Raw genomic sequence first — 141,368 nt, forward strand, 5'->3', positions numbered from 1 at the left:
GCGTGGGTTCTCTCAGCCTTGGGAGGCTACCGTGTGGGTAGGCGGAAGGGGTGGAGAAGACAGCAGCTGGGTCGCACCTCGAGGGCCGGAGCCCTGGAGGAGGGAGGCCATTGTGCCCCTCCAGCAGGCTGATGGGGGACTGTGGGTGTATCTTCTCACGCCCTGGCGTAGTTAGTAGTTGGAGTGGGGTCCCTGTAGCATGTGATGGGCAGCTGCAGACATTGGACAGCAGTTACTCTGTGACAGACCTTCACCTTGACCATTGACCTTGTCGCCCAAACCCCTGCTGTGCAGGCTGGGGGAGGGCTTGGGGTTCACCTCAAAGACCTTGCCATTCTCAAGGGAGCCGACTTCCTCAAAGACGTGGGCTGCACGTACTGGACACAGGCCCTCCGGTGTGGCAGCTTAGCTGGACGGGTCTGCCCTTCCCCAGCTCCTGCAGTTCCAGCTTGTCTCCTGGCCCTGAGGACGCGGCTTTAACCAGAGCACCTGTGACAGTTCTTGGAAGTCACCGACACAGACTGAAGTTGGAGGGCAGGTCAGGGTGACTGGTGCCCACACAAGGGCAGATCTGGAGCTGGGTCCTGCTCCCTGCTCTAAAATGTGACCCCATGCTTGTCACCAACCCCAGTCACAGTGTCACCTTGTGGTGGCCCAACTGAGCTGGGGAACATGCTGTCACTTGTTTGCAAGGACTGCTGGGGAAGGGCAGTCCCCAAGGGGACTGGTCCCTGCAGGCCAGTTTGAGCCCTTGCACTGCCGCATGCAGCTGCGGTGGGCCCAGGGTATTAGATCCTGGCAAGGCCCAGCTTGCCCAGGGGCCTGGCCCACGTGCGCCAGAATGGAGCAGTGGCCATATTCAGTATTTTTAAACACTGCCCCAGGGACTCCTGTGGTTTGCACAGTGCTTTACCCTAACATCTGTGGGATGAGCTGCTGGAAAGGCAGACAAATGTGACTCCAAATGCCCCCAGCAGGGCCGGGTGGAGCCAGGACCTCCACCTGGGTGTCCCTGTGGGAGGCACAGACCCCGGGGGGGACTGACATTACCTTCTCCCCAGGGTGTATCAGCGGAAACTGGATGGGAAGTAGAGCGTACCATGTGGGGTGGGAACATCCCTGGTGCCTGGCTGAGGCAAACGAGCCGTTACTTAGAAGTTGGGTCCCAATCTGCCAGTTAGCTCTCCAAATGCTGCAACAGCTAGAGCTGGACTAGGCCGAAGCCAGGGTCCAGAACTCGGCCTGCGGGTAGCAGTGACTGGACTGCTTGGTGCAGGGTGCACATTGTTGGGAAGCTGGGGCCAGGCAGGTGACGTGGAAGGTGACCCACCATCACAAACGGGCCTTAACCACTAGTCCCAAACCCAGTTTTTATTCACTTTTCAAACATACTACTAAAGAGTACCCTTCAGCTGCTGGGCAAGCATTTATAGTTCGTCTGATGGCAGGCGGGCCGGAAGCCCATTTCCACCAAGACCTGGTCCCTCCTAGAGGGACCGGGTGCAGGAGCACACGAACCCTGCTGGCTGGGCCTTAGGGTCACTTGTAGAACATCTCACGCTGTGGGCCCCACCCCAGGCTGTGAACACTGGCCATCTGGACTACATTAGCTCAAGTTACAGATGGAGATTTACACAGCACAGGCAGGGTGATAAAAATAGTGGAAGGCATCAGCTAGCATTCCTGGGAAGGGCTGATTGTACTGGAAGGACCTGGGGCAGGCAGGGGCTGCTGCTGGCAGTGTGGTGGTCCTGTTTAGGACCTGCACCCATGCAGAGTGTGCCTGTGTTTGAGGCTTGGCCTCTGGCTTCTTGCTTATGCACACCCTGGGAGACAGCAGGTGGATGGCTCAAGCCCTTGGGACTCTGCCCCCCACCCCCCGTGTGGATGGTATTCCTGGCTCCTGGCTTCAGCCTGGCCCAGCTTGGCTGTTGGCTGCAGTTGGGTAGTGAACCAGTAGATGGAGCACCTCTTGGGTTCTCAAACCTGAGCTACAAACAGGTTTGCTAGCAGGCCATGAACGGGCCCAACCTGGCAAGAGTGGCATATTAAAACCATGAGAAAGGGCCCAGTACAGTAGCCTAGTGGCTAAAGTCCTCACCTTGCATGTGCCGAGATCCTATATGGGTGCCAGTTCTAATCCCAGCAGCCCTGTTTCCCATCCACCTCCCTGCTTGTGGCCTGGGAAAGCAGTCGAGGACGGCCCAAAGCCTTGGGACCCTGCGCCTACGTGGGAGACCCAGAAGAGGCTCTGGGCTCTTGGCTTCAGATCAGTGCAGTTCTGGCTGTTGCGGCTGCTTGGGGAGCTTGTGAATCATTGGACAAATCTTCCTCTGTCTCTCCTCCTCTCTGTATATCTGACTTCCCAATAGAAATAAATATATATATGTATATTTAATTTATTCATTAATTACATTGTATTATGTGACACAGTTTCATAGGTACTGGGATTTTCCCCACCCCTCTCCAAACCCTCCCCCCTAAAAATAAATATTTTTTAAAAACTGTGAGACCCCTCACCTCACAGATGCACAGAGGCAGCTGGCAGGGAGGACAGGTGGAAAGGGAACCACAAGAAGAGGCTCGCTGGGGCCAGCTGGCAGCCTAGTGATGCTAAGATGTCTGGTAGAGAACTTTAAGGCAGCAATCCTTCCATACCACTAGAGGGTGCCGGCGAGCAGTGGGCTAGGGCAGAGCGGGAAGGGGCTGAGTCGGCGCCAAGCTTCCCAAGAGCAAGGTTCCAGCTGGAGTACCTGAAACACACCATATAGTGGGGGTGGTGCTAGTGTGAGAATGAGAAAACTCGAGCCCTCTGTGTGTGCAGATATACGTGCGTGCAAGGGTGTAAAGCGTCTCAGGAGCGTGAGGGGCTGGGAGAACAGGACAAGAGCTGCAGGAGGGCGAGGGGCTGACCTCGCACATGTTGCCAGGTGCACGTTGCAGACTTCAGATGGATACCCAGGCGATGGAAAGGCTCCTGTGAGCCAAATGACTCCCGAGAACTTGCCTGGCAGCCAGGCTGGCACATGCCATCCCACCCCTCAGGGCCAAAGGAGGCGGCTGACTCGTGGAGCATGCTGGGGCTGCAACAGGTGGCCAGTGCCCTTCTTCCCTCGGGCACCCCATCAGAGGTTTCCTGGGGTCAGGGTGTGACCCTGTGTGCTGAAGACAGGGCTCTGCCCTCAGGGATACTTCAGCCCCGGGCAGGTCAGTACCCAAGGGCCCTCAGGCCTCCACATCTGAGCAGCCTTCCCCCTGGCCGCCCTGCCGCCCCAGGCCCCACCAGCTGGTCGTGAGTGGGTGGCCATGTGTTCCCCCTGCCCACAGCAGCCTGCTGCTTCGGTCAGCCTCACATCACCCACCCACCCACCTTCTCAGTGGGCTCCTGCATCCTGCTGGGTGTGGGGGCCTTGCTGGCCATGCCCCTCCCCCCAGCTGGAGAAGGGCCCCTGGGGCTGGGATGCAGTTCTTTCCACTCACAGTGTCCTATGCCAGCCCAGGTTTCAGGAGGTACCGGGTTGAGGGGCAGACATCCTGAAAGAGGCCACTTCCCTGTGAGCTGGCCTTGTCTCCCCAAACCCACCTCTGCCCTGCCCAGGTGGCAGCAGGCAGGAGCAACCCAGCCGAGCACTGGTCACTCCAGAAAGTCTTGGAGGTGGGCACCTTGCGCCAGCCAGCCCCAGCAAACCCAACGCCATCCCTCACCAACCCCAGACACACTCTGGGAGGATGAGCAGGGCCGCAGGGAGCAGGCTGCATGGGCAGGATGCCAACACTCTGACCCTTCCTCCTTCCTGGAGACCTCAGGCACGGCCTCCGTGGAGCCCTAGCCAGGTGCGTTTTCCCATGGTGGCTGCAGCCTAAAGCTGGGCCCCCTAAGGAAGAAAGGGGTCAGGTCCCAGGGCAGGAGGCTGGCTCCAGCAGCAGGGCCCCGGTGCCCGGCTGTGGACTTGCCCCTGTCCTAAGCCATGGGCAGGCTCTTTAATGTATCCCAGACTTAGGTAAAGGGGTCACTGTGGAGGCTTAGGGATGCTCCCACCCCTACCCTCTCCCTGTGCCACCAGGGGGCAGCACACACACACACACAAAACCCAAGTTTGAACGCTGCGACCACCTGTCCACCCTGTGTGGAGCCTGACCAGGGCTGAGGGACTATGGCGTGGCCCCAACCCAGAGCTGCACGCTCAGTGAGTGCCCGGGGCTTGGAAAAAGGGCCCATAGGCAGGTCTGTCCTCTAGCCCTGCCCCCTGAAATTCCTTCCGTGCCCTCTAGTGTGAAACCCTCCCTCCCTCCCTAAGAACTTGCCCAGTGCCTTGAGCCATGACCTTCTGAGGAGTTCTCAATCCTATGTTCCCTTCTAACCAAACTGCACCTACCTCTGTTCACAGCCCTGCATGCCAATCGGGCCCATACGCCTCAGTGCATCGGCCCCAAAGGGGTGTGGTTCCAGCCGCCATGACAGAGCAGCTCATTTACTCCCAGGCAGCTGGGCAGGGCTGGGCTGGGGCCATAGGGCTGTCTTGGGGAGAAGGGACCCATGCCGCAGGGAGGTACTGCACGGACCGTATGAGGGGTGTGGAGTCCAGACGGGGGCTGGGAGAGGGTGGGAAGGGGAAGGCACAGTGGGCTTAGGTGCTCCTCCACTCACACAAGGTCCCTCCTGTGGAGTGCCGTGGGCCAGGAGCAGCGCAGACCCACGCACAGGGCCTCCACCTGGGACTGACCTTAATGAGACCAAGTCTCAGAGCCCTGTCTGCAGAGCCCAATCCAGAGCACACAGGTGCACCACACCTAAACACAGGACGTTCATGGGGCCCTGTGCGAGCCCTGTGGGGCCTGGTGGGCTACCAGGGCCTGGCGAGGCCTGGGTATTTCTGGGAAGGTGGTCTCTCCCCAGCGCCAGTTTTCCAGTCTGCAGGGCAAACAGGCTCCCACCCCCACCACCAGGGGGCACTGATGGGCCATGCAGGCCCTTGGTGAAAGCGTGGAGGTGCAGTGAGCTGCTGGGCACTAGTGGGTGGAGGTTCCTCCAAGTTCACCCCCTGCCCAGGCAGGCAGCAGCCAGGGTCAGCTGGGGTTCTGGAACCAGATCTTCAGAGATGGTTCCTTCAGGTCTGGGGTCCCCAGTGTCCACTCGCAGGTTCCCTGCTCCCCACCTTAGTGGGGGGGCAGCCCATTCTGCCCTCCTCCCATGGACCCCGCCCCCACCCTCAGGCTACCAACACACACACTGAACCCCTCCCAGTACCCCGAACCTTGGCTAGGCACCTGCACTATATGGTTGGCTACTTAGGGAGAAGGAACACACGGGCTCCATCTAAGGAGTTTTGCTCACCGCGTGAGGCCTGCCCAGGACGGCCCGGGTAGGCACCACCCTGCAGAAGGGGGCTGCAGCAGCTCACGTGACATGGGTTAGTCCTGAAGATCTTTTCCCTCCGGAGCTTCTCGGCACGCAGCCACCCCCTTTGGGGGCCAATTATGAGCCCCCACACAGGGCTTACTGACCCACTCATGGCCAGGGGCACTTTCTGAAGCTCAAGTCTGACGCCCCCAAGCCCAGCAGGGCTGCTCGCCTGGACCAGGTCCAGTCTAACCCACACTCCATCTGCTCCAGCAGAAAGTGAGTAGCCACAGTCAGGCCGGGAGGTTCACGCAGCTCCCCAAAGTCCTGGCCAACAGGCTCAGCAGGCAGGCATTAAGATGCCTAAAAGCCACACACAAGCACAGTTGGCTAGGGGCCTGCTGAGAGGCATGCCCCAAGCTCCTGCTCTGTACCCACAGCCTTGGGCCATCCTGCCCAGTGCTGAAGCCCACTCATGGCCCCTGGGTGGGTGGCCATCCTGGCAGCAGAGCCTCCAGGCGGGCCTGCGTGTGGGTGTGGACCAGGGCTCCAGCCAGTGAGCCAGCTTTGCTTCCTGTCCCTGGACACGCTGCACACACGGCATTGCCCAGTCTGAGATGCCGTGGGGTCCCAGCTAGACCAGTTGGTGGACAGAGGCTGGGGACAGGTGGAGCCCTCAGTGGCTGCCCTGGGATACGGGAAGGGTTGAGTCCCCATGCCAGCAAACCCACCCTTAACCCAGACTCTAGCTCTGCATGGGAGGTGCTGGGGCATAGACACAAAAGCTCAGGGATTCTGTTTATTTGATCACTTTAATACCAGAAATGCCAGACCAATCAACAAGGAAGACAAACCACACACAAACGCTTGTGCTCGTTAGGCGGACGGTGGCATCACCACGGCACTGGGCATGCGTTTCTCTGGGAGACAAGCGGCTGGCAGGATGCACGAATACCACAGGACAACCGGGCTCACGGAGGAGGAGCCACGCAGCCAAGGCAACCAGAGGTGTGAGATACAGCCCTACACAATACAATTCACTTCACTGGACGTGTCGTTTGGGAATGAGAAGAAAGGAGTGCGCAGCGCACACACGTGCAGGTGGCTGTGGTGGGGACCAGGGCAGGTGCAGCCATGCACCGGAACAACTTGCCATCCACACTCCCTCCGTCCCTGCCTGGCCCACAAGCACCCAGGATCACAGGTGAATCGGGGGGCCTGGGGCCCGTCCTGCCTGGGTTCCCAGGACTGTTCTCTCAAGTGGACACCAGAACTCTCCTGGAATGGTAGCCTGGGGGGAGCAGGGTGGGATTGGGGACCGGGCAGAGGAGGAAGTGCAGCCTGTAGGGTTGGCCAGGGCTGGGCTGGCTGGGGGAGGAGCCGTGGTCGCGGCCCCTGGTGCAGCAGGAGGGTGGTGGAGGCGGCCATGTGTGCGAGCAAAGCTGAGCAGCGAGGCGAGCCGTGCGTGCCGGCGGCCATCGCAGGCCCCTGCTCAGAACTGGCTGGCGCTGCTCGGGTCGCACTGCAGCAGCCGCACGATGGATGGGTCGCTCTTGGCACCTTTGATGAATTCCTCCAGGGACAGCTTGCCTGCGGGAGAGGCTAGGATTAGCTGGACAGCACCTGGTCTCCACACTGCACCTGTGCAGGCCTTCTGGGTCCTTGCCCTGCACCCCATCCTGGGAGTGGCTACAGGTGCATACATGCGGAGGTCGCGGGCCTTGCTGAGCAAGAAGCCGACATCCACAGAGGACTCAGCCCACGCTTCCAGGCAAAGAGCAGCTTTGTCCGCAGAGAGTATGGCATGCAGGTCCAACCCACACATGCTCAGGGCCTCAAGGCCCATCCTGGCTGGGTGGTGCCCGCAGCCCAGGACCCCTCTGCTGGCTGCAGTGCTCTGCTTGGCTCCAAGTTAGCTTCCTGCATCCTGTGTGGGCCAATACCAAACAGCGTGGCTGGCCAGGCTGCAGCATCCTTCCTCCCTGCTCCTCCTCCTCCACCATCCTAAAGCTTCCTGATTCCAAGGTGCTGTGCCAGGTGAACGGCCTAGCGGCTGAGACACCTGTGACCAGTGTCGAAGGACCTGCTCTGCCTCCCCTCTTTGGGTCCTGACTCCAGGTCCCTGCTACTGCACCTTGGAAAGCAGCAGATGACCGGCCCCTCAGGCCCCTGCACCCCCAGTGGAGACCTGGATGGAGCTCTGGGCTCCTGGCTTTGGCCTGGTGCAGGCATCTGGGGAGTGAACCAGAGGCCGGGAGTTCTGTTTTCCTGTCTCTGCCTCCTACAAGCACTTATTCAACAAACATGTTGAGTTCTCACTTCCAGGATGCAAACGTCTGCCTGGATAACACCCAGGCTCATGAGGGGATCTGCTGCGGCCAGGACAGGTCAAGCCATGTGCTCCCCACTCCTACAGTTTATTTATTGGAAAGGCAGAGTGATATAGAACAGAGATCTTCCACACACTGGCTCACTCCCCCAAATATGCACAACAGCCGTGGCTATGCCAGGCCAAATCCGGGAGACCTTGCCTGATGAGCACTGGCACCACCCCCTGCTGCCTGCGGGGTATACAGAAGCAACAGAGCAGGAATTCAACCAGGCTCACCCCTAGACTACAGGGGTGTCCCAGGCAGCACCTGCCCCTCCACCATCATGCTCGACAAGCCCACACCATCCACTCTGCCACTGCACGAGCGACACACACCCTACTAATCACGCCCACTCAGGTCTGGCCGCCCCAGGAGCAAGGCGGACTCTGCAGGCAGCATTCTGCCTCTGCCCCTGGAGCCATCAGCATAAGGGCCAGGGTCGCGGTGAATTCTGTGCCCTGGTGCCAGAGCTTTTGAAGAGACCATAAAAGATGCAGCCACACGCACTCTGTCAGGCAGCCACGTGGGACACACAGATACACAAACAGAACCGGCAAATGCACACAGACCACCAAGCAGAACTCGCAGTCTGGCTGCACGGGACATGTAGATGCACACATACACGCACATGGAAGAAAGCCATGCACAGATTACAGCGACAGCCTCCCACAGGGACACTGGGGGGACATATGAGGGGGCTCTGCCCAGTCCAAGCTGGGGACCCGTGTGGGGGCTCCCCATCACTCCAGCCCTCCACTTGCACACAGCCTGGCCCACACCTGTGGCCTGGGTGAGCCGGCTGGGTGCTCCAGGCTGGCCAAAGACCCTGCCTGACCAGTCGGGTCCCTGGGAGGCCTCAAGAGATGAGGACTGGCCCCTCCTTCTCAGTGTCACATCTTTCTCCTCTCCCCTGGCTCGAGGGACAGGTAGGTCCCCCAGGCTCACAGTCTGTGGGCACCTTAGCAGGTGGCCTGCACTTGTGACATGTACACACTGGTGGGAAGGCCCTGTGGAGGGGGTCCAAGCAGGTGGCCCAGGACACTGCAAGGCTGGAACAGCAGCCACCACTCGTGGGGTGCCCAGCAATGTGCTGAAAGAGCTCATGGAGGCCTTGCAGCCACCCAACATTGGATTCCCTGTGCCCATTTCAGAGTGGCAAACTGGGCTCGGGAGGGCCAAGCCCAGCGCAGGGCTGTCAGGACCCAATCCATGTTTCGCGGTGCTGGAGAGTGCCAAGCACCTCATAAGCTGGCCTCATGGCAACAGAGGGCACAGGCTGGTTTCTTTCCTGGGTGCACACCCTCTGCTAATGGCCACCTTGCTGCCTGCTGCCGACAGGTCCTGCGAGGTCTCTCGCAGCGGGCTAGGTCGCTCACCTGCTGAGCCACCTGGGTCCCAGCAGGAGCCAGCAAGCTTCCTGCTCAGTGCTCCACTCCCTCTGGCTCACAGGCAACTGGGCCCAGGCTCCGGGCTTCCTGCTCCACAGCCCACAAGGTGAGCAGAACCAGGCCCCAGTGCAGCCTCCCCTGCCAGGGACCTCTGCTGGCACAAGCCAGAAATCTCCGTGCATCCTTGGGGTCACTGGCACCCTCCCCCTGATCCCCAGGACTGTGTGGTCCCTGGCAGACGGGGCTATCATTCACAACCCAAGGGGTGCCCCTGGGTCACCTGGGATGAGCTCGCCTCACAGAGGAAGCAAGAGGTGGGACCTTCACACGTGGGGACAACAGAGCAGCACATGCACATGTAGCATAACACTGCACACATGCATAATGTCACAAGCGCACACACAGCCACGCACCTCTACGCACACATCATCACTCCTGTGTGCTTGTTCACACACGGCATCACACCCAGGCTCGCCTGTGCTCCTCACTGCCTACCATCGTTGTTGGTGTCCATCTGCCTGAAGATCTTGTCCGTTCGCTTCTCGGGGGTCGACTCGTCCTCCGGCATTTTCATCACGGAGGACACCATCTTGTAGATGGCCTGGAAAGGGGAGGACAGCAGGGCCCACTCAGACTGCAGTGTGCCCAGCGGGCTGGGGAGCTGAGGTGTCACCGTGACTGGGGTCCCTGCTATTCTCACAGAAGGGGGCATGGGGTAAAGGAAGCTAAGCATGTGGGGGGAAAGTCAGGGGTGTGGCACCATGAGCGACAGTGCTGGGCACACAGTCAGCCCACATGGTGGTCCCAGAGCCACTGAACTGGCCAAGCTCAGAAAGAAAATATGAGAAATATAGTGCCTGTAAGTTGAGCAGGTGCAGGCCCGCACAATATGGTGTATCAGCTAATGACACAGCATTCCCAACTGTGGTCCCCTCAGGGGACTCAGAGTCCCCAGAGGGCACAGGCCAGGTTTGGTATCTGCTACACTGCAGCCCTGCTCCCAGAGGAACTCCCCGACCCTGGCAGGGCCCAGCGTCCTGCGTGGCGGCCCCAGCGTGCTGCGTGGCGGCCCCAGCGTCCTGCGTGGCGGCCCCACCCCGGCCCGCACACCTGCACGATCTCCAGCATCTCGCTGCGGCTGATGTAGCCGTTGCCGTCCAGGTCGTACATGCTGAAGGCCCACTTGAGCTTCTGCTCCAGCTTGCCCCGTGACGTCACACTGAGCGCGATGATGAACTCCCGGAAGTCAATGGTGCCATCCCCGTTGGTGTCGAAGGTGCGGAAGACATGCTCGGCGAACTTAGAGGCGTCACCATAGGGGAAGAAGTTGGCGTAGATCTTCTTGAACTCGTCCACGGTCAGGTGGCCGGTGGGGCAGTCCTTGAGGAAGCCCTTGTACCACTCCTGCAGCTCGTGGTCCGTGAACTCCGTGTTCTCCCGCAGGTCCTGCAGCACTTCAGGCCGCAGCTTGCTGTTCTGTTTGCCCATGGTGTCCGACGGCGGCAGCTATGCCTGCAACACACACATGGCCAGCTGGGGGATCACCACAGAACAGGGCACAGCCACGTCCCCATGCTTCCCGAGCCTGCCAGCCCCTCGCTCTTGTGGGCTGGGGACAGAGGCTGCACCCACCCATCCCAGCCCTTCCTTCTGGATGGTTCTTTCCTTTTTGTGGGTAAGAGGGGAGACCATGTGATGTTTTTATCCTCAAGCTCCGTGGGGCACCCTTCTTGGCTAAGCAATGAAAGGTGCCCTGAGTGTTTCTGGTGGGAAAGGCAGAGCCCAGCTCCCCATGTCTTGAGGGAGTGGGGGGTATGTATGGCCCCGAGCACCCCACAGTCTTCACCTCCACCTCCCCGCCTCACTTGTCTACAAACTCCCACAGCTCCATGGCTAAAAAGGGCAAACTCAGTATGGGTCTCCCACACGGGCCCGAGAGGGCATCCTGGGGGCTGCTTCTGCATTTACAAATGCTGCCCGGCAGGTCGGGGACCCACTGGAACTGCCCTACACCCCACTGCCCCCTCTTCTTTGGCCACCCACCCCAGTGGGTGCAGCCACACTCGAGGGCTCTCATGGACTGAGCTCTATGACATACCCCAAGTTCCTTACTGAACCTCTCTGCATGGGGCAGCTCAGTTCACACACAGTCCCCACCCCTCCCAGCAGCGCTGAGGCTGAGACGTGCCTGCCTAGGCAGCGACGCCACTGCCTGTAGCACTGGCCCTGGCCACCGACCACTCCAGCGGCCACTGCTGGGCACTTGTCCTTAAGAAGTCAGCTGCAAGATGAAGCTGTATAGGACCTGGCGTGATGGCGCGAATCAGCTAATCCACCCCTTGCAAACACTGCACCACATGCTCCGGCTGCCCCACTTCCCATCCAGCTCCCTGCTTGTGGCCTGGGAAAGCAGCAGAGGACAGCCCAAAGCCTTGGGACGCTGCACCCATGTAGGAGACCCCGAAGAGCTCCTGACTCCTGGCTTTAGATCGGCTTAGCTCCAGTCTTTGTGGCCACTTTCTCTCCGTCTCTCCTTCTCTCTGTAAATTTGACTTTTCAATAAAAATAAATAAATCTTTTTTTAAAAAAGTAAGGCTGAGGCCTGCTGGGGCTGTGTTTGCATGCGACAGCAGGATGCTCTGTGGCTAGCAGTGCTGGGGTGGAGCCCGTCTCTTCCCAGCCCATGTGTGCAGTGCCTGGGTCCCCAGGTGCTCCCGACAGGTGTCCCCCCTTCCCCCTCCACCCCTGCAGTTTCAAAAGATGACCACTCCCCTGCAGGTCCACGAAGCTGATACATGCAGCCCCTGAAGGCCACTCGGCATGCTCAGTAAGGACCCAGGCGGACTCCGAGTACAGGGGCAAGGGGCACGGGGCGTCTGGAGCCTGCCAAGGATGGTCACAGCAACCCTGCATACAGGGCTGCCTGCAATGCCAGACACCACTGCCCACAGCTCTCGGCAGAATTGGCGGAGACAACCCTGGCTCCATTGATCACGATCCCGCTGGCATCTTGGAAGAGGAGAGCCGGGATAAGGTATGGGATTCCCAGGGTGGGGTGGGGGGCGGTCACCCCCCTAACTTGGCTTCTAAAGCTTCAAGCAGTGCTGGGAACAGACAGGCAGCAGACTTCCGGAAGCATCCGAGACATTTTAATTCCCTGTCACGGGTGGTAGTGGGTGGTGGTGGTGAGGTGGTGAATGTGGCACTTACATGGGCTCCAGGAATCCAGTGCCCATTACTATTCTTAATGGGCCAACTTGTATAGCTGCAGAGCCCGGTGGCAGCATTTACCAGCAGGTGGCACCGCTCGCAAGTGCCAGCCTTCTCAGCAGATTGTACCAGCTGTTAGGGGAGGCTGGCAGAGCCCTGGGCGTGCACATCGCATAACAAGAGCCTGGCAGGGAGCAGGCGACAGTCCCTCCCTCGCTCTACACTGCTTGATCAGGCCACTCCCCAAAGCTTGCCAGAACTCCACCGCTCTCAGGGAGGAGACGGAAGAAGTGCGCGCCGCGGACGGCACAAGAGGGTGGGAGGCAGCCAGGGCCCCGGGGCCAATAGCCAGGCTGTACTCCTCCTACTCAGCCTTCCTGATAAGCAGGCGAGATTAATCCACAGGCATCCACGGAGGTTCTCCAAGGAGGGGGCCGTCTTTGCCCCCCATGTGCATGTGGCAGGTGCACGGGGAGGGGGTGATGTAATGCGCTGAGAGGACAGCAGAGGGCACCCTTGGGCAGTTTCACCAGCCTGAGCTCTGAGAACCACACCTCCCCACTCTTCCCCTCCCCACCCCCGTCACTCCTGCACCTTGCCTTGGTCACAGGGGCCTCCTGTCACAGGAAGGTATGGGGCACCTGCAGAGCATCATGCAGGTGGGATCTGATGACTTAATATGGAGAAAACAATGTACCATCTCTAACAATTCTCTCTCCTGAACACACGGGGGAGATGGCAACTGTTGCTAGCATCAGTCTCCCTTGTTTATTTTTAGCTTTGCCATCAGCCTGCAGGGAAAGAGAACCTAGCGGATGTTGTGGCTCCTGCTACATTTCTAGCAGACAGAGCTTGGTGGAGGTCTGTCCTATTATAGTGGATAATGCCAGCCAGGGATGTTGGATTTGGGGCCAGTGACAAGGGCTATTTTCAAGTTCATTGGCACCCATGGCATGCTGGATTTATTTCACTGTGTACTTCAACTAGCCAGGAGCCCCCACGGTCTCTCCTCTCAGCAGAGTGTCCATCAGAGAACCCCAGCCCCCGTGGACCAGAAATTTGACCCCAGCTAAGGGCTCGATGTTGGAGGGCATTCCTCCTCTCTGTGCCACAACACAGAGCCCTTGGGACAGAGCTGGTGCAAGGGGCGCTAGACAGCTCCTTGTGGCCGGAAGCCCATAGGGAGCCTTCCTGCTCGGCCAGCAGATGGAGACCTGCCCTGATTCTGCCCCAGCCCCAGCAGCTGAAGGGTCCCCAGACTCCCCATGTGAATGTACTCCTTGGGGGCACCTCTCCTGGCCACCCTGCTCCTCCCCATACAACTTCTGGCAGAATTTTAGTACTCACTGCCCCCCTTTGCTTGCCTTGCTTCTACACAAGCCTGAAGTTCTCTGTGGACAGAGAGCACCCGGTCGTGCCAACAGGGAAGCTGCCAGCCTAGGGGCCTGGGCTCAGCAGGGAGGGCTCTCGCCTCCCTGCTATTCCTCCCACTCTGTGCCCAGCAGAACTAAACAGGGCTGGCATGGCTTACTCTGGATCCTTCTTGCTCTGACACCGTGGGACCCCTCCGTGACTGGGGCTGCAGGCTCCGTTTCTGGGGTTACAGAGGCGTGAGGGTGACCATCTGTCTCGCTTGGGTCTGACACTGCACAGGTGTATTCGGGCTTGGCTTTTTGCGACTCCGTAGCTACAGCAGAGTCTGGATGGAAGCAACAGAGCAACAGGGCTTGGCCTGCCTGCACACCCAGGCATGGGTGGGACACACAAACTGGACCGCTGTCAGGGTCTCTGAGCTGAGCCATGGGGTCAGGCAAGGATAGGCAAGTCCCCCATGTCAGCACCCTAGACCAGGCTGCTACTTGCACCTCTGCTAAATGGGCCCACAGAGCCAGCCTCCGGGGCCACAGTCCAGATAGCGGCTGTATCCATGAGGGCCAACATAGGGCAGTGAATGCCTCGTACAGGTCCCTGGAGCCACCACAGCCAGCCAGGTCTCCTCAGCCTCGCCCCTCTCTGGTCACCTGCGCTGGGTTGTCTTCCCTTCTCTTGGTCATCGGCTTCAGATCCAGCTTCCTGCTAAGTGTATTCTGGGAGGTAGTGGGGGATGGTCTAAGTGCTTGGGCCTCAGCCACCCACCTGAAAGAGCCCCACGGAGTTCCTGGCTGGTCCACGTGGGGAATAAGCCAGCAGGTGAAGGCTCTCCCTCCCTCCGTCTTGCTCGCTCTGCCTTTACATACACAAATAAAGTAATCTTTGAAAAACAAGCCAACAGCCCAGTTGTTGTGACCTGGTGGGCACAGCCCGGAGCCAAAGCGGCCCAGATACGTCCTGCTAGGGCAGTCAGCAAATTCCAACTCCTGGGCTTCAAAGGGACAATATGGACAAAACACGGGGGCAACCGGGTCAGCAGCGCATGGCGGAGTGGCAGCAACACACCAGCCGAGGCGCACACTGCTTCAGCTGGGGGGCACAGGGGCCCCGGAAGCTCACTGGACATGGGGAGGCTGGCAACAACGCGGGAGGACAGCGGTCTCGTCTCCCCCGGCAGGACGTACCTGGTCCGGCTGCGGATGGCTTTGGACCCACCAGAAGGGGATTGTCAGGTGCTGTCTGCACCCATTGGAGCCCTGTTTCGTGGAGGGCAAGGAGAGCCATGGCGTACAAGGAGGTAATGGGGCCTCTCCCAGGGCCCCCACATTCAGCAGAAAGCTGGGAGGTCAGAAAGCTGGGAGCTGCCCAAGGAACCTTACACATGAGCACACATACACACCACACACATCAGCCGAGACATCCACAACCAGCACACACACACACACACACACACTCCACCCTGTGCACCCCATGACACACACGCCCCCTCCCCCAACTGGCATGGCAACTGCCCACTGGCATGACCAATCACCACTGATTTTGCAAAGGCCTCAGCCCCGTGTCCATCTCCCAGTGGGAGGGAATGCCTGTCGGGATGGAGCTGCTCTGAGCAGCACTTTTGCCAGAACACTGGGCTGAGGCCACTAGGATTTCACTCCCAGGAGCTTCCTATGTAGCAAGAATAAATGGGTCAGGTTTTCTGTTGCCTGCCCTGCTGACCCCTTAGTGGGCCCTGGCATAGAGGGGAGCACCAGGGCCAATCCCAGCTTAGCCTGCCCAGGCATCTGAAGGGTCTGCCTCCCCAACCAGCGGCGAAAGGGAGCCGATTCCAGCCGCTGTGCTGAGGGCCGTGTGGGGTCTGTGCACTGGAGGGCACGGTCCACCCTGGGACATGCTGCCCGTAGCCTTGCTGGGGCCCACTTCCAACTCAGCACATCTCAGTTCATATACTTTTTGTACTTTTCCTAACCTCGGGAGAACACAGCCATGCTTTTGGACTCAAGCTCAAAGTCTTGAGGGAGAAATAAAATCAGTGTGAAGCCATTCCTGAAGAGCCACCTCAGCAGGTGCTTGGCAAGGGACAGTGGAGGGTAGGTGGGCCCTCACCAGAGGCCATGTCTGCCCTGTGCACCACTTGGGATTCTGTAGGGGTGTGGCATCACAAAGGTTCCCTTAACCCACGTTCACTGAGCACCCAGGAAGTGAAAACAGGAGGGAGATGCCCTCATCGCAGTGAGGGTCTGGTGGGGTACAGCAGCCCCCGGCTGGGCCAGTGTCCAGCCTCCTGTCCTGGAATTTCCAGGCTGGGCTCCAATTTCCCTGACCTTCTCTGAACCCCCATGCCATGGGGCTGGGCTCCAGGACCCAGGGCATGGCTAGGGGCGATCCCACAGCCAATTACCACACACCCTGCAACACAAGATGCAGTGATTGTTTAAGGAGAAGAAGAAAGGAAGCCAGTGAGCAAGGGAAAAGGCAGCCCGGGGGCACCCCTCGCACAAAGCCTCCAAATATAAGCAGGCCACTGAGCACTGTCCAGGGAGCCGTCCCTGTGAGGCCCAGCTTTGGAGAAAGCCCCCAGGCCACCAGGCACAGCAAGCACCTGCTCAGCTTTGTCCATGTCATCAGGCTTCATCGGCCCTCGGCTCTGTCCCCACCCCACCACAGCACTGAGCAGTCTGGCTGGCGGCCAGGTGGGGACCCAGGCCCCCCACCTCATCTGGGGTCTTAATACCTCATATAGGACCCCACCTGGGGCAGGGGTCAGGAGGTGCCAAGGGGTAAGGTGCCAGCACAGTGGCTCCTGTCCTCCATGAGCTCTGTGGCTGATGAGCAGACCAGGCCAAGCCAGGTGTGTGTTTGTGTTCAAGCGTGTGTGCATGGGCAGGCACACTGGTCCATGGTGCTCATCACGGCTGATGTCAGAGGGGACACCCACAGGAAGTCATGATGCAAAGTCATCCCAAACTGCCCTACAAATAGCCCTTGATTGACAACACGGGAAGGGTTATGCCTTCCCTGATGCCTACACCACCCACCTCCCCTCCAGAGGCTGTGTTGGAAAAGCCAGGGACATCCATTTAGGACAGTCTGCAACCTGCTCAACTGGTCAACTTAAGAGTGTGGTTGGCCCTCCACTCCAGCTCAGAGAATGGCTGCTAACTAAGTCTCCAGAAACAGTGATCTCTGAACACCACACGGTGGGTTCCCTCGCTAAAGGTCCTAAGGGCCTGTGGTGTCATGTGCTTTGGCGTTGCTGGGACACTGCCCGAGCCAGCCTGCCTCACCAGCCAGAGCTGCAAGCACCAGGCCCGATCTGACCACCTCACTCACCCCCCAGCCACATGAACTGACTGTGCCCCCAGAACCACAGGCCCTTCACACAGGATGCCCCCTGCAGGTCTCTGTGCCATCACTTCTCCCCAGCTCAGTGCACGCAGTGCAGGCGGGCAGGACGACTTTCCCCTTCAAGTCTTCCCTCATGGCCGCCTTTGACAAGGGCCCTGATGAGCTGCACATGATGTCCCGAGGCCAGCAACACAGAAAAGTACACAATAACAAGCCATCCGAATAGTCCTCCATAGCCCTGGCCAAGCTGACATGGCCTGCCTGGCCCAGGCCTACTGACCCGCTGTGGCCACTGTCCTGCAAAGACGCAAAGTCAGACCAGTAGGGACAGACCCAGGCCCCGGGCCTTTCTCCCACAGGCCCCTGGGACCCTTGCCCAGGAACCAGCCCTGTGTTGGACCCAGCGATAGCAGACAGAGGGGGTGGGGCTGAGCGCCCCACACCTGTGCCAAGGGCAGGTTGAAGCAGGTTCCTTCTTATCAGTCTTTCAAGGAGATGGGATCAAGGGGCCCCAGGGCCCAAATGTCATCGGGGTTGGTCCCTGGGACCAAGGACAGGTGTGGCCCAGTCTGGGATGGTGGACCCCCTGGAGCCAGCTGCTGGACCCAAGCCCTGCAGGATGCTCGCTGGGGAACTGGTGGGAGCAAGGGATTTGCCATCCCAGGGAAAGGATCCTCATGGGCAGAAGAGGGAGTCAGGGACGGCTGAGTCCCCAACACTGGCCCTGCTGGGCAGCCAGTTCTTTGTGATGGGGTATGGTAGCCACAGGCCCATGCAAAAAAAGCTTCTGGAACTCGCAAACAGGATGTCACCCCCGCCCCGGGTCTGCAGAGGACTCACCTGAGGCCAAGCAGAGGCTGGGGTGCAGCAGGGGGCAGGGCCTCCAGAGGCTGCTTCCACGTCCTTGGCCAGGCCACTAGACCATGCCCCTGGAAGAGAGGATGGACAGGTCACACAGGACATGGACACCCCAGCCCAGAAACCACCACCTGCCCTCTGGTGGTTGCCCAATGGGGAGACCCCAGCTTCTATAAGGTCCAGGCTGACAGGGAGCTGGTGGCTTCACCTGGGCACGGAGGGCCACGTTTATCACAAAGCCCACATGGTGCTGATGGCAGCTGTGGTTCCACAAGCTGCCTTAAATATCCCAGTGTCACCCTCAGCAGGTGCCCAGAGTTTCCACAGACATAGCCAAGTCCAGGCCTGGCCCTTGGCTTCCTGTGGGGGTGTCATGGGTACCACGGAACCTGCACATCCAGGCCCGCCTGGGACCACTCTAGCCTGCACCCAATACCACACGGCAGCACCTTCAGGGTCCCTCATCACCCCTGGCTCCTTCCCTGAGGCCCAACTGCCCCCACCAAACCTCCCTGGCCCAGGGCGCGGGGAGGAGCCACCCCAAGACACACTGGGAGAAACAACTGAGCATGCACTGGGCCACAGGGTGGGCAATGGGCACAGTTGGCCTCCGACTTCCACCTGGCTGTGCCATGGCAGTCCTGACGCTCCAGCACCCAACCCATTCTCCATCGGGGACCCCTCCCCAGGTACCTGCAGACCCGTGTACACCGCCACCAGCACCCTGGACGCACACACCTCACTGAACACTTGCTCTCCCTGTCCTCGTTTGCACAGTGCATTGGGATCCTCGCAAGGGTCTAAGCAGCAAGCAGAATCATCACCCATTGCACAGATGGGGAGACTGAGGCATCGAGAAGTCAAGTGCCATCATCAAGGTCCCTGCTGGGCTGCACTGCTACAGGCCTTGACAGCTGTGCAAGGACACACAGCACGCCCGCACAGAGCACTCTCACTGTCCCCAATCCTCCAATCTCCACCTTGCCCCCATCTTCTGGAGGCGCTGCTGAGGTCAGGGCCCCTACAAAGTCATGCAGAAAGCCAGGAATGGTGCTGGCAGCAGCGGGAGGCGCCAGGTGCACTGTGCCCTAGCAGCTGCCAGGAAGTCGCCCTGGTGGGGAAGCCCAGTCTCTCCCTGAGTTTGCTGAGCAGGAAATCGACCCCAGGGGCTCTGCTCCTTGCAGGGCTCGCAGAATGCAGGGAGGAATCAGTGAGGGTATGCACAAGTCTGTGCATGTATGTGTAGGTATGTGCTTCTGTGTGTGCACATGTGTGTATCGTGTGTGTGTGGTGGTAAAAGCAGGTGCACACCCAGCTGGCAAGCCCTTTCATCAGGCACATCCCCCAGTACAACCCATCATGATGGCTTGGGGCCCCACTCACCTGATTCATCAGCTGTCAGGCTACAGCAGTCCCACCACCTCCTGCCTTTTGGAGTAACCCCATATATCTAACAAGCTCAGAGCATAACTTGGGGATCAGTGTTCACTGCTGATCAGCAAAAAGCTCCTTTGTACACAGGCCCCCCACCATGTCGCCCCAGTGTGCTGGGGGAGGCAGACACATCCCAGCAGTGGAATGACCTGGGAGACGCCTGGGGAGAGAATACTTACACTGCACATCCCTGCCCTATCTCAGGGGCTTCCTGAGACGGCCACTGGAACCAGCAACTGCTCCAGCAGCCGTGACTACGCAGCAGCAGTAGCAGCGGGGTCAATGGCCCAGGGCTCCGCCTGGTCTGCTGATCTCTGTCCTCCCTCCCGCCAGGGGTGGACACAGTCCCCAGGAGACTCACAGACAAGCACTGCTGCACCAGCAAGAGAGGGAGTGAAGAGGTGTGCGCCCCCTAGCGAGGTGCGTGTTGCACCAACTCCCCACCCCCAGCCCCGGGCTCCTGCCCAAGCACCCCTCTCTCCTCGTCCACCTGTCCCCGTTCCCAGCTGACCCGAGGCCCTTCCTTCTTGGAGGTTTCAGGGAGCAGGTAGGCCTGAGTGTTTCTTGTACCCCCAGCTCCTAGCATGACAGGCCGGAGCTGGGAAGGGTGGGAGCCTGGGCCGAGAGGCTGGGGAGAGGGCTCCAAGCCCAGCTGTGCAACTGCCTGCGGCGACCACTTTGGCTGCCTTGTCCCTCTCACAGCCTTTAGTCTCTTGCTTGTAAACAGAGAGCTGACCACGCCCCAATTGAATCTCAGCGAAAGCCCAGGCCTGAGAGCACCACAGCACAGTCACAAGCAGAGGGCAGCTCCCAGCGCAGTTTAAGATACCACCATAAGCCTGTCACCGAAACCAGCAAAGGGCTTCACGAGAGAATAGACTCACAGACCAAATGCGGCAACTTGGGCAAAGAATCGCTTATCATGACCAGGAGGGACTCATACCCAGGAAGGGGAGGCAATGTTGTTCTGCTATCAAACATCAATTAATGAAATAGTAGTCATCAATGCAGTCAACCAGAGGCCAGAGCCGTGGCACAGCCAGTAAAGCCGCCACCTACAGTGCTGGCATCCCACATGGATGCTGGTCCTAACGCCAGATGACCTACTTCCGATCCAGCTCCTTGCTAATGCACTTGGAAAAGCAGCGAAGGATGGCCCAAGTGTCTAGGCCCCTAATGCTCACATGGGAGACCTGGATAAAGCTCCTGGCTCCTGGCTTCAGACCAGACCAGCCCTGGCCACTGCAGTCATTTGGGAGTGAACAGGTGGTTTCATCCAAGAATTCAGTTCCCAAATGCCAGCCACACCCAGGACTGGACCAGGAACTTGGAATTCAGTCCAGGTCTTTCATGTGGATGGCAGAAAGTGCTTGAGCCACCGCGTGCATGCGGCAGGAAGCTGGAGCAGAAGCAGGGGGCCAGGCCTCACTCTGGCGCTCTGGGACGGAATGCCCGCATCCTGCGTGGCGTCATCACGTCTGCCGAACACCCGTCTCCATCTCTGGAGACACACACAAACTGAAAGAGATCTGAACACTGGGAGCTAGCACACACCAGAGTCAAGTGCATTGCCACTCAAAAATGAAGTAAAGAAAATTGTTTCATCAACAAAGAATCCAAAAGAACAAACCTAAAATTTTTGTGAGGCATGCTGCAGAAACTACATAATACTGTTGAAAAAAAAAATAGGGAAGATTTTTAAAAATCAGAGAAAAGCTCTCTCATTCATCTATCAGACTTCATGTAGCATTCCCCCAAACAAGCTGCAGATTCAAAGCCACCCAGGTCTTCCCATGGAGAAGCTGAAAAGCTGATTTTAAAATTCACACGGAAACACAAAGGACCACAACACTCAAAACAAGCCCGAGAAAGCAAGGCAGTGATGACGCTTCCCAAGCCCAAAGTGCGTGGCAAGGCTCAAGACGGCTGGTAATGGCGCACAGAGAAGCACGGCTCCGGGGGACAGGACTCAGAGACCAGTGGGGGGCTCACACTGGGGTTAGGGGTTCCCCCGGGGCTGCCAGCCCCACCTGCAGAGGAAGAACATCAGTTCCATAACTAGTACTGAGCTAACTAACGGCCACGTGTGAGAGGGAACCAGAGCCTGAAATGGCCCATCAGAGACAATGCCAGCACCTTACAGGTGGGAAGGGTCAGGTGGCGCCCACCGCCACAGAACCCTGGCAGCTCTGCAGAAGATGCTGAGGCCTGTGTCATTACACAGCCTTGTGACCTGGCCCCTAGAGTGCACCCCATGCCCCTGCTGTGTGCCCAGCACACAAGCCAGATGCGGGGACTCCACATCCACTCTGGCCCAGTAGGCGCCACCGACTTGTGCTGGGTGTCCGGTGGCCCCCTCAGCTTTCGCAGGGGGTGACCCCGGAGAGAGGGGGCAGTGTGGCAGCTAGGCCTAGGGATTCGTGTGTACTCCACAAAGGAGGCTGCCGAGGGCAACAGCAGGGGAGGGCTAACCAAAGCCACATCTCTCAGGGGTGGCCCAGGCCCGTGACTTCAACGCCTATCTTTCTGGTGGGGCAGGTCCCTGGGAGAAGAGCCAGAAACCCCGAAAGGCCAGCAACGAGGCCACGGGGACCAGAAATGGCCACTCCTGGCTGCCCACACCAGGGCGACAGGCGCTGGAGCGATGACAAATTATTCTAATATATTCTGAAACCCAACTTAATTAGGAAGCAAAGTCCCTTAGGGAAGGAAAAAAAAGTATAATAAGGTCTGAAGTCAAAGATGGATGGTTTGGGGATTAAGACTATTTCCGAAGAGATTGCGGTTTTAAGATGATCAATTCTCCCACAGTTCCCAGGTAATGGCTTAGCTGCCCGCAGAGCCCTGCCGTGTCAGGGGCTTCACACAAACACCTAACTCCATGCAGGTCTTCTCTCCCAACTCCAGGGACAGAGAACAGGAGGCTGCGTATCCCGCCAGCAGCGAGCTAGTATGGGGCCACCCACGCCACAGGTGCCACAAGTGGGGAGGGCTGGGATGAGCACCCAGGAAACAATGAGCCCACCGCCGTCCAGGGAGCGTGCGGTGCCTCCCTCGTCCCTGCTCCCACCGCCTCCCCACCAGCGCCTTTGGGTCTTGTCACGTAACACAAGAAGTCACGCAGGTGGCCACTCTGAGAAGCGGCAACCACACACCAGCTCCAGGAATGTAGCCCCCTGGCGTGTCTGCAGAAAGCTGGAGGCATGCTAGACAGCTCTGAAAGCTGCAGCAGCTGCACCCGAGCCTGGCCAGACGTGTAGCTAAGTGAGATGCATGAAAGTGTTATCGTATGTTCACACCACGCACGACCATCCAGCAGTGAGCATGAACTTTAGGGACACACACCGTGAAATGCAGCGCTGAGTGAAGAAGCAGACACAAAGCTTGCCAGTTCACCTCTCAAGCCAGCCTGCTGTGATCAGAGACCAGACTGGGTAGCTGAAACCAGCACGTGCCGGAGGCTGTGGAGACCAGGGAGGACATGCAGTGTGCCTGGGACCTGGTAAGGGCTTACAGATTGCTTTTCTATGGCGCCCACAGGGGGCAACAACAGCTCCATCCTAACCCCATGGACAGGTTCCCTTGGCTGGGTTCAGGGATCAGCACATGCATCCAGGGGCACACAATGAGGCCGAGACAATCGGGGGCCTGGACATGGTGGAGACACAACTCCCATTTGAGATACAGGTGCAGAGCTACACATCCACACATAGCTGTCAGACCATCAGAGGACTTGGAAGCCTGGAGGAGGCTGCCCAAATGCCCGGCCCCAGGGACGGGGGACAACAGTGCTGGCACCCTGTGGAGGGTGGGCCAGAGAAGCAGGTCTCTCCTGACGGTGCTGCAGGCTCCGGCTTGTTCAAGCACGACCCCCGCGGCACGAAAATAAACAAGCAGACACCTTGAAACCTCCACGCCCAACCATAGCCACGCCCTCCATGGCTGCCCGTGGCACCAACACCCGGACCAGGGCTACCCAATGCCAACTCTGATGCCCTTGGGGGGCCTCCAAGGCACCTCCTGCTCTGGAAGGGGGTAGAGCAAGCAAGGTGTTGCCGGCATTGGAACAACAAGGTGGCCACTAGGGGAGCACCAGCGGGCCAGCCATCCACACCCTGCCTCGGCTCTTGTGCTGGGGGGGGGGGGGGCGCCCTGGGGCGCTGTCTCAGCTACAGAGCAAGCTATGCAGCTGAGGGGAGTTCAGAGGGTCTCAGTGGAGCACCAGCAATGATAGAGGGAGGCCTTGGGAGGACACAGAAGGGACCAGTCAGGCTCCCTGACCCCTTCAGGGCATGTTGGCTGCGGTCAGAGGGGGATCTGGCGCCCCTGACTCGGAGTTGTAGCACTTCCGATCCTCTGTTAAATAGGGGAGTTAGTGGGCACCCAGCTCAAGATGAGTAGCCACTGGGAAGGGAGGACCGAGCAGATTATGGGGCTTTGAACACAGGGCGTGCTCAGCACTAGGGAGCCATGGTGGGCTCCTGCATGATGCACCTGCACAACCAGCTAGGAAGCCTGGGCAGGATGGAGGGGGCAGGTGCAGGGCCTGGAGGGGCCCAGTGTGGGGCAGTGCTGGACCCTCCCTCGAGTGCAGCCTGCGCTTCAGCAGCCTGGAAGCAGGCATCCAGGGTGGAGGGGGATTCAGCCACGCGTGCCTGCCAAAGCCATTTCATCAGGAGCCTGTGATGCAGGAACAAGTCATCTGAAAACAGAAATAAATTATTCATTCCCCGCAGAGGAGCAGCCACCGCCACCGCCACATTGCCAACGCCTCAAAGGTTCCAGGAATCCCACTAGTGACACAGCTCAGCCACGCAGACGTAGTACACCACCCACACCAAGTCAGACACGTGGCTCAGGCCCCTGCACCTCCACAGCTCCACAGGGGCCCTCAGCCCAGCAGGTCAGGCGAAAGACCACAGGCCAGCCAGCCTCTGGGAGACACGGGGTTGCGGGGTGTGTGGGGTCTGCACCTGAGCCACCACTCGATTCATCCCGTCTCCAGGGACAGCCAGGACACTGCATTTCCCGCAATGTCCATCTGTAGGAGGGAGTGCTGGGGTCCTGGAATCAGCCCCTCTGAGTGCAATCCCAGTTGGCTGGCCCTGCACCAGTGGGCAGCCCTAGGTCTGGACTTGGCTTGCTGGGGGGTGGGTGCTGGGAAGACGGCAAGAAGGACAGCAGCCCATCAGTGAACACACGGGAGTGCCAGGCATAGCCCACTCGCAGCTGGGGTTTCCATCCCCACCTGGGCGTCCAGGCACCCTGCTTGCCTCACAGCTGACAGCCAAAGGCTGGTGCTTTCCCAGAAGGTGCCGAGCCCTAGCCCATCACCCCATCCCCACCTAGAATATACCCTCTCTCGGGAACTGCTCCCTTCAAAAAAACAAAAAAACACAGCTGCAGGGCCCTCCCTGGGGAAGCCCCAGGGCTCCCAGCTGCAACCTCCCTCTCACCACACTTCACCACTCTCCTGCGATCTGTGATTGGTGAGGGTAGTCCCATGGGGGGAGGGCTCACCAGGTGCCCAGCACATACCGCCTGGCACAAACAGCTGGCACCAGCAGAGTGAAGGAATGGGGGTCCCCGGCAGACACACAGCCCAGGCCCCATCCATGCCAGCTTCCACCCTGCACCCAGCCATACATCTGCAGATACACTAGGAGGCCGCCTTCATCACGGGCAGGCAGGTGGTGCAGGGCCACCTCAGCGTACCTGCTCCCAGGGGCTGCGGGCAGGAGGCCACCCCTCTGCCCATGTGCTTCAGCCAGGATGTGACCCAGGAGCTGCCCTTCCCTCCAGCTGGACCCCAGAACAGAGGTGGGTGGTGGTACAGCTGCCAGCCTGTGCCTGGGGCATTTGTTTTAAGGGCTGGGGCCAAGTCCCAGGAGGCTGATTCTGACCACACAGCAGGCTTGGCGGTCAGACCCACCAGCAATAAAGTCACACATGTACACTGTGCACATGTGTGCACACACACACAACTCAGCAGTTGTCCGGAACATTTCTGGTTATCAGTTGTGGCTTCTAGCGGGGCAGAGGTCAAGGCTGCTGCCACGCACAGCAGAGCATCCTGCTGCAGGGACACTTCCACATAAAGCAAACTCCCCTACCAGTGGATTTGCCTCCGGGGTGGCAGAAGCCCATGTGCTGATCAGATCCTGGCCTCAGTCCCCAGGGAAGGGTCGGGGTCGTGTGGGGGGCTGGGCTGCCTGCTCATCTTGGCACAGGAAATCCCACCACACCCCAGACTTCTCTCATATAGGAGGCAGTTCCAGGAAATGGAGCTTCCAGGATTCGGACAAAGTCCTGGGCATCCCCCGGCACGCCAGAGGGAAGCAGGAAGCTGAGCTGTTTGTGGTGGATCTGAAGTGGCTGTGGCCAGGTACATGGGGCCCAGGCTCAGTGCTCCTCAATCCTTGGATGCCTAACACTGTGTGACCACAGCCCAGACCCTGGCCGGCGAGCGTCAGACTCTCGATGCAGCTCCATGCACACCCAGCTCCTTAGTAATGAATACCCTTGGCTTACACAGGGCAGCTCCCCCGTGCCCCACGCGCCCCCCTCCCCAGCTCCACCCCCGTCACCAACCAGCCCTGGTCTTGGATCTTTTCTACAATACCACAGTCGTCTGGGCTCGGCGGCGTGGCCTGGTGGCTAAGGTCCTCGCCTTGACCCCATATGGCCGCTGGTTCTAATCCCGGCAGCTCCACTTCCTCTCTATCTCTCCTCCTCTCAGTATATCTGACTTTGTAATAAAAATAAAAATAAATCTTAAAAAAAAAATACCACATAGTCGGAACCCTGCAGGATGTGGCCTTTCTCACATGGTATCAGTGCAGAATGTTCTGCGGTCCGGACACACCAGCATTCACCCACCCACTTAGAGGATACGTTGGCTGCTTCCCTATGGGAGCCGCCAGCGGCAAAGCTGCAGTGACAATCGTGTGCAGGTTTGTGCTTGGGCCTTTTGGCCACTGCGACAGGTGCACAGTGAGTGGTGGTTCATCGCAGCTTTAACTCGCAGTTCTCTAATGGCCACTTACTTTTCAACCACACTTAGTTTAAGATCATCCAGGCCTGATTTTCTCTGAGTGTTCCCCCGGGAACCCTAATGGAGTGGATGCAAAGGGCATCAGGGCGTCCCCAGGCTGCTCAGCGGGAAGACAGGTGATGAGGCCGGCGGCTCCCACCCCTGCCCTCAGAGCTGAACCTGCTGTCTCATGCTGCATCCTCTCAGGCGGGCCATGGCTGGGCTGAGTCTCTCACACAACAACCACCCCGGCAGATCTCCAGAAGACCATCATGGCATCAGGGGTCAGCACCCTGGAGAATACAGCACCACGTGTCACACGCATCACATGCCACACCTGGATGAGTGCAGGATCTGAGAAGGCTTCCTGGAGGAGGTGATGTAGACAGAGGTCACACAGCAGCCGCAGCCAGCACCCCAGCTCCCAGGGTCCACAGGGACATCCTCCAGACAGGTCTCAGGCTGGGTGTACACAGGCTGCTTCCAGCAAAAGCCTTGGCAGAACCCACAGAAAGATCCTAGTAGCACACCCAGGCTCCCAGCCAGTGCAACAAGCCCTGAGTCTTAATGCTCCAGATCTCACAGGTCGCTGGACCTGGCAGAGCCCAGCAGCCCCATACACATGCAGTTTCCCACTAACCACCCCTGGAGAAAACAGCAAGGGTCTTCAAGCCCAGCAAACCTTGCATGCCCCAACTGAGAGCAGGCTCTGCCCTTGGACTTACCAAATTACTACAGCCTCAAAAAGAAGCCATCAGGTCAGCCCAGTCCCCAGCTCCTGAGGTGGCTGTGCCCAGTGCCAGGGAGCTCCAATAGAGCTTTGCCATGTGGCTCCCAAGCCAACCGGGCCATGAGTCCGAGTCAGTCCCATGGTACCTATGGAGGGTCGGCCTGAGACAGTCAGTGTGAGCGGCCATCCCACTCCTGCAGGTCTTGGAACCCTTGGGCCCCTGCAGAAGTACATCGCCACAGATGTTTGCACAGAATGGGAGCTAGGGCTGTGCCCAGAGCTGGGAGCCTTGTGAACCACGCAGCTGCCTCCTGGCACCCTCCCAGCCACACCTGCCTGCCAGGGTCACATCCGCCGTGAGAAGAGCCCCCTCCTCCATACTGACTGTTCACATATGTAAGGCCTGCCTTCCCTCAAAACAACTCAAATGAAAAGCCCACAGTGCTGTGGCCTGGCAGATAAAACCACCACCTGCAACCCATATGGGTGCCAGTTTGAGTCCCGGATACTCCACTTGTGATCTAGCTACCTGCTAATATGTCTGGGAAAGCACTGAAGGATGGCCCAAGCCCTTGGGCACCTGTGCCCACGTGGAGATCTAGAGGAAGCTTCTGGCTCCCTGCTTTGGTCCACTTCAGCTCCAGTCATTGCAGCCACCTGGGCAGTGAACCAGCCAGTGGACAGAAGAGCTCGCTCTCTCATTTCCACTTCTCTCTGTGTGACTCAAACAAATGTCCTTTTTCTTTTTTTTAAAGAGTATAGAAAAAAAAAAAGACAAATGACAAGGACAATGATTATTTAGAAAAAAGGGAGTCTACCAAGGCATTCATAAGGCTGTAGCCGGGGACAGGGTCTCCAGCCAGCAGCCCACACAACCCCCAGGGGTGCTTTCCAGAAGGACCAGGCCTAATGACAGGACGGCAGGGCCGCAGCAAGACAAAGGAGCGCACAGCAGGGAAGGGAGCATTGCTGAATCCTTGGAAATTGGGTCACAAAGGATGCTGCTGATTTTCTTTTTTTAAGGTTTTTATTTATTTATTTGAAAAGCAGAAACAGAGGGAGAGAATCTTTCATGGACTGGCTCATTCCCCAAATGGCCACGATAACCAGGTCTGAAGCCAGGCTGCAGCCAGGAGCCAGGCACTCAACCCAGGTCTCCCATGCGGCTGCAGGGCCCCAAGCACTTGGGACACCTCCTGCTGCTTTCCCTGGAGCACCCAAAGATGCTGGAGTCACAGGTGGTGGCTTCACCTGATGCACAACAACACCAGCCCCACAAAGGATGTTTTAGCAAAAAAAAAAAAAAAAAAAAAAAAAAAAGGAGAGGGCTGGCACTGTGGCATAGGATGTTAAGCCTTGGCCTGCGACCAGCAGTCCGTGAGTGCCTGAGCCCATGAGTCCTGGGTGCCCCACTTCCAACCCAACTCCCTACTAAGGTGTCTGGGAAAGCTGCGAAGGATGGCCCAAGCCCTTCGGTCCCTGCACCCGTATGAGAGTTTCAGATGAAGCTCCTGGCTCCTGACTTCAGATTGGCGCAGTCCCGGCAATTATGACCATTTGGAGAGTGAACCAGCAGGTAGACAATCTTTCTGTGTCTCTTACTTTTTCTGCAGCTCTTTCAAATAAAAACAAGGAGAAACATACTCAATAACTTTCTATGTTAAGGCAGTCTGATTATGATAACTGTAAATAAAACATGTTTGCTGTGATGTCAACAGGCTGGTCTGACTACTGTCCTGCCAGCCACCTGGGCCAGGGAGACCCTCTCCCACCTCAGTGCTGCACCTGCTGGACCTGAGCCCTCCTGAGCAACACCCTTCCTCCATTTTGCACTTTCTGTACATTAGCAGGGAGTAGGATCAAAACTGGAGCAGCTGGGACTCGAACCAGCACCCATATGGGATGCCGGCAATGCAAGCGACGGCTCCCCGGTGTAATTTCACATACAGTGAATTTCACCCCCTTTAGGTGAACAGTTCAAGTCCTAATCAACACACATTGTGTAACCACTCATGTGACAATTTCAGCACAAGAATGGAATCCCTTGGGAAATAGACTTGAAGTGGGTGTCTGGCCTGCAGTTACACCTGCCCATGACCCTGGGTCTGATCCCTGCCACCCACGTGGGAAACCTGAATGAGTCCCTGGCTCTTGGCTTTGATCTGGCCCAGTGCTGGCTGCTGTTAGCATATGGGGACTAAAGCAAACAATGGGCATGTGTGCTCTAATTCGTTTTAAAAAATAAAAAGCAGCAGCATGTTGATAACTGGTTAACAGGTAAAATGAAATAGTCTCTCCTGTCACGCTTGCAGCAGGTTCCATCTTTGTTCCCAGGTGGGAAACAAGGGTGGAGGGGAGTCGGGGGAGAGGGAGCACCACCTGGAGTCTGGATGGCATCCTGCCTTGCTCCTCCACCAACTCTCCTCAGCACTGCCCCCTGGCCACAGCAAAGACGTGTGAAAGCGTGCGCATGTCCAGGGCACAGACAGACTGGACGACAGGGGGCTCACGCTGCACGGGGCTCTGACCTCACCATGCTCACATGAGCTCAGCCTGCTGCCCTTACCCGGCTGTCACCACTGGCACTCATGGCGAAGTGCTGTGCCGCCAAGTGGCACACGCTCCAGCCCCCATGGCTCTGATGCACACAGGGACTGCCCTGGGCAACCTGTCCATGCCACAAGAGTGTGCGAGCATGCAAGGTTACCAAACATCACTCCCCTCCTGGGGATGGAAAGGGTTCTTCCACCGCCCGGCTCTTTCCTCTCCTGAGGTTTCCTAGCATCTCCCCACTGAAGAAAGGGGCCACCCGGGCAAGTGACAAGGTCCAACAGCCGGTTCAGGATCCCCCTCAGCATCACAGGGGGTCAGCACCTCTCCTCCCTCCCCACCTGCCACTGTGCACACCTGTTTGCACACCTGCGCCTGCCCAGGGTTTGTGTCTGCATGGAGCTCCCATGCGAGCTCCACGCGCACTGCTGGAGGGCAGAGGTCCAGCCTGGCCACCTGGGGCTTCCTGACAGTTCTGCCTCCATCCCAAGCCACTGCCAGCCTCTCAGCACAGAAGCCATCCCTGCAGGAAGACCAGGGGGCCTCAGTTTCTGACCCTGCGCCCTGCCTATTTGCTGACACCAAAAGCCAGGCTGGGGTCCAAAATCTTGGCGTAGATAAGGTCTTGGGACCACAGAAGCCTCTGGGAGGTGCCAGCAGGTGGGAGTGAGAGGGGGCACATCTGTTCCCAGAAGCAGAGGCCAGATGAGAGCAGAACAGCTTCTTGGACTCCATGGGGAACTGAGGGCAGCATTCCCAGGAAAGGGGAGCCCCCTGTACTTGTCTGGGGATTTGAGCACACAGGGCAGCCAGTGCTGGGACCTGCATCTGACATCGACATCCGATCTCCAGTCACCAGGAAGGTTTCTGTCACTCGCCTGTCACTTCAGAGCCCTTTAAATTTTAATTTTCCTATTACTGACTCGGATGACACGAGGATGCTTCAAGACCCGGAACCTGCCTCGTGACTTATTCATGATCGGCAGCAAGAGGTCACTGTCGGGCACGCACACAGACCCTCCCACATCGGAAGCCTCAGTTTCACCAGCAGGCTATCCTGCCCATAGCTCACCACCAAGCCTTCTGCTCTGTCCACTCCTGGACCACCTGCACAGGGTGTGAAGCCCAGTTCACCCACCTGCGGTCCTAGGAAGCTCCTGGTCCCACCATAGCTCAGCCACCCCACCTGTCTGGGTCCGGAGTCTGCTGCATTGCACCTGTCCAAGGGTCAAGCCAGCTTGGAGGACAGCACAGCAGAGTAGAGGGGAGGCCCCCTCGGCAGGCTCTGCCCACTCAGGTGCCAGAAAGTGACAGGGGCCATAGGGAGCTGCTGTGGGGGAAAAGAAAGTTTCAGAAACAGAAGCCCTGAGACCCAGGGACTGGCACCAACTTCTGTGAAGCTGGCCATGGCCTTGGCACCAGGCTCCCAGTCCTGTCCCGGGGCAGGGAACAACAGCTGCTGTCGCTGTACTCACAGGTGGGCTGGGTCAGGCCTGATCACGGAGAGGGTAACAGGCCCTGAGCCGCCATCCAGGCAGGCTGGGGAGAAGCTCTTCTCTCTAGGCTGATGTCATCTGGGACTAGAAGGGCTGCGCGCTGCACCTGGGGGTCTAGGCGAGTATGGGGTCCCCACCTCGGTGACAGTCCACCCCCTCAACCCCTGCAGACAGCAGCCCCTGGGGACAAGCAGTGGCCATGGCTATGTCCAGCACTGTAGGCACAGCCACTCGGGCGCAATCAGCACTTAGTGGCCCAAAGAGGCAGGCAAGTGCTCCTCCCACGCTGGAAGACTCGGTTGGGCCCCAAGAGAGTGCCTCCCAACAAAACCCACATGGCCCACCACTCACATTGGCTACACCGCTGCTGTGGCCTGGAACTTGGTTTTCTGATCTTCACCCCAGCAGAATAGCAACCAAACCCACTAACACCCCTCCCCACCTGCACCAGAACCAGAAGAGCTCCCCAGGGCACTGCCAGCAGACACAGAGAGCCCTAGGTGAATGGGCCAGCCAGCTGGCTGGCCATAAAAGACTTCTCTTGGTACAGCAGCAAGTGCAGCCAGGACAGGGGGCAGCCATGCATGTCACAACACGCAGGGTTGTGGAGGTTGAGGCCGGGAGCATGAAGACCAATGGCCAAGTGAGAACCAAGTCTAAGTCATCCAGTCACACATCGCTGCCCAGGAGCCCTGGGCACAGGTAAAACCCGGGACACTGGGCAGGCGCCCACGCTGGTCTAGGGCCCGCTCCCAACGTGCAAGTGTCGTGGGACAGACTCACAGCCTGGCCAGCGCATGCCAGGCCCCCTGAGGTTAGCCCTCCTCTACTCCATGAGGCCCCTTCCTACCCACACCTTCAGAGGTGGCAGGTCAGTGCTGCCCAGGAGACAGGCCAGGAACAATCAGCCTGGAAGCCCAGCCCCGAGTCTCCCCCACTGCCAGGGTCCACGTCTACCCCGTGAGCATCCGCACACCCTCTCCTAGAGGTCACTCACCCTCTGGGGTGGGATGCCAGCTGGAAGTAGGAAACTGGCCAGCAAGACAGTGTGGAGGTGGGAAGCACCTGCAGGCGGGCAGGCGCTGTGTCCCCACCCCCCCGGCCTAACCCAGCCCATCTCTGAGGACGAGGGGCCCAGGTAGGCGCCTGCACACAGATAAGGCTATATTTAAACAGAGTGTGGCTTTCTCCCAAATGTTAAGAGGTACATTTCAAGGAGCAGCGCGGCCTCAAGGACACACCACAGTGACCCAACAAGGCTGGCTCTTTTTCCTCTTTCAAAATTGTCAGCTGAGCTTCCTGAAGCTGGGCTCACTCAGACCGGGCAGAACCACTGCCACCTTTTAGTTCACTTTCGGCTTTCCCTTATGGACCCAAACATGTCCATCACCACTTGAATAGGGAACCGGTGACAGTTGGCAACAGGCTGGCTTCAACATCACCTCCCCGACAAGGCCTCAGGATCTCACCCCATCAGAGCCCACCCTCTGCACCCCAAGGCCCTGGGAGCAGGGGCAGGTGCTTGGCCAGGGCACCCTCCTTGTCCTGCCCCACCCTGCCTGCTGAGGACCAGGCAGGCAGGCAGCCCTGAGGGAAATCCTGAGATTCCGTACATGCTGTGAAGCTGGGGAAAGCCCAGGCAGAATTCTTCCCAGGGTCAAGGCAAAAGCAACTGGCCGTGACAGCTGCCAAGGCCCTGTGGGACACGTCGGGCCAGGTCAACAATCCCTAAAAGGCAAGACACAGACACAGCCGGCAGCAGGCCATGGGCAGTGGGAACACCCTCCCCGGCTCCCACACAGCGTTCACAGGCCGCGTGGCTCGAGCCGACAGCAGCCTTCACCCTGAGGGGCTGTCTGGCAGCAAGCGGTGCCAGTCTGGGCCTGGCCCAGAGGCTGCAAGGAGTCCACCGGCTTTCTCCGTCTGCTGCCAGCCCGGAGATGTGCATTTGGGAAAAGCAAGTCATTACAGCATTCCCCTGCTGTTGCATCCCCCTCGCTTTAGCTCTTGGCTAAGAAAACGAAGCGGTTGTGGCAATGACTTCCAACAGACATAATCAGATAATCTATTCCTGGATTCTGCCAGGGCTGGTAATTCAGTCCCTGAATTGTCACTCTGGGGCTGCTGTCTTAGGCGGGGGGGAGGGAGAACTCAGGGGATGCGCTCACCCTCATGAGCCTTCACACACACCTGCCCACCTCAGCCCAGGGCCCAACTCTGCACTGGACATGATGGCCAGGCAGGGTCTAAACAGACTGCGGCCCAGAAGGGAGGCCATAACGACCAAGGCTAAACAGTGACTGTGCCATAGGGTGGGGGTGTCTGCTGGACTTGGGGAGGGAAAACTGTGTGGGGGCAGGGAGCAGACACCCTGGGAGGCCCCACTTAGCACCAAGTTCACAGCCAGACCTGGGCTCGGCTCTGGACACACAAGAAGGCCAAGTGCCAGTCCAGTGCCTACATGTTCGTGCGCACACACGCATACATACACACACGTGCCAAACCACACAGCACACACATGTGAAGATGTCTGTGCAAGCTCACAGTGCCAGGACTGGCAAGGTGAGCCACTGTTAGGCACGCCTACCCCACAGATGGTCGCCCCAGCTGACATAGCGCCCCTGGAAGTACAGACACCATGTAAGACCAGCTCTGGCTCTGGTCCCCTCAGAGGTGCACAGGCCACAGCACAGCCTATGCCACAGCTCACGGCACAGCCTGGGCTACCTCATGTCCCAGCACACTGAGTTACTTCAAGTTGGGCCAGGTGCTGCCCCCAGCACGGCCAGAGGTATCCCAAGGCAGCTGACCTCAGGGCCAGGCTGCAGCCTGTTTCAAAAGCAGATTTCCAGGCCCACATTGCAGATTAAGATGTGGCTGGCCTGGGAGGAGAGCCCCAGAATCTGCACTTTGTCTGCCAGCTTGCAGCGGGGGTCGCGAGGGTCCTCCCCAGAGCATGAAGGCTGTGGTAGGATGTGCTAGACACACCCTAGAGAGTCCCTTTTGGAAGCTTCTATCAACATGCAGTCATGCTGCCTGGTGCCCCAGCCTGCCCACATCACTGGGACAACAGATGCGGGAGGCGAGGGAGAGCCTCTGGCTACCGCATTCCCCTGCATGCGTGGTGTCACGGTGGCCTGAGGCAGCCACTCCCCACTGCACTGGGAGCCCAGGTCAGAGCCTAGCTGAGAAACAAACCCAAACACAGCAGGGCAGGTAGACGGAGCATGCCTCGGCGAAGGGCTGGACGGGCTGAGGGCTGCAAAAGCCCCTTCCTTCTCTGGGCCTGGGGTCTCCCCCTTCCCACCCTCAGTCCCTCCCTGAATAGGACTTAACCCCGCCTTACCCTTTCTGACCCAGAGGGACCAGGGTATCCACCTTCGGAGTCAAGACTGGTCTAAGTTGGGCAATCCCAACTTCTCAGTTCTCGCCTCCACCACCCAGCCTGTTCAGGGCACCGTGGAGCCCATGGTCTGGCTCCTCTCAGGGGCTGAACCCAGGCAGCCAAGGCTCTGCTTGCTGCCACACCTGCCACATTGCCCTCAGCAGCTGCCAGCACACCTGCTACCTCCCAGGCACCAACTGCCACCATCCACCAAACCAGCTCACAAAGAGAGAAGAGGCAGGCAAACTTTCAAGAGTTCTAGGGGTGTTGCTATAAAGAGAGAGATGAGGATAGCATCTGGATCAGGGTGGGGATGCCAGCTGGCATCCTGGGCCCAGTAACTGCGCTGGAGTCCTGACTCCATTCCTGGCTCCAGCTTCCTGCCGATGCACACTGGGGAGGGTGCAGGGGTGTCCCTGACAACCCCCATGGGAGACCAGGATGGAGTTCCCAGCTCCTGGCTGGAAACCAGTGCAGCCCAACTGCCATGGGCATCTGGGGAGTGAACCAGCAGACGGAAACTCCCTCCGCCTTGCAAATAAGCAACGTGTTTTTGTTTGATTAAGAGAGGCCACACACGGAATCCCAGGCCTCTGATGGAAGAGTAATATTTATAACCAAGCAAGAATCTAGTTAAGATACAGGTGACATGGGAAATCAGCTTCATGAACCACTCACCCCAAGTCCCCTCCCCGCCCACCGCCAGACATCCAGAATTCATCCAAGATCCTTTCCTCTGGAGTTTTTTCCTCCCAAAAATGTGGAGGCAATTCAAGGCCACCGGCGGGAATTCCTGGAATGGAGCCAAAAGGAGCATCTGTGTACTTTGCTCAGAGGACTAGAGGCCAAGAGTGATCACTAGCTCACTTGCTGGACCACTGTGGACCAGCCCTGTATAGCCCCGACTGAGTGCACCCCAAGGGAACCAGGGTACATAACAGGGTGGCTGTATTAGCCCTGGACCTGTGTCCAGCGGACAGGCCAGAGGCTGAGCCTGCAAAGGCAGGGCTCGCATCAGGCCCTGCTGCGTCCAGGAGCCCCGGCTCCCAGCAGGTCCCCGGCTCCCAGCAGGTACACCCACACCCAGGTGCCTAGAAGGTTGAATGGACAGAATGCAATTGCACAGGTACCAGTGGCGAGGAAGAAGAGAAGGGGAGGGAAGAGGGGTCCGGGATAAGGGAGGGGGAGACAGTCTTCCAAGAGAAAAGTGGGGTTTGTTTGCCAAAGAAATGGCTGCCTAGATGCAGTTTTATTTCAGCTTGTGTCTTCTGGTTCTCGTTTGCCCTATGCATTCTCTCACCAACTCATACAACAGGGCTGCCAGACACCTTGAAGACCCCTCCCTAGGGCCTCCCTGGGTTTCAGACACCCTTCCCCAGCCAGGCAACACTTCCCTGCAGGCTCCCAGAAGCAGCGGCACAGGGAAGGGTTATGCCTACCTTCGCCTTCCTGCGCCAAAATGCTCTCCCAGTGTGACCACGGTGGCGAGAATGCTGCTGGACAGAGAAGGGGTGGATACCAGGCTGCTCACCCGCATGCCACACCTCATGGGCATCTGCCCAGAGGGGCTGCATCATCCCTGCTACTGCCAGTGGGATGCACAGAGCAGTGAGCCAGCCTGGGCAGCTGCCACCCACTGGGCCATGGTGTCAGTGCATTGGCGCCAGGCAGGGAGGGACAGCGATGGGTTGTCTTGCTTGAGGGAGAGGACACAGCTGCCAGCAGAGTGTGGGAGGAAGGCCAGCAAGGGCTGGGGACAGGGCTGGGTCCCTAGAGCCATCCACCTCCCTCCCGCCACACACAGGGCTCCTGTGAATGTTGAGGCTCCCTTCTTCACCCCTGGGGTCCCCAGGGTCCCAATGTCCTCCTCGGCCAGCCCTCTGCCTCCAGCCTCGCTTCTGAGCCACCATGAGGACACGGCCTGAAGGAATTTCCCCAGGGAACGAAGCCTTCATGTCAGCTCTCCAACTGGGTGACAGAGCCATCACTTCAGAGACGCCGCACCCTCCCCTGGCAGCCAGCGCCCTCACCTGGCAGCCAGCGCCCTCCCCTGGCAGCCAGCGCCCTCACCTGGGAGCCAGCGCCCTCCCCTGGGAGCCAGCGCCCTCCCCTGGCAGCCAGCGCCCTCCCCTGGGAGCCAGCGCCCTCCCCTGGCAGCCAGCGCCCTCACCTGGCAGCCAGCGCCCTCACCTGGGAGCCAGCGCCCTCACCTGGGAGCCAGCGCCCTCACCTAGTGACCTGTACCCTCACCTGGTGACCTGTACCCTCACCTGGTGGCCTGTATCCTACCCTGGAGGTGGCATCCTCACCTGGTGGCCAGCACACCTGCGTCAGGCGGCCACCATGTAGTCACCAGGAGCTGCTCAGCCAGTCAGAAAGAGCCTCACTCTGACAGGGCTCATTTCGCTCTTTTCCAATAAGAAGCAGAACCGGAGTTAGCTGCCTCCCCTGCACCTGCGCCCTGTGCTGATGAGCCAATGCACAAGCAGGGTTCTGTCTGCAGCCAGAGCCACTTCCTTCATCCAGCACCGCCACGGCAAGGACAGCGATTCCTCCACTGAGGCCCTGGGAGCTTGGAAGGAAACCTCAGGCAGGGTGGGGTTTCAGGACCTCCTATCCAGGCGAAAAAGACAGCCACCTCCTTCTGCCTTGAGGTGGAAGGCGGACTGCGTGGTTCTGACCAGCATCTCACAGGGGAGAAGCCCTGGAGTGGGTGTAGCAGGCGAGATGCCAGGTGAGGAGGGAAAAAGTCCTTCACTGGCCCTCTCAGCCTTGTCCTCTCCAGCAAGCTATACCTCAGCCCCTGCCCTCCTTGGCACAACACACCTTTGCTTTCTGCCTGGAGAGCCACCACTATGTCCTGACAGGCAGACAGCTCTGTTCTGTGAACACCTGCAGCGGGGGCAGATTGGGGGAGGGTCTAACACGGAGGAGAGAGGCGCAGCTGCTCCTTTCAACACACTCCTGGGGGCAGCACAGGCACCGGCCACAGGATGCCTGGCACAGGCGCTTGAGGGTGGGGTATGGGCACCTCCACTACTGCCCTGGCCACGTCAGCACTGCAAAGGGTGAGGCGCGGCCGCAGGCACCTGCACGTGGAGAACAGAAGGAAAGGGAACTCCCACATGAACCCAGGCGGGACACCCGCATTGAGTCCTGCTTCCCCCACTGATTCCAGCTTCCTGCTAATGCACACCTCAGGGGTGCCAGGTGACGGCTCAGGCATGTGGGGCCCTGCCACCCATGTGGAAAACTGGCGGGAGCTCCCAGCTCCTGGCTGTCGCCTGGCCCAGTTCCAGCTGTTGCAGCACCTGAAAAGTGAGCCTGCGGTGGTCTCACTTTCTCCCTCCCCCTAAGAAAAAGTAAAGTGACTTTTAAAAATGAAATAATATTTTAAAATAAAAAATGAGTGAAACTTGGGTTAGGTCAGAGGTGTGTGACCTTGGCTGTACAGCAGTCATCACTGGCGGCTGCTGGCCAGGCTCGCCTAGGGTAACACCTTGGCCGCCCTTGTTTGTTTTGCGAGATCTCCAGGACTTCAGACAGTTCTGAGCTTTCCCTGCCTTGGTCTAGGCTGGCAATGACCTTTAGTAATTTTTTAAAAGATTTAATTATTTTTATTTGAAAGGCAGAATTTGCAAAGAGAGAAAGCATGTTTAAGAGAGATGGTCTACTGCTACCCCTCCCCAAACGGTCACATCGGCCAGAGCTGGGTTGGGAGCCTCTCCAGGGGCCCAAGGACTTGGGCCATCTTCCACTGCTTTCCCGGCATATTAGCAAGGAGCTGGGGAGGAGGCAGCCCACAGGGAGGACAGGCACAGGGTCGGGCCTCAGGGCAGGCGTGCAGGCTGAGGCTGGCGTTGGTGCCTCTGCTGGGTTCATTCAGCCATCCTGGCGGGAGATGCTGTTCCCTGCATCCAAGCTCCAGTGCTCTGCAGGCTCGGCAAGGCGGCCAGGCTTGGCCCCAAACCCTCTCTGCACTCCAAGAGTCAGTCACAGCCTCCTGACCCTCACAGTCCCTGCATCACTGAGGGACATGGCACCTTTCAGGAGTGGCTGCACGATGCCAGGGGACAGTGGCGTGTGAGGCCCCTGCCCAGCATGGCCCTCCTGGGCACACTCCAGTCTTCTCTCCACTCCCCCAACCTGGCTACACCATCCTCCCTCACCCTCTTCCTCTTTTTGCTGGTCCTCAGCTAGGCATTTGAGGCCAAGTTCAAGACCAACATGCCTCTTCCACCTCAAGCCAAAGAGGGGCTGAGAGGCAGACTTGCTGTGGCCCTTAGCATTTCCGCCCTGGAACCAGAGCCTGTCTGGCCTCCCTTCCAGGTGGGCCTAAGGCTTAGGGCTCAGGAGCTGTGTGGCCTTGGGCAAGTCCCCTAATCTTGCTGTGCATAGCTCAGAGGTGGTATCTGTGCCTGGACTATGGCTGCAAGCAGATGCATGAACAAATAAACAAACACCTGAACAGACCAGAAGTGGTGGGAATGTGCGCTGACTTTCCTCCACAGAGGAGAGACATGGGCCATGGGGATGGGCAGAGCCCTGCCAGGGAGCAGAGACCCTGCCAAGGACTTCCCTTACCGGACCCCTTGGTTCGTCAGCCCCAGCAAGCAGTCAGGAGCAGGCGGAATCCTCCCCGTGGGCTCAGGCCTCGCAGCAGCTGTGCTAGAAGCTCCCATGCACCCTCCAAAGCCCAACCCAGATGTCCTCTCTCTTTGTGGCTGCCACCGGCCCTAGGAAGCTGCCACTGCACACGCCTACTCCACTGGCTTCCTCCTGCTAGGCCAGGGCTCCCTGGGCCCACTCCTGGCCTTCCTCACTTTCACCTGTGCAGTACCGAATGCAGTGCCTGGCATGGAGCATGGGAGTGCCTGGGCCGGCTGAACTGAAGTAAAGATGTGATCAGAGTTTGCATTCCAAATCCTAACACAAGGTCTGCCTAGAAGGTTCTGAATCCAGGATCTGTGGCTCCTGGGAAGTGGGACAGGGATACAGCAAACTTCCATCCACATTCTGCCGACTGGAAGCCAAGGCAAGAATCCAGAATGATTAACTAAAACTTCTCCTCCCACATCTGTGACAGACAGCAGAAGGAATGAGAGAGACACCTGCCTTAGGCTCCCAGTGCGTCATCCTGGGCTGTGCCAGAGGCCCCGGGAGCCTGGCTGCTGCTCTGGAAAAGGAGAACAATCCAGGGAATCCTGGCAAGGAAACCTGGAATGCAGCTGACCCCACCCATGGCCTTGACTTGGCCAAGCAGACCTGGGTTCCAGCTGAGAACTTTCCTGAAGGGACTGGAGAGTTTGTCCAAGTGGTCAAGGAACTGTCTTCCTTGAGGAAAGAGGAGAAAGTGGGCTCCTGGAGGATCCAGGAATGCTGCTTTCCAGGTAGGGGCTTTCGGAAAGCACCTGTGGGGCCCAGGACTGCCCGTGACCCCAGCATCTCATATCAGAGTGACGGTTCCAATCCCAGCTGCTCACTTCCCATCCAGCTCCCTGCTGATGCACCTGGGAAGGCAGCCGAGGATGGCATGGGTGCTTGGGCCTCTAGACCCAGCTGGGAGACCTGGGTGGAATTCCTTGACCTGGCTTTGGCCTGGCCTGCCCCTGGCCATTGTGGCCATTTGGGGAATGAACCAGCAGATGGAAGCTCTCATCTCTTTCTTTCCCACTGCTCCACTCCACGCTCGTCACTTTGCCTTTCAAATAAAAATAAAACAAGCTTTTGGACATAAAAGGTAGAAGAATGAAGAAAAGCCCGGGTGAGGTGGTCACAGGGAGAAGGGAGGGGCTGGTTGCAGCTTAGCCTGGTCAGAGGAATGACAGGCCTCAGCTCCGGGGACCAAGCCAAGAGTCCGCAGCAGAACCACTGGGGGTGGGGGCTGTGGGCCTGGCATCCCACGTTCTAGGACAGGGTGCACAGCCTCAACAACAACACACACGCACGCCTGGAGGAAGCATCCATCTCAGGCTTCCCAAGCATTGACCGAGGAGCTATTTGGCTCTGCAGCTCCAGAGCAGCCAGAGGCAACGGTGCCGGTGCACACCTGCAAACCCGCGGGCCTGGGGGCCATCGGCCCGTGAGCCCATGGCTGCTCGCTGCAGCTGGCTCTTCCATCCACCCCAGGTGGGCAGCAGCAGCCCTTCCCCTTTGGAGCCAGCCTGAGCCACCCTGAGCTACCCCGGGGACTGCCCTGGACATCTGCAACTGTTGGTAACAAAAAGTTGAACAAAAAAGAAAAAAGCCTATCATCGCAATCCCTATTTTCTCTTAAGGGCAAAGCAGCTACCAGGAGCCTGGGGGCCAGAGCCAGTGTTCCCATGCCAACCACAGGTGGTACCCTCCACGCCAGCAAGGGCCTGGGGCACTCCCGGGGTCCTCTCAGAGGCCCCTCTTCTGAGCCAGCGCTGTTTCTCATCCTTGTTAGTGTGAAGATGTCCTTGGAATTACCAGTAAGTAAACAGCAGAGGACCTCTCCCAAGCCCAGATGGGGACAGCGGGCAAGCAAGGTGAGGGCGTCTTTCCACAGCCCCAGGCCAACCTCAGCAAGGCTGGGGACTGCCTGCCTGGGGGACAGGGATGCGCTGTGTACTAACCACCCAACCCACTCCAGATTAGCTTTCAGTGTCAAGAAAGGCACCCACCTGGAAGTTGTCCGTGGGCTGGCCAGAAAGCCCAGAAGGTTCTTTGCATTCTGCTGGAGAAACTGCAGAAGTGGGGCGGGGGCTGAAGGCCTGGGCAGAAGGCCCCAGGCAGACCTGAGCAAGCTTCCGGGGCCCCCTCCTGTCAGGCCCAGAGCACCCTGCCGGCTCTCACTGGAGGCCTCAGCTGGTCCCTGGAGTCCTGTGCCGAGACACCTGTGGGTTCCCAGGAGGGAATGGAGGAAGCATGGCCGTCCTGCGGGTGCTGAGGACGGGGCAGGCCTGGGCCCGCCCCAGCACACACAGCCTCTGCTGATGTAACCACTGCTGGGGATGAAGTCAGCTGCTGGCTGCCATGGTCCTGAGTGCAGACGCAGCCACTACGAGCCCTCCTGGGAAGTCAGCCCACGGAGAAGGAGGCTGCAGGCTACAAGGGAAATACAGAAGCAAGGGCTGGGGAGAGTGGGGGTGAGGGAATGGGCATATCTCACATCCTGTCAGGCTGAGGGGGGCAGGGAGGCTCCCAACAGAGCCAGACCTCTCCGAGAAAGCAGAGCTGGGACCGGGGACAGTGCCCCTGGTGTCTAAGTTATTTTGTCATTGTTACTAACAGCTTTACTGAGATGCATTTCCACACCATCCGCACAGCTGAAATACACGCATAACTCAGTGGCTGCACAGGCGTGCAGACACCACAATCGATTTCACAACTTAAAAAAAAAAAGATTTTAATTATTTGAAAGCCAATGCTGCCAAGAGAGAGAGCGAACGAGCGAGCTTGAGAGAGATCTTCCATGTGCTGGTTGATTTCCCAAATAGACGCAATGGCCTGGACCAGGCCAAGCTGAAGCCAGGAGCCAGGAGCTTCTTCTGGGAACTTGCAGGTGCAGGGGCCCAAACTCTTGAGTCATCTGCTGCTGCTTTCCCAGATGCTGGGAAAGAATTGGAGCAGCTGGGTCTTGAACCAGCATCCCTATGGGATGTCAACAATGAAGGAGATGGTTTAATCCACTATACCACAACAGCAGCCCTAGACCATTTTTTAAAGGTAGCGAGAGTAGGGTAGCAAGAGAAAGCAAGAGACAGACAGATCTCTCGTCCGTTGCTGGTTTACCCCCCAGATGCTTACAACAGACAGGGTTAGGCCAGGCAGAGGCCAGGAGCTGGGCACTCCATCCACATCTCCCACAGGAGGCAGGGCCCATCTGAGCAGGAGGCCGGGACTGAGGGCAGAACTGGGACGCGAACCCAAGTGCTCCGAGACAGGATGTCAGTGTCCCTGCAGCACCTACCGGCTGCAGAGCACCTTCAGAGCCCTCCACAAAACCCTGCACCCACTTCCCACCCCAGCCCCAACCTACCTGCTATGTCCCACACCTGCACACTCCAGGGTTTACTACCAACAGACTCAACCCCACGCGTGGTTTTCTGTGACTCCTGCCACTCACCTCATAAACTATTTTCAGTGCGAATGCTTGACATATCATCCCTTAGACAGCCGAATACTACTCCACGGTCTGTCCACACCACATCTGTCTAGCCACCCAGCAGCTGAGGGACATTTCAGGCTCTGTATTTTAGGGAGTATTCTAGAAGCAATGTCACTATAAGCATTTGCATCCAGCTTTCCACTTGGGCATACAGTGACAGTCCTGGGCTGAAGTCCGGGAGTGGAATTGTTGGTCGTTTGGTAACTCTGTATTTATTATTTTTAAAATGATTTTTTTTCATTGGAAAGGCAGATTTACAGAGAGAAGGACAGGGAGAAAGGAAGGTCTTTCATCTACTGGTTCACTCCCCAAATGGCCACAATAGCTGAGCAGATACAAAGCCAGGAGCATGTTGTTTCCGCCACATCTCCCACACAGGTGCAGGGCCCAAGGTCCCGGTCCATCCTTGGCTGCTTTGCCAAGTCACAAACAGGGAAATGAATGGGAAGGACAGCAGACAGGACTAGAACCAGTGCCCATGTGGGACGCCAGTGCCTGCAAGTGGAAAATGAGTCTGTTGAGCCACAGCGCTGACTCCGAGGAACTGGCAGTTCACTGTGTCACCCACAGCCACTCCCACACCCATCAACATGTCACCCACAGCCACTCCCACGCCTGTCACCATGTCACCCACAGCCACTCCCACACCTGTCACCATGTCACCCACAGCCACTCCCACGCCTGTCACCCACAGCCACTCCCACGCCTGTCACCATGTCACCCACAGCCACTCCCACACCTGTCACCATGTTACCCACAGCCACTCCCACGCTCATCATCCATATCACCCACAGCCACTCCCACACCTGTCACCATGTCACCCACAGCCACTCCCACACCTGTCACCATGTTACCCACAGCCACTCCCACGCTCATCATCCATATCACCCACAGCCACTCCCACGCCCGTGTCACCCACAACCACTCCCACGCCTGTCACCCATAGCCACTCCCACGCCCGTCACCGTGTCTCCATAAACTGTGACTTTGTAGTGTGAGTGCTCCTAATTGGTTCTTTTTCCCTTCAAAGTTTATTTATTTGAAAGGCAGGGTGACAGAGAAAGAGATATTCCATTAACTGGTTCTTTTCCCCAGGGGCTGGGCCAGGCCAAAGACAGCAGCCTGGAACCCAGTTAGCTCTCCCGAGCACTTGGGCTATCTTTCGCTGCTTTCCCAGGTGCACCAGCAGGAGCTGGATCAGAAGTGGGGCAGCTGGACTCCAACTGGTGTTCCAATCCGGGAACGCCAGTGTTGCCACATGACGGCCCAGTTCTTGTTCCAGCCTGTTTTGGCTGCCCTGGGCCTTGGGTTTCGCTTGGATCTTGGAATCAGCTAGTTGATTTCTGCAAAACAAGCCTGCTGGAGTTCCCCCAGGGCCTCTTGCTGGTTCTGCAGCCTGGCCTGGGACAGTGCCATCTGAGCTTCAGATTGGAGAGCACGAACCAGCCTCCTTCCCTGCTGTTTTCCTTCAACACATAGCGTGTTGTCCTCAGTAGCTCGTCTACTTCACCTGCTCAGTTTATCTGTGAGCACTTCATTCTTTGTTACACTATGTCTTTAGAGTCCTCGGGGCAAGTACAGAGAAAGGCAACTCCTTGTGCATGGAGTACCAGCTCCTAGGTTAAGTCCTGGCTGACACGAGCACTTGAACAGATGGCTCGCTCGCTCTGTCTCTCCCTCTCTCTCTCCCTCCCTCTCTCTCTCCATCTTTCAAATGAAGCAAAAACTAAACACAACATTTAAGCAGCAGCATGGATACAAAAGAGACCGGCAGAGAGCAGACATCCTCCCCACCCCCCTGGCCTGCCCGCTGCTCCCCCAGAGGCACGGTGCCCACTGAACTTGGCCAGCTACTCTCCCTGAATCACCAACTCGTGTCTGTTCTCAGACCTGTCGTGTTCCGGCAGCACTTAGGTAATCACGCCACCTAATTAAGTTTTAGTAAACATGGAGTCAGAGTTTAAAAGGAGCCATTTCTAGCATGCGGGTCGAATGTTTTGGGAAGCCTGGCTGGTTGCTTGGGCCTGGATAGGGTGACACCCTCATGGCATACCAAGAGTCTGAAGACACATAAGTGCTTGGCACTAGGGCCTTCCTCCGCGTGATGGAGACAGACGCTGCCAAAAGCGCTTTACGCAAGCAGCAGTGCAGGACGGCAGCCAAGGGCCGCGGCCCAGGGAGACGCGGGACTGGAGGCGTCTACTAAAATAAAGTGTTTTATGTCAAAACAGAACGCTCTCTATGTCTACATCACTTTCATGATTGTCCTTTGCTTATTTTTTCGTTAAGGGTTTACTTATTTGAAAGGCAGAGTCAACGACGGAAGACCTTCCATCCATTAGTACACTACCCAGATGGCCACAATAGCCAGGACTGGGCTAGATGAAAGCCAGGAGCCTGGAACTCCATCTGGGTCTCCCACATGGGAGCAGGTAGTTAGGCCCTCTGTAAGCAGCCGGACCCAACCAGGCACGCCTATGGGGTGCCGGCGCCACAGGTGGTGGCTTAATGCACTACGCCACAACACCATCTTCTATGGCCTCTGTGTAAACAGCTAGTTCCTCAGCAGAACTGATGGGACCACAGCATCCTCTGGAGACTCAAGCATTAACAGTGGCCACTGGGGCAAGCATGACAAACGGCTTATTCTGAGTCTCATTCTTACTGTTCAGCACTTCCAAGATATTCCACCGAGTGGATAGCCTTTGGAATACAGAAAAACCCTGCGGTGTCAGACAATTTTCCCTTTAAGATTCGAGTCCACTGCTACCCAGAACGGCAGGAACAAATGCAGAGAAACCTCCTGCCCTTGTCACAGGACCAAGAAAGTACCTGAGCACGGCGGCCAAGAGGAAAGGGCAAAACATTAACAGAAAACCACATACCGCCTGGCACCCAGCCAGGAGTTGAGGAAAAGCTGAGAGCTTGCTTCCCTCAGCTGAATGGCTGAATTCAGGCGCCCTGTGTGTGCCAGCGCTCTGCACCTAAACACAGGTGTGCTCTGCGAAGCAGGTGGCATTGCTGGGCCCAGCAGGTGGGGGCAGTGGTCCACAGGTATGCAGCTCACGGGCAAAGGCCAGAGGGCCAGAGTGTGCCCACAGAAACAGCACAGCTCTGCATATGCACACAGCAGCTGCAGACCAGCTCCTCGCCCCTCAGTCCCTACACCTGACCCTGATCCTGACCTCGCTTTGGCACCTCGGCACAGGCTGGGCTGTTGTAAATCCACCTGAGATCTGAAGCAAACTCAGGAATGACCATCAGACCCTGACCTCGCCTATAGATTTGTCTGCAGCCTCCACAAGGTGAAGTGCCCACCTCCAGCAGACAGGAGAGCCTGCCACAGCCAGTGACATCAAGGAGCAGGCCTGCCCCCTGTATCTCGCCAGCTTCCGGTCTGCCTCTCGCAAGCACTCCCATTATGACGTCATCTGCTTAGCTGTGAGTGGCCGGGGGCCATGGTTGAGTCAAGCAGAGGTAGCACCATGCCCGAAAATACTCTCTACCAGTGGCTCACTCCTCTCTACCAGCAGCCCACCATCATCAGCGCTAAGTGAGCACAGGTGCAGGGGGCAGTGTGTTGGTCTGGGCAGCTAGGAATGGGGCTTGGGCCAGGTACTTGCTGTGCAGATCAGAGACACAAAGTGGACCTCAGGGAAGCCTGACCTTCCCCTAGACCTGGAATAAACAGACAGAGTGTGTGCAGAGAGCTGACAGGTGAGGGGGGACCTCAAGACAAGCCAAGGACTGCATGGGGAGGTGCTTAGCACGACTGAGCCAACAAGTGACAACATCACGAAGGAACGGGCACAACTGCCTGGACAGTGGGTACCACAGGGTGATGCGGAGACGACTGCAGGAAAATGCCAGCTGGGAAACGTGTGTGGCTCTCCGGCAGCAAACAGAAATCCCATGGAACAGGCCTGGGGCAGGGTGGCAGAAGAGGGAGGGGGACCCTTTAGACACTATCACATGGAAAACACAGGACGTTTCGTGCCATCTGGTGGGGTCTCCCAGACATTGTAGCCCGAATACCACTTGAGACGCCCAGAGGGGTCAACCAGTTACCCCATCTGCTGGCCACTCCCAACAGGGTCAATTACCTTGAGATTGCTTCTTTCTGCCATGATCCTTCTCGAGGGTCTGAAGCCTGTTTCATTTGAATGAATGAATGAATGGATGAATGATGGCCCCTGGAGGCAGAGATGCTGCCTAATTCCAAAAGGGACAAAGATGGGGCAGGAGAGAGGACTGAAGACCCAGGGCCAACAGGGCTCTGAACCGCCTGGCCAGTTGGACCTGTCCCTGCCGACCTCTTTCCAGGCCGAGCAGAGCTGCACTTTCAGGATCCCCCAGCCTGGCTACCCTGTCCACGGCACTGCAGACACATCACCAGCCCCCAGCAAGGAGGGGCCAGAGGCCCAGGTTAGCATCCTGCCTGGGAAGCTGCCAGCCCCCCTCCAGCCAAGCAGTGCCTTAGGACACCACAGCCATGCACACACCCCTTGGCTCCCACTCTCCAACATGGGACACATGTGCACAGCAGCACTAAAAGGCACTCCCCTATCCCACAAACATACATGTGCAGGATACCAACCTGGAGAGAGCTGCCCGCAGCCACCCCACCCCAAGGGCAGAAACAGAGAACACAGGACTGCCACTCCTGCGCAAAACCTCTGCGCTGCCTCCCAAAGGCTCATGCATGACCACACAGACAGGCACACACATGCACACACATGCACACACAAGTACATTTATATATCACAGATATAAATGCTTGTCTATATAAAGCTTTAATACATATTAAAGATTTATTTTTATTTGAAAGGTAGAGTTAGTAAGAGAAGAACAGAAGGAGAGAAGGAAAGGTCTTGCAGTCACTGGTTGACTCCCCAGTAGTCTCAACAGCCAGAGCTGAGCTGATCTGAAGCCAGCAGCTCCCCTTTAGGTCTCCCTGTGGATGCAGGGGTCCGAGCCATCTTCCACTGCTCTCCCCAGCACATTCGCAGGGAGCTGAATCAGAAGGGAAGTAGCCAGGACTTGAACTGGTGCCCACGTGGGTGCTGGTAGAAGCTTAGCTCACTATGCCATAGCACTGACCCAAAAATAAAAATGCTTTAAAAAAAAAAACCCATTCCTTTCCTGGGGGTGTGAGTATGGTCCCGCGTGCAGTTCTTGGGGTGTGTCCCAGTCATTGTCAGGTGCAGCCCAGACATGGCCATGGGCAAGCCTTGGCTAAGCTGCTATGGCTCTCCTCTCTCCAGCTGAGTTGGGTTGTCTCCAGCCAGACTTCTGCGCAGGGAGAGACACAGTCTGTTCCCGGGCAGAGCTGGCCACCCTCCAGCAGGCATCTGGACTGTTCCGGCCGGCCCTGCAGGATTCCCTCTGTCCATGTGCCTCATGGCCAGCATCCAAGGGGTGCCCTGTGAGCAACTGCTTGCCTCCCTCCTCACAACATCCACCTGCTCCCAAGTGGACTGGCCACCTGGAGGAAGCTCAGGCTTTGGACAGGGCCACCGTGGCATGCAGCCTGGCCTGAATGAGGCTTGGCTTCTGCCCCACCTGCGGGTCCTCCATGTCCCCAGCCAGCCCCCTGGAGGACCGAATCCTGTGGCCCCGTGGGCAAGCGTGTTGGTCAGCCTCCTGCCCCCAGCCTGAGGCTGTAGGCTGCTCTTTCTGCTACAGAGACTGTGCTGACCACACACGCAAAATCTGGTGCGACTAGCAGGGGCCACATTGTCACCGAGACAGAGTGACCATCACACGGCTTGGGAAACACCCCCGGACGCATTCCCCCAGGGTGCCAGTCCTCTCATCTCAGGGTCATTGTGGCTGCTTCCTGAGGCCCTGGGTTCTAACCTGCTGAGTGGGGCACTTCAGCCACACTCCATTAGGGGACCTGACTTCCTGGGAATTCATCTCCAGCATCCAAGTTCCCCAGTGCAAAACAGGTTGGGAATGGGGGGTGGGAGGGAGGACAAGGGGGTAGGATTTGTTTGGGATCGTGGATGGCGGAGTTTAAGACAAAGAAAGCACTCTCTCATTTTTAAAAGTCTTTCTTTCTTTCTCTAAAAGCAGAGTGATGGAGGGAGAGCCAGGGCGCACCCATTCGCTGAAGCCTCCGGTGAGCAGACCTGTGAGCTGCCGCTCCCTGGAAGGGCAGGCGCTGGGCTCACAAGGCAGTACCGGGTCAACCCAGACAACTGAATTTGAAACCCAAAGGCAAGACCTGTCCTTGCAGGAGCCTGTTAGACTGGTGTGGTGCCGTTCACCCCAGGGCAGGGGTGGTGGGGAACCTGGCCATCCGTAGGGCTGACCTGTGCCCCTGTCTTCCCACAGCCCCACAATCGCTCTGCCACTGTCTGGAACCTCGGCCTGAGCTCCTGCACCACCAGCCACTCACCACAGTCATTGAGCTGTCAGGAAGGCCTCATTAAAAACAAAACAAGCCATGCAGGAGGCAGAGCCCGAGCCCATCAACCTTACAGCTTTGATCTCAGAGCTTCGGTGCTCCTGCCCGGGCCTGGGGCCTGGCCTTTGATGTTCATGCTCCCCATAGCCAACCCTGCCATTCACAGGGGTGTGTGGCAGCTCTGAGCCCAGGATGAATTACATAACAGAGCTCAGGTCCCCCAGCCCTGTCCAGGCAGGCGTGCCAGTCAGAGGGCCCATGGGGCCGTGAGCGGGCCTTTGGTGAGAGGTGGCCCACTCAGCAGGGAGCAGGATCGAATGACACCTTCCCTGGCAGGGCGGGGCGGGGCAGAGTCTGTGCCTGCATCTTTCCAGATCTCCTGAGCAGTTTCTTGGCTGTCGCCTTGGGAGCCCTGAAATAGAGCCCTTGCCAAGCCGGGGAGGGCAGCCACCGGGCACCTGCCGCCACCGTTCCACCATCTGGCAGCTCAGAAATATTTTATAATCAAGTGAGTAAGACTGGCTTTCAGACTGCACACACACACACACACACACACAGAGCTCCCTTCCGTCTGCACAGACCCTGCCTGTGCACATGTGTGCACGTGTGCATGTGTTTGTGTGCACGTGCGGTCCCAGCACATGGGCTGCTCTAACTGGCACCCTGGACACCTCAGGGTCCCAATCTATAAACCATTTGCAACCTGTATTGTAAAACATCCCAACAGGCCAGTGCCGCCACACAGCACGGGCAGTGGGTAAAGCCTGCAGCTCTGGCCTCTAATATGAACACTAGTTTGTGTCCCAGCTGCTCCATTTTCCATCCAGTTCCTCATTTTTTAAAGATTTATTTTTTTATTTTTACTGCAAAGTCAGATATACAGAGAAGAGGAGAGACAGAAAGGAAGACCTTCCGTCCAATGATTCACTTCCCAAGTGACCGCAACGGCCAATGATGTGCCAATCCGAAGCCAGGAGCCAGGAACTCCTCCAGGTCTCCCACGTGGGTGCAGGGTCCCAAGGCTTGTGCTGTCCTTGACTGCTTTCCCAGGTCACAGGCAGGGAGCTGGATGGGAAGTGGAGCCACCGGGATCAGAACCGGTGCCCATATGGGATCCCGGAACGTTCAAGGCAAGCACTTTAGCTGCTAGGGCACGCCGCCAGGCCCCAGTTCCCTTCTAATGTACCTGGGAAAGCAGAAGATGGTCTAAGTGTTGGGCCTCTGCAGACATGAGGGAGATCTGGAAGGAATTCCTGGCTCCTGGTCTTGGGCCAGCCCAGCCCCAATTACTGTGAGCATTTGAACCAGCGGATGGAAGATGTGTGTGTGTGTCTATAACTCTGCCTTTCAAATAAATACTTTTAAAATTCCAAATGGATGCAGAACAGGGAGATAGCATAGCACAGGTGGGGTGGTCCAGCGTGGCCATGTCTGTGTCCAAGCCACAACACTTCCTATCCTGCCTGCTCTCTCCCTCCACCCACCTCTGCAACCACATCCCAGACATGAGGGGTTGCTTGGGGAATTAAAACAAGATAATACGAGAGGACTTGAGCGAGTTCACAGAAAATGAAATCAAAAGCGAAAGTTTGATTTGGGTGTGAAGAACCGATACGTCTCTTCCGTGAGCTGGCGGAGAGCTCTTGTACAGGCACAGCCCTCAAGCCGGAGCTGACAGCCCCTGTGCTCCTCGCTGCTATTGAATCCCCAGTGGCTGGCGCTGGCCAGTGGCCCGGGCATGGCTGCCACCTGCAGCTGCTTCCTCCTCCGTTGAGCACAGAGAACCCCCGCCCCCCGCCCCTGCGTCGGAGCACTTGTGGTAAACGCTCAGAAGGGCACCCTCCAAGCGACTGGAGTACATGTGGGAACTGAGCCCCAGGTCACCGGGCTAAGCAAAAGAAGGCAGCTGCCAGTGCTGCAGGCCAATGAGGGCTGCGTGCGCCAGCAAAGTGACCGTGCTGGGCCCAAGGCTTGGAGAGATGACATACACAGCAAACACTTGGGCCTGACACCAACATGCCCATTCTACCATGTCAGGCTGCCTCCTCTCTAATTCACCCAAAGGACTTGATATCTGTGTTTGCTGTGTGTGCATGTGTGTGTGTGTGTGTGTGTGTGCTTTAATTTACTGGAGCGACAAATGCCCCCAGCAGCCAGGACTGGACCATGCTGATGCAGGGAACCAGGAGCTCCACTCAGGCCAGGTGGACGGTAAGGACCCAACTTCTCAGCCATCCCCATGCAGCCTCTTAGGTGGACTCAGGAAGCGGGGCCAGAGGCAGGAGGCAAGTGTCAATGCTGGTGTCTTGGCCATGGCGAACACCTGCCCTGCTTGGTACAAGTCCATGGGTTTTCATTTCTTCACAGCGTTTTGCCTTGGTCACAACTACCTAGTCCCAGAATATTATCATCCCCACAAGAAAGCCATGGACTTCAGCAGTGACCTCCACTCTCCAACGATCAACTCCAGATTTACGCTCTAACCCCACTCTGTCCAGACACCCCTTCCCTGAGGTCTCAGGATGGGCCTCCTTCCCTTCCTGCACCGTGACTCCTAGCTTCATCCATGCAGATCTGCCCTGCCTAGGACCTCCTCCGCCTCCGCTCCGGAGCAAGGTGGTGCCGGATGCCACAGTTTGCTAATCTGCTTGCTGTGGGGTCCTTTCACTCCGGGGTGACTGTGGATCATGCTGCCCAAATCTATAAGCTCCAGCTTTTGTGTGAACAGGAGGGCCCCTACCTGGAGTGGAATTCCTGGGTCACGCATTCATGCTGGGCATGCTCAGGATCTGGGTGACACTACCCCACCAGGTCACCGGGACAGCAGTCCAACCGCCAGAGGTCCTTGGGCGGGCATTACCCTGTCCCGTCTGTTCACCTGTGCCAGACACTCCCTGCAATGCAACACACACCTGGAGTCTTCCAAACAGCCCCTCCTCTTGGGCAGCCTGGCACTGCAACAGCAGACTGGCAGGATTTAGGAGGTGTCTGACTCTCCCTAAAAATAGCAAATCCCCCCAAGTCCAGGGACGGTCAGTGATACCTTAATACAGATAAGCCAAGGAGGTGCTGGGCAACTGGGCCTCCCAGAGCTGGCTTCCGGGAACTCCAGAATTACAGAGAAAGTGAGAAAGCCATCTTCCACCCCATTGGTTCACTCCCCAAATAGTCCCAGTGGCCAGGGCTGGGCCAGGCCAGGCCCAAGAACCTGAACCGCCATCTGTGTCTCCACGTGGGTGCAGGAGCCCAGACATGCGGATTATCTTCTGCTGCTCTCCCAGGGGCGTCAGCAGGGACCTGGACAAAAAGCAGTACAGCAGGGACTCAACCAGCACTCCAACATGGCATGCTGGCATCACAGACAGCATCTTAACACGATCTGCCACCACTAATTCGCTCTAACTCACAAAAACTCAGCTGACAAAATCACTGGCAAAAACATACAAACGTGTGGAGCCAGACCCCCACAGCCCCACATCAGTGACCATACAAGGCACAGCCACACAGACACTAGGGTCCCAGCATCTCTGCTGTGGGCAGCAGGTTTGGCCATCTGGCCAACTGCAGGTCCACACCCCCTCATGAATTTCACTTCCCAGAGCCACTTGTCCCATCTCCCTTGTCCTGTCCGCCAGTGGTCAGTGGCTCCTCTCCAAGGCCACAGCCCACAGGGGAGCATCGTGCCCTTAGAGTAAGAAGGCAGCCTTCACTTTCCACAGGCCTGGCTCGGCCGACGGCCACACCGCATCCAGCACAGAATGGTGGGCGATCAGAACGTGCAGCAGGTAATCCCATCACACTTCGCCACAGCAGAATGTAAATAAAATGATGGCGACCCCAGTACAAAAACACAGGCCGCATGTGTAGTGTAAAACCACACCACAAAAGGTTAGCCTCCGGAGCCTCAAAATAAATTCTATACATCAATAACAAAAAGATAATCCACCCAAAAGGAACTTGGGCGAAGGAAACGAACCATGCAGTTAATTTTCAGCACTGGTAATCGGAAAGGTCTTCCCCAAGTTCACAGACATTTTAATTAAGATGGTTTTATTCTACTGCAAAAAAACCTGAAGCACATGCAACTTTTTTTTGTAACATGCATTTTTTCATGAACTTTTTAAAGATCCCCTCATGCCTGGATCTCAATTTTTTTTTTCATCAAAACAGAGTATTTAATTCTACCTTCTAGGAACTTGTAGAAGCATCCAGAATTTCACCCTCATGGCGGGGCTCCTGAGGGTTCCCTACTGAGCACACATATGACAGGACCCCTCCTTCCACCACTGGTTCCTGCAAGTACCCACAGCCACTCTTGGGGCACACTTGTACCAGCCGACCTCCCTGACACATGCTTAGAATTATCCCCGGGTCTCTTTGCATCAGAAATGCAGGGGCAGAGTGGGATATCTGGGGGCTCCTGCCAACTGCCAGCGGGAGCCCCACTCCTGTCTGCTGGGCACCCACCCTGCCACAGCCTCCCCGGAAAGCGATCCAAGAGAGAAAAGAGAGAACGCCACAGCTAGTAGCAGCGCCATGGCAGGAACCACGTCAGTGTTCTCTGCTGGGCTCCACTGGCGAGATCGGGTCACCTGAGCACAGGGGACCACCCAGGCAGGTTGCCGGCGCCCACGTCAGAGGCTGCCCATGGCCTGCACAGAAACAAGCAGTCACCACCGTCCAGCCCAGCAGTGAGCAAATGGACACAACCTGGCTGCGAGTGACCAGACTGAGGCCTGGTGACAGGCTGCTACCTGGTTGGTAAGGGAAGGAGGAGAAAGACCAGCTCCCTCAGCTATGCAAGCACAGCACACACCAAGGGCAGGCTGAACACCATGGGACAAGTTACAAAGTCACAGGACTAGAAGCAGAGAAGGGGCAAGAACCGCAGGCCAGGCACATGTGTGTAAACATACCCACACATGTGGGGATGGAGCCTGCTTCTCCAGGCACCGCTCTCACAGCACAGTCAGGACCACAGGCACCTGCAGGTGTGGGCAATGCTGGCCGCCACTTCCAAAACTCAGACACCTGCTTGAGGGCAGAAGGGACTGGGAAGGTTCTAGAAGAGGGCAGTTGTGGAGATTCTTTTCATTCTCTTTGCTTTTCTGTCTCCTTACTAAAATGACACAGAATTACTGAGTGTAAAAGAAAATGTATCTTAATTTCTTAACAAAAAAAAATCAAGTTGGGCCCGGCACGATAGTGTAGTGGTTAAAGTCCTTGCCTTGCACCCACCAGGATCCCATATGAGCGCCGGTTCTAATCCCGGCAGCTCCACTTCCCATCCAGCTCCCTGCTTGTGACCTGGAAAAGCAGTTAAGGACGGCCCAAAGCCTTAGGACCCTGCACCCGCGTGGGAGACCCAGAAGAGCTCCTGGCTCCTGGCTCCTGGCTTCGGATTGGCTCAGCTCCAGCCGTTGCGCTCACTTGGGGAGTGAACCATCAGATGGAAGATCTTCCTCTCTGTCTCTCCTCCTCTGTATATCTGCCTTTCCAATAAAATAAATAAATAAATAAATCTTAAAAAAAAAACAAGTTAGGGCCCGGCACTGTAGCCTAGTGGTTAAATCCTCGCCTTACATGCACCAGGATCCCATATGGGTGCCACTTTGTGTCCTGGCTGCTCCACTTTCCCATCCAGCTCCCTACTTGTGGGCTAGGAAAGCAGTCGAGAATGATGGCCCAAAGCCTTGGGACCCTGCACCCATGTGGGAGACCCGGAAGAAGTTCCTGGCTCCTGGCTTCAGGCCAGCTCAGCTCTGGCCACTACATCCTCTTGGGGAAGTGAACCAGGGGGTGGAAGAGCTTTCTCCCTGTCTCTCCTCTCTGTAAATCTGATTTTCCAAAAAAATAAATAAATAAACCTTAAAAAAAAAAAAAAAAAAAAACTAAGTTGGTTCACATCCAAAATGGCCATGGTTGAGCACCAAAACCCAGGTCTCTCCTCCTGGGCAGAAACACCTAACCCGGGCCTTCCAAACCAGACTCCTGCACTGTGCGGCCTGCCTGCGCCCTCTGACACACGCTCCCATCCATGGTCAGGGCCATGGTAAGAAAGCGCCATGCACAGGGCTCAGAGCCAAGGCCTAAAAGGACAAACTCGAGGGGACCAGCACGGACCAGGAGATGCTCCAGAGGCTGACCACCTGTGCAGGTGCAGCGAGACATGCACTCCTGGGCGAGCCTGACCTGTCCCTGATCCCACAGCCAGCTTCCCGGAGCCCCGTGCTGCCTGGCAGGACCTCGGCCTGCACCCCCAAGCCCGTCAGTCACACTCAGCCTGAAGCCAGTTCTGCCTTTAGGAGAAAGGCAGCAACCCTGAGGGTGAGACATCATGACCAGCATCAACTCAAATGTGCTTGGTTGGCCAAGGAGTTGGAGCCTGTCCCTGGTGCGGGCACTCGGGACGGTTGGGTGGGGAAGGAGCACAGGCTGGTGAAGTTGGGGGAGGTGGGTAAGTCGTTCGGGGTACAGCAGGGCTGACTATGCCCTTGGGGGGCTCCAGCTTCTGGAGGCTTGTGGTCCTCCCTCCAGCCAGAAGGCCATGAACACGCCTCCACTTCACCCACCCTCACATCCCCACTGGGCTAACTCCAGCTGGACCAGCTGGCGTATTTCCAAGGCTGCCCATGACTGCCCCAGCTGCACCCCCACCTCAAGGTGACCAAACACCAATGACATGTGGTGTGCAAGCCGCAGGACCAGGAGCGCCAATGTCCTTGAGGGAACACAGCTGTCCAGCCCAGGCAGAGGACGCCCACTCGCCCTTTCTAAAGGCATCTTTTGTTCTAGGCAGGCCCTCGGCCAACTGGGTGAGGCCCACCTGCTACTTGGGAGGGTCATCATCTTCTTCTTTTTCTAAAAAACATATTTATTTGATTCATTACCCAAATTCACATGAGGCACTTCACCGCTGTGGGTCCCCAGGGCCCCTTCTGTCCAATGCAATCCTTGTCATCACCCACCTATTGCTGGTGAGTTTGAGACACTGGCAGGGCCAGAGGCCCCAGTCTGCACGCTGGCCACTGGGCTCTCCCTCCAGCCACCCCTCGGATGCGTGGCCCAGAAGGAGCCATGAGCGGCTCCCTGAAGAGCCATGACCAGCCAGGAAGGGAGCAGTTATGGCTGAGTGTCAGCCCACAGCCAGCCGCTCACACACACACACACACACACACACACACGTGCACACACACGCACTCCCCACGTAAGTGAGGTGCCAATGCCAGCACCATCTGCAGGAAAGCTGCCCACAGAGCCAAGCCCCCTACGGCAGGGCTCTAAATAGCCTGTGCTCCGCGGGAGGAAGCCGAGGCTCCAGGACAACATGAAGTTCCGGCTGTAGGGATGACTACTCACACCCACGGAGACAGTGGCAAACCGGCAGTGGCTGCTCTTCAAATAAAACCAGACTAGAACGAAGAAAATCAGCGGATCCCTGCTGTCCTCCGAGGAGCGGACACAGGGATGGCGCGGCCACACCGGGGGTCTGCAGAGAATTCCTGGGAATCGCTGTGGTTTCTCAAGATCCCCCAGGCGGGACGTGTTTCCAACGTGTCCCAGACTTTGTGACATCCAAGGGAGAAGGTGGCAAATGGACTCTAGCCTCGGGGTGGCTCCGTGGCACAGCAAGCTAAGTCTGTACCTGCAGTGGCAGCATCCCACATGGGGGCCGGTTCAAGTCCCAGATGCTCCACTTCCAATTCAGCTCTCTGCCGATGGCCTGCAAAAGCAGTGGCGGACGGCTCAAGACCTCAGGCCCCTGCACCCACCAGGGGGACCCAGAAGAAGCTCCTGGTTCCTGGTTTCATACTGGCTCAGCTCTGGCTGTTGTAGCCATTTGGGAGACGAACCAGCAAACAGAAAATCTCTCTGTCTCTCCCTCTCACTCTATGACTCTGCCTTTCCAATAAAAATACATAAATCATGAAAAAAAAATCCTCAAACCACCTCCACTGGGGCTGGCTGGGCAGCACCCACCCACAGTCCCTTGGCCAGTATTTCTATGAGGCAGGGAGACCCACTATGAAGAAACTCCAAAACTATGGTGAAGCCGACTGACAGAGTCCTCACACCTCAGTAAGACTGGTGGCAGACCTGCTCTTCCATGCAGCTCTCCTGGGTTTAGCCTGCGCTCCGGGCCCCGAGATGGAGTTGGCCATTGTAGGAAGACCCAGGACAGGCCCCTGGGGAACACTTGCAGTCTGCCTTCGCCAGGCCTGGCTTTCAGGCATCAGTTCCGAGCGCATTTGACACCAGCACAAGCCTTATCTCTGAACTGGCGTGGAAAGCCCCCATGGCAACACCCCCTGCCTCCCAACAGGCTCTCGTGCAACAGGGAAATGGTGGCAGAACTCATCAGTCCTAGCTGAGCCTGGGGAGGCAGTGCCACGGGGGAGGGGTGCAAGCATCCAGGTGGTACCAGGCATGGCCCTTGGCCTCATCCCGGCCGGGAGAGCACATGCACCCATGACACCGAGCCACAGCCTCCACGGAATGTCCCACGGAAACAGCCCGAGGAGGCGATTGTGCGGGCCTCGTCAGGGAGGCTGGCGAAGGGGCTGGGGAGAAGGCGCCCCCTGACCCAGGCGCTGCCACCTCAGAGCCCCAAGACCAACCGCAGGTCACCCCGACGACCTCACGACTGTTGTCTGCAGAGGCAGGAGATGATCGGCAGGGCCTGGGCTGGAAAACAAGCATGCACAGGCGGCACCTGGGGGACAGGCTGCCAGCAAGCAGGGCCCCGTTACACCAGCCAGCCGCAGGGGGAGCGAACAAAAGTGAGGACAGAGGGGATGGGAGGGGCATGCTGTGATCCACATTCGCCCAAAACGTAGGCTTGGGAGCCGAGGGCACACCAGTGCAGGGCCATCAAGCATGGAAACTGAGGCCCAGGGAAGCGACCTTTTCTGCCAAGGTCACCAGCAGGCAGCTCTGCTGACCCCAGGAAGCTCCACGCCCCGCTCCTCCCCCTGAGACAGAGCCCGACCCAGGCCAAGAATTATGAAGGGCAGACGCAGTCCATCGGAGCGCAGTTGTCATGGTAACCAGGGCTTAACAACTTTGGCATTTCCGCAACCTCAGATTGATCCAATTCTCCAAATGAATGTTACAACGCCACATTATTTACATGTAATTGACTTTAATTGGCTTTTACATATCGCAATGCCTGTATTTGCCCTTAGTAACAAAGAGCTATGTCCTGACTAGTGGGATCCTGTGACCATCTTCCATGACTGGAAACATTCATGATTGACTTCCTCTTTTTTGAGATGTATTTATTTGAAGGTAGAGCAACAGGGAGGAACAAAAAGAGATCGAGATCTTCCATCCACTGGTTCACTCCCCAAGTGACTGCAACAGCTGGAGCTGAGCCAGGCCAGACTCAGAAACTTCTTCCGGGTCTCCCACATGGCTGCAGGGTCCCAAGGACTGGGCCGTCCTCCACTCTTTCTCAGGCCATTAAGCAGGGAGCTGGATGGAAAGTGGAGTGCATGGGACATGAATCAGCTTCCATGTGGACTGCCTGTGCTGCAGGCGGCTTTACCCACTACACTGCCTCCACGTTGCTTCCAAATTTGCTTCCTTTGTCCTAACATTTGGATGTGGAAGTTCACCCTCCTAACTAGGTTCTTGCACCATGTTGAAAAGTGAGACCAAGAGCCTAGTGGCTAAAAGTTCTCGCCTTGCACACGCCAGGATCCCATAAGGGTTCCGGTTCTGACCCCAGCTGCCCCACTTCCCATCCAGCTCCCTGCCTGTGACCTGGGAAAGCAGTCGAGGATGGCCCAAAGCCTTGGGACCCTACACCCACGTGGGAGACCCGGAAAAAGTTCCTGGCTCCTGGCTTCGGATCAGCTGAGCTCCGGTCATCGCAGTCACTTGGGGGAGTGAACCAGTGGACAGAAGATCTTCCTCTCTGTCTCTCTTCCTGTCTGCATATCTGACTTGATAATTAAAAAAAGAAAAGAAAAAGTGAGACCACGGGGTGAAGAGGTACCTAGACGTGGCAGGACCAGGATCTCTTCTCGGTTTCTTTCCCCAGCAGCTGGGAGAACCCCAGCGCGTGGCTGGGACTCCAGACTCTGCTCAACCGATGGACTTGAGCTGACTCTCATTAGTGAGTTCATGTGCATCCAACACTTAGGGCAGGGTTGTTCCCTTGGGGCTTTCATTAATTTCCTGGCTGCTGCCTGGCTCAGACAAAACACAGCAGAGTCTATTCAGGATGCCACTGGCCCCTTAAGCTGTGCAGGGGCTTCCTCAAGGATGGGGGAGGACTTGCCAGGTGCGGACGGGAGGAAGAAGGAGGGGGGCGCAGAGGCAAAGCCAGGGATTCCCAGCGTGGGTGGGGCCTCAAGGAGCAAAAGAGCAACAGGAACTGGCAGGAAATCAAGTCCAGGATGCCAGCCACAGCCCCAGAGATGGCAGTGCCAGGCAGGTCACCATCCAGAGAGCTGCCCGCTCCCTGCCCCTGCAGGGTCACCAGCACCCAGGTGTGCTGGAAGAAGATGCACACTGGGACCGTGTGGGGATCGGCCAGGGTGCACCTGCTAACAAGGACGAGCTGGAGACCCTGAGTCCTCCACCCTGGGCACCAACACAGAGCCCATCTGACACCCAGGGGACTGCTGGGCTTGTTAGCGGGCAGGATCTTCCTGGGGAGGCTCGGCAGTGACATCTTCCTTCTTGGCTGGACACTGGAACACACCTGACTTGCCAACATCAAACCCAGCCAGCAGCTGCTTGGATGGATGAGTGATGACTGTTTCCTTTGTGGCACAGCACAAGGCCACCAAGGCCTGTCCTCTGCTCCACCGGTGGAGCTCAATGTCAGCAGCCTCGTCTACATGGGATGGTGTCCCTGCTTCCACAAACAGCACGGGCATTCCAAGCCAGGAGATGGGCAGACCCACAGTCTTCCACTGGGACTCCTGGGCTCTCTAACTGGACAGGTGAGTCCTGGTAAGTGGCACTAGACATCCCCAGGCCCCTAATTTTGCAGCCGCTGAGCAGACGGGCCCCTAGGCTGCTGTCCCCCATCCCCTTGCTCCAGATTCCGTGGTGCTGGCTCCCTTTCTATCAAGTCTTTGCCCAAGGTGCCCGCGGTCAGAGGCCTTCTTTGAACATCCGGTCTCAAAGAGCATCCCACATGCCGGGGATCAAGTGCAAAGCATCAAGGTCAGCACGAGGCTCTCCTCTCCCAGCTGGTGGACGTCAGCCTCTGCTCCGAGGCTGGTCCTGCTCCAGCCTTTGAGATGACCAGCTGCTGGTGGCCCCACATGGGGGACCGTTCCGATAAGAAACAGTCACGTCCCTTGAAATTTGTTAACTAGGAGATCGGCAGTCAGGAGACGTAACTAGCAGTACTAACTCACCACTGCTGGGACTGTAAAACACCTCATCCTTCTACACACCAATGTTCCTGGCAGCATTGCTCACAACAAAGTGAAAACAGACAGCAGCTGGGACTGTAGCACAGTGAATAAAAACGCCACCTACATCCCCCTTGGGAGCCGGTTCAAGTCCCAGCTGCTCCTCTTCTGATCTAACTCCCTGCTAATGCATCTGGGAGGGCAGTGGAGGACGGTCCACGTGCTTGGGACCTGGAGAAAGTCCTTGGTTCTTGGATTCAGACTGGCCCAGCTCCAGCCGTTATGGCCATTTGGGGTGTGAACCAGTGGATGGAAGACCCCTCTCTCTGTCTCTCTTCTCTCTCTGTAACTGTGCCTTGCAAATAAATAACTAAATAAATCTCTGGAGGAAAAAAAAATTGAAAACACATAATTGGTATGTCTTTAAAAACACTGCATCTCTGCTGTCTCCTGATAGCCACGACCTCCTCGCCAGTGTGCCCTCCCGCAGTCTTCCCACCTTCCAGGGATTCCGCCAAGACCCGCCAGCACAGGACAGGACCGCCAGCTGCTCTCAGCTGGAGAAACTCGAGCCCAGCCTGGGCAAGTAGGATTTCCACCCGAGTCCTGCTTATAACATAGCCTGGCAGACAGCAGGCATTCTGTGAACGGATGAAGGAAGGAGAAATGCCTGGCCTACGCAGCAGAGTGTGGAAATTCTCCTTGCAGGCACAATGTAACACAGGGATCCCAGTCCTGGGAAGGCGCTGCCAGAAGGCAGGCTACCAGCTGCCTCACCTGTGTCAAACCACAGGAGCCCACGAAAGCCCAGAAGGCTTCCTGGAGGAAGTGGTCAGCAGCAAGCGGCTCCAGGCAGAGGGGCTGTCAGAGATCAATGTTTCCTGCCTCCTGCGAGAGAGCTGGGAAGCCAGATGATTTGAGGCCCTCGTAATCTGAGAACCAAGACCCCATTCCATCCAGGGATCAGCCTCCCAGTCCCCAACCCAGGGGAGTAGGCTAAAAGGAAGCTCTTTACTGAACCTGTTGTCAGAGAGCACATATATAAACGCCGTATCTGCCCCTCCTGGCAGAGGCAGAGAGGACAAGCCAGCAGGCAGTGGGGATGCGAGTGGGGGGCCCAGAATAAAGTGATGAACATCAGCTGACCCATGCCACCCTCTGTGACCCAGCAGGAAACCCCGTGTCACCTGGCCCCGGGGCAAGAGTACGGGAGGCAGGTGGGGACTGGGAGGACACGGACAGAGCGTGTAACAGCGGGTGCCTCACCTGCAGAGCCACCAACTCCCACCCCACTTCTCCCCCTACTCTTTCTGAAATCCATCTTCCATATTTGCCACCTCTGCCACTGCTGGCCTCGTTTCCCTAACCTTCCACGCTGCTGACTCAATATCCTGGACTTGGACGGATTAGGCCTGTGGGAGGCCGAGGGGAATAACCGCCGCCTGAGCCCTTGGAAGGACGCCACCGGAGGCAGACTGGGCCTGGACAGGGGCCACCAAAGCCCCACTTCCAGCCGGCAAGCTGATTCACGGCGAGACCTGGGCAGCGTCACCAGTTTCTACTCCCCCCGCACAGGTCCATTCTTGGGGGCATAGAGGGGAGGGGCAGCGAAGGAGAAGCAGGGACGAGGACTAGGAAAAGTCAACTTTCTAAGAGGAAGCTGACGGAGAGAGAGGCTCCTGGAGATTCAGAGTGATGAGGACAGCAGGACAGCTTTGTACCATGGGAGAGCTAGCTAAGCTTCCACCTATGGTGCTGGCATCCCATACAGGCACCAGTTCAAGTCCCAGCTGCTCCACTTCCTATCCAGCTCCCTGCTAATGTGCCTGGGAAAGCAGCAAAAGATGGCCAAAGTGCCTGGACCCCTGCAGTCACGTGGGAGACCCAGAAGAGGCTCCTGGCTTCAGACTGGCCCAGCTATGACAGTTGCAACGAAAGGATGGAAGATCACTATATCTCTCTCCCTCTTTCTCTATAATTCTGCTTTTCAAATAAAAATAAGATAAATCTTAAAAAAAAAAAAGAAAAAGAAAAACAGGATCCCCATAGCCTCCTTCTGGGACAGAGCAGAGTGAACGCTCAAATGAAGACAGACAGGAAGGAAGTGACACGTGCTAGTTCATGAACAGACGCCGCACTCGGCCACACTGAAATGGCAAATGACTTGGAAGACTAAGAACATTTTTCTTGATACCCCAGTTAATAGACTTGCTTAGTACTGAATCCCGATGCAATTAACAAAATCGAATGAAACGTGATGATAAATTGCCACTAACTCAAGCAAGCTCCAGGACTGGCATTCTGGGTCCCAGCCAGGCTGACCATGCCAAGGGGAGGCTGCAAACCAAATGAGGGCTTGACACAAGGAGCACACGTGCACCCTCCTCTGAACTGCATCCCCAGGGTGGCCTATGGTACGCTGGCTCTGCTTCCATTTGCAATACCTGCATCTCATACCAGAAGGCCTGGGTTTGAGCCCTGCCTCTGCTCCTGCTCCAGTTCCTGCTGATGTACCCCCTGGGGGCAGAGGGGAGAACGGCCCCCATCACCCCAACGGGAGGAGACCTGGAAAGAGTGCTGGGCGCCTGCGGTCGGCGTGGCCCAACCCTGGCTGTTGGAGACATTTGGAAGCGCGTCAGTGCCTTGGAGACTCTCTTTAGCTCTGGCTTCTGTTTTTTTCTCTCTGCCTTTCAAATAAGATGAAAAAGAAACATTTACAAATTTTTTTCTAATTGAAGAAATAATGCATGCCCATTGGTCAAAGTTCAGAATATACAAAAGTAGGATGAAAAGCAGGTCCGATGCAACCGCTGCTGGTAGCTTGGTTTAAGTTCCTCCTTTCTCCCCTCCCTGACATCACTAAAACCAAACATCTCCCAGCCTGTTATCAACGCTCTGAGCTGAGGTCTCCACCCTTACACCACTGGGCTGACGCACTAACTTCAAAACATTCCAGAGATCCACTTAAAAAGCCAACTGGAGGCAAAATCCGCCAGTGGCTGCCCACTGACACAGCTTTTGTCTGCAAAAGAAGACCAGTGCTTCCCCTCCACAATATCCCTCATTCCGACTTTTCTCTCATCTAAGCAATCAGCACGAGGAGTGGGGCGTCCCAGCCTCTCGGGTATCAGCGCTACATGGCAGTAACGAGGAGGGCAGCATGCCCGCGGTGGCCTTGCTGGTGACTGTGTCCTCCCAGAGGAACAGCCGAGGGCTTCTAAATGAGACAGTGGGGCCAGTGCCTAAGAATGAGCTTCCAGGGAGCTCATCTCCTTGAACCACGAGCCCGTCGTTTGTCTCAAGATTTATATCCACACTTCGGAGGCTGAGCAACAGAGGAAGGGGAGAGGAAGGGAGGAGGGAGTTCCTCCCACACTGAGTCACTCCTTACAGGGCTGTACCAGACTGAGCCAGGAGCCAGGAGCTCAGTCGAGGTCTCCCATGTGGGCGGCAGGGACAAAAGCACTTGGGTCATCCTCTAGTGCTTTCCCAGATGCATGAGCAGGAAGCCAGGAATGAAACCAGCACCCCCATATGGGATGCTCACATTGCGAGGAGCAATTTAACACACAGCATCCCCAGGCCCACCCCACCCAGCTTCTTCACTGCAGGTAACAAGGAGTTTTCAAAAAAGGCTAAAAGATGGTGGGAACGGCGGGTGAGGACCAAGAACTCTCCTCTCTAACCTCCGCCCCAGCCCGATCTCTTCCCATCTCCACTGCCCAAATCTGCCCCTCGGCGTCTCCCGGGCAGAGATACTGCTGATGGTGACGACAACAAGGAAGAAGAATGGTGATGACGATGATGGCTACTGACAAACGGTCGTGACAGTGGTGGTGATCAGGAATGGTGATGGTGAAGACGGTGCACTGTGATGGTGTGCTTGTACTGGGGAGCCAGCAGGTGGCCCAGGACAAGCCACAGTGGGAAGGAACTTTGGGCCTTAAAGCTGCTTGGGGGTCCCTGGCCAAGAGAACTAGAAGTCCTGGCCAGTGCCACATGGAGCAGCTCACTGAGAAAACCACTAGCCAGGCCACCCTGCAACTCCATCGGGGAACGGCCCACACCAGGAACACAGGGTAACAAAAGCAGTTTGCAACCTCCTCTTCAGAAGAATGCAAAACATCTCCCCCAGACAGTGGGATCAGCTCGCAAGTGCTAAGGTCCTGGCCCAAGAGAGGTCGACCCAGGGCACCTACAGCTGCCAGTCTCCATCATTGATACTGGAAAGAAGACAGATGCCCACAGAGGTCAATGTGGCTGCCACACTGGGTCCAATCCTGGAGGCGAGGCCCCCACAGGACTGTCCAGGCCATTCACCAAGCACAGGACCAACCCCACACTATCGCAGGCTTAGGCTTTTCCTGTGGGTTCTTAGTTAAACCTGCTGCCACAGCACCCTGAGGAGAGGGGTCCAGTCATGCTGCCCTTGGCACGCCGCATCCCAGACTGGGGGCTTTTTCAACAGTGCACAGCCACTCTGCCAGCAGCATCCTTCCTGCAACATGCAGGTGACGGGCAGGGACAATGATGCTGGCTGACACAGGCGAGAGATTCCAAGAGGGTTTCACTCCTCCAGGAACGGATTCCAGGGCAGACAGCACACGGGAAGGCCAGGGAGGGGCTGGCATCCATTCTGTTTCCTGGAAGGGTCTGTGAAATGCAGCGAGTGAGCAAGGCAGATGACAAGCATGACAGGAGCACGGTGCCCCAAACCGCTGGGCCGCCGCCTCCCTCGCCTGCATCCGAACCCAGGGAGGCCTCCCAAGCTCCCATGGGGGATCAGGGTGCTGGTCTCTGTACATCTGATGCAGCACCCCAGGTTCAGGGCCATTGGGGGTGCATCAGGGACCCCAAAGTGCTTCTCCAAGGGTGTGAGGTTGGGTAACTCCAAACAGCAGTTCCCCAGGTCCCAGGAGGTGGCCTTTCCTGGCTTTGTGCACCATCCAGCACCACCCTGCTCTGCACCTGGCACCAGCACAGCCCTCCCCTACACCATGTCCTCTAGGCTCCCAGGCACCATCACGGCCCTCCATGGCATCGTCCTACCCTGTACCCAGCACCATCACAAACCTCCACAACATCACCTTTGCCCTGCACCCAGCATCGGCACAGCCCTCCCCTGTACCATGGCCTCTAGCCTCCCCGGCACTGTCACAGCCCTCCCTGGCATCATCCTGCCCTGCACCCGACACCGGCACAGCCCTCCCCTGTACCATGGCCTCTAGCCTCCCCGGCACTGTCACAGCCCTCCCTGGCATCATCCTGCCCTGCACCCGGCACCATGATGGCCCTCTCCTGCCCTGCCCTGCCCACAACACCGTGACCTTGCACTTGAAGAGGCTACTTAATGGCAGGGGCATGACCACCCCTATGACAAGTCATACTCACATCTGTTGTGCCCTTGCCTTATCTGAGCGGAAGCCTAGACCTCTGGGGGTACAGGAGCCAACTCGGGCTCAGAGGGCATTCCTCAGCTGACAGTGCACAGCGCAGCAACTCCCATGCCCGCATCCTCTGTTGCAACGTGAACCCTTCAACAAGAAAGGAGAGTTCCTGATGTCCACTCCGAAAATCCCCCTTCCGCCAACAGGAGAGAGACCATGGGGACTGGGTCATCTCTACCCAAGTCAGGCCCCATCTCCACACCTCAGCTTGTGCTGAATGGGGTCTCCTCCTCCAATAATCAGGAGAGAAATTCTTCATAACGGCACAGGGTATGGGAGTTCACGGCACCCAAACCCTCCCTTCCAGGACCCAAGCCATTGCCCAAGAAAGCTGGCTGTCCCCTGACCGCTCAGCACTGGGCTGGACCTTCTTTGCTTGGAGAGACAAGAGGAAGCAGGCCAGGGCCAGGCAGCAGAAGGGTGTGGCACTGCCATCCTTCTAGGGGCACGAGAGGAAGGACCCACCTTCGCTACGGGTTCTTCTGCTTTCTCTTGACGGCCTCCGGCTGTTCGTTTCAACTCCAGGCTGCCTCAGATTTTCAATTAAAAAAAAAAAAAATGGCAGGCTATGTGACCTGCTGGCTTAACCACCAGATAAGACTCCCCAGGTCCCTGCAATATCAGAATGTTGAGTGCCTGGGTTCAAGTTCGGCTCAGACTCCCAATCCCAGCATCCCACCAAAGACCCAGGAGTGCAGCAGACAACGGTTCAAGTGGCTGAGGTTCAGGAGTCCGGGACGGAGTTCCCAGCTCCTGGCCTGGGCCTGGCTTGCTTCCAGCTGGTGGGGGCACTGGACAGATGAGCTGGCAGATAACAGGTGTGTGTGTGTGTGTGTGTGTGTGTGTGTGTGTGTGTGTGTGATTCTGCCTCTTGATGGACTGCGATGCCTTTTTAAATTAGTGAGACTGGGTTTGACGCCTTAGGCCTCTGTGTGGTTGCTGAAACAAGGGAAATGCATGTGGCAAGCCTCCCCACCACCCGGCCCCTGTCAATCCTGCCAGGACTCACCTTGGATTCTGAACTCCCACACTCTGCCAGCCCCTTGGGGGCTACAGATACCATAAGAGGCACGGTCATGGGTCCAAGCAGCACCCCTGGCTGCACTCAGGTGTCTCGCGGGGAGGTGGACAAGCACCCAACTCACCCCAGGGCACAGAGGGAGGTCAGCCAGCCAGGAAGGTGGCACACAAGAGGCCCTGAGCCAAAGCTGCCAAGGAACAGGAAGCAAGAAAAGGCAACTTTCCAGAATCGAAAAAGGGACGGGCAGTGGCCACAGCTGGGACCTAGGGACAGAAAGTGACACAACAGGCACACGGATCTTCCTGGGCCGGGCTGTGCTGACAGCTGAATGGCTCTGTGGACTTAGCACTTCCAACAGGCACCCCGTATTGCATATGAATGAAGTGTCCACGCAGGTATTAACTGTTTTAAAAAGAACAGGGGGATTGACGCTGAGTCCTAGCAAGGAAACCCACCACCTGCAACACTGGTATCCCATTTGGGTGCTTGTTCCATTCCCAACTGCTCCACATTTGATCCAGCTTCCTGCTAGTGGCCTGCGAACACAGTGAAAGACGGCCCAGGTCTTCGAGCCCTGCACCCATGTAGGAGACCAGGATGAAGCTCCTAGCTTCAGCCTAGCTCAGCCAAGGCTGCTGCAGCCATTTGGAGAGTAAACCAGCAAATGAAAGCTCTCTCTCTCTCTCTCCCCTCTCAGCATCTTCACCTTTCAAATAAAATAAATCTTAGGGCTGGGGCTGTGGCACAGCAAGTTAACTTGCCACTCACAGTGCCAGCATTACACTTGGGCACCAGTCCAAGTCCTTGCTGCTCTGTTTCTGATCTATATGCCTACTAATACACCTGAGAAAACAGCAGAGGATAGCCCAAGGGCTGGGGCTCCAAGCTCCAAGCTCCAGGCTCCAGGCTTCAGCTCTGGCCACTGCAGTCACATGGAGGAAAAGCCAGCAGATGGAAGTTCTCTCTCTCTCTTTCGCTACAACTTTGCCTTTCAAATAAATAAATACACCTTTTAAAAAAAGGTCTGGGCAAAATGGCATAGACACTCAGGGAACTGTGCCATTCCTCCCCAGCCCCATCACCTCCCGGGAGTCAGCTCCAAGGCCACTTTGTGGGGAAGGCTTCAGCCCCCAGCCTGCAGCAGGTGCTCCGGTCCTTGGCACCTCCCACTCACCACAGCCCAGCCCGAACCCACACCCGGCCATCCCACAGCCCTGCCTGGAAGCAGGGCCCACAGCAGGTGTTCAAAACACGAAGTAGGAGAGCGAACCCAGAAGGGGCGGGGCGGGGCGGAGGAGGGAGATGATGAGATCTGGGTTTTTACAGGGATCTGCCAAAGCTAGGCTGCAGGCACGAACAGGTGTTCAGGCTCAGCACTGTCGCAGCAGGGCAGCCAGGAGGGGACAGAGTCCCAGATGCCCCAAGGTCTCTACTTTCACAAACAGCAAGAAGATACAGACCCAGCCAGGGAAGTGGTCCCAGCTCAGTTCTGCCCACCAGCAAGAGCCAGCGCTGGGCTCCCTCACAAGCCCTTCCATGGCACGGTCCAACACTAGTGAGCCTGGTCCTGGACCATGGGCAGGTGCAAGGAGACCGCGATCTAGAGGTGCCCTTTGCCTGCCCAAGAAGAGGCCTGCTGGCTGCAGCAACGGCAGAACAAACAGAGATGGCGCCAGCGCACGTGAGATGGAGGAAAACTCAGGGGAGGCTGAGTCGGAGGGCCCCCAAAAGCCTTCCTGCCCTCCTCAGGGGCACAGTGATCACAGCCTCTGCTCTTAATAATCTGGAGCCCCCACTTTTTTTTTTAGTAACTTATTTGGAAGACAGAAAGGGGGAGAGAGACACAGAAATCTTTGGGGGAGGGGGATGTCATGCCACGACAGCTTAATTGGCTAACCTTCCACCTTGCAGCACCAGCATCCCATATACGTGCTGGTTTATGTCCCAGCTGCTCTATTTCCTATCCATTTGGGAAAGCAGTGGAAGATGGCCCAAAGCCTTGGGACCCTGCACCCATGTAGGAGACCAGGATGAAGCTCCTGGCTCCTGACTGGCTCACTCAACTCCAGCCAGTGCGACCCTTTGGGAAGTGAATCAACAGATGGAAAATTCTGTCTCTCCTGTCATTCCAATGAAAGTAAATAAACCTTAAAGGAAAGAGACAGAGATAAATATCTTCCACCCATTGGTTTACTCCCCAGATGGTCCCAACAGCCAGGATTGGGCCAGGCCCAAAGAAGTGGACCAGGAGCTTCTTCTGGGTTTCCCACATGGTGCAAGGCCTAAGGACAGGGCCATCTTCCTCTGCTTTCCTAGGAGCAGTAGCAGGGAGCTGGATGGCAAGAGGAGAAGCCAGGACTCCAACCAGTGCTTGTGAAGGATGACAGTATTACAAGCACCAACTTAACACACTCTGCCCCAAAACTAGCCCCCATCGGGCATCTTCTCAGTCCTGGGTGGGAGACCCCTCCCCTGTTCAGGGCACTTCCACTGGCAGGCTCTTGGCTTCCTGCCAGCGTGGGCAGCATGGCAGGCACTGAAGAGAAAAATGACTGCAGTACCTGGGAAATGCCAGCACCAGCTCAGCAAACCATGGATGCGCTGGTGGGTGAAGATAAAAGCCAACAGCCCCGGAAGCTCCGGCTCCCGGTCCACTGCTGGCTGCAAGGCAGAGCAGGCCACCGCAGCACACAAGAAGCCCTCTGTCACGCCTCACAAATGCAGACCTCTGAAATGTAATTCACTTGAAATGACACAGCCAAGGCAGGCCTTTCTCAAGGAGTTACTGCACTTTTCAGATGATTAAAAAGCAAAAGGAAAAAAAAAAACCACCAACTCTCTATGCACCCTGCTCTTCCGCACTTCATCAGTCCTGCAGCTGCACTCCATACGGCCCATGGGAAGTCACATTACACCCGCCCCACCAGATTAGCCCCTGCTTTGGGGGGTGTGGAACATGAAATGAAATGAACTTTGTTTAAATCCTCATGGTTTTATTGAAAGACACAGAGGTCTTTCATTCACTGATTCACTCCCGAAACGCTTGCTATAGCTGGAGCTGAGCCTGGCTGAAGCCAGGAGCCTGGAACTCCATCTGGGTCTCCCACACGTGTGACAGGGACCTGACCACCTGAGCCATTGTCGCCTGCCGCCTCCCAGGACCTGCCATAGCAGGTGGCCAGAATCGGAAGAGGCATCAGAATTTAAATCCAGGCACTCAGCTCTGGGATGTGGGCATCCCAAATGCAATCCTGGCCACCCCTAGCAGACACTCCACCCCACAGCGCAAGGGGCACCAAGGCAGCCCCTATACACATCTTAGTCTCCCCCGCCACTCCCAGATCAGAAATTCAGCCCACAGGGAAAGGACAAGAGCAGCCAAGGTCCACAGACACACGATTTGGGTGAGGTAGCCAGTGAGATGGTAGCACAGTGGACCACCCTCCCCCGGGAAGGGCAGCCTGCTCACCCCACCCACACACGCCTCCTTCCCCAAGGTGCACATGCCCAGCGGGACCTATTCTCCACCACGTGGGATTGGGCGTCCATCCGAGGCCCGTGGGACAGCAGCATTCTAAGACATACCTGTTCCACCCTAGACCAGCTTCCTCCAGGGCTCCTGGACCATCCCAGGTCCCTGAGGGACCCTGGCACTGAGCCACTTACACAGATAGATGTAGGGCCCCGGGAGTCACAGAGAAGTGACAGGTGACCACAGCCTCGAGGCACGATGGGCCCCCACACCCAGCCAGGGAGCTGCAGCATGCTGGCCTCGCCCCGCGTGCGCACCAGAGGGAGCCCACTCCTCCACCACCGATCCTGCGCAGCTCCGCGGCCAGTAAAGGACAGTGCAAGCCATGCTCCAGTTCCTGTCCGAGTTCTCTGGAACGCCCCCATCCAAGGGTGTACCCAGGAAACACACATGCATCCTGGACTAAAGTTTGGGGGTGACTCTCTTCTTCCCAACTTCTCCTGGCTTCTCCAAAGCCAAATGACCTTCTGGGCATCTGATTTTCCCGGTGCCAAGGCTCAGCCATTACCAGGAGTGGACGGACATCCATGCTCTGCTTGCAACAATGGCTGTGGCACGGAGACCCCTGCAAGCAGGTGAGGCTGCTTGCAAGCCAGGCTGGAGGAGGCCCCAGTTCTTCCCTCTCTCTCATTACCCCATAAAACCTCCTGAGCCCAGTCATCAGAGGCTCTTTGGAAATGATAACAGAAATAGGTATACCAGCCGAAGGCTGGTCAGCTTGAGACATGAGGCCGGCCCCTGGCTGAGTACAGTCACACGCACAACTCACTCTCCCAGGAGAGAAAGCCACACTGGTTGTAAAAAAAATACATATATATATATATATATATATATATATATATATATATATATATATATATATTCGTAAGTGAATCTGATTATGGGGGGGGATGTAGGATTCAAGGCAAACACCATTCTCTGCAGGAGGATATAAAAATCATTTGATGAAACACGAACAGGTGGCACCCTCAGCCTGCGCCAGCCATGCACCACAGCTTGCCATGACGTCCTCCTGCGCGGCCATGGAGCTGAGCCCTCGGGTCTCAGTCCCCCTGAAGACCACACAAAGGGCCCAAGCCACAGAGGTTCTGCCCACCGGGTCCTAACACCACACCCACCGGCACCTGGGAAACACCACGGAGCCTCTCCTCCTCCCTGGCTCAGGGCTCCACTCTGCCAGCCTGGGGCGCCCAATGGGTGGGATCCTGGGCTGTAGAAGCAGCCAGTTCTGGGAGCAGGCTGTGCTGGGAGCTGGTCGCTGCGAACAGCTCTCTCCAAAGGGGGGAGGGGGCGGGGAATTCGAGGGTACAGCGGCGTGCACACCACCTGTGCCTGGGTTTCCAAACGAAATGGTTTGAAATGGTGGTGAGGAACAAATGGAAGGGTCTCCCGAGGACCCCCGGCCTCCTGCCCCCAGCTGACGGTCGGCAAAGATAAATGCCTTCCTCTCCGCGCAACTGCGCCAGTGTGCGGGCCAAGCCCCGCAGCAGACCCGCAGAGCGCGAGACGCACCACCCTCACAAGGGGCTGTGGGGCTCCAACGAGCAGCACCCCCAGGGACGGCGCACTTGTTGAACAGAGAAGCCCTAGGGCAAGCGGGGGCTGCCCACCGCGCTGCCAGCCGGAGAGGGGTGGGCAGCCCGCGGCCCTGCACGCCGGAGGCCGCGCCGTGCACGAGCTGAGCGAGCAATCAGCACACCCGCAGCCGAAACTTTCTCGAATCTCCTCGCTTCGCCGACAAGTTGGGGATGGCAGAGACGCACAAGCAACGCGCAGGGGGCGACGAACAGGGAAAAAAATGTAAATCAGAGGTGGAGAGAGGAGTAGGCTAGAGCGGCTGATCCGATTACCGCAGCACCTACTATGCGCGCGGCACAGAGCTATCTTTAGTGCGTTCCCTTTTCTTCCCGCACCACTGCCCCAGGGAGAGGCTGACCCCATTCGAGAGCGCGGTGAGTCCGGCCCGGGTCAGGATCAGGCTGCGGCTGTTTGCCGCTCCTCGGTCCCGGGAGGAAGGCAAAAGTCGGCGCCGCGCCGGACCCCACCCCTGGCCGGAGCGCACCCGCGACCCACGTGGGCCGCGCGTTTCTGTTCCCTGGTGCCCCAGCTGCCCTCCCAGGCTCTGCACTGCGCCGACGGGCGGGGACTGGGACACAGGCGTGAGGGGGCTGCCCGCCCACGCCCACCAGCCACCCCCGCGCCGCACACAGCTGCTCACACCCGACAACGGCCCCGCGACGCATTTCCATAAACGCAGTCGGAAATGTACACCCCCCCAACCGCACACACGGATCCTCCCCACACACACACCACGAACACGCGCCATTCTGGAGACACCGGCGGCCCTCGGGCACCCACAACTCCACAGCGCGGGGGAAACGCGAGCACACGCAACACAGTCACTCACGTATGCACACGCACATACATGTACACGCATACACACACACGCACCGAGGAGAGCCCGATCGCCACGCGCGCCGGCTCTCACGCCCGCAGCCCCGCGCTCCCCGCAGCCGCCCCTTCTCACCGGCTCCGGCGCAGGACGCAGTCCGCTGGCTTCCCGAGCCCAAGTTCGGCCGCGCGGGTGCTGCGGCGGGCGCGGGCCGCCGCCTGGGACAAGCGCCGAGGCCGGAGGGAGCTAGGAGCGCCCGCGTCCGTGCGTCCACAGCCACCGCGCCGGCCCTGCGCTCATCGCCACGCACAAAGACAAAAGGGAGCGGGCAGCCAGCGAGGGGGCGAGTGGAGGCGCCGCCGGCCCGCGTCCGCCGCCCGCCGCCGCGGCCCGCCTGCCAGCGCCGGGAAGGAAGGGCCGCGAGGGCGGGCCCCGCAGGCGGGGGCCGGGGCGGGGCCGGCGGCGGGCGGGCAAGTTTCCTGCGGACCCGCCCCCGCCGGCCCCGCCCCCGGGGGCCCCGGGGCGCCCCCCGCACCCCGCCCCGCCGGGAGTTCGGGGCGGGCCGGGCCGGGGCCGATCCCGCCCCCCTAGCCCTGGGCCTCGGGCCAGCGGCGGCGGCGAGGCGGCCCCGGGAAGGACGGCCCGCCTCCGCAGGAAGTGCGGCCCGGCGGCCAGCCCCGGCCCAGAGGCGCGCGCTGGCCCCGGTCCCTCGCCGCGGCCAGTGTCCCGCGTGAGGGTGTCACAAACACACACACACACACACACACCTGGTTCCGGCTCAGGTTCCCCAGACTGGCAAGCTAGGCGAGTCCCCGAGGCTCCGCAGCTCTCCGTCCCACCACACCTGCAGCCCGGCCGGGACAGGGGCCGAGCTGGGGATCCTCAGGCTCCCGGCTAAGGAGGGGGCTGGACGTGCGGGGCTCGCCGGGTTCCTGGCGGAGCGCGGCGGCTCTCTCCTGCGCGCTTGCTATGTCTCCTGCGTGTGGCACCTGCAGCGACACCTCCCCCCCCCCCCCCGCCCCAGGCATCCCCGCAGACAGGTAACCACAGAACGAGCCGGCGGCCAGGGGAGGCTGGAACTCAGCCTTCTCCACCAGAAACGCTGCGGGAGCGGCTGAGGGGAGACGCGGGAGGAGCCAGGAGGGGGCCCATGCCCCTCTCCCTCTTCCTCAGCCTAGTCTCTGCGCCGCGGCCGGAGCCACAACCTAAGGCCAGGGGCTCCCAGCAGCCCCGCAGCCGGGAGTCACACAGCCTGCGCCACCAGCGTGCCCTGGCTGCCTGCTTGCCTGGCAGGGACCCGCCGACCAGGACTCTTGGTAGCTTCCGTAGCATAGGCGCCTGGAGGGTGGAACACTCTGCCAGGTGACCTCACAGAGCACCAGCCACTGGGTTAGCCAGGGTGGGCTGTGTTAATCCCCCAGTCCTCACTCGGCTTACCCTCGGGCCTGAAATGGGGAGGTGCCAACAGGGGCTCTGTCCTGGCGCGCTGCCGGAGCCAGTCGTAGTTTGACTTCCAGGAGAAAGGCGGCTGCGTTGTCCTTGTAAGCACAACCAGTAACCCAGTCTTCGCTGCGCTGCCAGCCTGAATCAACTAGCTGTAGTGCTGGCTGCTTCGCTTCCGCTCCAGCTCCCAGCTCCCAGTTCATGGGCCTGGGAAAGCAGCCCAGGATGGCCCTCCCACGTGGGAGACCAGGATGGCATACCTGGCTCCTGGCGGTGGCCTGGCCCTGACCCTGCTGTTGCAGTCATTTGAGGAATAAACCAGTGGATGGAAGACCCCCCCCCAACACAACCCCACCCCCGCTTAAAGAGAAAGATGGAGCCCAGGGGGCTACACGGAGACGGCACACATCCATCGTTTCTGCCACATTCATTGGCAAGGATCTGCTGCAGGGCCCACACCTGGCTGCCAGCTCTGGGAGGCATGGTCTTCCCGAGTGCCCAGGGCAAAACAGCCAGCTGGGGGAGCAGGTGCCAAGACCCTGCCCCAGAAACTGAGGAACTTACTTAAAAACTTAAAAAAATAATAATAATAACTTGGTTCAGCTTTGCCATTGCTCAGGCGCACTGCCCGCCCTGCTGAACCTACAATCACAAGCCTGGCATTTCAGGCGTCTCTCACACCTGGCAGGTTGGCCTCTCCCCTCCTGTCCCCGCTGCTCCTTGCTGATGAGAGCCGCCTGCCCCTGCCCCCCCATGCAGCTGGGTGGAGGCAGGGTCGCCAGGAGGCGCGTGGGGACTTAATAAACTAGAGCATGAACAAAAGTGAGTCCAGATGAGGTGCCGTACTCCTCTCCTGGGGCAGCTGCCCTGAGTTCCACGAGCTGCAGGGCCCAGACACCAGAAATGAACTTCACAGCTCTGGGGGGCTGGCACCCTGAGACCAGCCAGGGGGCAGGGCTGCTGCGGGCAGTGAGGAGCCTCCCTCCTGACACTCCCACGCATAAACGCCACCACGTGCTGCCTGCGAATTCACACAGCGTCTCTGTTCCAATCGCCTCGGTTTTTAAGATTACTGGATTCGGAAGGCAGACAGAGGGAGAGACTGAGAGAGCAAGATCTTCCATCCACTGGTCCACTCCACAAAGGCCGCACCAACCTGGGCTAGAACCTGGAGCCAGAAACCCCAGCCCAAGTATCCCCGTGGGGGCAAACGTCCAAGCCCTTGGATCAAGCTCCACTACTATTTGAACCAGGCCACCCAGAGAGAGCTGGACTGGAATGAGTAGCTGGGACTCCAACCAGTGGTCATGTGGGATGCCGGCATTGCAGGCAGCAGGTTTACCTTCCATTCCAGAACACCAGCCCCCGTGAAACTGAAATTCCATGCCTATTCAATCATGATGACCACTCCAAGAACCCAGTGGACGGGAATCGGTGCCTGTCCTAGCGACACTTAGCATAACCTAAGGTTCATCCGTCATTTCTGAGGCGGGGTACCATTGCCCCACAAGATGTGCAGGCCGCACCTCCACACCTCTTTGTGTACCCGTGGGAGACCCAGAAGAAGCTCCTGGCTTTGGATGGGCTCAGCTCTGACCGTTGGCGGGTGCAAGTTCCCAAGGCTTTGGGCCGTCCGTCCTTGACTGCTTTCCCAGGCCACAAGCAGGGAGCTGGATGGGAAGCAGGGCTGCCGGGATTAGAACCAGCACCCTTATGGGATCCTGGTGCTTGTAAGGTAAGGACTTTAGCCGCTAGGCTGCCGAGCCGGGCCCCATTGATTCTCTTTCTCTGTGGAATGACTGTGGCCTTTTGCCTGCCTTCACTTGGCCAGTGTGCTGGTTTTGCTGCTGGACTCTGAGCTGCGCGGTTGTTCTTTGCGTCCATCCCATGGTCAGTCACTGTGCTGATCACTATATCTTTGTGGTGAGTTTTGCAATCAGGAAGTGTGTCTGGCAGCTCCATGCTTCGCTTTCAAGATCAAGGCCGTCCTGGCCACTCAGGGTGCCCTGCTCCGAACAAGCCTCGTTTCTGCAGGGAGTTTGACACTGCTGTCTTTGAAGCACTTTCGGGCACACTCCCTCCAACATTCTCCAGATGATCTGCCCATTTTACAGCCAAAGGAGAGGACATGGGAGCCACTTCTCAAAACTGAGCCCACACGGGTGGTGAAGAAATCACGTTTTGTCGAAGATGCTTAGAGCTAAGTGCTACCCCACAGGAGAGACCGAGCAGCTCGGTTCATCTTTCCCGGTTTCCTTTGTAATTACAGAGTGCAGAAGCAGGCTGCCAGGAATAGAGTGGGCGAGGCTGTCCCTCCGGCCGCCTGCCCTTCCCCTGACCCCAGGCTCTCGGGCACAGGCAGCACAGGACTTCCCTGTAGCATTGGCAGAAGAGCTTGGGGAAGTGGAGGCAGTTGGGGAAGTGAGGGCTTTGCGTCAGATCCCGCCCAGCCTGAGGAAACTGGTTGGTCAGGCCATCTTATTTGGCCCTGGGGGTGGCTGTTCCTGGATGTAGATGCTGAGGCCCAGGCTGCAGCAAGCAGTGAGCCTCTGAGGCAGCTTCCCTCATGGCCAGCTCCAGGAAATGTCCCAACTCCAGGGACACTTGCCTAGGAGGGGCCAAGTGGTACCCCCTCCTACCCCAGACCCTAACTCCTAAGGTGTCTGATTAGAGAGAGGCTTTTGAGCCGGTCAGCAATGTGCTGCAGTGACCCACAAAGGAGACAAAGTTCTCCCTCCCCACGTGCAGGTGCAGCAGCGAAAGGCTTTAGGAGCTCACAGCAGGAGGAGGCTGTGGCCAGCAGGGAGCGGGCCCTTGCTGGGATCCCCACCAGCTGGTCTCAGTCTCTCCAGCTCTGTGTGCGGACTGTGTCCTGGCAGCTCCAGAATCAGCCACAGGCCAGGCTCCACCTAACTGCCTTTCTTCCACCCCTGCCCTGTCTGCCCTGCCACGCCTCTCTCACCTCCGGGCGAAGGAAGCCACCTCGGTGGGTTCGGTGGGTTCGTGTCTCACATGGAAGAGGAACTTCCACATGGACAGGTGGGTGAGCATTCCTGACCATTTATTAATTAATTCCTGTCATTTATTAATGACGGAAGCCTACTGCCACAGCAGTGGTCAGGAATGGGGGCTCCAAGACCCAAAAATCTGGCCCCAGGGGAGTCTTCTAAGCATCCTGTTTTTGGGGAAAGAAAAAAATGGAACAGCAGTTAGTAGTCCATCAGCGGGTGGAGACCAAACTCAAAGGGCTGGAAATGTGATCCTGTCTGGCTTGCTCAAAACAAATAGCCATGTGAAGGCTGTGACTGAGAGCTGCTTGCCATGCTCCTGATGAGCTGAAGGCTCCTTGCCTGCTCGTGAAAAACTAAACCCTCTGGGCCTGAGCTTGGTATTTTGTCATCTCATCTCAAGGCAACTTCTGGCGAGGACCAGGCATCTCGGGCCCTTTGAAAGGGCCCTTCCTCTTCAGCCCAGTGGGGACCTGGCCCTGACTACCTGTCCACTCCCCTGTCACACCAGGACCCTGACCTTCCTGGACCCACTTGTTATAGGAGATGCTGCTTGGAGATTCTTCACACAGGAGGCAATATGCTGGTAAGCGTGCCAGCCAGATTTAGTGAAGACAGCACACTGGACAGAGCAGGCGCAGAATGTGCCAGGCGAGGGCTGGGAGCCCCGCCTTAGCTCTCCACTCACCTCATCAGACAGGAGTTCTCCTGGCTGTGGGTCTGCACCTTCGTTTCTCTTCTGCAAACCCCTTTATCCCATGTTGCTGACTGGGGAACTTCCTAGGCATGGAATTCCTCAAGCCCTCTCCCGCCAAACTTCATACTGGAACGCAGATGCAGGGTAGCTGAATACCCCCAGGCTGCCCCTGGGAGAGGGCTGGACCCAGCCGGCCAGGTTCTAGTGTGTGTACGTATATGCTGCCACATGCCTTCCTGCTTCCCATTTTCTTCCAAAAACTCCCCATTTCCTCCACAATCCCCCCCACACACCACCATTGCCTAGCCCCATGCATACATAGCCTGGTGTCGGCCTAGCAGCCCCGGGAACCCAGCACCCAGCTTTGGTCCCTGAGAAGCGCCCAGCTTTCCAAACCCGTGTACACAAGCTGCGCTGTGAGGACCAGGGCACAGGCATGGCAGAGAGCGCCTCTCATGGCTGAGAGTCCACTTGTGTGCTGAGTGGCACTAGCAAAGACACTGAATGGGCTCCAAGTCAGACAGACCTGCGCCAGCCTCTTCTAGCAGGTAGACAACTTGACCTGCCTGGGGGCTGGGGAAGAGGTGCAGGGAGCCAACAGCAGGTGCTTCCAGCAGAGAGGCCCTGCCTTCACTTCTCTCCCTCCCCTTTAGCAAAGGAAGGTCTTTTTAAATTTGTTTGTTTGTTTGTTTGTTTATTGATGTATTTTATTGGAAAGTCAGATATACAGAGAGGAGGAAAGGCAGAGAAGAAGATCTTCTATCTGCTGATTCACTTCCCAAGTGGCTGTAACAGCCAGAGCTGAGCTGATCTGAAGCCAGGAGCTTCTGGGCCTCCCACACAGGCCCAGAGGCTCTGGGCCATCCTCAACTGCTTTCCCAGGTCACAGACAGGGAGCTGGATGGAAAGCGGGGCTGCCGGGACATGAACTAGCACCCATATAAAATTTCAGTGCATACAAGGCTAGGACTTTAGCCACTAGGCTCACACCAGACCCCTTTTTAATTTTTTTATAAGATTTATTTTACTTATTTGAAAGACAGAGAGAGAGAGAAATCTTCCATATACTGCTTCACTCTCCAAATAGTCATTATGGCTGGTACTGGGCCAAGATGAAGTCATTTGCTTCTTGCAGGTCTCCCATATGGGCAGCAAGGACCCAAGTACTTAGGCCATCCTCCACTGCTTTCCCAGTCATATTAGAAGGGAGCTGGGGGCTTGGCACAGTGACCTAGCAGCTAAAGTCCTCGCCTTGAATGCGCAGGGATCCCATACGGGCGCCGGTTCTATTCCCAGCAGCCCCGCTTCCCATCCAGCTCCCTGCTTGGGTAAGCAGTCGAGGACGGCCCAATGCCTTGGGACCCTGCACCTGCATTGGAGACCCAGAAGAAGTTCCTGGCTCCTGGCTTCAGATCGGCGCAGCACCGGCCGTTGCAATCACTTGGGAAGTGAATCATCGGACTGAAGATCTTACTCTCCTCCTCTCTATATATCGAACTTTACAATAAAAATAAATCTTCAAAAAAAAAAAAAAAAAAGAAAAGAAAAAGAAAGGAGCTGGGTTGGAAGTGGAGCAGCCAGGACTCAAACTTGTGCCGCTATGGGATGGCAGCACCACAGAAGGCAGCTTTTGGTGCTGATCCCCAGTGCTGCCTTCAGGGGTGTTTCCTTCATAACTCCGACAGAGCCCTCACCCAGGGTCTCCACTTCCTAGTGCAGGACATTCAGATGTAAAGGTCTCCCTGGGACTATAAAAGCGAAGGTCACCTGTTGATGGCAGGTGACACAGCAGGTGCCCCACAGGGACCGATGCTTTGGGGTCCTTATGGTCCAGACAAAACAGAGCATGCTGACAGCACAATGCAGAGTCTCATGGCAAGAGTGCCTGGCAGCCCACACAGTGCCTCAGGAATGTACGGAGCCCTGTCTGCACTAAGACTACAGCCCCATGGAGGTTGGGCTGGGCCCCCAAAGTCTCCTTCCCAACATCCTTTCTGAGATATTGCTGGGTGGGGGACTTCCTGGGTGTGGAATCCACCCTACCCCCAACTATAACAGTTCCCTGGTGGAAGGGCACATGAGAGTCCCCAAAGCTGCTCGCAGAGGAAGGAGTTGAGCCCTGCAGTCAGGCGCTTGAGCCAGGGCAAGGCTTTAGACATGTGAATGTGGGCTTGCGTCTGGATTCCTTCTGCCCCTCTCACCCCATGGGCCAGCTGCCCTGACATAACCACCACCCTCCTTGTCGCTGCCCGCACCGGCCATGTGGAAGCAGCACACCTTGCCCTTCGGGGCCCTGCACTTGGGACCTAAGGAGTGGACTTGGCTTTGTGGTCTGCAAAGCGCACTCAAGGACTGCTGATGTCCCTCCTCTGAGAGACTCCCATGCCGGGCTGACCCTGGTGCAGCTGCTGGTTGCATGACCAGGAGTGTCCGACCGCTGGTCACCCAGCATGCGGGGTTCTGAACATCCCACATCTGGTTTAGCTGCAGGATGGATGTTCACACGAAAACACGAAACCCAGTGCTGCCCTGGTTACAGCAGCCGGGAGCCGGACAGCCCAGCTGGTCTTGCCCACTAAGCTCCAGTGGTTTCTCTACCCGCAGCCCCTGTAGCCTGGCAAAGCACTGGGCAGCTGTGCCTCCCGGGCCGTCCTCTCGCCTCCCCCACTGCTGACACACCACAGCCATCAGCACCTGCAGCCCCCAAGGCCCCTCCTGACCTCGCGGCTCAGTGCTGGTCAGAGCCAAGCAGAACACTGTGCAGGAAGGTGGCTTCACATTTTGTAGTAGAGAGTCTTAAACATGGGTAGACGTGGATGACATTAATTTTAATCACTTATTTATCTCTATGCTATCAATTCTTATTCAACTATAATGAATATAAAAATTTTGACTTTTTTTCAGAATGACACTTGATTTACTTATTTTTGGAGAAGCAACCAATTGATTCATTCCTGTTGTGGCTGGAGCTGGGGCTGAGCTGAGGCCAGGGTCAGGGACCAGGAGCCCAAACCAGGCCTGCCACATGGCAGACACACACTCACTGGAGCCACAGCTGCTGCTGGCAGGCTCTGCTTGAGAAGGGAGCTGGAGCTCAAGGTTGAATCTGGGCATTCTTACCTGGGGGTCAGTCTGTGAAGCACAGGCCGAGCACATTCTGGGAAGGGGGCATCTTGCATTCTTTTTCTCCAGGTAAACTCCTTGGAATTCAAGGGCACTCAGGACGCATCTCTGCTTGGTCTCGATGTGCTGAGGGGCTCAACAGCTGTGTGTGGCCACAACTGTCACAGTGGACAGTATAGAAATAGACCAGTGGACCCCAAACTTCAGTGTCCCCCACAGTACGTGGAATGGCTCATTAAAATATGGGTTGCTGAATCTCCTTCAGCAAGTCATGAGTGTGGCCCGAGGATGTGCACGGTTTCCAGGCAATGCTGATGCCTTCAGTCCAGGGGCCTCCTGGAGAGGCGCTGGCAGGCGGTTCTGCGCAGTAGTGAGGTATGCGCTGTCTGGTGTGCACTGCAGCGACTGTATCATCAACACAGCTACAGAAATCGACAGTGTGAGGGACTAGGAGGAAGCTAGACGAATCAACAGTGGATGGTGTAAACATGAGATCCAGAAATAGATCCGCAGTTGATTTTTTAAAGATTTATTTATTTATTTTGAGCCTGGCACAGTAGCCTAGTAGCTAAATCCTCACCTTGCATGCACCGGGATCCCATATGGGTCCCGGTTCATGTCCCAGCTGCTCCACTTCCCATCCAGCTCCCTCTGCTTGTGGCCTGGGAAAGCTGTCAAGGATGGCCCAAAGCCTTGGGACCCTGCTTCTGTGTGGCAGACCTTGAAGAAGCTCCTGGCTCCTGGCTTTGGATCAGGTCAGCTCCAGCCATTGTGGTCACTTGAGAAGTAAATCAGCAAACTAAAGATCTTCCTGTCTGTCTCTCCTCCTCTTTGTATATCTGACTTTTCAAAACAAATGAATAAATAAATATTTTTTAAAGATTTTCTTATTTTTGAAAATAATCTTACTTGGTTGATTAGGGTACAAAGGGTCAAGGGCTACAGGAAAGTGAGTAATACCATTGTTTCCACACTAATACCACTTTGTCCCTGTATCTGGGGTCAGGGGAGAAACACAGGGAAAAGCCCCACCCAGCCTCCCACCCAGCCCAGGTCCCCGATGTGAGGCACGCTCCGAGGGTCCTGCTCAAGCAGTTCTGAATGCTGCCAGTCTCGCCATTCCAATCACGATGAAACCTATTCAGAATCCACTGGCCTCTTCATGGTTGGGGTTCTGAGATCAGCAGTTCAGTTGGAGGGATCTCCAAAGAAACTTCGTCTCAGTTGATCCCAAACCTGATTCTTGTATGAGTTTGCCAGTACAGGATCCGGCACTGTCCGTTGCCCCAACCAGCTTGTGCACATGCTGGTCGTTGCAATTGCTGGGTCAGTTCTGTTTCCAGCCCTGTCTTCCACTTGAACCAATGGGTGTTGTAGTCCAGCTCGATCCTACTCACTTCATATTCAGTCCTCACGCAAACCAGTGGGAGATTTTCTTAATTTTATTGGAAAGGCAAATCAGATTTATAGAAAGAGAGGCAGAGCTCTCCCATCCACTGGTCCACTCCCCAAATGGCCACAGTGACCAGAGCTGACCAATCCAAAGCCAGGAGCTTCTTCTGGGTCTCCCGCATGAGTACAAGGTCTTGAAGACTTGGACCATTCTCTAAGCAGAGAACTGGATGGGAAGTGGAGCAGCCAGGACACGAACTGTTGCCCATATGGGCCCCAGTGCTTGAAGGTGGAGGATTAGTCTGTTGAACCATGGTATTGGTCTCCTCAGTTGATTTTTGACAGAACTGCGAAGATAATTCAATGGGAGGAGAGAGAAGGGGAGGAGAGGGGAGGAGTGGAAGGAGAGATGAGAGAAGCCAGAAGAAGGGGATAGGAGGGACGGCTTGGGACACAGGGCTGATATCAGAAATCAGAGGTGGTGACAGTTACACAGCTTCTCAACAGAATTTTTAAATAAATCATGAATCACATTCCTGAATAAACACTGAAAATACGAAGAGCAAGACTGCCCCAAGTCATGCAGGTGGTGGATGTCCAGTGGGAGGCAGACTCCTGGTCACGTGTCTTCCTCGGATTTCCTCGGGCTCATGGGGCTGCACGTTCTTAATTCCTGCAAGCACATGAGCATTAAAGACCTTCCCCCAAGACCATGTGCTTTTATAAACTGAAAACAGGGTCAGCACTATGGCTTAGCATGTGATGCCAACAGCCCATATGGAGAGCAAATCAGGTCCCAGCTATTCCACTTCCCATCCAGCTCCCTGCTTGTGGCCTGGGAAAGCAGCAGAGGACGGCCCAAAGCCTTGGAACCCTGCACCTCCATGGGAGACCAAGAACAAGTTCCTGGCTCCTGGCTTCCACTTGGCCCAGCCCTGGCCATGGCAGCCATTTGTGAAGTGAACCAGTGGATAGAAGATCTCTGTCTCTCCTCTCTCTGTAATTCTATTTTTTTAAATAAATAAAAAATAAATCTTTAAAAAAAAAAAATAAAGTGGAGGGCCCGGCGGCATGGCCTAGCAGTTAAAATCCTCGCCTTGAATGCGCCGGGATCCCATATGGGCACCGGTTCTAATCCCAGCAGCCCCACTTCCCATCCAGCTCCCTGCTTGTGGCCTGGGAAAGCAGTTGAGGACGGCCCAAAGCTTTGGGACTCTGCACCCGCGTGGGAGACCTGGAAGAGGTTCCAGGTTCCCGGCTTTGGATCGGCGTGCACCGGCCCGTTGCGGCTCACTTGGGGAGTGAATCATCAGACGGAAGATCTTCCTGTCTCTCCTCCTCTCTATATATCTGACTTTGTAATAAAAATAAACAAATCTTTACAAAAAAAAAAAAGAAAAATAAAGTGGAAAGGGAATTCCACAGAAGAAAAAGATCCAGGTGGCCCATACACCTTTGAGAGACCCCACCTGGTCAGGGCCAGGGGCGGGAGAGCCATGCCCCAGCCCTCAGCACCAGGAATGGGGAGTGGGATGAGATCACTACCTTCAGCTGCTCAGGAACACGAGCCCAAGAATCCGGTGTTAGTGCTGCCACTCTGTTCCTAGAGAAAAACACAGAGCAAAAACAGGACCCCAGCTGCATTTTCTTTTCCAGGCAAGGCTTGCAAGACTACCTGCATTGTGTCCTGCCTCAAGGAGAAGCAGCTCCCTTTTGGGGTTCAGATCAGCAGAAAGCAGACACCCCAGCTTTGAGATAAGCCCCGCTCTCTCAGATGCTATGATCTGGAGGGTCCCAAGAGGCTCTGGGGACAGGGGTCTCTATGTCCATCTGTGGCAGGTGCAGTGGAGGGAGGTGGGGCCTTTCTTAGACGTGTTACAAGTCAGTGACAACTGATGGGTTTAGAGACTCCGGCATCCTCTTCCCCTCCCCAGAATGGCCCTGGACAGAAGCTTCTGGTCCCCACCTTCAGGTGGGGGTGCAGCCCAGCAGCAGGAGGAACTCAGGAACATTTTGCGGGCAGTCAAGCACCTCATGCACTTTTCCCTTGGCTTTGCCACAGGCTGCGAGGGAGCAGGTGCTGGGGTGAGACAGAGGGGTTGTCCCAGTTTGCAGGAGGGGTTGCTTGGCAGTTCAGGTTCCCAGGAGGCCCAGCTCTCCCTTCTGAGCCCCCAGATAAGGCGAGAGTGGTGAGGGAGGCGGCACCATGCCCAGAGCCCGGATTAACTGGATTAGAGCTGCAGCTGCCCATGCTGCTTTGGGGAAGGCGTCATCCATGGTAGCCTGGCCAGCGAGCTCCTGGCATCTCCGGGCCAGTGCCAGGTCCCGCACTAGTAGGGAAGGGGCTTGAAGGAGCAGCCACAGGCAAGAGGGTTGTGGCAGAGGCCTGGCCTAGCCCTGGCAGCTGCAGAAAGTCAGCCTTAACCTAGCACTGCCTCACCTCCACTCAGTGCATGTTGCCCCCGACACTTGGGCACACTCCAACGGCCCCTAGGCTCTGGACACCTGCAACTAATTTCTCTCCCACAAGCTGACCCTGGCCTCAGGGCCAGGGTGCCCCACGGTGGGCAGGCAGCTCCCTGTCTACGTTGGCCTGAATGGCAGCTAGCTGCGTCTGCCTAGGGAAGCAGCAATCAGCACTGCTGTGCCCAGCTAGCTGGGTTCCCTTGCTCTCGCTGCCTGGAGCTCTCACCTCCCAATTCCTCCCAAGTCTGCCTGTTCACAGCCCCACTGATCTCCACGGCAACATGCTTGCTGTTCACTGGAAGGGAGCGGAGGTCAGCGGCCACTGGTGGGTCAGGCTGCCTGGATGAGAAGGGACAGGTGAGGCAGGGACATGGGGACAGAGTAGGGCTGCGGGGAGCAACCAGCAGCTTCACTGAGCCCTAGCGGGGGTGGGAGGCCCTGGAGGGGCTGCCTGGAGGCTGCAGGGATGGGAGAAAGACATCATGCTGAGGAAGGCATGAGTGCATCATGGGAAGATGGGAGTTTGAGGAAATGCAATAGAGATAGTGACGTGGGGAGACAGGGTCAGAGCATCCAAGCTGGAGCACTTCACAGCACTGCACAGGAAGGGCACTGGCTGATGATGGAGGCACCAGGGGTTTCTCAAGGCCCTTGAGCAGTGCTGGAGGCTACTGGTGACCTGTGGGGCCATTGCAATGTCACCAAAGAATGGACCCCCCCAAGGCTGTGGGGCTGTCTCCCAGACCCAGAGCTACGGGCTGCTCTGTATGGGGCCTGGACCGAACTGCGACAAGCCTGGGGCCCCGGTTAGGCCAGTCTGCTGTGAGCACCAAGGCAGCCTCGCTGGAGGGAGAGCCAGGGGACAGTGGCACTGAGGAACAGTTTGTGAAGGGAGGTGGGGAGCACTGTCACAGACGTCCAAGGTGGGTGTTGGGGAACAGGTGGGCTCCCAGTGGATGCCCACAACCACGCATCCGCTCAGTGGCACCCTGGGGATGGAGCCCCTAGGTAACGCTCTGCACCCCTTAGCTCAGCTGTTGGAGCTGGGCGTCAGAGGCCAGGCCGGAGACAAGAGGTTCTGAACCAAGGCAGCAACAAATACAGAGGTTCCTGGAAGTTCTGGGCCTCCTGGACCAGGTAGGTGGGGAGGGCAGGGGGCAAGGAGAGCCTGGGGGAGTCCACAGAGAGGTAGCCCCCTGCCTGGACCCATGTTCAGGGTCCAGGGGAGGCATGGCTTGATTTCAAGGCTCTATTCCTCATACCGACTTTCTTCACCGCCCCCCCCACAGGGTCCTGGCCCGCAGGGCTCCCACGCCCACCTATCATGGATGTTCTGTGGTCTCAGCCTTGGCTCTGCTGCAGGTTGGGGGTGCACCATCTCCCAGTCCATCCTGCCCCCTTCCCGAGCCCCCTGCTCTCACAGTCTGCCCGCCCAAGCAATGACTGTCCCCTGGGACCCCACGCAGGAGCTGCCTCCCCCCTCCCCCCTCCACACCTGCAGTGTTGCTCACTTCTGAGCTGCTACCTCACGCCCTCTCTGTTCTACTCGCTTCTCCACTTCCTGTAACCTTGTCTCCGCCATGGAATCCATTGGCCTCTGTGTTGACCTCCCAGCCTTATGGCAGCTGACAGACAGAGGGCATCAGTGCCTGGAGCCCGGGGTCAGGGGCTTGCCCTCACACCCAGGCCGCCCCTGGCTTCCTCCCCTCCCAATCAGGAATCTGAAACCCAAGCCCATCTCCCTCTCCACTGGCTTGGACATTTCTCATCAATATTTGAGCACAGCATGGCCCACCAGCTCCCTCCTCTTCCTCCTTAGCAACCAGCTCTGGCAGCCGGCCGAGGCCTGGTGACTGCGAGCTGGCCAATGAGGCAGAGGACGAAGTTGCTAGGACAGCAGCAGGCAGGCAGGAAGAGGGAGCCACACACTGTGCCCACCTGGCTTGTCCACCTGCGTGCTCTCTTCCTTGTCCAGGGGCTGCCCCCACCCTGGGGTCGGTCTCTCAGCCCAGCCCCATCCTAGCAGAGCCACAAACCTTGCAGTCCCCATTGCGAAAGCCACCAGCACCCACCCTCCCAGAATCCCACGTGCCATCTCTTTTAGGGCCCTTCTTTCTCTTTCTTATTTTTTTAACGCCTTCACATTTGAAAACCCTCCAGCCTCCCCTCACACCTTCCTCCAGCTTGGGCCCAGGCTGGCACGGACACCCATGCGTTCATTAGGGCTGCTTCCCCACCACCACCCTTCTTCCCATGTGGCCAAGTCCAGGGCTCTCCTGAGTCCTCCTCTGTCTCCAGCCCTTGCTCCCTGTGGTCTCGGGGGACCCTCCCAGCCCCCTCTGCTGGCTGCCTTCTCCCCCTCCAGCCCATCTCCATGGCTGCTCACCCCTGGACCGAGGTTAGAATGCAGAGTCCTTGGTGAGCCCTCAAGGCTGGCCTTCCTGTGCCGAGGTACCCCCGATGCCATGGCTGCCAACCGCCTCCCTGCATCTCTGGCCTGGACCCCACATCCCCACCTTTGAGTCCCACTGCGGTCCCAAGGAGTTGAGGGACCCCTGAGGCACGGAGGCACCCTCCCTCTGGGCCTGTTTGTGCCTGGTATGCTTTCCTGCACCCCTGGCTGAGGCCTCCCACTGCCTTTGAACCAGCAGTTCAGCCCCCCATATCGAGGTAGTCTCGACCCTTCTCCCTGTTTACCGCCAACGGCAAGCCTAGCTCCAGCTGCCAGAGGCTCCCATGCCACCTTTCCTCTGTCCTGGTAATCACCCCTAGGCCACGTGGGCAGCCCAGCGCTGGCCTCCACTATGCAAGCCCCTCCCCCGTAGGGAGGCACGGTGATGCAGGTGTCTGGTTCCTGTCCACCTTTCCCGATGGGGCAGGCCCAGGCAGCAGGGAGTGAGATTGCTGAATGCAGGCTCCTGGGCAGGGCCTGGAGTGAAGCCCTGGATGACACAAGAGTCGGGGAGGGGCTCCAGAGGTGGGAGAGAGCGAAGAGGGTTCCTGGCAAAGGGGCGCTCATCCCCCAGGGCTGGGGCATGGGCCCAGCCGCAGGAGGTAGCCAAGCTGTACAGAGCGGAGCCATTAGCACCAAACTGATTCCAGTAAAGACATTTGTCTTCAAAATGCTCAGGCAGAGCCTCGTGTCTGCCTCGTCTTGAGGTGGGCACAGGGGTGGTGGGGCTGGAGCTCGGGCTGACTCCTACATCACAGCACCCTCCGTACCCACTTATTTCCTGTCTCCTTTGCTTTACAACTCAGAGAGCGGCGTGAGTTTGGCATGGGGGTAGACGCCCCTTGCTGGGTGCCCAGCTCCTGCTTCCTGCCTACGTGCCCCTGGGAGGCAGCAGGATGGCTCAAGTGGCTGGACTCCAGCCAGTCCCAGGAAGCCCCAGGCTGCACTCCTGGCTCCTGGCTCCAGTTCTGGCTGCGGTGGACACTGGAGGCTGAGCCGGCAGATGGGAGCAATGTCTTCTCTGTCTCTCAAATAAATCAAAGGTAAACATAAGTTTAAAAAGATGTGTGACAGTTTCTAAACTGTCTGTTTCTAAACAGAGTCACGTTTTCCATGACCTACCCACTGCTGACGCTCCTGCTATACACCGGCTCTCTGTGGCTGCGGGACAAATGCCTTCAGCACACCATCCCTCAGGCAGGGGTTCGGGCCAGCTGGGCTACAGCGAGACATTGACAGGGCCACCCGTGAGGACTGCCAGGGTGGGGACCAGAGGATCCACCTCCAGCAGTTCGTCCCAAGGGTGGCAACCTCGGTGCCCACATGGCTTGACTGGTACATAAAAGAGCCAAGCAGAGACAGCAAAGTCTTTTGTGACCCAGCCTTGGAAAAACACTTATTTAAATTGATTGACTGATTTTATTGGCACATGGGATCTTCCATCTGATGGTTCACTCCCCCACACAAGCTTGTGCCTCCAGCTCACCAAGCTGCTGTGTGCTGGGCGGGGGGGAGCCACAGCAAGCTTAATCCCACAGCGACGGTTTAGAGCAATTCCCCCTTAACCAGTCTCTTCCCAGGCATTTAACTGAGTGTATATATATAGATACAACTCTGGCTTTTGTATTCATGTTTTACCATTGTGTGTGCAGAATTACGCAATGCCACTGTGACAAACGCAAACCGGCTCTGGAACATGGTCGCCTGGCATGTTGCAAGCCCACACAAGCAACTGTAGGACCCCGAGAGCAGGGTGCCCCGCGAGCAGCACACACAGCCATATGCTTCCTCAGGGTCAGAGCCTGAGGTGCCCAGAAGTGGCCCCAGGACCCTGAAGACGAGCAGGCATCCTGAGTCCTTTCAGGAAGCCGAGGCTGGACACATAGCTCCTGTTACCTGAACACCAAAAGGGGTCGGGACAGAGCCTCCTCTAAGGGCCTGCCTGGCAGCACGAAGACCTCACCCTGGCACCCAGCGCTGGCCAGCATGCAAGGAGATGTGAGAGAATGGGCAGCCAACCCGTCCTGGGGGCCTGGACGCAGTGCCCAGGCTGAACACTTGCTCCCAGCTGTCCCAGGTCAGGTAGCCATGGGAGAGGCCTCCCAAGGTCCCTCCTCCCTGCACCGCCACCCAGCCTCCCTCTGTGCACATCTGTTCTGACCTCTGCCAACATGACACCAGTCAGACTGGGCTAGGGCCCGTGACACAGGACCACTGGAACAATCCCTGACAGTGAGGGGTGGGCGACACAGCTCAACCTGCAACCAGGAGATCCTTCGGGGTTTCCAGGTCCTGGCATTGCCCAGCCGACTGGGAGCTGATCCGACATGGATGAGCTCTGAGTGATCAGAGGTCGTGATGCAAGGCTCAGCAAGGGAGGCCTGCTTGCTCTAGAGGCAGCTCTGGCCTGCCCCACCCCAGCCCCAAGCCCTCCCTGGCCCCAGCCTGCTCCTTCCCACCCCAGGCCTCACCCAGGTGCCACCTCTTTGAAAGGAGACCCAGAGGACAAGGGCACTCATCATTGGTGACTCGGAGGGAGTGACCTGTGTGTAATTTGGCCTTGAGCATGGAAAATTAAGTCAGCTGGAAAGAGTAAAAGGAAGTTGGAAAAAAAAAATGTTTAACCCAACCAACCACAAGCCTGGGCGCGACGAAGGGACAGGGAGGCCACTGACTTTGTGGAAAACATGAGGCACGCAGGAAGTCCGGGGAGAGAAAGACAGGTGAGCCAAGGGGCCGGGTGGGGCTGTGGGTGTGAATGTCTATGCGTGTGCCTCTGTGTGTGTGCGTGTGCCTCTTTGTGTGCCTATATGTGTGCCTGTATGTGCCTGTATGTGCATGTATGTGTGCCTGTGTATGTGTGCCTGTGTGTGCCTGTATGTGTGCCTGTATGTGTGCTTGTATGTGTGCCTGTGTGTGCCTGTGTGCGTGCCTGTATGTGTGCCTGTGTGTGCCTGTATGTGTGCTTGTATGTGTGCCTGTGTGTGTGCCTGTGTGTGTGTCCCTGTGTATGTGTGCCTGTGTATGCCTGTATGTGTGTCTGTGTGTGCCTGTGTATGTGTGCCTATGTGTGCCTGTATGTGTGTCTGTGTATGCCTGTATGTGTGCCTGTGTGTGTGCCTGTATGTGTGCCTGTATGTGTGCCTGTGTGTGCCTGTATGTGTGCCTGTGTATGTGTGCCTGTGTGTCTGTGTATGCCTGTATGTGTGTCTGTGTATGCCTGTATGTGTGCCTGTGTGTGTGTGCCTGTGTGTGCCTGTATGTGTGCCTGTGTATGTGTGCCTATGTGTGTGCCTGTATGTGTGCCTGTGTGTGTGCCTGTGTATGTGTGCCTGTATGTGTGCCTGTGTGTGTGTGCCTGTGTATGTGTGCCTGTATGTGTGCCTGTGTGTGTGTGCCTGTATGTGTGCCTGTGTGTGTCTGTATGTGTGCCTGTATATGTGTGCCTGTGTGTGTGCCTGTGTGTGCCTGTATGTGTGCCTGTATGTGTGCCTGTATGTGTGCCTGTGTGTGTGCCTGTATGTGTGCCTGTGTGTGTGTGCCTGTATTGTGCCTGTGTGTGTGCCTGTATGTGTGCCTGTGTATGTGTGCCTGTATGTGTGCCTGTGTGTGTGTGCCTGTATGTGTGCCTGTGTATGTGTGCCTGTATGTGTGCCTGTATGTGTGCCTGTGTATGTGTGCCTGTATGTGTGCCTGTGTATGTGTGCCTGTATGTGTGCCTGTGTGTATGTGTGCCTGTATGTGTGCCTGTATGTGTGCCTGTATGTGCCTGTATGTGTGCCTGTGTGTGTGTGCCTGTGTGTGCCTGTGTGTATGTGTGCCTGTATGTGTGTCTGTGTATGCCTGTGTATATATATATATGTGTGTACCTGTGTACACAGGCACCTTCCTAGAGCTCCCAGCCCAGCACAGGGAGGGCCTGGCCCTGTGGGCAGTGTCCCCCGAACCATTTTAAAAGGGGCTCAAATCCCATTGGATGGGGGGACTGTGTTCCTGGGTGTCCCATGAGTCTCCCCTCAGGACCTCACCAGGAATGCCAACCTTCGGGCTCAACCCAGAGAGCCTCACTCATGGGCTCAGTTAGAGGAAAACGTCCTCCCCTCTCCCAGAGCAGCCTCAGCCTTTGGAGTGCTTCCCTGGGGAGCAGTCTGTGATGCCCACACAGTCTGGCAGAGGGACATGCATGTACCACGTGGAGGTAACTATCGTGCTCCTTACACACTGTGTGACCCCAACCCCTTTGTAGTGGGAAGTGTAACCCCAACCTGGGGCCCCGGGCCTCAGCAAGGTACCCAGTGGAAGCAGGACCTGGCAGCCTCCAGCCAGAGCACCTGCCTTCAACCTCACTCCTCATTCCCACCTGAGCCCTCGGGCAGCAGCTGGGAGGCCAGTGCTAGCAAGAACCTCTGGCTGGGCGCCTTCCTGAGGTCAGGGAGGAGTCCTGCTGGTGTAAACAGAGACAGACACCAACATACAAGGACAGGCCTACACACATGCACACACACCCATGCACACTTGTGCTTTTGCACACACACATACACGCATGATACGCATGCACAGACTAATGCAATGCACACGGTGCAAACGCATACACATGCGTATACACATGCATGAGAGTGCATATAGCCCCTCACTCCACCTGGGACACCTGCCTTGTGCGGTGTGGCCGGGAGTGTCCTGCTCAGGCCACCTGATAAGGCCCCCAAGCTGACTGAAGAAGGAGATTTGTACCACTCGGGGCTGGCTGGCACAGCTGGGGCCCTGCCTACCACCACCCAGGCCCCACTGCCAGGTGGCGTCAGGCAGCCCTCCGAGGCCCAGTGCTGACCCCTCCCTGCTGCAGAAGCTCACGGAGGTCTGGGCAAGGCTCTGGAGCAGGGCCCAGCCTGGCGTTTTACAGCTGGGAGACTGAGGCCCAGGAAGAAGAGAGGGCATGCCCAGGGCTCTAGGGCCAGGCCTCAGTGTCCAGCCCAGGGGCCCAGGGACATGGCGGTTGCAAAGGGGCAAGCTAGCCTGGGCTGGACCTCACCGGGGCAGGAGCTGATGACAGGGTGGGGGATGGGCTCCTCCTTGCTGGCCTTCACAGGCCCAGATGGGTCGGGGTCAGGGAAGGCCCCACAATTCCTCAGCGCTCATGGCCTCTCCTCCAGCCCCCTTCCTGGAGCCTCCCTCATCAGCCTCCTGCCACAAGGAGCAGCCTGAGGCTGGCGAGATGTGGACTGGTTCATCCTTGGGCCTCCTTTCACACAAAGTTCTGGTCCCTTTGGCCTCTCTGGGGCCATGCACCTGCCCCATCCCCAAGGGATCCTGAGACACGACGTGGAAGTGCTGATGTCCTCAGTACGTGGAGGGGCCTTCCGGCTTAGGAGGTCTCTCTCCTCCTTCCCCACCTGCCCAGTTGTGCCCCTCCCTCCCTGTGGCCCTGGAGAGGCGCTGCACCCCCTTCCCCATGCGGAGGAGCAGCATTCCCCAGGCTGGGTGACACCTCAGCAGCTCTATGCCAGGGACCCGGGAGCTGGGAGTCACACAGGATCCGTGTCATGGGGATTTCCAGGACCAGGACCAAGTACTGAGAACCCCAAAGAGGCCTGGTCAAAAATTTAGAGAAAGGGAGAGACACAAAACTTCCCTCTGCTGCTTCACTTCCCAGACAGCTGCTGCAGCTGGGACTGGACCAGGCGGAAGTGCAGGAACCAAGAATTTCTTCCAGGTGGACCACATGGGTGCAGGGGCCCACAGACTTGGGCCATCCTCTGCTGCTTCCCTAGGGGCATTAGCAGGGAGCAGGACCAGAATTGGAACAGCCAGGATTTGAACCAGAGCTCTGTTATGGGATGCCTGCTTGGCCCACTGCACCTCAGTGCCAACCCTCTAAATTCCCTTAAAAAGAATAGCTCCATTACTGCTAACATGATGGCATTTTAATGAAAAAGAGACTGTGTTTTCTAAACAGAAAAGATGTTGAGTGAGAATTGTGGCTTTGTTTGACAATTTTCGTTATGTCTGGCTTGATGGGGAATGCATATGCCTGCCTCGGTATTGAATTTGTGACAACAGTGCACACATCCGGAAGCTTCCAAATGAGAATAAAGCAGCACAGACAGGCTGTGGTAGCATGGCTGTGCACATGGTTTGGGCTGCAAACTTGGTGAGAGGGTCTCGGGGCTCCCAGGGCTACCTCCGGGCCACACTCAGAACCACTTTGCTACCCTGCGAGCTGTGCCTCAAGACTTCCACAGCACGGTTTTGGTTCTGAGCGTCTCGAAATCGTGCAGCTGGGGTGGTTTAGCCCTGCCCCCACGCTCCCATGCACCAATGGTGCACCTTTGGGTGCCACATCTCAGAATCAGGGACCTTGTGCTGTAAAAATTACAAAAGCAGGTGTAGGACCACCATCTCACCTGGCAGGGATGTCTTGGGAGAGCATCCTGCCTTTCCTTATAAGAGCTTAGGCCCTGGCCCCAAGCCAACCCCCAGATGTGGGCAGGAGCCCCCCAACCCCCCAGACCATTATAGAAACCTCCATTTGCAAAGCAGCCATTCACTAGGGAGCAGATGGAGCAGAGACCGGGGAATGGGTCCTTGGGTGCAGGGCAGCTATTGTGAGGCACAGCCGAGGGTATAACTCTGCACAGAGGGCATTTGTGTGAGCTTGGCAGCTCCTCCATGCTCTGAAGATAAGTGTGGTGGTGGCACCCAACAGGAGCCATGTGCGCATGGGAGGCATGCCTGGGAGTCCCTGGGGCTGCGTGTACTTGCAAAGGGGCCCAGGTGTCTTGAGTGCAGCTTCCGGCTGATCCCCGCGTTGGGAAGCTTTCTGGTGCCTGTGTCATTTCAGGCATCGGCCAGTGCCAAGTGCTTAATGAGGACCACAACTGGGCCTGTAGGACCGAGAGGCCAGCCTCCTCCAACCCAGGACACAGCCACCTTCCCAGGGCAGCACCGGGGGCCCCAAGTCCACCCGGCCCCTCCCCTTGAACTATAAACAAAGGGAGTATGGTCCGGAGGGTGGGGAGGGGGCTGCCACAGGCCAGCCCCCAGTGGGTATCAGATCCCAGCAGATACCACCCCGCCAGGTATCTGGTACAGAAGCCAGGGAGGGGAACAGGAGCAGCTGAGCCCGTCTTTTTGATAAGTCCCGCATTTGCAACTAGGGTGAGACAGTCGAGGGAGAGCTAAGCTGGGTGCAGGCCTCCCCTGCCCACAGGGAGTGGACATTTCCAAGCCTCACAGTGTCCTCAAGGGCCAGAAGGGAGCGACAGTTAAGGTAGCCCTCCCTGAGCTCTGGGCATCTGGAGCAGGGATCTGCCAGCCCCAAGAACACAATAGCTTGAGATGTTGTTACATATCCTGGCCACTGGCACTATGGGCTCCCCACCAGCCGGCAGGTCTTCGTGCAGCTCTGAGTTCTTGTTCACCCCGGCAGGCTTGAGAACAGCTCCCAAAGATACCCACATCTGTGTGTGTGTGTTTTAATGTTTTTGCAAGGTACAGTGATAGTCACAGAAAGATCTTGTGCCTGCTTGTTCACTTCCTGAGAGCTTGGGACAGCCAGGGTTGGGCCAGGCTCCGTCTGGGTTTCACATGTGGGTGACAGGGACTCAAACTTGTTGCTAACCAGGATGCACATTAGCAGAAAGCTGGATGGAAGGAAAAGTGAGGACTTGAACCAAGCTCTTGGACACCAAACATAGGTGTTTCCAACGGAGGCTTACCCGGCTATGCCAACACCCGCCTTGGTGTCCATGTCTGGGGCATGAGGAGGCCTGTGCAGGTACAGACGAGCCACAGCCCCTGCCGAGGGCATGTCTCGGGTTATCAGGGCAGGTATGCAAGACATTCGTGGGCATCTCTCCAGGAGGGAAGTTTTGGGGCCCGCCCTATGGTGTATCGGGAGTCCTGGCTGCTCCACTTCCCATCCAGCTCCCTGCTAATGTTCCTGGGAAGGCAGCGGATGATGGTCCAAGACCTGGGGCTTCTGCACCCACATGGGAGACCCAGAAGAAGCTCCTGGTTCCCAGTTCTGGACCAGCAAAACTCTGGCTATTGTGATCATTCCAGGAGTGAAACAACAGATGGAAGATCTCTGTCTCTGTCTCTCCCTCTCTGACTGTGACTTTCAAATAAAACTAATAAATATTAAGAAACAAGAAGAGGGGGAGGTTTTGCTGGAGAAAAGGCCATGTGGACGCTCAGTGGTGAGTTGAGCATGTCCAGCTCTTGGTCTCAGAGCCAGGTGGAGGAGCTGTGAGCCCAGGATGGCACCAATGCAACAGTCATGGCCAGGAGACACCTCCCCTCGGAGCCTCGCCACGCCCTCACATCCAGCCTGAAGAGGGTCAGACTTGCCTGCAGGAGAGAAATGGTGACTTTGAAGCCACCAAATGTGCAATCATTGGTCATAAGAACCACGGAACTAAACACACCACTCACAGAACACCGTGTCCTCAGGCCTGGGGAACCATGACTGACCACATCCCACATGTCCCCACTTGGGACAAGTGGCTGGATTGCATGATAACAGTAAGTGGCAGGAAGTGGAAGGTTGAGGTGAGGATGTGTGGGGGCTGAGAGTGTCTGCCCAGGAAGGGGATACGCTCTTCCCCCAAAAAGCACCTGACACTGCCAGTCAGGTTTGGCAAACAAGGCCCAGAGCAGAGGCATGGCGCCTCCCCCAGGCACTCAGAGCAGAACGACAGGGAACAAGGCACCCCACAACTCCTGAAACTGTCACTCTTCCTCCACTGAGGCCCTTGAAGACCCAGGGCCAGCCCAGCCCCAAGTCCTGGAGCCCCTCCCACTGCAGGCCCAGGTGAAACTGTGCCCCAAAGCTTGCCCAAAGGGTCTCACACTACACCTGATGGCAGCCAGTCCCTCCGGTTCCCCAGGCTAACTTCTCACCCCCTCCCCAACCTGCTTCAGTGGCCTGGGACAGGTGCCACCAAGGCCAACCCAGAGGGAACATGAAGCCCGGATTTAGGAATCAGGAACCTGGCTTTGGCAAAGCACAACAAGAGTATCCAAAAACAGAATAAAGGGGGGTAGATGATGGATGCGGGAATAAGAAAGGCAGGTGAGTCCTCCATGGGTGTGAAAGGAATTACTTTTCTGGTTTCTTTTCTGCCACCAAGGACTGCAGCTGTCACAGTTCTGTGGATGAGTTGAGGACATGAGATACGGGGAAACTGGGTTCCCGCAGGCAAGACCACACTCTCCCCCCCTTCTACTGTCACAGACTTAGCTTTCATTAGAAAGTTAACACAGCTACCGAAAGAGGCCGGAACTGCCACACGAGATTCAACTCCAACACCACGGGTGTCCTGGGCTCAGGCACCACTCGCGTCACTTATCCCAGGCGCCACACCCTCTTTGGTCAGTCCTCATACTGACCCCAGGGTGAGGACGAGGCTCCCTTCAGAAAGGTTCTGCTTAGGACTACCCCCGACCCTGCTCACAAACCTGCTGGAACCTGTAACAAGTTCAGTGCCCGTTGTTCCTGGGCAACCCTTAAGGAACCGTGATTCCTTGACAGCCCTTCCAGTGTTGTCCATTACGCACGCACACGCACCTACACATGTGTATGCATACGTGTATATGCACATGCAACATCCAGCAATAAACAGGCCAGTGTGCATTGAAAAACCGGGTGTTCACTGCATCCTGCAGTATGGGAGACTTGCTTTTGAAATCCCCTAATTTCTTGGGTGGTGGTGCATCTGAACTGGGTAAACTGAGGCAGAAGATGATGGGACAGGACTCTGGGAGGCCCCTGCTGCCCATCACCTCTGGGATCCCGCCAGCCAGACTCTGGCTCCAGGTTTAAGGGCAACCTCAGGCAGAGAGGCCCACTGCACAAAAAGCACCATTTTGCTTCCTGGCTTAGTCGATGCTGGCCATGGCTACCCTGAGCAAGGAGCTTCGTTGAGTGTCTGTCCCATCTCAGACAAGGACCAACCATGCCCCAGTCACAGGGCACTGGCCCACGGAGGCAGCCAGCACTGTAAGCCACCCTACCCGCACTTCATCTCTGCACACCTGTGTGTGGATGCCTGTACCTAGGAGAGACATTGTGCCCCCTCTCCCCACTCCCACCTCCGGCCTCTCCTTGGGGACCATGGAGGCAAAGCTGGAGGTGTGGGCCATGCAGGGAGCGTGAGTAGGTGAGGCCTTGGTGAGAAGGCCTGGGCCTGGGAACCTCACCACTGAGCAGACATCAGGACGATGCCAGCTGGAGGGCCAGCAAACTCAGATGGTATGGGGTGGGATCTGGAACCTGTTGCCCAGTGACTCTGCCTCTGTCTCTATTCAGGTGATGGGGAGGGCACTGCCACACCCAGGTATCCACAGAGTCTGAGACACAGGGTGCCTGAGCTCCAGCCTATGAAACTGGGCTTGGGAATGTGACAGAGGTGAGCTGAGTCAGGCCGTATCACCTGGGCAGGCCCTGTATTCCTGCTGGCAATCAGCAACATACCCACACCCCTGAGGACCCAGCACCTAAAGGCTGCAGCTGGAGGGTGCAGACAGGGCTGTTGGTGGCCCAAAGGATCTCTCAGCTTCGCTGGGCCTGCACAGTTCGATGCGCCCAGGCCTGGCCCTGTCCAAGGACCTCCCCAGCCTCCTGTGCTTCCGAGTCCCCTGTCAGGCACCCCAGGGCCTGTACACTTTCTGCCTGCTCTCCTCCCCTGTCCCTGCTCCACAGCACTGGTAACTCAACTCAGAGAAGCGCCCTGGTCCAGGAAGTCAACAAGGAAAGCAAATGTTGGGGTGGGGTGAGGTGAGGGGGCTGGGGGTAAAGAGAGCCCAGCCAGCTCTCAGCACCTGCCTGGGGGCACAGCATTCGGTCCAGGCTTGCATCCTGCAACCCTGGGAAGCTGGGAATCCCCTGCAGCCTTAGCTACTCAGTGCCTGAATGTGCTGTATTAAAAAAAGAAGACTCTGGTAACTCCCCTGCAAGAAAGTCCTGGAAGCTGGGAGCAGCTCCCAGCCCCCACTTACACCCCCATCTCCAAGCCCGCCTGCTCTCCAGGCAAGCAGAGCCGGTACAGCCATGTGTCACTGGCCTTACTTGCCTCGCTCACACCTGCTCCCCAGGCTGCGGAGAGTACCGGGAGTTCCTGGAGAAGGAAGCGCCAGAGGCTCTTGCTCCGTAGAGCTGCCCCAGACAGGCTCGCTTTAAGTCCTCTGGCATGAGAAGCGTTCTGGGGTCCCTGATACCCACATGGGATATCTACATTGAGCTCCAGGCTCCTGGGCTTTGGCTAGCTGCTGTGACTATTTGAGGAGTGAATCAGCAGATGGGAGATCTCTCTTTTTCTCCTCTCTCTCTCTCTCCCTTTAAAATAAAAAATAAATCTTTTTTGCAAGATTTTATTTTGTTTTATGATATAGTTCCATAGGTCCTGGGGCTGCCTGTGCCCTTCCTCTACGTCTCCCCCTACACACACAGATTCCCGTCCAGTTTCACCATGGATGTTCTTCATGAACCGTCACACGTCCATCATGTTGTTGTTGCATGTAGGCATGGACATTGTCAGGGAGTCCAGCCTACTATCAGGATAGTTTCGATTCTTTCCATGAGAGTCCATCTTTGTACGCACAGAGACATACAGCACTTTGTCTCCATATCTGAACAGATCAGCCTCCTCTACACTCCATTACATACCCCTTGAAATGCAGAACCAGTGAGCACTTTCTAAAAAAATCAAAACATAAGGGGGACGCTGAATCCCCTTTAACAAGATCTTGAAAGATGAACAGACTTGGATAGAGAACAGCAAATAAAGGGATGGTTCTAGAAGAGCTGGCGTGTTAAAGGGAATCTCAGAGGCTCAAAAGGCAAATAAGCAAAATGCAAAGTGTGGGGCAGCAGAAGCCACCGAGGCAGGCAGGCGGCAGGGAAAGGGGCCAGAGGGCAGATGTGCTGAACACTGCAAGGGAGGCTGACAGCTGTGGCCCTGTCCGTGCGCCCAGGTGCATTTCTGCAGACTTCTTAGGGTGGGTTTTCCCAAAGTCTGTCATTTCCTCAGCCACAGAATTTGCATTTCTGGGCAGAGCGGAGGAGCCTGCACCACCCTTAGCTCAGGGACCAAACCCTCCACTTGGGATTTTTTTTTAAAATTCATTTACTTGAAAGGCAGAGTTACAGCGGAAACAGAAGGACAGAGACACAGATCTTCCATCTGCTGATTCCTTCCTGAGAGCTGGGAGCTGGGCCAGGTTGAACCCCAGAGCCCTGAGTTCTGTCTGTTTCTCCCACATGGATACAGTGCCCAAGCACTCAGCATACGTTCGGGAGCTGGATTGGAAGTGGAGCAGCTGGGACTCAAACCAGCACTCACGTGCAACATTGCAGGTAGAGACTTAACCCATTGTGCCACAATGCCAACCAGTGGATATTTACACTAATATGTCTAAAAGCCAGTCCTCTCCAGGTTAGGGCACAGGGCACCGATGGGCTGGTGCAGGCACTCTCAGGGTCTGTTTACTCCTGATCTAACCTTATACATCCTGGGAGGCAGCAGGGGGTGGCCCAAGTCCTCAGGTCACTGCCACTCGTGCCGGAGACCAGGATGGAGCTGCAGGTTACTGGCTTCAGCCTGGCCCAGCTCTTGCTGTTGCAGGCATTTAGAGAGTGAACTAGGACATGGAAGATCTATTTCCCTCCCTTTCAACCAAACTGAAAATACATTTCAAAATGATACCATGGGAATATGTGTGCTTTAAAATAAGCAGGCAAAAATATCCAAACCACTTGGACAGAACCCTTGGAACACGTACACACTGAGACTCTAGGTTGATGAGGTGGCAGTTCCTCATCCCTGGGTACTGGGACTGTGGAAAGTCATGAGTGGTTCCCCCTTTGTCTCTCCCCTTCCCCCAGGAACAACAAGAAGAAATAGCAAATTTGGGCCCAGCTCTGTGGCCTAACAGCTAAAGTCCTCACCATGAACACACCAGGATCCCATATGGGCACCGGTTCTAATCCTGGCAGCTCCACTTCCCAGCCGGCTCCCTGCTTGTGGCCTGGGAAAGCAGTTGAGGCCGGCCCAAAGCTTTGGGACCCTGCACCTGTGTGGGAGACCTGGAGGAAGTTCATGGCTGTGGATCAGCACAGCACCAGCCATTGCGCTCACTCGGGGAGTGAATCATCGGACCGAAGATCTTCCTCTCTGTATATCTGACTTTGTAATAAAAACAAATAAATCTTTAAAAAAAAAAAAAAAGAAATAGCAAATTTGGAAGCAATGAGTTCACCCCATTTTTCCTAAGCCTCAATCTTTCCCACCTTGATCAACCATGTAATCATAGTTTAAAAAAATAAAATTAAAAAAAATTTAAAATAATAAAATAAAATAAGCAGGCAAGCCAAGAAATAGAAGCTTGGGGATTCAGCAAATGGGAAAGAGAGGGCTGAATAAAAAAGAAAGATAGGTCCCAGCTCCGTGGCCTAGCGGCTGAAGTTCTCGCCTTGAGTGCACCAGGAGCCCGTGTGAGCGCCGGCTGTAATCCCAGCAGCCCCGTTTCCCAACCAGCTCCCTGCCTGTGGCCTGGGAAAGCAGTCGAATATGGCACAAAGCCTTGGGACCCTGCACCAGCGTGGGAGACCTGGAGGAGGTTCCTGGCTCCTGGCTTTGGATTGGCTCAGCACTGACCGTTGTGGTCACTTGGGGAGTAGATCATCGGATGGAAGATCTTCCTCTCTGTCTCTCCTCCTCTCCATATATCAAACTTTGCAATAGAAATAAATGAATCTTTAAAAAAAAAGAAAGAAAGAAAAAAGAAAGGCAGAGGAAATTCCCAGGAAGAGGGCGGTGCTCACCATGCGTGAACATGTACGCTGACCTACTCTGTCAGGCACGAGCCCTTCTTCCCACAAACGTCCAGGGACACACAGCAACTGGCAGGGGCTTCCACAAGGAGACCAGGGTTACAGCAAGCTTAACCCTAGCGCTCCAGAAAGTCACTGGGAAGAGAGGTATCGGGATTGAGTTGGTGAGAATGGAGGATGGTGCCAAGGCCAGGTCTGTTTCCTCTGACCTTGTCATCATCAATAATGCATCTCTCCTGAAATCTCCACTTTAAGCTCAACCCCCTGTGGCTCACAGGCTATTGCCATCTTCTTGTCTCCTCCAATAGCTCCATCCACCTGCTGTGCAAATATTTACTATACAGAAGCTACAACTGACTCACTATGTAACACATGAAATGACAGAATTGGTCAGTTTAAAACTTCCTACCAAAAACAGACCAGGCCCGGGGGGTTTCACTGGTGACTGCTGCCAGAGAATTCACACTAATCCCTTTCTCCCAGAAGCAGAAAAGGAAGGCCACACCCGACTAACCCCTAGGAAGTCAGCGCAACACTGACATAATCACACAGAGAATCACAGGAAGGCTACAGAGCATGATGCCAAACTCCTCAAGGAAGCATTATCCAAGTCAACCCATCAATATGAGGCTATCTGAGGGGCCCGCATTGTGGCACCACATCACTGTGACACTGGCATCCCAGAGCAAGGTGCTGGTTCAAGTCCCAGCTGCTCTACCTCTGAGCCAGTTCCCTGCTGGGGTACTTGGGAAGACAGCAGAATATGGCATAGGACTAGGCCCACTGTCACCCACATGGAGGTCCAGGCAGTTGGCTTTGGTCTGGCCCAACCCTGGCTGGGACAACCATTTGGTGAGTGAACCAGCAGACAGAGGTGCTGTGTGTGTGTGTGTGTGTGTGTGTGTACTCTTTCAAATATACCAGTAAATATATTTTTTAAGATTTGTTTACATTTGTTTTTATTGGAAAGTCAGATTCACAGAGAGAAGGAGGGACAGGGAGAAAAGTCTTCCATCCGCTGGCTCAGTCCCCAGTGGCCGTTTTCTCTGGGAGTTCAGGAACAAGACAATCTCCACATCTGGCCCTCAACAGCTGCAGGAGGATTGCAACAAGGCAACTATCAAAACAAACAAACAAAGCAGAACTCCCCCTTTTACAGGTGACATAATCTCGTATGGTGAAAATCCTACCAAATTCACAGAAATAATAAAACAAGTTCAGCAATGTCTCAGGATACAAGAACATACAATGCACCACTGGACAATCCAAAGATAATCTTATGAAAATCAGGCCCAGCGTGGTGACCTAATGGCTAAAGTCCTCTCCTTGAATGCTACGGGATCCCACATGGGCGCCAGTTCTGGTCCCGGCAGCTCCACTTCCCATCCAGCTCCCTACTTGTGGCCTGGGAAAGCAGTCGAGGACGGCCCAAAGCCTTGGGACCCTGCACCCGTGTGGGAGACCTGTAGGAAGTTCCTGGCTCCTGGCTCCTGGCTCCTGGCTTCAGATTGGCACAGCACCGGCCGTTGCGGCTCACTTGGGGAGTGAAACATCAGATGGAAGATCTTCCTCTCTGTCTCTCCTCCTCTCTGTATATCCGGCTTTCCAATAATAATAAAATCTTAAAAAAAAAAATTTATACCTAATTTTTTATGTTATTGTTAATGGAATGATTTTCATAATATATATTTTTAAGATTTATTTATTTTTATTACAAAGTCAAATACAGAGAAGGAGAGACAGACAGGAAGATCTTCCATCCGATGATTCACTCCCCAAGTGAGCTGCAACGGGCCGGTGCGCGCCAATCCGAAGCCGGGAACCTGGAACCTCTTCCGGGTCTCCCACACGGGTGCAGTGTCCCAATGCATTGGGTCGTCCTCGACTGCTTTCCCAGGCCACAAGCAGGAAGCTGGATGGGAAGTGGAGCTGCCGGGATTAGAACCGGCGCCCATATGGGATCCCGGGGCTTTCAAGGCAAGGACTTTTAGCTGCTAGGCCACGCCGCCGGGCCCAATTAGGTATAAATTTAACAAACGGAGCACAAGACTACATATTCCAAAATATTGTTGAGAGAAATGAAAGGTGTAAGTAAGAAAGGTCTATCCCGTGTGTTGGAAGACTCGTTATTTGCAAATTGATCTACAGGTTCAATGCAATCCTGTCCAAACTGCATCCTTTGTTTTTGAAGGAATTGATAAGTTGATCCTAGAATTCTCACAGGAAGGCAAGGGAACTGGAAAATAAAACAAGAACCAAGTCGGAAGGCTCACCCTTCCCAAGTTCAAAGCTAGAATGATGGAGACAGTGGACACCGGCATATGGTGTGGACAGACACATAGGGGAATCAGGTACATCCTTACACTGAAGGTCACAGGCACTGAAACAATCCAACGGGAGGAGACAGCGATTGTCAGCAGACAGAAAGTGCTGGGACAGCTGGACAGGCGCACCAAAGGACAGTGACCAGGTGACTGAGACTCAGCTCGGCCACATGCAGAAGACACCCCACCCAACAACATCCCAGAAGGGGGGAGAACCAGAGCTGCTCTCACAGCGCTATAAACTCCAGTCCTCTCCTGAGATGCCTGCTCTGTCCGACAGGTGTGCTCTTATCAGCACTTCTCTCATTCAACTTGGCTGGCACGCTGACTGCTAAAAAGGAAGAAGTGAATTTGGGGGCAGGAGTTTTGGGGTGTGAACCAGCTAATGGAGATTTCCATGTATCCTTCTTTATCCCACGGCTTACTAATAAGACCATCAATAATGAGTATTTAGGAAATTATTTGGACTTTCCCATCATGCCATGAACAAAATAGAGTTAAAATGAGTCAAAAATCTAAAGAGGGGAACTGAAACTGAAAGCACAGGCATGAAGCTTCATGACCTGTGGCCATGTAATAGTTTCCTAGGGATAATATTGAAATCATTAATAACAAAGAAAAATAGAAGAATTGAATTTTATAAAAACAAAAATCTTACAGGGCAGGAGCTGGGTTCGGTGGTAAAGACCCAAGTTAGAGTGTCTTATCCTGTATTGGGTACTCAAGCTCTGTTGCCCTGCTAGGGCAATTCCTTGGAGAAGCTGGCCATAGCCAGCCCCGAGCTAGATCAGGATTGAGATTTGATCCAACCAGCACCAACTGTTAGGGGTGTTTCAGGTATGAATGAATGGATGGAAGCTCTGTCTGTTGTTCCCTCTTCCTGTGGGTCAGCTTTTCATGAATCAAAATAAATTTTAAAAAAGTTTAAACTTCAAAGAAAATGACCTATAGGAAAAAATGAGGAGTTATGTAAAGCATGTATCTGAGAAAAAGCTTGAAGGGCTCTTAGAACTCAACACTAAAAAGACAATTTTTAATGGGCAAATATTTAAACAGATATTTCTCCAAGAAAGACAGGTGTGTGGGCAATAGTTCAGGAGCTCATGCCCAGCATCATTCATTGCAGAGCCAAAGCTGCCCAGAATCATCCCTTGCACCCACCACAATGGCCAGCATGGACACAAGGCAGACACCGAGGGCAGGAGGGGTGAGAACACTCGTTCTTTGCCAGTGGGACTGAGCAAAGGGGCAGCCACCCAAAGAGTGGCCTGGTAGTGCCTCCGCGTGGTAAGCATAACGCACCATGCCCTCGGAAAGTCCACTCCTCTGTATGCACAAGAGGAAGCTGACATTTTTAAAGCCACAGAAAACATAGTTTTACAAAACAAAGGGCCAACCTGTGGCACAGTGGCTTAAGGCACCACTTGTGATGGAAGCATTTTTGCATTTGAGTCCTTGCCATTCTGCTTTTGTCTGGCATTCTGCTAATGTTCAGAGGAGGGTAGCAGATGGTCCCAGTCCTTGTCCATGCCACCCATCAAGGAGACCGGGGTGGAGTTCCTCGCTCCTAACTTTGACCTGGCCAGCCCTGGCTGTTTTGAGCTTTTGGAGAGGGAACTAGCAGGCACAAAATCTCTCCGTCCCTGTCTTTGGCTCTGCCTTTCAAATAAATCTACACTTGCAGGCAGGTACTACAGCCTAGCCCAGCCAGTCATGCCCCCGGCCCCAGCTTCTGTGTGCACCAGTGGATGGCAGGCAATGCTACTTCACCCAGCCCAGGTCTCCCATGTGGGTGAGTGCTTTGGTCTGACCTAGACATGCCCTCCAGTTTCTTCCCTCTAAACTACTCTGTCTCCTCCCTCGCCTACCTGGGAGCTCAGTGGGCCTGTCCATGGAAGACTCCAGATTTATTCCTCCCCTGTAATCAATTCATAAATGCCCTTAGCTTCTCCCACTCCATTATATCCCCAAAACCTCTTCCCCAGGCAATCTGCAGCCCCCCTGCCTAGAGAGAGAGAGAGAGAGAGAGAGAGAGCCCACAAGCTCCTGGCTGCTTTTCTCCCAGCAGCATGACGTTTGCCTGGCACAAGGCAACCTAAGCAGGGTCTACAGCTGGGGAGTTCTACTTCTCTTATCATTGGTGAGGTTGAGCATTTGCTTCTTATCTGAAAACGTCTTAATTTTCACATTGTTCTTGAAATGTTGCAGACAGTAGATGTGAAATATTTTAATAGGTTAATAAAGTTATACAGATTTATGGGAAGAATGAATGTTTGATGTATGTATACATATCCAGTATCTCACTGAGGATACAATTTTGCTATCTTGTTGAATCTGGTGAGAAACTTTCTGTTGCCCTAGTAATGATTCCAACATATGCTTTCTGTGTTTTTTCTCTCATTAAAATATGAAGTTTACTGGGAATTACAAAGATGTGTTTTCATTTTTGGAAAGGTTTATTTACTTGAAAGGCAGTTTCTGAGAGACTTTCCATCTTGTGGTTCATTCTCCAAACGGCCACAGTAGCCTGGAACTAGGAGCCAGAAACTTCACCTCGGTCTCCCAGTGGGTGGCAGGGCCAAGCAAGCTGAGCAAGGAGCCAGATCGGAAGTAGAACAGCCAGGACTTGAACTGGAAGCTCGAATGGGATGCTGGCATTGCAGGTGACAGATGAACCACTGCCCTAGAGTGCCACTCCTTATTTTGTTTCTTATACTTGAGAGATGCGGTGTGGTTTTTGGAGTCCCTAGACTTTTGTTTTGTACCAGCTTAGAAACATTTCCTCATTATTTCTTCAAATATTGCCTCTCGGCGCATCTGTTCGCTTTTCCTGTCGCTCTGTTCAACTTGCTAGGCCACTCCTTCCTCCTTGCCTTTCAATGTCTCCTGCACTTTAAAACCTTCCCACTCTACATTGCGATCATTTTGCTAACTAGGTTACCCAAGTCTCTTCAACCATGTCTAATCTAGCACTCATTCAAAGCAGTGTTTGTTTTATCTGAAAGGCAGAGTCACGGGGAAAGAAGCAAAATCTTCCATTCGCTGGTCATTCTTCAAATGGCTGCAGTGGCCAAAGCTGGACCGGTCTGATGCCAGGAGCCTGGAGCTTCTTCTGGGTCTCCCACATGGGTGCAGGGTCCCAAGGACTTGGACCATTCTCTACTGCTTGCCCAGGACATTAGCACAGAGCTGGATGGGAAGTGGATGGCTGGGACATGAACCAACGCCTATGTGGGATGCCGGAGCTGAGGCTAGCCCACTGTGCCCCGGCGCCAGCCTCTGAAGACCACGTCCATTGTGGCTCTTCCTGCCCTTGACTCTGGAGATTCTCCTCCTTGTGCACATGGCGATCTGAGACTGGGAACTCACACTAGCTTCATTCTAATGTGCAGGAGTGTAAGGGGCCTCCCTGGAGGAGGCTGACCCGCAGAGAGGGAGGGCTGGCACGTGTTCCTTCCTGGACCTGGGTGATATGTGCCCCGAACCTCAGTGGGTGCTTGCAGCTGCCCTTCTCCAAGACTTCCCTCCAGATCTGCACTTCCCCTGCCCCCTCTGCGGCAGTGACTTTGCAGGGTTGGCTCTCAGCCCCTCATCGACACTTTCAGCCTCAAGCCCCTGCCCCGAAGGACACACACTTGTTCTCAGCCTCCCGTCTCAGGGTCTCCACACTCCTGGGTCAGCTCCTGTAGCTCCAGCAAGCTGGTGCAGCAAGTTAATCCTCCACCCTGCGGCGTCAGCATCCCATATGGGCACCAGCTGCTCCACTTCCCATTCAGCTCCCAGCCAGAAGTTCCTGACTCTCAGCTTCAGATCAGCTCAGCTCTGGTCATGGTGGCCATTTGGGAAGTGAACCAGAGAATGGAATGACCTTCTCCCTCCATAAATCTGCCTTTCAAATAGATTTTTTTTTTTTAAATGTTAAAAGGGGTTGGAGTTATGGCCTAGCGGCTAAAGTCCTCGCTTTGAATGTGCCAGGATCCCATATTGCACCGGTTCTAATCCTGGCGGCCCCGCTTCCCATCCAGCTCCCTACTTGTGACCTGGGAAAGCAGTCGAAGACAGACAGCCCAAAGCCTTGGGATCCTGTACTCACGTAGGAGACCAAGAAGAAGTTCCTGGTTCCTGGCTTCAGATCGGCTCAGCTCCAGCTGTTGTGGTCACTTGGGGAGTGAATCATTTGATGGAAGATCTTCCTTTCTGTCTCTCCTCCTCTCTGTATATTTGACTTTGCAACAAAAATAAATAAATCTTTAAAATAAATAAATAAATAAACTTTGCTTTATTTGTCATACCTGAAAAACGCATGTTATTCCACATTCTTTTTTTTTTAAAGATTTAGTTATTTTATTACAAAGTCAGATATACAGAGAGGAGGAGAGACAGAGAGGAAGATCTTCCATCCAATATTTCACTCCCCAAGTGAGCCGCAACGGGCCAGTACGCGCCGAGAACCAGGAACCTCTTCCAGGTCTCCCACACAGGTGCAGGGTCCCAAGGCTTTGGGCCGTCCTCGACTGCTTTCCCAGGCCACAAGCAGGGAGCTGGATGGGAAGCCGGGCCGCCGGGATTAGAACCGACGCCCATGTGGGATCCTGGAGTGTTCAAGGTGAGGACTTTAACTGCTATGCTATCACGCCTGGCCCCATTCCACATTCTTCAGTGGAAAAACAACGTGTAATAAAAGTCATGAATTAAACAAACAAACAACAAAAAAAAAAGACACGAATTAGTGACACACATAACACAGTACAGTCCATGCTGAGCAAAGGCACATGTGCTGATTCCAGCTAAGGCTGGCAGAGGCTGCACAGTGACACATGCACACGCTGTGCAGACACCAGTCGGACCGGACAAGCTCCGGGATGCACCAGGATGCACCAGTTTCCTACTGGGTTGCCATGGAGACAGCGCGGGGGCTTCCTCGTGTGCCTCGTCCAGAGGCTGCATTTGTTTCCGTTCCTGTCCGTCAGCCCAAACTGGACTTTCCAGCCGTGTGGCTCCTGCGACAGGGTCCAGCCAAGGAGGGACACCATGCTGAGACCTGAGCTGCTGTCCAGGGTCACAGGGAACAGCAGGTGTAATGGCTCAAGAAAGAGACGACGGGAGGAAGGCAGAGGCCAGGCCAGCATAAAACGAGAGGAGTACGAGTTCCAGCTGTAAGCAAGACTTCACCTCCTCCTGCGACCATGTTGGGGTTCAAGTTCCCAAAGAAGCTTCGGAAAGATGCCCACCTCACAGCCACAGCAGAACAGTTCAGAAAATTCTGTTGGGCATGGGGCTGTTAGCACCAGATGCTGTAGCAACAAAATGCGCCACATGTAGCTACAGATTGCACAGCTGACAACTCGGAGCCCAGGAGGGCCAGAGTCTCCCTGCTCTGTTTTTCCCTTTCTCTTCTAGAACAGGCTACACATGGGCTCAGAGCCCCAGTGGGTTTTGAGAGCACCCTGGGAGGACTCTGCCAGGTCTGGCGGTGGGAGCTCTTGGGGATTTCCCCGCTGGCTCACTTCACAAACAGGGAAGCCGAGGTCCAGAGCGGTGACTGCCATGGTACTCCTGGGACCCAGAAGCAATTGGGCAGGCTGGCATGCACAAAGCCCTCATCCCAGACAGGACAGCAGCCAAGGCCCTTGCCCCAAGAGACTGGCCAGGTCCTGCGAGTAGTCTGGGCCGGAATCCCTGTCCCCAGGGCCCCAGCAGGCTCAGACCTCTGCCTGCTGCTTCTCTGCCCACTCAGTCCGCTGGAAGAGACATCATTTCCTGCGAATATCACTCTCACGTCACTGCTGTGCGCAACACTGGCAATAAAAACTATTCATAACCGCAGGTCTATTAGACATTCCCGACATGCCGGGCACTCAGCAACTTGGCAATCATTGCTTATCTAGGCTCATGGAAGCTCACACAAGGTCCCAGAGCACCAGGGAGAGCCAGGGAGAGCCAGGACCTGGGGAACTCCAGAGAGACCCTCCCTGCTGGGTGCCTTCGAAGATCAGGAGTGGAGAGGTGCCCGTGTGGCCAGCCCAGTTGTGGCATTGCTGTGTGCGATCACCTGGGTGATAAGTCGCTCCCACCCCCAGGCCTGTTTCCCCACCTGCAGGCCAAGGGGATGGGAGCCGGGGCACTGGCTGTCCCCAAATCCCTTGTACCCCAGCCTCACTGTGGTCACCGCAGGCCGGCGTGCCCATGGGAGCGCTCACTCCCCAGCTTCCATTAATACCTGCGCACATCTTTAACACCCGCTGCTGCCCTCAATTTGCCTCCTCATTTCCATCCTTGTTTCAATTGCCCTCGGGACTCAGAATCTGGTTTTATTGAAGGTCAGACAGCATTTCTTGGGCAACCTTCTTGATAACCACGATGGGGGAGGAGAGGCGAGGAGAGAGGCGTCTACTTCTTTCTCTGCCCTGGCTCTGAGGAAGGGGTGTGCCCAGGCTAGTGGGGATGGGGGTCTGGTGTACCAGGTGAGGAAATAGCTCAGATCTCTGCTGCATAGCATCCTGGCAGGTGCACACCGCAGGGGATATGTCAGCCAGGCCCAAACCCAGGACTACTGGTCCCTGCTGCAAACTTCTTGCCTATGCAGTTGGGGAAACTGAGGCATAGGCAGGGGCCAAGGGCCTGCCCTTACTCACCAGTCGGCAGCCATGAGTGTTAAGATAGAGTCACTGCACACTCAGCACAGGCACACTGCGCTTAAGCTGAGGAGAGCCACAGCTGGAGCCGTAGCACACTTACTTTCTTCTCTTCAGACCCAAAGCTGGCTCGGGTCAGGGCAGCACAGGGTGCTGGAACTCGGTGGCTAACAAGCTCCATGACACCACTGCAGGCCAGCCCGCCATTGGTAAACACTGCATACAACATCCAATGTTTGTTAGAAATTCAAGGTCAGGCTAGAGGTGCCCTTGGCCTACCTGGTTTATAAGCATCCCAAGTGGGCAGCAGGGATTGAGGCGCCTGGCCAAGCGGGGGAGGTCTGAGGCCCCTGGTTTCGGAGGTGGTCGACCTCGGCTTGGTGGGCCTGCCTCTCATCACAGGCTGTGCTTTAGGGAGATGCTGATGAATGTGACTGCCTGAGGTTCAGGCAGCCCCAGTGGGCCAGGGTTTGGGGAGAACCTCTGCTCATGTACAGGTGGGTACTTTGCCTCCTTTTAACCATTTCTTCCCAAGAGGGTTGGGGTGCTCAGTGCCAGCCCTGCCTCCTGCCCCCCACCCCACTACGCACCTCCCCCACTCTGACCCAAGCCACTGTACACAATGAGACCCAGCGCTGTGGACAGGGTCTAGGGTGCAAGCTTAATCCCTCACCACCAGTGCTGGGAGTGGGAGATGGCCTTGCCCAGGCGGGGTACACAGTAGGTGCTTAACAGAAGGCTGGGCACAGGAGCTTCTGCCTTCTGGGGGTTACCTTCAGATGTGTCAGTGTGACGCCCCCTACACCCCAGCATGTTGTCACAGGGGCTGCAGGTAAAGCCATGATGGAAAATTCTGCCTGAGTCTCACAGGGCAGCACGTCCTGGCCCAGTGGCAGCTCCCTCGCTCGGCCGCTAATTGCTCTGCGCCTAGGAGAGCATTTCAGAGCTTTGGGAGTCTCCTTGGTCTTTTCCTTCTATTTGAGAGAACATGGAAAAGTGTGGAGAACGCCACCGGGGCTCCCTGGGATGGTGAGGGGGGTGGGAGCCGGGGGGGGCAGGTGATGTTCCACCCCAACCCTGTGACCTTGGGGGTCATCTCTGTAGACCCTTGCCAGAGCTGGCCTATGGAGGAGAGGGTCTTCTGGGACTTAGCGGAAAAGGACAGCTCCTTGGGGGACCAAGGTGGCCCAGCAGCCAGCTCCTTCCCCCACCACGAATGATCCTCCCCAGCTCCCGCAGCATTGGCGCCTTGACCTCCTTCAGCTGTGGGGGGAGGTGGGGAGAGCCTACAGCAGCTTCTGTGAGTAACTAACAAGCAAGCAAGTGCTGGCCTAAGCAGCCAAGGCCAACCATGAAGTCCATGATGGCAGCACCCCAGGTGGGCACATGCCCACCACAGTGGAGCAGGTGCAGATGCCGGGGTCATAGAGCCATCATTGCCACCAACCAGCCTCCGACCTGTCCCGGGAACCCTAGCCTCTGCTGGTTCAGCCAGCAGCTCTGTGTGTGACTGGGCAGGTCACAACCCCAACCAGACCCTGTGGAATTCCAATGATTTAGACCGCACTCCCCCACCCCACTCCCACCCTCAGTGTGTCTCAGCATTCCCAGGGGAGGGGCAGGGGGCATGGCCCTTCCCGGGACATCAGCCTCACCTGCCCCTCGGGTGAGGCTCTATCTTACGGCAGGCCTAGAAGGTGCAGCCAGGGACTCAGGATGGGGTGAGGGGGACGTACTGCTGCCAGTGCTGCTGGCATGTGGACTCTGTTCAGCAGGAAGTATCTTCCGTCACAGGAGACGCCTGCAGCCCTTGACCTCTGGTGCCCTTCCTGGAGAGGAAGGGGAGGGGCTTCCTGAAGGTAAGGTTTCCTCCAAACCCAAGATGCCGCCAGCCGCAGGCTCCCACGGGGTGTCCCAAGAGACAAGGTCAGCCTGGGGAGAATCCCCAGAGTAGGGCCCGGCTGTGTGCTCAGAGAAGGGGCAAGAGTGACAAGGGCCAGACCAGCACACTGGAGACCACCCAGACATGGAGGCCCTGCTTGCCTGGACATGTCTCCTGGACAGGTGACTAGCTCCAGCCCAGAGCAGGCTACCGACAAGAGGCGTTCCAGGAAAGGCCGCAGGGCTGCCCGTTCTCTGCCTGCTATGGACCGCCCTGTGGTCCGACAAAGCCCCCATCTGTTGGACAGCCCTGGGCCCTGCAGGGCAGCTCCCAGTCACACAGATGGACACCACCCAACTGACACCTGCTGAGCCAGGATCAGGGTCAAACGCACAAGAGACAGCAGGGAGCTTCCAGAACACCAGAGCGCAAGACCAGAGATCCACGGCTCTGTGTCCCCGCCCCCGGGGACCACTTGAGCACACCACTTGGTTGTGCCCTCCATGGCTAATACAGGAGCTCAATCAGCAGCCAGGTGCCTCAAACAACTTTTCTGGTGTTAGGGGTGGGAAAATGCCCAGGGTCACATCCCAGAGGCCTCTATCTGTGGACTCCTGGCTTGCTGTGGGCAACCCTGGCAGGTATGCCAGACAACACCCAGGACAAAAGAGCCCAGACAGAAGCAGCAGCCCGAATGGCTGTTCTGGAACTGGACCCCACAGCTCTAGGCTCCCCCAGAACTGCCCAGCAGGCCTTCCAAGCTACCTGCTGGCCAAACACCGCACCCAGCCTGCCCATAGCATCACCCCAAGAGCAGAGCCCCAGGCCCCACTGTCAAGTTCATTTTCAGCCCCAAGGTCAAGTCGCTGTCCTGCCTGACTTCGGCTCAGTTCCAGACACCTTGGCACACAGCCACCCTCCAGGACATTCCCAGGAAGGTAGGGGAGAAGAGGCCTGGTGAGGTGCTGCAGGGTGGCAGGTAGCCAGAGGTACTCCCATGCAGCTTGACGTTTCCACAGTTTTGTAGTGCCAAGCCAAGGCACCCCCTCTGGGGGCCCCTGCAAGAGGTGCTGCCCACATAACCGATGGCCTTTGAATGTGGCCAGTGTGTACCCCAACCCCATGCCGTGCCCACCAGCTCTGGAGAAGGACAGGCTTTTCTCCAGCCCAGGAGATGACACGGGACAGCCAAGGCAGCCATGGGAGAGACCCCTGCCTCGGGGCTGTGCTGGGCTCAGCCACTTGGGAGCGCAGGGAGTGGAGGGACTCTCATTCAGGGTGTTCCTGGGCAGGAGCTGTAATTGTCACTACCAGAGGTGCCCAGCTTCCCTGGAGGGCCAGGGCCCACCTCCCTCCCCACCACCTCTGTAGCAGCTTTTGATTCGGGAACAGGGGCTTCTAGAACCTTCTGGGGCAGCACACTATCTCTAGCTTCTAGCTCGAAGCTTCTGGCTTAACGGCCTCCTTGATCCTGCCTGGCACCTTAGCCCCGGCCCCAACTACCTGCTCTCTCACCAACTAGCTCACCTGCGTCTGTCCCTGCCCCGTTTCTGCCCCCTCCTGCCACAGTCCCAGCAGCCGCCGGGATCCCAGCTCGCACACCCACACACCCACACACCCCTACTTCCCACCGGTGAAGCCCAGGGCTGAGCTGGGCTGGACGCCATCTCGAGCTCATCCTCCCACCAAAAGGGTGCCCTGGGCTTCTAGACCAATGGGCACTGAGGCTGGAACCCCACCCTGGGCCTGGAGGCTGGGTTTTGGCCGTTTGCAGGTATTGGACACCTCCTGAGGCAGCACAGGTACCCAGTCTTCCGACACAAGAGGTGCACATGGTCCCAGGGTCTCTTCCGGCATCTCCTCATCAGCCTCCAGGTCCCCGGTTCCTGCTGCTTGCTCCCCAGGGAAGAGTCCTTCCTGTTGGGATTCTGAGGAGGAAGGCAGGTACACTTCCACTTCCATCTGCCCCTCCACCCCAACAATAGCTGCAAGCCTCAGCCTCTGCAGCTGAACCAGTGACCCTGGGAACCCCCAAACACAGCATCGGGGCGGGAGAAGAGCAGGATTGGGCTCTGCCTCTGCAGGAGTCCCAGGATTACAGCTGCAGCTATGGGAGCCCCAGCTGCCCAGCAGTGTGCCCTCACTCCCCAGGGGATGCCAGGGGAGGTAGAGCCCCCTGCCAACTTAGGGAAGACAGCGCACCCCACTGCCCGGGGCCATGCACTGGCTGCACTGCATCCACACAACCCAGGGGCCTAGGAGGCCTGTCAGTGTGCCCTGGGCTAAGCGCAGCCTCTCCTGCTGGAGGCGTCCGCCTGCTCTTCCGGTGCAGCACCGGCCAGGGGCTGGCTCCGTCTATGGGCTCAGGTCTCCCTGAGCCCACGGTCTCCCTGAGCCCACGCTCCCCTCCCTGCTGTCTCATTGCCAGACTTCCTGTGGAAGGAAGAGAGTGGGAAGGGCCAGGGCAGGCGGAGGGTGTGGAATCAGAAAGAGGCATTCGAACTGCCCCATCCATGTCAGAGCGATGGCCTCTCCCCATTCCTTGCAAGAACAGCTTGGCCTATGCAGCTTCGGGTAGAGCAGTCTGAAGTGGGGAAGTAGGAGGAGTGCCCCCAGCCAGGGCTCAGCCTTGTGGGGCAGACACCGCTGGGGTGTGCCAGGGCCCCTTAATAAACAGGGCAATCTGTGTTGCCAGAAAGGTGTGCCCTCCACCCGCCTTGCCCGCCCTTGCTGTCAGAGTTTCCATGGTCCTTTTTATTGACCGGGGAGATAAGGAACCCAATTAAGCCCCGAGTAAACAGCCCAACCTGGCCCCAGATGCTGAAGGGGTGTGGGTTCCATGGAGGGGCTGTCTCTTTCTGCCCCCAGACGACCCAGCCCTGCTGATCTGAGAGCAGGTGGCCCCCAGGGTGTGTCGGGACATCCCTTTCCTGCTTATTACACCCTTGACTGGGCACTGGCGACACCTGGAGGTGTGGCTCGCTCACGGAGACTTTGGCGTCACCATCTGACTCTGGATTCCAGGCAACAGACTGCCACACATCTCATGCTGACCCCACCTCATAAAGTTCCTGAGGACAGGGATGGACACACTTGCCTTCCAACCAGGAAGCATCATCATGTTCCATACCTGGGCAGCTCCCTGAGCCTGACAAGCCTCAGTTTGCACATGTGCAAGATGGAATAAGTCCACCACCCTTGGGCCACCACCTGGAGCAGCTGCTTCTGCAATGATGCAACCCAGGGTGCCTCAGTCCCTTGACCTTGCTACCTGCAGCAGCCAGCTCTGCTGCTGGCCAGCAGGGACCCTGGCACACTCTTAGGCTTTGGGGCGGCAGGAGAGCTGGCAAGGTGGCCCTGGATACCAATGAGGGCACGCTGGTGGATAAACTGGTAGCACTCTCATACCTGTCCAGACCCTGGCATGAGTAGAGGTGAGGGGTAGTATGGCAGGAGAGTACAGCCCCATATTAACTATGGGGCTCCTGCAAGGTCTCTCCCACTGGGTATGGCCTCAGCTTAGCCTAGGCCATTAACTCTGGAAAAACAGAAGGTGGCAGCGGGCCGAGGACAGCTGCCAGACACAGAGCATGGCAGGTAGGCAGGGGACCCAGCTACCATATCCGAATCATGAATCTCCTTGCCTGGCTATCACCTTCCCCACCCCCACACACAGGAGAACGAATTCCTATGAGGATGGTCACTGTAAGGAACAAGGAGATGCCTGCCCTCCCAATGCTCATACCCCAGGAGTTGCTCCCCACAGCAGCTGGGAAGTCATCATGGAGCTGAGCAGGGGATGGGATCCTTGCCTGAGTAACTCCTGGAGCCAGGGGAGGCTCCCACACTTGCAGCCTGACTCTGCAGGGTCCCCCTTCGGTCACAGCTTACACCCTTAACTGGGCACTGGCGACACCTGGAGGTGTGGCCCATGAGGCCCCTGTGGATAACCTTGCACTGCCAGCTCACTCTCACAGCTCTAGCTGGTGCTCCGGAGCCCCAGCTTGTCAGGCTTCTTGTTAGAACCCAGCTTCTCCCACCCAGCACCCCAGTCCCAGCTGTCAGCCCCCAGCCTGGGGGAGGAAGAAAGCAGCCCTGGGCACCTGCTTCACAGGCCTCCCGAAGGCATGAAGCACAGCCCTTGTGTGGATCTCTGAACTCCATGTGCACACTCCTACACACAAGTACACAGGGGCACACTACACACTACCACACATGCACACAGGCACACATGGGCACACTACATGCTACCACATAGGCACACATGGGCACACTACACGCTACCACACATGCACACAGGGTCACACTACCACACAAGCACACACATGCACACAGGGGCACACTACACACTACTGTTGTAGGGTTTTTGAACCCCGAATACTGCAGCAACCTCAATTCTTGTCTCGCAGGAAAGAATTTTCGTGCAGACAGAGTTTAGTTTTAAAGAAAGATTTATTAGAAAAAGTTGAGAAAGTAGACTCCCATCCTAGTGATGGGAGGGGGCCTCGAGATCCTCTGCCATAATGGCAGGGGGAAAGGCAAGAGAGAAAAACCCTAGTCCCCTGCCATAGTGGCAGGAGGAAAAGCTAAGAGAGAAAAACCCGTATTAATGGTGGGGAAAGTATCTTTTAAAGACTCCCCTCAACGATGTTTCTCCATAAACAAAGAAAATTCCTGGTTTCCATGGTACCTGGCCTTGGGACAAAAGGCCAGAAAGGTGTCACTGGCCAACTTCCTTGGTCCCTTTCTAATGATACAGAGGCCAGTCTGAAGCCCTCCCTCTTGGCAATGGCTGGAGACAGATTTGGGCGGAGGCTTCAGGTGGGGAATAGATATGTTAATGTCACCCTTGTCTCCTGGGGAAGCATTCCTGATAAGATATGCATTTGTTTTGGGAGAGACTGCTCTGGTGAATCCAAGACATGGTAGCGAAAATACCCCTTTATATTTGAGAAAAAATGACTTGGGGACCCAGAATACCCTAACTGCCTACTACCCAGTCTAACTCCTCTCACACTACCACACAAGCACACACATGCACACTCACACTGTGGCTGCTCTGCATACCCATAGCATATGTGTGTCCTGACCTGCCTGCACCCCTGCATACATGTTTTCCGTCTCTGATCAACCCTAACCAATGTCAGACACCTGGGCCCACACCACCCCTAGGAAGTACATCTCAGTGCAGCTTGTGTTGGCCCTGGTGATAGACAAGTTTGGGCCCCAAGCCCAGCTGCAGCCTGGAGTCTCCCATGGCCCCAGGGAGGCAGAATCCTGCCCCGTTAAAGCACCAGCCACCGGCCAGCCAGCCGTGGTCTGCTTCACTTGAGCCCTTTAGCATCCTGGGCTGCTCCCCTGCGGCTTCTGTTTTCATTGTGGTGACTGTTAATTATTCATCCACAAACGAACTCTTCAGTGCCCAGGGCCTCAGGGAGCAGCTCGCCCCCAGGCCAGCCGAGTACTCTGCAGCCTGTTTGCCTTGGAAGCAAACTACAGCAGCTCTGGGGGCTGAGACAGAGGGGGACCCTGGGGTCCACTCATCCATCTGCTGTTCTATCTGCTCCCTCCCTCCCAACTTTTGAGGCTTCCAACACAGTCCCCCCAAATACAAGGTCATGTGTGAACCTCCGGAAATACAGTCCTACCCTGGGTCTAAGCAGGTGTCACTCCTGGCCCAAAGAAGCCAACAAGGGATCCACCCAACAGCTTGTTGGCCGAGAGCCCCGGATTCAGGGTTCCCTGGGCTTTGGGAACCAAGCACCCTGAGAAGCCCCACTGATGAGGCCTGAGGATGCTAAGACTATGCCTGCTGTAGGGGCCCTGTCTGTGGGGGTCTTCCAGCCCAGGGGAGTGGCAGAGCAGTGGGGAGAGACCCAGGAACAGGGTGAAGAAGACAGCCGAGGGTTGTTGCACGTGCAGAGGGAGGGGCCAGCCACAGCGCAGGGGCAACATATGAAACCAGAGGATGCCCCTGGAGTGCACAGGCCTGGAGAAGATGGGGCATTTGGGGGCTCCCAGGGCACAGCAGGGTTTCAGGCTTAGAGTCGCCCCCTGGCCCTCCAGTGGCTCCTTGCCTGCAGGGCCAATTCAAAGGTGGATGATCCCTGGTGGGTGGGGGTCCTTATGTACCACAGGGGCCCAAGGGCAAGGACTCAGCAGGAGAGGGGTGGTTGTCTCCCCGCCCTCCCCTCCCCGTCCCTCCCACCCCCAATTGGGTCTTCTGTGCAGCAGGAAGTTTCATTAAAAAACCTGAGAATAAATCACCAACCGCTAATGAGTGCATTTGAAACAGCGATGCATAATTTAGAACTGGTTTAGTGTTAAAACACCTGACATGTCTTCAGTCGGAACAGTTTGGGTTGCTAATGACAAAAACCCACCTCCCTGTGGCTTAAGCAGAAAAGAGAGCTGTTTCAACTCTGACATCAGGATGACCAGGGGCCAGAGGGATTCAGACATGGCTGGATCCAGGGCCTTGGGGGAGGGCCACGCTCACCTTGCCCTGCAGTGGCACAAGCACCACTGGCCCCTTTGGCCTCTCAGTCCCCAGACACCCAGCTGAGGACACTCAGTGTAGTCCCTCCCGTCCCTGATCCAGGCCTTGAAATCACAGGGATGAACGAACGCAGGAATCCCTGGGCAACATGTGTGGCCAGCCAGTGGACAAGAACAGCCATATCTCTTCCTGGGGGTACCGAGCTACTAGACTCAGAGATCCCCAGAAGGCAGGGAGGGACTTGGGCATGGTCATATCCCAGAAGCCCATCTCCCTATTCTCAGCAAAGCCCGGACTCCACACCCTTCCTACTGCCACGTCCACCTGGGGCCGGAGTCCAGTGCCACAGTCAATGCCACAAACCCTAGCTGCTGGTGAACCCCAGCCCAGCAAGATGGTGGTGGTCAACTGAGTCTTGGCATTTAAGCATGGCTTGCTCCGTACAACCTCATCCCCGCCCCTCTCTGTGCTGTCGGCTTCTGTAAGAGACCCTCTGAGTTGTGTCATGAGGACCCCCCCATTGCAGATCAGCCCCTCGCTGAGCAGGTCTGCCCGGAGTCTGAGGCTGGCAAAGTCCCAGCAGAGCCAAGGTGGCCACTGCCACGCCCTACCCTGTGCCTTTGGTCCCCCTACCCCTCCTAGGAGGCCAGCAAGGTCGACTTGGTCACACTTCTTCAATGGACGACAAACTGCATCTGTGCCCATGTGGTCTGCACTCACGTCCCTTGTACGAATGGCCAGTCGGGAGATGCCTGACTGGACCCTCTCCAAGTCTTCCCTGGAATGTAAGGAGAACCCTTGGAGCCTAGAGCTTGCTGTGAAGATGGGAAGAGACAGCAGTTGGGAATGGGGATGCAGACTATGAAGAACTGTCATCTTCATCATCCTCGTCATCACCATCCTGATTAACTGCCTCTCCTCCACAGACACATGACAGCCAGTCTTGTCCCAACAGGTGGAGCAGGTGACTGGACAGAGCCAAGCATGGGGACCCGATGGAAGAGGCCGGAACTCTGCCGCCGCCTGGGGAGTGCACAGCTGGCCTGCAGCTTCTCCCGAACTCAGGACCACATGTGCTTCAGGACTCCCCCCAACAGGCGCCTAACATGGCCATTAGGGGAACACAGTGGGCACTGGCCAGCAGAAGGCATGCATTCTTCTCAGCTGGCGTTGTGGATGGAGGCTTAACCGAAAGGGAAATGTGCCCGCTGGAAGCCCCGCAGCCCTGTCCTGCCCCGGATCTCTGGGGCCAGGGGTGGAGGCGTATAAAAGGTGCGAGTGATGCTTGCTGGGTGATGAAGGAGTCAACTAGGCTCCACAAGGACAATCTGTTACTGTAACCAAACCTGTCCCCCACTCCACCCCACTGGTCTTGCACCTCGAGTGGGGGCGGGCACTGTGGTATTCCCATAGCAGGTGCTGGGCTCCAGGACGCCCCCCCAGCACTCTGCTGTGTGACATCAGATGTGCCACTTTAACTGTTTCCAAGTGTCCATTTTAGGCGCAAGAGGTAGAACCACTGTAACAGCCCCACCTGCACCCGCACCCCCTCCTGTCCCCCTCCCCATCCTTGTTCTCTCTCCCCCCACCCCTCCGAGGCCATGCATAGCACTAAACTCCCAAAGTCCTACAAAGCTTGCAAGGTCAAGGTCCTTAGAAGAGGACCCCGCAGGAGGAGCCCTGCCGGGTGTAAGTTGCAGGACCTGGATGTCAGGACAACCTCCCCTGCACCACCCGGTCCTGGCTCTGGCTGGAGGTGATGGGCACAGGTGCACAGCCTGGCCCTGCCAGTAGGGAGAGCCCATGCCACCAGGGCAGAGGGTCTCTGATGCCCAAGGCAAGTGCTCCTCCCCCACAGGAGGGGGCTCCCAGTCAGATTGGTGGCAACTACAGCTCAGGGTGATTTGACACCCTGCAAGGTCCCATGGGGCTACCTGTAGGAAGGAAAGGTCAAATCAAAAGAGGTGCAAATGGGGAAGGCACTCCTCAGGCTGGGTTGGATACAGCCCCACCCCCAGCTTCTTGGGGTAGGGGACCCTGAACCCCAGTCTGGAACAGGGTGAGCTCCAAAGGTGACCAGCTTCCCACCGCCAGCCTCGGAGAAGAGCTGGCCATGATGAAACACTGTGTAGGATCTGCCTGCACAGGGGCCTGGGAGAGGCCCCAGCACCCCCCTATCTGCACCCTTCACAGGACTCCTGGTGAGCCCCAGGTCCAAGATGCTAGCTTCAAAGCAGAGTAAGCAGAACTGGAGGAGGCCCAGCGCCACGGGGGCTCGGCGACACGCCGTGGTGGCCCATCAGCCAGAGCCCAAGCTAGCATAAATAATGGAGCAGGCTGGGTCGGTGTGACTCAGTGCATCAGAATATAGAAAGGCCATTTGGTATCAGTGACAAGACTCGGTGCAAGGCTCTGTCCTGCACAGCAGGAAGAGAGAGATGCGGCCGAGAGGGCGTGCACGGGCCCTGACCTCCACGCCAGGCAAAGCATCGTCCACACACGTGGATGGTGCACTCAGGACCCTACACCTGGCCAAAAGTGTGCCAAGGAAAACAGCAGTGTTCCGGGCAGCTGAGATGGGCAGCGCTTCAGAGTATAGTAGGACAGCCTTTCCCTGGCAGGAATGTAAATAATTCAAACATGCTTTCATGGAAGCCTTTGAAAAGAGGGCCCGGCAGCGTGGCCTAGCAGCTAAAGTCCTTGCCTGGAACGCACCAGGATCCCATAGGGGCACCGGTTCTAATCCCGGCAGCCCCACTTCCCATCCAGCTCCCTGCTTGTGACCTGGGAAAGCAGTCAAGGACGGCCCAAAGCTTTGGGACCCTGCACCTGCGTGGGAGACCCGGAAGAGGTTCCTGGCTCCCGGCTTCGGATCGGCGCATCATTGGCCGTTGCAGTCACTTGGGGAGTGGATCATCGGACAGAAGATCGTCCTCTGTGTCTCTTCTCCTCTCTGTATATCCAACTTTGTAATGGAAATAAATAAATCTTCAAAAAGAAAAGAGTGGGAGCCATGGATCAAAACTCACCCAGCAACACAGCACAAGGCTCAGCTGGGCAGCCTGCTCCTCGCTGCTGGGTTGGAGGCACTCTCCATCGCTGCAGTGCGGGAGAAGTACCAACTGCTGCCCAACCCCCCACCCCGCGGCCCTTCCAGCAAGGAGCACCTGCCCACAGCAGCCACACTGCCCCCTCCAGCCCCACGGCCCTGCAGCCCCGCTGTTCCCTCCGCTGCCATGTGCACAGTGCCTGTCTAGCTCCTTCGATCTCACGACACGCTCCCCTGTGACACATGCTTTGTCAGGCCAGGAGAAAGCACAGTCTTCATGTTCTGATGGAATTTGCCACCAGGCTTCTCTGAATTAACCCCACGGGTCCTCTCTTTTTCTCCCTCTTTCTCTTTCTTACACACACACTACTTTTTGGATAAACACAACATTTTAGATATGCCACACAGAGTACAAGGGTGGTTTACAATGCATATTTCTTTATAAGATTTTTTTTTTTAGATTTGTTTATTTTTATAAGAGAAGCAGATTTTACAGACAAAAGGAAAGCCAGGGAGAAAGATCTTCCATCTACTGGTTCACTCCCCACATGGCCACAAAGGCTAAAAACGGAACAGATCTGAAACTGGGAGGCAGAAACCTCTTCAGGGTCTTTCATGCAGGGTGCAGGGCCCCAAGATTTGGGGCAATCCTCCACTGCTTTCCAGGCCACAAGCAGGGAGCCAGATGGGAAGTGGGCCAGTTGGAACTCGAACCGGTGCCCATATGGGATGCTGGCACTTGAATGTGAAGGCCCCAACAATGTATGCTAACATGCTGAAAGGCTCTGCAACAAGGAAAGCTACTTGCCTTTGTCTAACCTGGTGTTCCACACTTACCTTGCCGAGGAATCAATTTGTTAGTGTGATGATTGTTATTAAGATTGTTGGCACACCACACCAGACACCCAGCAGAACTCACACACAGGCCGTGAGTGATGGATGAGGAAACTGATGCTTCAGGTAAACCTCCCATGCCAGGGTGGCCAAGCCCTGACTCCTGGGAGAAGCGAGAAGCACTTGTCAGGAGGTGCAAAACTCCCTCGGACACCTGTGCGCAGCGCCCCCAGACACCTGTGTAGAAACGGCCGCTGGCCCTGGCCCAGGCCCAGGCCAGGCCCTGGGAGGTTCCCTCTGTCATAGGCTTTTAATGCAGCCCAAGATTTATTGATCTGAAAGGCAGAGTTAAAGAGAGGGACAGAGTGAATCAGCAGATGGAAGATTCTCTCTCTAGCTCTGCCTTTCAAATCAATCAACAGTAAATCTTTGTAAAACAAAACAAACTGCAGAACAAGGATCATTGACCCAAAGAGAAAGAAGGCAGGAGCCTGAGTGGCCGAGGGCAGTGGGCCACCCAGGGAGCAGGGGCGCCAGGTAGCTGTGGCTGGGCACCCTGGGTGGGCCACCAGACCCAGCTGGGCTGCCCCTGCTTCTCTCCCCTGAGGGCAACAGGATCCAAGCTGGTGCCAGTTCCTGACTTAGGCTGAGGTGGATAGGCTCAGCTCAGGAATGGGGACCAGAAGCCACAGGAAAGGGAGACTCAGCCCAGCCAGCCTGGCCAGCCCTGCCTCCTCCAGTAACCCTGGGAACCTCCAGGGCCACATGAAGCATCCACCTGCACTGCTGAGTGGGAGTGCGGGGTGACATCTCAGTCTCCCTCAGAGATCAGGAGATGACCCTGGGTGTGGCTTCCAGCCACAGACTGGCTCAGTGCACAAATACTTGGGAGGAGCATGCCATGAGTGAAAAGGCACAAAGCACTCAACGCAGGCACTCACAATAGCTGGGCAGAATCTGCTGGCAGCCGATCCATTAGCATCCCGGCCCTAATGGCCTCAGCTCCTGGGAAAGCCAGCCCAGCTCCCGCACCCAGGAGGGGAGGCTGCAGTGACTGCCCCATTCAGGTGGGGGTGGCTTCCATTGGAGGCTGGGATGGCGTCTCTTCCTCAGCAGATCTCTGCTCACCCCCTCCTCCAGGAAGTCTCCCCTCATCCCCCAGGCAGTACAGCAAGCCTCTCTGGACTCCCATGTCCGTTCCTAATCAGTCCCCCTCCTCAGCCTCTCTCCTAGAGGTCTGCGTCAGGAAGGCAGCAACAGAACCTACCCTGACTAGCTTGGACAGAGCAGTAAAATATGCCAGAAGGTGCTGTGGGGTGAGTGCTTGTCTCCCAGAATTCACACATGGGCAAGATCTTACTCCCTGAGGGCAGGCACTAACGGGGGTGATGAGGGCTGGACAAGGTCTTCAGGGTGGAAGCATTGTAAGAGGAGGACCCGGCAAGCAGCTTGGCCCTTGTGACTTTCGCTCAGGAACTCCATGACTTGGCCAGAGTCCGGTCTCCAGTTGACCAGCAGGGAGGTGGCCTCTGTCCATGCCTGTCTGATCCCTTTTGGTGGTCATTCAGCCTCATGACCAGCCTGCGAGTTGATACCATCAGCAATACTCTTTTCACAGTTGAGCAAATCAAGGCTGGAAGAAGTCCAGTGGAGCCCATGGCTGGCATTTGGGCGCCTGTGGCTGCCATACTGCCCCCCAAGTTGCATAACGGGGCATTGTGGTGAATGAGTGAGACCAGGAGTTAGCTAGGTATGCAGGCCACTGAGACCGAGCCTACCTGCCTTCACTGCGCAGAGTGAGTGGTGTGTGGCACTTTCCCGGGGATGGGCTGCAACAACGACCCCCCTGTCACTGGCCTTCGGGCCAAGCTGAAAAGTCACAGCATTTTTTTCTCCAGTTTGCCCCAGCCAGCAGAAGGCAGAGAGAGGGGTGAAGTAAAAAAGCCAGTTGTTTGGGGTAGTTGGCCACCCTCAGAGTGAGTTCATGGCAGGTACCTGCATCCCAGGCCAGGCTAAGTGCCAGGGCCCCTTCACCCAGCACTCCCCAGCTGCCAGGACTTTGCCCCAGCTGCTGACACCCTCCAGGCCAGCCAGGGTCCCCGAGTGGCAGCTGAGTACCAGGGGTTCTGGAGACAACCAGGAGCATAGAGATCAGAGCTGGCACCGGATTAGGCCTCCTCTGGGGAATGGGCCCTCCCTCCCTCTCTTCCCCCCTCCCTCTCTTCCCCCCTCTCTCCCTCCAGCCTTTTCCCGGGCAAGCTGGGCTGGTCCCAGGACCCGCTGTCTCTCCCCAGAAAGCCAAAAGCCACTGTAGATTCCCTCAAGAAGTGAGGGGTCAGGTGGATGCCCACTGGACCCTGCTGGGTGTCGGGGTCTTCCGTCCCGCAGAAGAATTCACCCGACACTCCAGGTTCTATATCTTGAGGCACTTTATTCTTCCAACCAGTCCGTTTCCCAGCCAGTCGACTCGACTTCTCCCTTTTCCTCCTGTTTGTCTCTGCTTCATTCCCCAACCTCCTTGTCACCCCTAGTCTTCTGTCCGTCCGCCCGTCCGTCCGTCCCAGTTGTACTCTGTCCTCCGTCTCAGTCCGTCCGTCCGTCTCCGTCTTCCTGTCCTGGCCCCCTTCTTCCTGAAACCCCCACCACTAAATACAATCCTAGTCCAATCAGCTTAAAGGTCACCGATGCACGTGGCAGGCACACCAATCATGGCTCTGATCACGCGTAGCACACGCGCTAAGCATGCAGCTACGGGCCAATCAGAAGGCACTTCCTGAAACCTGTGTACCGCCAAGCTCCGAGGGGAGGAGAGGTCTCAGCGCCATCTTAGGGCACACGTGCAGTGCTCCCGACAGCTGGGCAGTGCCCACTCCCTGTAGTCAGTGGGCTCGAAGGGTGTCCCACTTCCTCTGATGCTCCTGGAAACCCATCCTCCCCCCAGTCCTGGTTCTCTGCCACCGGGGCCCCTCTGACCTCTGCCCCTGCAGTCCAGTTTTGGTCCTGAGCAAGCCTCAGGAGAGGTCCCCTCTTCCCAGACCCCAGCACCCACTGGGACTGGCACAGTGAGGATTCCTTCCCAGCCCATCTGGGGCCAGGGGTGAGGGCTGGGCTCTGGCCTAGAGGACGGGGGACTGTCCCCTTCTGGTCACGCCATCCTGGATCCCCAGCCCCTCCCCAGGGACTGTGCCATCCCCCTCCAGCTGCTGGCTACATAGTGAGCAGCATCCTGTCACTAATGCGGTCACTTCTTGGGAATTGTGCCAGCTGTTTCCAAGCAGCCAGCTGAACATGGGAGGGGCGGGACCTGTAGTCGGTGGCAGTTCATGCTCACCCGTACCTCTCCCCGAGTCACCTCTGAGCCCCATCTCGTTGCTTCTGCAGGCTGAGGCTTGATCTTGGGCAGCCTGGGAGGGTGCCATCCACGGTGCTGCCAGCCTTGCCCGAGGTGAGGAGGTAGGTACCAGAGAGCACCCTTCAGGGCATTGCCCAACCAGGATCATTTATTAAGAGAGGGATCTTTTTAATGGATTTATTTATTTATTTATTTATTTATTTGAAAGGCAGAGAGTTACTAAGAGAAAGGGAGAGACAGATCTTCCATCTGCTAGCCCATTCCCCAGATAGCCACAATTGCCAGGCCAATCTGAAGCCAGGAGGCCTCTTCCGAGTCTCCCACATGGGTGCAAGAACCCAAGTCCTTGGGCCATCCTCTGTTGCATTCCTGGGACCATTAGTAGGGGGTTGGATCAGAAGTAGATGAGCTCGGACTCGAACCCATAAGGAATGCCAGTGCTTCAGGCAGCAGCTTTACCTGCTATGTCACAGCACCCACTCCCAAAGAGGGGAGTGCTAAAGGTTGTAGTAAACCAAACTTCCAAGAAATGAACTTTCAGGAGTCAGGGGAGCAGAGTCCCCAGCCCTTCCTGGGCAGTCCTGGCCCCCACGGCCACTGTCACTAGGGCATCCCACACAGTGTCCTCTGCCCTGCCTTGACCTTAGCCTGGTCACCCTGCCTCCTGAAAGCTGCCTTCCATTGAGGGAGCAGAGACTGAAGCATGACCCCTTGGGGGAGGGTTGGCACTGGAACTTCACTGAGTTTCCCCAGCAGGGGATTGACACAGCAGCAGAGCCACCTGCTGGGATGCCCAGAGCCCACTAACAGAATGGCTGAGTCTGAGCACCAGGTCAGCCAAGCCTTGGTTCCCACTCCTGGGGCTCTAGGTTAGCTGGGGAGGTGAACAAGAAGGCAGTGAGGAAGGACCAAGGAGAAGACCACTGTCTCCCGGAGCTTGGAAGATGAGGACGTGGCTGCCTGGGCATGATGTCCAGGACGGCCAGTGGCCCCTCCCTCGCCCAGTTTCATTTTCCTAGCTTTCAGTTCCCTGCGGTCAACCACAATCTGCAGATGCCATTTGTCTGGACTCCCAGGGAGAGACCACACTCATACAGCTGGCAGAGCCGGCTACTGTTACAACTCGTCTATTATTAGCTGCTCCTGTCAGTATCTGAGCACCATGTTTAAGCTGCATCTGTGTATCCTGGAAATCCCACAGGGTATACAGAGACCCACCGGGGCCTCTTGATGTGGTTTGCATGGCCAGACAGCTGCCACCATGCATCCACTTCCCAGATGAGCATGCTGAGGCCGAACAGGACAGCTCTTTCTCCACAACTCCCGCTGAGCAGCAGTTAGCTCCATGCCACTGCGCTTTGCCCAGGCCCGAGCACCATCTCTCCATGCCTGGGTCTGGAAGCTGGCTCTGGCCTGTGTCCACTGGGGAGCTGATTCCTCCTCCCAAGCTCTCCTGCACTGCTGGTTCTAATCCCATCACCGCCACCATGCACCTCTCGCCTCTCCCTCTCGTGGATGACTCATGCAATGAAATGAGGCGTTTGGGGTAAATGATGATGAGAGCAAATTATCCCAACTCCGCCAGATTCTGAAATGACTTTAATGTGTTTATGTTTTGCATTAAGCCTTGAAGTGGGCTGCGGGTGCCTGGGATTTATGTCGCTTTGCGAATCATCTCTGGCTCCCTGCTGTAGCCCAGGACACAACCTCAGACCCCAGAACAAGGCCCCTCTGTCACACTCCTGAGGCCCTTGTCTGTTGCCCAGGGCAGAACTGCCAAGTTAGCGGGTTCCAGGACTGTGCACCCTGAACCAAGGTGTGAAAAGGACCCTTGTACACGGAGGCACTCAGGCAGGCTCACAAGCTAAGTGCCACTCACCTGCAGCTCCCAGACTCAAGCAAGGAGCTCAGGCTCCTGAAGGTGCACCCAGCTGAGAGGCGCCTGGCTTGCAAGCCAAGGAGTGGGCAGTCAGGACACCCAGGGACGTGCAGGCACAGGCTTGAGCCCTCCACCTCCGGGCTGGCTAGCGCAGGGAAGAGCAGCTTTCTGAGACCCCCAGCTTGTCAGCCATTCTGTGTGACATCCACATGAACAGGTGTGTCCTTCCTGGAGAAGACTGCCCAGGGGACTCAAAACTGCAACTGCCTGCCAGGGTCGGGCTGCACTGACCGCACCAGTTCAAATTCAACTGCTGTACTTACAACCCAGCTCCCTGCTAACACACCTGGGAAAGCAGCAGAGGACGGGCCAAGAGCTTGGGTCTCTGAACCCAAGCATAAGACCCAGAAGAAGCTCCTTGTTTCTGTCTGCAGGTTTGCCCAGCCCTGGCCAGGAGGAATGGGGTCCTAGTAAAAAGAGACGCAGGGATGTGTGTACATGGAGAAGACAGACCAGGTGAGGAGGTGGCGAGTGGCCACCACCTGTGACCAAGAAGAACGACCAGCAGGGCCCAGGCCCATGGCCACCAACTGTGTTTGCTCAGCTGCCCGGTTCAGAGCTCTCATGCCAACCCTGGCAGAGTGAACCAGAGGGTATGGCTGCCCCAGGAAGGATTACCAACTGTCCTGGCCCTGCCTGTTGTGTTCCCAGGAAATCCACAGCCCCCAGCAGGAGGGGAGCAAATTGGGGGCTGAAGCTGGAAGGGAGAGCAGGCAGGAAGGCCCGATCTCCAGCAGAGCAGGCACAGAGCAGCCCATCCAGAAACCCTCAGCCAGAGGAGTTGGGGAGGAGGGGCCTTCCCTGCCACTGCTCCCAGCTGCTGCAGGTGCAGGCTCACAGAAACCGCTCCAACAGGAGCTCTCAGCAGGTCACACGGTCAAAGGCAGAGGAAGGAGCAGGCTCTCCCCCTTGCCTTCCTACACCCCTAAAAGCAGTCACGAGGAGATGGGACAGGGACAGACCCTGGCTGGCCTGAGACATCTCCGGCTGAGGAGGCAGGAACACAGAGCTGTGAGTGACGGGGCTGCCCCTTCTCCCCGCAGCTCCCACTGCTGTGGGTCAGAGAGGCGGCCCAGCCCTGGGGCGCTCACTTCTCCCCTGCATGATGCTGATGCCATGGCTCGGTGTCACCTGCAGCCAGGAGCGGGGATGCACCTGACCTTCACCGCCTGCTCCAAGCTCGGCCCCCCACTCCCTCCCTGGGGCTGCTGGCTGGCAGGAGAGGTCGGGAGGCAGGGCCCACCAACTGGCTGCTGCCTGAATTCTGTGCAGGGTTTCCATGACAACAAGCCGCAGTTGTCGGTAATTAGGCTAACTTCACGGTTGACCTCGCTGCTGGCCCTTCTGGCGAACAGGGAGGAGGCACCACTTACCCAACCGCAGAGGAACCCAGGGCATGACCAGGCCACTGCTCCCGGGGCTCTCCTTGCAGAGAACCCCCAGTGCCTGGGAAATGACAGGCTGGGCGGGCACAGGCACCAGCCCCTGCTTGCCTCCTTAGAGCTCACTCGCCTGGGAGCCAAGTTGACCCCATTCTCCGGGGCTTCTGTCCTGGCCCAAGCTTTTCTCTAGTGGATCGGTGGGAACCCAACCTTGCTGGAACCCACAAACAGGGTTGGGTACAGCGCTGGGGCTGGCTCCAGGGAAAGGGAGTGGGAGTGGCCAAGACCCAGCAAGTCCCACCCCTTCCTGCTTCGGACTGCGGCCTGGGAGCACCCTGGGAGCACTGATGAAGGTCACCAGGGTGGATCTGAGGTCAGCATGGCGTCCAGCCAACTCTCAGCCACCATCAGACCCATCCGTCAGGTGAGCCACAGAGCCCCAGAGGGGCTGGGGGCTGAATCCCAGCAGCCCAGCCTCAGGGTCTGCTCCCATCCACTGAGTCATTCCCCACATGAGCCACTCCCCAGAAGCTGAGGCTGGACCAGGCTGCAGCTGGGGACCAGAAACCCCATCCCTGCACCGGCAGGGAGCCAGAGCCGGAACCAGAGAGGGAACCTGGTTATACGGAGTGGGACATAGCGTTGTAACCGTCAGGCCGGGCACCTGTTTGCCCCTCAGGTGGCTCAAGTGTGTTCACCAAAGCCCCGGCTGGTGAAAAAACAAATAGCTTCCAGAACCAGGTCAGAAGCCACTGTTAGGGTTAAGCCTCCCCACTGGCAGGGGAGGGGGTAAAGAGGTTGGTATTAGATGGTGCAGCTGAATCAGTTCTTCAAAAGGCCAAGGCAGGACTGGGACTGTGGCAAGCTAAGCCTCCACATGCAGCATCCCATATGGGCGCTGGTTCAAGTCCCAGTTGCCCCACTTATCACCCAGCTTCCTGCTTATGGCCTAGGAAAGCAGTGGAGGATGGCCCAAGTGCTTGGGCCTCTGCACCCACATGGGAGACCTGGAAGAAGCTCCTAGCTTCTGACTTTGGATTGGTAGTCATCTAGGGAGTGAACCAGATGAAGACCCCACCCCCCACCGTCTCTGAAATTCTGCCTTTCAAATAAAAGTAAAATGAATCTTAAAAACAAAAGGCCAAGTCAGCCCATTCAATGAGTTCCTTTTCAAAGATTCTGAACAGAGAAGGTTGGCTGTTTTTTTTTCTGTTGTTGTTTATTTTTTTAGAAGGTTGGTTTTTAAAGGCAGTGCAGGTTTCTGCCAGGGCTGGGCTGGTTTTCCTCCAGCTGACTTGCTGAGGGCATTCCAGGTGGCCAGCTTTGTGCACTGTGAGAGAAGCCCACGGCACAAGAAGGCCAGAGAAGGCTCCCACAGCAGGTCCCAAGGAGAGGGAAGACTGAGGGGGCTGAGGTGGGGAAAGAGGGAAAGCTAACAGCTAGGGGAGGGGGCTGGCACGGCGCCCCCTCCCATATTGGGGTGCCAGTTCCCATCCCTGCTGATGCTCCCAGGGAAGCTGCAGTCGCCCATGTGGCCGACTCCGGTGGAGCTCCAGGCTGCAGCTTGGCCCAGCCCTGGCGGCTGCAGACATTCAGGGAGTGAACCAATTGGTGGAAGATCTCTCTCTCTCTCTCCCCACCCTGCTTCAAATTTTAAAATGTGGAATTAAATAAATCTTGAAAAAGTGTATCCATGAAAGGCAGGAAGGTGGAGCCCAGCGACACAAACAATGTGTTTGTTGTTGAGTGGCCCATCCTCGCATGGTCAAGGTCAAGGGGTTGTCTAGACAGAACTCAGTCCCCTGGGGGACACGTTTAGTGATGCTCACAGCTGGACTTGAGCAGTCTGGCATCACCTCTCCTGAGCCCAGAGTTGAGGATGGGGAGCGGAGGAGCCTGCCCAGGGCGTCTGGCACCTGCTCTGTCTCAGCATCGGGTTGAATTTTCAATCACAGAAGTTTTTAGAATTTCTAAGTGAGCAGGTTTCTTTTTTTTTTTTTTAAAGATTTATTCATTCATTCGGGCCCGGCGGCGTGGTCTAGCAGCTGGGGTCCTCGCCTTGAGAGCCCCGGGATCCCATATGGGCGCCGGTTCTAATCCCGGCAGCTCCACTTCCCATCCAGCTCCCTGCTTGTGGCCTGGGAAGGCAGTTGAGGACGGCCCAATGCTTTGGGACCCTGCACCCGCATGGGAGACCTGGAGGAGGTTCCAGGTTCCCGGCATCGGATCGGCGTGCACCGGCCCGTTGCGGCTCACTTGGGGAGTGAATCATCGGATGGAAGATCTTCCTCTCTGTCTCTCCTACTCTGTGTATATCTGGCTGTAATAAAATAAATAAATCTTTAAAAAAAAAAAAAAATAAAATAAAAAAAGATTTATTCATTTTATTACAGCCAGATATACACAGAGGAGGAGAGACAGAGAGGAAGATCTTCCGTCCGATGATTCACTCCCCAAGTGAGCCGCAACGGGCCGATGCGCGCCGATCCAAAGCCGGGAACCTGGAACCTCTTCCAGGTCTTCCACGCAGGTGCAGTGTCCCAATGCATTGGGCCGTCCTCAACTGCTTTCCCAGGCCACAGGCAGGGAGCTGGATGGGAAGTGGAGCTGCTGGGATTAGAACCGGCGCCCATATGGGATCCTGGGGCTTTCAAGGCAAGGACTTTAGCCGCTAGGCCACGCTGCCCGGCCCAAGTGAGTAGGTTTTTAAATGGAGTCTTCTCTGTAGGAAGAAGATTTTGGTGATGGAGCGCCAGACACCCTCACATACCCAGCCCCGCCTGCTTCTGTTCCCCACGCGTGCCTTCATGCCTCCCTCTCTCTCCCTCCTCCAGTCTCTCCGTCATCTGTCTGGTCCTCCCGTCAGCTAAGTTAGCAGCTGCGTGCTGAGTCTCTTCTGTTGGGAGACAATCCAAAGCATTTGTGAAAACAGCACTACATAAGGGAAAAACGAAATCATAGAGCGTGCTGGTCAGCGACGCGGTCAGCCGTGGCGTACCTGCCTTCCCCACAGTGCTGAGTCCAGAGAAGTGGTAGAGCCAGTGGTTCAGCCAGCGAGCAACCCACGCGGGCTCAGCAAAGTCCTCATCAGGGATGGGTCAGCTGCCAGGGGATGGACTTTCTTCCTGCCTTTCTTGGAAGGCTGCCCCACACCCACCTGCACCTTCAAGCTCCTTAGCCTCAATGGTCAAATGCCATAGCACCCCATCAGCCCCAGGGAGCCCATGGGGACCCAGTTTTGGGCCAGTAAGGATGGGTGTATCCGGGAGGGCCTTGTCGGCCCTGGCACTTGGCTGCTGTGACATGCTGCTGCAATCTTAGTGGCTGAACTCTGCCCTGACTGTGGTACACAGCCCAGGAGCCCTCCTGGCCTCTCTAGGTTGCGGGCAGGGTGGTGGAAGGGACCACCCCATAGTTCCTACGAAGAGCTGCTCCCTGACCTCAGCCTGAAACCAGCAACCTCAAGCCTCATGTTGTTCCCACCTCCCTCCTGTGCTTTGAGGAACCTGTGGCCACAGGGGGCTTGTGAGAATGATGTAGGATAATCTCCCAGCCTTTAAGTTGACTGGTGAGCCTCCCCCATGGAACACAGCACCCGTGACACTGCGTGCACCTGCACCCTGCTCCCCATGGACACAGCACATATAGCACCCGTGACACTGCGTGCACCTGCACCCTGCTCCCCATGGACACAGCACACACAGCACCCGTGACACTGCGTGCACCTGCACCCTGCTCCCCATGGGACACAGCACACACAGCACCCGTGATACTGCGTGCACCTCACCTCCTCATAGGAAACACAGCACCTCACCTGTGACACTGTGTGCACACCACTCCACCCCACCCTACAAGACACACACGCATATCAGGTCCCGTGGGTCAGAAGGCTGCCCTCCCTAGCAAGCTATGCCTGCCTGTCCACTGCCCTCTCTGCCATGCTATGCCATCCGACCTGTGGTTCAGAAGCCTGCACTTGCAAAGCTGCTCTCCCATTTGTCACTTCATGTGGCTCTCCCACAGCCCAGCCTGGGAGGCCTGCACCCATCATTCCCACTTTATAGGGGAAGAATTAAGGCTCCAGTTAGTCACCTGTTTTATTGGCTCTTTTTTCTGTTAGCATTTTTCATCACAGGTATTTTTCAAACACAGGTAAAACCAGACCAATACAATGAACTGCGCACGTCCATCATTCATCCCAATCTGCCTTCCTTAACCATCTGACTCCAACCTACCCCACACCACTGTCCTGATGCTCTTGCTAGGCCACACTAGCCAGGGCTGTGCCAGGCTGAAGTAGGGAGCTTCTTCCAGGTTTCCCATGTGGGTGCAGCAGCCCAAAGATGATCTAAATTGTCTCCCACTGCTTTCCTAGGCACAACAGTAGGGAGCTGAATTGGAAATGGAGTATCTGGGACTCAAACTAGAACCCATGTGGGGTGCTGATAGCACAGGCAGGGGGTCAGAAATGGGGTTCCCCTCAGCAAACATACGCTCTCAGCAAACACTGGGAATGCCAATTCAAGGTCCCCAGGGGCCCAGCCACGGGGGCCAGTGGGCAGGAGAAGCACCCCTCCCCCATGGCCAGATGTACACATTGAGCTCCCAGCCTGGAGTTCACCTGCGGGGTAGTCAGCCCCTGAGAGGCCCACAGGCCCCAAGCATCACCCCGTTAATTCCCTTGAGCTTGCCACTTTCCCTGCCACCATCCCTGACTTCTGACATCACCTCCTCTCCCCGCCGGAGATGTGGGTGCAGCGAGCCACAGCTCTGACTGTGAGAACTGTGAAGTGACCATGGCAGCTCCTGAAGTGTGCTCCCTGCCATTGGCAGCCTCCAGGGTGAGCAAGAGCTGACCCCTGGACTCCAGCATACTATCGGAGTGCATGAGACATCCCCTCCCCAGCTTGGGGCATTAGGAGTGACCAGGTCACCAGGGCGTTGGTACCCTAAAAAAAAAAGAGGTCTAGGGGCTCCTTTGTCCCCACCTGGTGAGATGTCACCAAAGGAAGACGCTCCTAGCCCATGTGGTCTGAGACAGTAGCTTTGGTGACAAAGCAAGTACGGGTCTCTTCCTCTGGTTCCTTCCAATCTCCTGCCACCCCCTCCTTTTCGGGCTGGGGCAGGGGTGTGTAGCGTGGAGGTGAGGATACTGGACCCTTTCAGGCTGGTATCCGTTCATCAGACATGTCCTGTTAAAGCCGGAGCACCGGGAGGGGTTAGGGGAATCCCAGAGCCTATGAAACAGTGTCACATAATGCAATGTAATTGAATAAATAAATAAATAAATAAACCTCTGGTAAGGTGTAAAAAAAAAAAAGCTGGAGCACCAAGGTGACCAGCTGCTTCTCTTTGCAGAGGCAGACGACAAACGCGTGCTTTGCGCCCTTCTCCAGGCACTCATGGGATGCATGCAGCAGGTGGCTGACGGTGTGGCCAGCAGGGCCAAGGTGCCTTGGGCTTGGACACAGAGGACAGGGTGCTCCAATGGGAAACAAGACTTGCCCCTGGGCAGGTGTTGTGGCACAGCCTCATCCCAGAGTGGAACGCTGGGATTCACATCCCTTCCTGCATTCCTGTTACGGAGCACTTTGGAGGCAGCAGATGACAGCTCAAGTACTTGGGTCCCTCCCACCCACCTGAAAGAACCCGGACTGAATTCCTGGCTCCTGACCTGGGCCTGGCTCATGCTGTTGTAGCACCGGAGGCATGAGCCAGCAGATAGAAGGTCTGTCTTTTTCTCTCTGTCATTCTTTCAAATAAAATTGAAAATAAGTAAAAATGCTTCTAAAAGGACTGAAGCCATTGAGGCAGCCTTGGTAAAGCTGTACCCAATGCCAGGAGAGTGTCACAGTGCCAGTGGCCGGGACTGCCAGTCGAGCCCATCCCACCATGAGATCCCTGTGAAAGCCGGAGAGCGTTCGGAATCCGGATGGGAAATGTCTGCACATTACACCTGTGAGGAGCACCCAGGGGACTTGGAGGGCCCCGCCCAGCCCTCAGTGCAGCGGGAACAGAAACGCCCCAAGATGCAAGGCCGGGGGAAGGAGACACACATCCAGCAAGCCCAGGACGGACTGGAAATAACCACACAGATGGCGGGCCTGATGTGATAGCCCAGTGGCTAAAGTTTTCACTTTGCATGCACCGGGATCCCATATGGACGCTGGTTTGAATGCTGGCTGCTCAACCTCCCATCCAGCTCCCTGCTTGTGGCCTGGGGAGGCAGGCCAAAGTCTTGGGACCCAGCACCCCTGTGGGAGACCTGGAAGACGCTCCTGGGTACTGGATTCAGATCAGATCAGCTTTAGCCATTGCAGCCACTTGGGGAGTAAACCAGCTGATGGAAGATCTTTCTTTTTGTCTCTCCTTCTCTCTGTACATCTGCCTTTCCGATAAAAATAAGTAAGTCTTAAAAAAAAAAAAGAAAGAAAAGACAGAAAGAAATTAACTTTTTTGCCACTAGCCACAAAGCAAGCACCACATGAGCTAACTACCACTCTGGTATGAGTTGCATCCACATGCGAGGGAGTGTCCTCAGTTACAACAAAATAGGCAAATCCGTGGACACCCGCTGAACACACAGTGGCCTACGGACACCTAGCAGCTCATGCTGCACAAAGCCAACAATACACCCATGCGAGGCTCAGCCCGTTTCAGCCTGTCCCAGAACAGCTCAGTCCACGTGATCCACAATCGCCACAGTCCTGGAGACCAAGAACCACAGGTCAGGGTCTGCGGAGGGCTCTGGGTTCTGTGGGAGGCATCTCCGTGCTCCCTGGAGCCCCCAAGGATAACATGGATCTCCTGCAAGAGGGCAGAGTCTGGACCTGTGTGGTAGCACAAATGGGGAAACCAATGTATAGTGCCAACATCCGCATGGGCGCTAATCCGAGTCCCCGTCACTCCACTCCTGCTCCAGCTCCCTGCTAATTCACCTGGGAAAGCAGCAGAGAATAGCCCATGTGGCTCTTGCACCCACATGGGAAACCTGGAAGTAGTTCCTGGCTCCTGGCTTCCGCGTGGCCCAGCCCCAACCATTGCAACTATTTGGGGAGCGAACCAGCAGACAGATCTTTTTCTGTCTCTCCCTCTCTCTCTGTAACTCTGCTTTTCAACTAAATAAATTAAAAAAAAATTAACCCCTAGACAAAGCATTTCCAAAGACAAAGTAGGTACAATTGGTTAAAATAAAAATCAGACATTAAATTAAAAAAAAAAAAGAATTCACTTTTGTTGCAACAAGTCCGCTTCCAAGGGCATCCTCAAGAGCTCTGACGACAGAGCCCCTGAGGAAGAGGTCTGGGCACCAAGGCTACAGCAGAGCTACTCACAGCAGTCGGGACTCATGCAGCAAGCCACAGCTGCTGCGTGCATGGCCAGACCCATAGGAGCCCCAAAACCCCAAACCGCCCAGCTGGAGCAGGGGGAGCTCCGGGGCTGTCCCGCAGCATCTCAAGCATGTCTACAAGCACTGAGCTCTCTCTCATCCTCTCACTGTTGCTCTGCCTTTTAAACACAAGAAAATAAATACAGACGTAAAAGTTGATTCATTTACGTGAAAGTTTCGAGAGAGAGGAAGGAAGAGACACAGAGAAAGATTTTCTATCCACTGGATCACTCCCCAGATGACCACTAGCTTCATCCTGGCCTGGGTGGGGTTGGGAAGAAGGAGCTGCCTAGCCCAGCCAGGACACATTGGAGCCCTGGGTTGTCACCAGGTGCTGGGCAGTGGGCACCAGCACAATGGGGCTGTGGCTGGAGGAGAAAGGAAACCAAGGTGGGAGCAGGAGAGGGGAAAATAAAGGAGAAAGAGAGGCTAAGAGAAAGGGAGAGGAGCCCCACGGGCCCCCCACCCACCTGCTGGGGCAGCTGCTTCCTGTCCCCCAGGAGTGGTCTTTGGGTGTGGTTGACGCTCACCCCATCTTTCACAGGTGGAACTGAAGCAGGTTGGGACCAGCCTGAGGACACGTGTGGAGCAGGCTGGGGGCGGATCTTCTGGGGGAGGGATGGAGGGACAGCAGGCAGGAAGGGGGAGGATGAGGAAGGCGGTCCCGTCCTTCATCCCACAGACATGTCTTCTTTTCTGCAGGGCCTTGCTCTAGGCCCTGGTCATGGGCATCACCCAAGCCCCCTGCCCAGCTGGCACAATCTGGAAGTAGCTCTTTGGGACTGGGGGGTCTCACATTCCATTTGGCAGACGATTCAGCCACTCCCAGTGCAGTGATGCTGCAGTGGGTCCTGCCCTGCCCAGGGACGAGGCCTGACAACAGCAACAGAGTTGACGGCTTGTTGCCATCACACGGGGGCCGGCGGAAAGGGCATGGACTGTCCTTTAAGCTGAAAAGGCAAAACTCAATTCTTCTCACAATTTCATTACCAGGAAGATCTATTGGCCCCAGGAGCCTTCTGCTTGCAGATTTGAGCTAAGAACAAAGGCCATTGCTGCCTTGTCGGCGCGCTCGCTGGAGCTGGGATCCCATGAATCACAGAGGGGATTTCAGGGCAGTGTCCCCCACTGTGTCTGCCTCCTGCAGCTCTGCAGAGCTGGGACAGGCAGGGGCAGTGCATGGGGGAAGAAGGTGCCAGGCAGGCTCCTGGTACCCCACCTGTGACCTGCATCCCCGCCTCTGAGAGGCTGAGCTCAGCACCCAGGCTCTACACGGACCTGGGACGGCCACCCGGCAGGAGCATGCCCGCAGCCTCACCTACATGCATGCAGGTTCCCCCACCCCACTGTACCCTCCTTGGGTCTTAGCCCCTGGCACTCTTTCCACCAGCAGCAGCTGTGCCTTCTCGCTGTCTTCCCACACTAGGGGGGCTGGGGACGTCATTGGCGCCACCCCAGTGTGCACGGAGCCAGGGCTTCTGCACAATGTGCTTGCTTCCCAAGCCCCCTCCCCGGTCCAGAGCAGCGTCTACCTCAGGACGCATGCTCGATATTTCTAATGAGTGGATTGATCCAGTGACACTGAGGTGTCGGCGACCCTTCTCCCCTGCTTCGCTGTACCACCTCACAAGGGGTCCAGCTGTCCTGACCCATGTCCCTTCAGCACCTGCTTTCACTGGCCGTGTCCATGAATGCCAGGACACAGAGGGCAGCAGTGCCTTACCTAGCAGCTGCTGGCTCGCTCCCCCAGGCACTGTCTGCGCTGTCATGAGACTGCTCATACCAAGGGAAGACAGGAGTGCAAGCAGCGGGCCTCCAGGAGCAGGAGCCTACACCAGCGCTTCCCTACCAGCCCCAGCATGGCACAGGGCATCCCTCACCTGCCCTGGAGTGGGAGGCAGCCCCCCCGGGGGGGGAGGCTCAGCCCCTACCGGAGCTCCCTGCCTTGCTTCCCGCCCCCCTCCACAGCCAGCTGCGGGTCTGGGGGCAGTGTGGGCTCTCTCTGGTGTCTGACTCCTAGACGGGGCCTTTCCTAGGCTGTGCTGGTCTAGATCTTCCCCTGCGCCTCAGCCAGTCCAACTCCTTCCGGCAGCAGCAGGGTGGAGGAGTGGAGGAAGAAACTCAGGCCACAAAAGGCGAGCCTCCCAGCTGGTCACGCCTGCCTGTCCCCATTACAGACACGTGTGGATGACTGCAGTCCTCAGGGGCGGCTGAGCTAATCAGCCAGCCAGGCGTCTCCCGAGCACCACGCTGCCTTCTCCCTCTCCCTCACTCTCCACTCCTCTCTCACCAGACAGGAAAACAGGTCCAGCCCTACACTGCCCCTGACCCCAGGCACAGCAGCTCAGAGTTCCCAGCCCCTTCTCTGAGCCCAGTGCCCCTGGCTGGGGCTGCTGGTGTCCAGGAGGCAGAGGGAGGGGCTCTCTGGCCACCTCAGGAGGGAGGACACACATCTACGCTGAGCACCACCACACCCCGTTGGGACACATGTACATCCCGTTGCCAACCTTCTGCTCAGCCGTAAGGCCAAACCCCAGGTTCCATATAGGAGTTGAGGGGGTCCCCTGCAGGGATGAGAGGAGAGGGGTCCTCTGCTGTTATGGGTCCTGAGTGCTCCTTGAATCCACAAAGCAGCAGAGGTAATCCCTCCCCTAGCCCCTGGTATCACAGCAGCGGGGTCGCACAGCATAGAGCCCACAGGCTGCAGTGCAGCTGGGGCTGCCAGCTGGGCTTCAGCATCTGCATTATTATTGTCAGGCAGGATCCTTTCTAACTGGAGGTCAGCCAAGACCTCCCCTGACCCTTGGCACCTGGGAGACCCTGAACCACCCTCTGCTCCCCCAGGTCCCAAGTGGAGAGAAGTCCAGAGTGTGGTGAAGGCCGCCACCTTCCAGCCACCTCCGCATCCTGCCCACCAAGCCCGGCTAAGTCCCTTCCCACAGAACATCTTGGAAGGAACACCAGGGGACAGGGAAGGGTATGTGCTCTGCAGCTCAACAGCATCCCAGTTGCCCTCAGCCCGAGGCAGCCCACACTGGCCGACCTCTCCTCACACGGGAGGTGGTGTGTGGTGAGCACCTGCTGGATGTCATGTGTGATACAGTTGCACAGACCCGGGACTGAGCAAAGGTTGAACTGAAGAATGAGAAAATAAGGGGTGACTGGGTGGCGGGGGGGATGCAGGAGGAGGAACGACTGGCAGGCAAGGGGAGGGAGACAGTCAACAGCAGAGGGACGGAGAGGGGGACGGGCAGCTAGTACAGGAGCTGCAGAGGCCCTGTGGGGGCAGAGGAGGTAGAAGAGGTCACGGCAGGGGCCACCCCAGGCCCTGTAGTTGGCTGGAAGGTTACTTTGAGCTTCTTTGAAGCTTCCCTTATCCCACAAGAGGCAGAAATTTCAGGAAGGCAGGCTCCCATACATGCACCTGCTGCCTTAAAAGAAAATCACCAACACATGTTGAAGACACAGTGAGGGGGGGCAAGTGTCCATCCCAGCAGGTGCACAGATGTGCAGATGGGGTTTTACAGAGGGGCCAAACAAGTGGGCTCCAGCCTGGAAGCTACAGGAAAATTGGGAATTCACAGCAAGGAGTGGACTGTGGGTGGCTGGGTGGAAACTGACCCACGGGCACCCTTCAGGCCAGGGGGCTCTGCTTACCCACAGCTCACAGGGCTCGTTCAGAATGCAAGTGGGATGTTCAGACAGCAGCTAAGGGGAGCAGAGCGGAGGGGGGCTGATAAAGCTCAGAGGCAGTCAGATAGGACAGAGGGGGTTCTGGCTTCTTGCTGTAACTGGACAACGTCAACCTGGCCCAGTTCTGGTCCCCAAGAACAGCCTCCTCAGCGCCCACCTGCTCACCTGCCCCCTCCTCTCCCACTGCTCCTTCCCAGGGAAGCCACCTCTCCCTCCACACACACATCCACTAAATCAGGCTACAGCCCCCATCACCAGCCCACTGTGGAGTCGCTGCTTTCGCATGCTTTAAGGCAAAGGAGCAAGCATTTTTTTTTTCCTGTTAATTCATCTGATGTCAGCTCAATCCATAGGCCCAAACACGGAGCCTCAGTGGGTGGAGAAGTCTCTGCTCCGACAGCTGGATGTGTTGCCATGACAGCTGTCTGCAAGAAAGCCTTGGAGACTGCTCCTGGGGCAGGCACACACACACGACCTGTGGCTGATTAACTGCTCCAATGCAGCGGCGGCCACCGCAGGGGCTGGGGCCAGGAGTGCGAAGAAACATCAGAGCCACCAAGACAGTCCTAGGCTGCGGGAGTGGGAGGGGCAGGCTATAAGGATGGGACCAAGGAGACCTGGAAGGAGGCAGCTCTGCACGGAGCACACTGCCCCCTGTAGCCAGGCAGGGAGCTCCCAGCACTGGGCATTTTGAGGGGAGGTGGTCCCTGGGCCCAGGGTCGCATCCACCCAGCACTGCAGAAGGGGCAGTTTGTATGCAGTCCCTTGTTTTCCATTCACTCATTCAGTCCTCCATTTGTTCACTACTGTATGGAACCACCTGCTGCAGGACACAGGCTGTGCCAGGCCTGGGGGAAACAGGCAAATGAAACAGGACGGGTGTGGTGCAGGGGCCTCCATCAACAAGCATACAGCAGGGCAGGAGGCCAGCACTTCGCGCCCAGCTCCACGGAGATCCAGGTCCTGTGTACTGCACGCGTTCTCTCAGTCTTGGGCTCTGGAAGATGACAGTGGCCCATTCTTGTCCCAGCCAACAGGGCATGGGCTTCAGAGGCCACGACGGAGGCCTTAGTGCCAGCCCCTCTGCCTCCTGACTTGTCCCTCTCCTTGCCTGCCAGTCATCCCTCCCCCTGCATCCCCCCCACCAC

General features: G+C 56.7%; 2 protein-coding genes across 5 annotated transcripts; one reads left to right on the top strand and one right to left on the bottom strand.

The window, feature by feature from the left end:
* Positions 1–6,127: 6,127 nt before the first annotated feature.
* Positions 6,128–73,214, bottom strand: HPCAL1 (hippocalcin like 1). 4 transcript variants are annotated; one of them, XM_058668281.1, is made up of 5 exons: positions 72,970–73,213; positions 17,871–17,958; positions 10,212–10,613; positions 9,597–9,702; positions 6,128–6,931 (listed from the first exon to the last, which is right to left on the bottom strand). In XM_058668281.1, the coding sequence occupies exons 3-5, from the start codon at positions 10,587–10,589 to the stop codon at positions 6,834–6,836; spliced, it is 582 nt and encodes a 193-aa protein (XP_058524264.1). In that variant the 5' UTR covers positions 10,590–10,613; positions 17,871–17,958; positions 72,970–73,213; the 3' UTR covers positions 6,128–6,833. The 4 variants fall into 4 exon arrangements, with proteins under 4 accessions (XP_058524264.1, XP_058524263.1, XP_058524265.1 ...); XM_058668280.1 differs by having other exon boundaries at positions 17,871–17,959; positions 72,965–73,213; XM_058668282.1 differs by lacking the exon at positions 72,970–73,213 and adding an exon at positions 29,993–30,010 and having other exon boundaries at positions 17,871–17,959.
* LOC131481047 (collagen alpha-1(I) chain-like) lies at positions 17,870–73,435 on the top strand. The gene is made up of 2 exons (XM_058668284.1): positions 17,870–17,958; positions 72,970–73,435. The coding sequence occupies exons 1-2, from the start codon at positions 17,954–17,956 to the stop codon at positions 73,418–73,420; spliced, it is 456 nt and encodes a 151-aa protein (XP_058524267.1). The 5' UTR covers positions 17,870–17,953; the 3' UTR covers positions 73,421–73,435.
* Positions 73,436–141,368: the final 67,933 nt, after the last annotated feature.

This window comes from Ochotona princeps, chromosome 8 (assembly GCF_030435755.1).
Source record: "Ochotona princeps isolate mOchPri1 chromosome 8, mOchPri1.hap1, whole genome shotgun sequence".
Classification (NCBI taxonomy): Eukaryota; Metazoa; Chordata; class Mammalia; order Lagomorpha; family Ochotonidae; genus Ochotona; species Ochotona princeps.

Excerpts from the sequence above, each read along its gene's own strand:
- HPCAL1 (XM_058668283.1), bottom strand. The coding sequence starts at position 10,589 with ATGGGCAAACAGAACAGCAAGCTGCGGCCTGAAGTGCTGCAGGACCTG. Across the intron at positions 9,703-10,211 it reads AGATGCTGGAGATCGTGCAG|GCCATCTACAAGATGGTGTC; the intron begins GTGTGCGGGCCG and ends TCCCCTTTCCAG. Across the intron at positions 6,932-9,596 it reads GATGGACACCAACAACGATG|GCAAGCTGTCCCTGGAGGAA; the intron begins GTAGGCAGTGAG and ends CCTCTCCCGCAG.